This window comes from Leptopilina heterotoma, unplaced genomic scaffold (genome assembly GCF_015476425.1).
Source record: "Leptopilina heterotoma isolate Lh14 unplaced genomic scaffold, ASM1547642v1 Lhet_275, whole genome shotgun sequence".
Classification (NCBI taxonomy): domain Eukaryota; kingdom Metazoa; phylum Arthropoda; class Insecta; order Hymenoptera; family Figitidae; genus Leptopilina; species Leptopilina heterotoma.
In genome coordinates, this window is record NW_025110983.1 from 1,653,192 (window position 1) to 1,784,252 (window position 131,061).

The 131,061-nt window shown below is 23.8% G+C and overlaps 3 protein-coding genes across 10 annotated transcripts; 2 read left to right on the forward strand and 1 right to left on the reverse strand.

The window, feature by feature from the left end:
• Positions 1-1,580: 1,580 nt before the first annotated feature.
• Positions 1,581-76,346, forward strand: LOC122503962 (QRFP-like peptide receptor). Of its 7 annotated transcripts, none has more exons than XM_043614755.1 (13): positions 1,588-1,637; positions 10,324-10,389; positions 10,499-10,865; positions 17,719-17,849; positions 46,330-46,451; positions 58,449-58,572; positions 65,882-66,087; positions 71,398-71,524; positions 71,634-71,794; positions 73,186-73,347; positions 74,548-74,607; positions 74,741-74,799; positions 75,978-76,346. In XM_043614755.1, the coding sequence occupies exons 3-11, from the start codon at positions 10,739-10,741 to the stop codon at positions 74,576-74,578; spliced, it is 1,191 nt and encodes a 396-aa protein (XP_043470690.1). In that variant the 5' UTR covers positions 1,588-1,637; positions 10,324-10,389; positions 10,499-10,738; the 3' UTR covers positions 74,579-74,607; positions 74,741-74,799; positions 75,978-76,346. The 7 variants fall into 7 exon arrangements, with proteins under 7 accessions (XP_043470688.1, XP_043470692.1, XP_043470694.1 ...); XM_043614760.1 differs by lacking the exon at positions 10,324-10,389 and adding an exon at positions 5,288-5,290 and having other exon boundaries at positions 1,595-1,637; positions 10,557-10,865; XM_043614753.1 differs by having other exon boundaries at positions 1,581-1,637; positions 10,324-10,865.
• A 14,047-nt stretch (positions 76,347-90,393) lies between these two features.
• LOC122503925 lies at positions 90,394-93,590 on the forward strand. The gene is made up of 6 exons (XM_043614697.1): positions 90,394-90,590; positions 91,544-91,749; positions 91,968-92,109; positions 92,416-92,498; positions 92,930-93,077; positions 93,320-93,590. Exons 1-6 carry the CDS (start codon positions 90,394-90,396, stop codon positions 93,588-93,590), a joined length of 1,047 nt encoding a protein of 348 aa, XP_043470632.1.
• A 32,196-nt stretch (positions 93,591-125,786) lies between these two features.
• Positions 125,787-130,959, reverse strand: LOC122503991. Of its 2 annotated transcripts, none has more exons than XM_043614813.1 (3): positions 130,806-130,959; positions 126,348-126,716; positions 125,787-126,183 (listed from the first exon to the last, which is right to left on the reverse strand). In XM_043614813.1, exons 1-3 carry the CDS (start codon positions 130,887-130,889, stop codon positions 125,953-125,955), a joined length of 684 nt encoding a protein of 227 aa, XP_043470748.1. In that variant the 5' UTR covers positions 130,890-130,959; the 3' UTR covers positions 125,787-125,952. The 2 variants fall into 2 exon arrangements, with proteins under 2 accessions (XP_043470748.1, XP_043470747.1); XM_043614812.1 differs by having other exon boundaries at positions 125,787-126,223.
• Positions 130,960-131,061: the final 102 nt, after the last annotated feature.

Sequence of the window (131,061 nt, forward strand, 5' to 3'; positions counted from 1 at the left end):
AAATTAATTAATTAATTATATATATATATATATAATACAAAAATTAAAATAATATTATTCTTTTATTTATAATAGGCATTGAAGCAGAACGGAGGCGAAACATATATAAATTCATTACTATTTAGTTGAAAAGCAATAGCATTAATGAAATCAATATACAATATACTCTATATAATGTATAATACAGTGTATGAGAAAAAAAAATATTCAACCTCCGAACGAAAATTTTCTATTCATTTTTGTGTCGGTTAATTGATAAATAGCGCGCACGAGTTCTTGACAAATAGTGACCTTTTTTTAAAGAACCGCAATATCTCAATGTAATTAACGTTTACAAAGTTATTCTTTTGTAAAAAAGAAAAGACAAAAGAAAAATTTAATTTCTGCATAATTGGCATATTTAATATAAACACTATTTTTTTATTCTTTCTTCTATTCTTCTTGATTGCTAAAATTGCAATGGAAATGTAAATTTGAAAAAATATTTCTTTTCTGTTATTTTTTAAAATAAATTAATTATTAATTACATATTAATTATTTTTGAGTGAATATTTGTTAATTTTTATAATAACGGAAAATAAACTTAAAAACAGCGTTAGTAATATGGACGGAAAGAGACAAAAACAAAAACAAAAACAAAAACAAAAACAAAAACAAAAACAAAAACAAAAACAAAAACAAAAGGATTATTAAAACGCTAAGAAAAAAACCAACAAACAGGAACATAAATACAAAAACATTAACATAAACAAAAAAATAAACAAGACTAACAAAAACATAAACAAAAATAGAAACTAACCCAGTAGCTGAAACATAAACAAAAACATAAACAAGAACAAAAACAGAAATGAAAACAAAAATAGAAACAAAAACATAAACAAAAACATAAACAAAAACATAAACAAAAACATAAACAAAAACATAAACAAAAACGTAAAGAAGAACAAAAACAGAAATGGAAATAAAAATAGAAATGAAAACAAAAATTGAAACAAAAACGAAAACAAACAAAAACACAGACAAAAACATGAACAAAACCAGAAACAAAACTAGAAACATAACCAGAAACAGACACAAAAACATAAACAAGAACAAAAACAGAAATGGAAGCAAAAATAGAAACAAAAACATAAACAAGAACAAAAACAGAAATGAAAACAAAAATAGAAACAAAACCAGTAACAAGAAGATAATAAAGAGCAATAAAAAAATAAAAACAAACAACGAAAAAAATAATTGTAAGGAAAGAAAAAAAAATATCTAAAACATAAAAAAGCAAGAATTAAAAACATGAAAAATCATTTTAACCATAGTAATAATAGAACGTTATCTTTTGAATAGTAATAGTAATAATTTTTAAAAAATGGTCAATACCTTACGGTTAAATAATTAAAATTGTCCTGAAACGAGAATATAATAGACAAAAAAAAAAGAATCTGAGAAAAAAACTAAAAATTCCACATGGGAAAATCGTTTTTCTTCACTCGATTATAGCTTCGGGAATTTTCGTCGCAACTTCGGTTTCGCGTCACTTGGCGGGTTCTTCTTCAATCTTGCGGCGCGTTTTAGTTCAGTTTATACTCGGAACCTCTCGCATGTCGTATTCCCGGAATCGGCTTGTTTCAATAATCCCAAAAGTAATTCTTTTTCCTCTCGAAAAATTCGGAATTCTTACATATTTCATAAAAAAACAATTCTATTAACTACATTTTGTTAATTAAAAAATTTTAAAAATATTATTTCATTAAAAAAAATTTTTTTTAATTTAGAAATTAAAAAATTGTGAAAATAAAACAATTTTTTCTTTCTAAAAAAAAATAATTTTTTTAAATTAATCATTTACAAATGTTTATAAAATTAAATGAAAAATATTATAAATGTTCATTGGAAAAATTTTTAAATTTTTTTTGTAAAAAAACTCAAAATACAAAACAAACCAAAAAAAACAAAAAATTTTTTTTTTAATTAAAACTATTTATTTATTTTTTTTTTGTAAAAGAGAAAAAAGATGTGAAAATTAATAAAATTAAGTGAAAATAATAATAATGATAGTAAATATTAAATGAATAATAATAAACTATAAATGAATAAAAGTATTTCTGGATTTTTATTTTTAAAACTTATAAAAATTTTTAACTATTAACTTTTTTTTTAAATAAAATGAAATTTTTGAAAATTTTATAAGTAAACAATTTGTTTTTTTTGTTTTCTTTAGAAACAAAAACTTTTTTTTGTTCAATTGAAACAAAAATTATTTTAATTTTTATGTTTAGGGAAACAAAATAATTTTTTTCAAATATAAAATTTAAGACATTTTCAAATTAAAAAAAAAGATTTTATTTTAAACTTTTAAAAATTAAAAACTTAATTTAAAGTTAGAAAAATTCTATAAGTAAAAAATTTCTTCTAGTTTAAATTAAAAACTTTTTTCAAAAAATAAGAGTTAATAATTGAAAAATAAATTTTCTTTCCAAATTATTTTAATTGTGCTCGTGAGTGATAAAAAAATAATGATAATTAGATAATAAAAAATTCAAGAGAAAATTCTCCTTTTTCTCTCTCTCTCTTACCCTCTGAATGTGAAATAATTAAAAATACAAATGTGTGCAAAAAAAAAAAAAAAAAAATTGAGAGTGGAGAGAGGGTGAAATTTTCGATTCTGTGTCAACTTTAGCCAATATATAACTATATATATATATATATATATATATATATATATATATATGCAATAAGAGAAACTACACTGACATGAACTGAATCAAAAACTTTATCAAACTCTTTGGGAAAATTCACGTCGTATTCTACCTGGAAAATCGCTTTTCTCCAAAGAGAGGTGTTTATTCAATTGTTCTTTTTCTTTCTTTTAACTTTCTTCATGCGGGACAATGATTTTTTTTGTGCTTTTTTGAAAAAATTTCAATTCGTAATCGAAAACTTTTTTTTTATTTTACTTAAAGAGAAAAAAAGTAATTTTTTTTTTCTTATAAAAAGGGAGATTTATTTTTTTCTAAAAAAAGTAGATTTATTTTTGATAAAAAGAAGTGATTTCTATGCAAAAAATAAAAATAAACTTTAAGATAAAAAATTAAAAAAATTTTTTTTTTAATTTGCTAATATTTGTTTTAATTTTTATTTCTTTCAATTTTACAAATTAGAACTAAAAATTTCTATTTATCTTAGAACAAAAATCAATTTAAAGACAGTGAAAAATTGATAGTGTCAAAAAAAATTGATGGACGATAGAAAAAATTGAAAAAATAAAATAATATAGAAATTGAGTGAAAAAACAACAGCAAAAATAATAGAAAAAACTATATATAGTAACAAGAAACAATAACAGAAGTAAGTAATAAAATAATAATAAAATAACAATTGAAAATAAGAAAAAAAAATAAAATTACAAGAAAAACAATAGCAAATTGTCAACAAAAAAGCAATAACAAAATTACAACAAAACCAATAACAAAATTATAATAAAAATTATAACAAAATTACAACAAAAACAATAACAAAATTATTATAAAAATGATAACAAAATTACAAGAAAATCAGTAACAAAATTGCAATAAAAACAATAACAAAATTGTAATAAAAATGATAAAAAAATTACAAGAAAAATAAACACATAAAATAGTTAAACAAAAATAAAAATAACAAAAAAGACGAAACAATAGTAAACATATAACAAAAACAATAGCAAAAACTGTAACAAAATATAAAAAAATAATCGTTAAAAAAACAATAACAAAATTACAAGAAAAGAAAACAAAAAATAGCAAAACAATAATAACAATAACAAAAAAGACAAAACATTTTCAAAAATGTAACAAAAGTAATTACAAAAAAATACAACAAAAAGAAAACAAAAATGACGATCATAAAAAATAACAAGGCAACAATGAGAATAAAGACAAAATACAACAAAAACTAACAAAATATAAAAATTAATCGTGAAAAATAACAAAATAATAACAAAAACAAAATTACAACAATAAAAATTTTTTTTAAATTATGGCAAATAACAAGAAAGGTAATAATAAAAAATAGCAAAATAACAACAACAAAAGAAACTAAACAATGTCAAACATATAGCAATAGAAATAACAAAAAAGAAAATAACAAGACAAGGAAAAATAACTAAACAAAGACATTAATAAAATAGACAACGAAAATAAAAAGAAATAGAATGAAAACAGTATTTATCAAAACACACAAGAAAAATAAAAAACAAAAAAAGAGAATAAAATATAATTAATAACAACATTTTTTACAAAGCAAAAAACAATTGCAAAACGAAAAAAATAAATTGAAAAAAAAATCCGTGACTATTAATAGATAAAAACATAATTATAAAATTATTAATATAAAATAGCAAAAACAAAAATTATTTTAATTGGAAAATTTTGCAAATTATTTATATTATATTTTTCCAATTATAAAATTAAATAAAAACTTTATTTGTTTACTTAAAAAAAAATTTCAAAGTGTTTTAAAATAATATTTATAGTAAAACTAGATTTAAAAAACAAGAAAATTAATAAACATTGAGGAAAAAAAATATCGAAAATTTGATATCCCTTTAATATGAAAGAAGCGCGCAAGGATTTGATTAAATCTGAGCTAGGTAATTTGGTTTCTGTATTTCATCGAATTAACTTCAATAGAATAAACGCCCAGTGAATTACTTCCGCTAATAACGTTTATTTCTCTTTTGCAAAGTACGAATGTCTGTTCATCATTTTTTTTCCTTCAACTTTCGAACTTTTTCCGCTTAGTTTAACTTCACCCTCCGTCTTATCTTAAGTATTATTCCATGCCACGCATGAATTTTTCAAGTCACATACATATGTGTGTGTCAAAGTAAATATACACATAAACTTCTATACATAAACATAGATAAATATTTTATTAATATACAATATAATATACCAAATAATATAAAATAGAATATATCAAATAATATGCTAAACAATATACAATATAATATACCATATAATATAAAATAGAATGTATCAAATAATATGCCAAATAATATACAATATAATATACAAAATAATATGCAAATTAATATACCCTATAATACAGAATTAAATGTAATGTCCAGTGTTCAAAATAAGAGACCATTTAATATACACTATAATATACAGAATAATATACAGTATAATATACAGTATAATATACAGCATAATATACAGCATAATATACAGTATAATATACAAAATAATATACTCTTTAATATAGAATTAAAAATTCTGTATAGTGTACGATATAATAGACCATTTAACAGAAAGTATAATATACAATATAATATGCAACATAATATGCAATTTAATATATCCTATAATGTAGAATTAAATGTACTGTATAGTATACGATATAATAGACCTTTTAATATAAAACAACTAAATATACGGTATAATATACTAAATAATATACCATACAATGTAATATACAATATAATATACACTACACTTTAATATATTTAATTTAATATACATATACAATTAAATATGCAGTATAATATACCACATAATATGCAATCAAATATTCAGTGTACTATACCATCTAATATATTTTAAAATATATTATACCTAATAATATAAATTGTAATTGATATGTAATTTAATATAGAATATAGTATATTATACACTTTAATATGTAGTATAAAATATATTATACACTTTAATATGCAGTACAAAATATATTATACACTTAATTATGCAGTACAAAATATATTATACACTTTAATATGCAGTATAAAATATATTATACGATTTAATAGGCAATATAGTATATCCCATGATATAAAAAAAAATATACAGTATAATATACAATAAAATATACAATCTACTACATAAAACATATTGTACTGAAAAATATACATTATAATATACAATGTAGCATTATGTAAACTTTAATATACAGTTTAGTATAAAATGCAGTCCACCATACACTTTAATCTACGGTATAATATATAATAAAATATGCAATCTACCTCTTAATATAAAGGAAAATATTCATTATAGTATATCGCAAAATTAATAAACAGTATTATTTATCATGTAATTAACCTTTTAATGTTCTAATTATAATAATACATCACATAATATTCAAGAAAATATGCAGTATAATATACCATATAGTATGATATACACTTTAAACTATAGTATAATATATTATAGAATATTACACTTACTTTTCAGTTTATAACATAGTATTTATATTATAATAAATTATGATATATTATAAAATATATTATACCAAATAATATACTGTATATTAAATTGTATAATATTTAATATTTATACTGTATATTTTTTTTTGAATCGTACTGGGTATAATTTTTATGGTATAATTTTTAATATACAAATTGTATATTAATTTGTATAATGTACTGCATATTTTCTTGAATATTATAAGCAATGTTCTATTATATATTTATCTCAGTTAGAAACTAAAAATTAAGTGGTATATTATACTGTATATTAAAGTGTACCGTATATTACATTGGATGCTATATAAACTGCTATAAATACTGTATAAAATTAATTAAATTTTGTATGCAGCAAATATGCAATACCAGTATTACAATTTAATATACATTTTTATAAGGTTTAATATACATTTATATTAATTGTAATAAAAATTATATTAAATTTAATGCAGTGTTTATAATATACAACAAAATATACATGGGAATGAGAAGTAAAATATACTGGACAGTGTATCACACGCTTTAATATACAAATAATGTACCATAGATTTTAATATACAAAGAATATACTGTAGATTTAAATATACAATATAATATATAGTGGACTTAAGTATAATATACCATATACTTTAATATACAGTATGTTATTGTATAATTTATATACTTTTTACTTTAATACACAGTATAATATACCGAATACAGTATAATATACAGTATATACCGAATATACAGTATAATGTACAATTGTACAGTATAATATGCTGTATAATACACAGTATAATATACCGTATATTATAGCATACAGTACATCATTCTGTATAATATACAGTATAATGTACAATTGTACATTATAATATGCTGTATAATGCAAAGTATAATATACGGTATATTATACTGTATATTGTATACAGTATATTGTTCTGTATAATATACAGTATAATATGCTGTATAATGCACAGTATAATATACGGTATATTATACTGTATATTGTATACAGTATATTGTTCTGTATAATATACAGTATAATATGCTGTATAATGCACAGTATAATATACGGTATATTATACTGTATATTATACAGAACAATATACTGTATGCTATAATATACATATGCTGTATAATACACAGTATACTGTGTATTATACAGCATATTATACTGTACAATTGTACATTATACTGTATATTATACAATATATTATACAGAACAATATACTGTATACTATAATATACGGTATATTATACTCTGTATTATACACCATATTAGGTATAATATATTGTATATTAATTTGTATATTATACTGCATATTTTTTAAAAATATTACATGGCACATTATATTGCATATTTTTCTGTGTCATAAACTGCTAATTAAGTGGTATATTATATTGTACATAAATAATATACTGTACAAAAAAATATACAATATAAAATACCATGTAATATTTAAGAAAATATGCAGTATGATATGTACAAATTAATATACAATATATTATACCTAATAATATGCAAGAAAATATACAGTATAATATATTATATAATATACAATGTAATATAAAAAATGCAGTATAATACACCGTACGATAAAAAATATAATTTACAACTCAATATAAGATAAAATATCCAATATAATATACAACATGAGAGAAAATATTAAATTTATTCGGAATTTTTTTTTTATTACGCTTTGTATAATATTTTAATAAATATGGTAAAATATACAAGAAAACTTAAATGAAATCCAGTGGCAATGTAAAATTAAAAAAAAAATAAAAATTTTTTATTCATCGCCACTTACCTCTATTTTCACTGTGCATTAGAAGACATAACATGGCAAACAAAAATTTCAAGATAGCACACGGCCAATTGGCATTCAGCCTATTCTAAAATCCGGAAATGTACAAAGTTCAGCTTAAAAAAAATGAACGAAAAGAAAAATTTTAATTCGACAATAGTCGATAATACTTAAAAATAGAAATCGTGTTTATAAATATATTGGAGATAGGTTTGCTGTTCTACGTGATGATACATTAATGTGAATAGAAATTTTTCTTTCTGTTGTATTTACATTTTGAAAAAGAAGAAAAAAAACAAATTCTCAGTATTTGAATTTTTTTTTTTTTTTTTTGATAAAACGCTTTTGTTTTAAAAATAAAATTTCGACATTAATTTTTTGTTCTTTTTTTCATTAATTAATTTTCGTGAATATATCAAACAGAATTTTGATAAATCATTATAAATAAATAAATAAATAAAGTGAAAAAGTAATAAATAATAAAATAATAAATAAATAAACAAAATAATGAAAAAAAATAATTTAACTAATAAACGAATATATAAATAGAAACGAATAAATAAACGAAAATAAATAAATAAATAAACAGTAATAAGTAAAAAGAAATAAATAAATAAAATAAATTAATTAAAAAAAATTTTTTTTAAATTTTTTTGTATTAAAAAATACAAAAATATTTTAAGAAATTGATAATTATTCCTTTTATTTGCAACAATTTGTCGAGTAAGTAAAAATAAAAGTTTTCTATATTGTAAACTTGAAAAATTTTCTAGAGATACTTCTTTTTTTTCTTTTTCTCTTTTTGTTTTAATCTCATTTAATTTTACTTTCTACTTCATTCTGCGTGTTTCTGTCCATTACTGTGGATTTAATAAAAATTTTCATTTTCCCTCAAAGACATTTATGTGTTAGCTAGATGAAAATAATTAAGTAAGCGAATATTATTATTTTCTGTTATAATTATAATAATAAAAATAACAAAATTTAATAATAAATAAATAATAATTATTAAAAACCTAAAATAAAAAAATAAAATAAAAATATAATTAAGTTCTTTTTTAACTTTCATTATTATTATTATTATTATTATTACTATTATTATTATTATTATTATTATTATTATTATTATTATTAATATTATTATTCCTTTATTTATTACTTCCTCATAGAGGAAGTATTTTTTATTATTATACTTTTTATTATTATTAAATTTACTTTTTACAAGTTTATAAAAATTAAATAGTCCAAATGAATTAAGCAATAAATTACAGTTTATAAGACTAGCCTCGCGGTTAAAAACATCGTTTTTTTCTATTAAAAAAAATCTGGGGTTCGAGCCCCGGTAACGAAATTTAAAAAAAAAAATTTCTTCGCGCTCGTTTTTTTAAATATATTTTATTTTTTAATAATAAGAAATCTTTTTGTAAAGTTTTTATTACAAAAATATTAAATATGATTAAATTTTATAAAAGTTTAGAAAAAAAGTAAAAAAAAAATTATGTTGACTTGAAAAACTTTCCGTCTCTTTTCCCTTTTCTTTGTGAACAATATTTAATAAAAATAAAAGAAGTCAAAGCGAACACAAGGCAAATATTAATTTAGTTTTTCTCCGTTTGTATAAATTTGTCAGCTTTATGCAAATTATTATTTTTCCATAAAACGAAACTCCGTTTCAGCTTTTAGCTAAGTTTCGACAAAAAAAAAAATAGAAAAAGAAAAAAGACGAGAGAAAGAGAGAAAAATATGTGTGCACTTTGTTACCAAAGCTAACTTAAATGTTTAATATCTTTTAATATTTTTTTTTTACTTTTTACGTTTTTTTACTATTCTCTTAATTACATTGTTTTTATTATTAATTATTTCTATTTTTTGCTATTATAATTTTTAATATCATTATTCAATAATACTATTATTTTATAATAAATAAATAATTATAATTAGTATTTTTACCATTAAATATTTTTTTTATAAATTAAGAAGTAAAAAATAAAGAATAAATATTAAGAAAAAATTGTAAATAGTCAAAAGTCTAGATTTGGTAATAATAAAAGACGATTGAATAATCATGCGATATTCTAAGTGAAGCGAAGCTCCCAATTTCCGTCCCCTCTCGCAAAAGTTTTCCTCAATTCAAGTGATGAAAACTTGGCGAAGAAATCTAATTAATCCCCAGGGGGCAGAGAGAGAAAGAGAGAGAGAGAGAGAAAGAGAGAGGAAGAGAGATAGGAAAAAATAGTGTGTGTGAGAGAGAAAGATATTGCATTATTCACATCAATTCAAGTGGTTGAAAATTTACTCAATTTAGAATTTTTATTACAGACAAAATGTGATGAGAAAGATTTTTCATTCATAGAAAGAAGAAGAAGAAGAAGAAGGAGAAGAAAAGTAGGAAAATCTTTCTAATTCACGTGAATGGATTATTTCAATTTTATACATACAATCATTATTTTCCCCTCTTTTTCATCCCCCCCCTCTCTCTCTCTCTCTATCCCAGTTGAGAAATTTTCCCTCAATACAAAATAAAGTGTAAGTAAAAGTAAATTATCCTGAAGAAAAAAAAATGACACTATACACTGAAGTTGAGATGAGAGACGCTATTCGATTTATTATCGTTTGCTGTGAAGACAACGAGCCAATAAGTGAAAGAATGGAGCAGTGGATAGGGAATTAAAAAAAAACAACGAACGGAAATTTTTTTTTTAAATAATAAAGAGGAGTGGAAAGTGAAATAAAAATGGAGTTTTATAATTTTTCAAATGACTCAATGCCACCTGATGATGACGCCGATTCAGGAATTCCATGGGCTGAATATGGACCAGTTTTATTCATCTATTCACTTACGTTTATGCTGGGATTTATTGGTGAGTGATTTTCTTGCTTATTGTATTTTTTGTTAATTTATTAACTATTTGTATTCCTTTTTGAATTTTATTCCGAACATCTATTTTATTTCCTCTTCGAAACACTCTCTCGCTCTTCTTCCCTTTTTAATTTTTCCTTACCCTTTCCATTCTTCTTTACCCCCTCCATTTCCTTTTCATTTCTACCCATATTGTTTTACTCTTCCCTCTCCTTATTCACTTTTGCAAAATTTTTCCTTAATCCTTCCATTCTTTACCCCCTTTATTCCCTTTTTATTTCTTCCCCTATTGTTATACTTTTCCCTCTTCTTATTCTCTTTTTCAAAATGTTAATTTACTGGTTGTCTTTATTGGCCTTAATTCCCTTCCTTCCGTTATGCTTTTAACACCCCCCCTTCTTTTTCCTATTATCCCTCTCCCCACTTATCTTCTACTTCCTCTATTAACCTTACGGATACCCTTTCCTTCCTCCCTTACCCATTTCTTAACTTTTTTCTTTTAACTCCATATCCAATCCTTCTCCTTCATCCTTTCCTCCGTTTCTTTCTCTTCCCTCTTCTTATTTTCTTTTCCAAAATATTCTTAATATTTTAATATTTAATATTCAAAATATTCCTTCCGTTACGATTTTCTTAACACTCCTCTTCTTCTTTCCGTTATCCCCTCTTCCCACTCATCTTCTTTTTTCCATTAATAAATGGTAAATAGAGAAAGTAGAAGAGGAATTATCTCCTCTCCCCACTCCTCTTCTACTTTCTCTCTATTTACCCCCATGTTCCCTCCCTCCCTTCCTTTTTTCATATACTCTTCTTCTATTTCCTTTTCTTTATTGACCTTCATTTCGAACCTCCTTTTCATTTCCATTTCTAAATACTCCCTTCCCACTTTTTCCTTGTTCCTTTATACTTACCCCTACCTTTCTCGTTTTCCCTCTCGTTACCTTTTTAATTTCTACCTCCATTGTCTTTTTTCAATTAAACCATCCTATTCACTCTCTTCCTCTCCATTACTGACCTTTCGGATAATCCTTTTCTTCCTCCTCTACCCACTTCTTCCTTTTCTTTCCTTATGTATATAATCCTTTCCTTTATCCCTTCCCCTATTGTCCTACTCATTCCTCTCCTTAATCTCTTTTCCAAAATCTTCTTTTACTTCTTGTCCCTTATTCCCTTAAAGTACTCTCCCTTCCGTTACGCTTTTCTTAACAAACCAGTTTTTTTATATTATCCCCTCTTCCCACTCGTCTTCTACTTTCTCTGACCTCCATGTTTCCTCCTTCCCTTCCTTTTTCCACATACTCTTTTTCTATTTCCTTTCCTTTATTAACCTTCATTTCGAACCTTCTATCTATTTCCATTTCTAAACACTCCCTTCCCCATTTTTCTTTGTTCCTTTTCACTTTACCCCTACCTTCTTCCTTTGCCCTCTACCTTTTTTAATTTCTACCTCCATTGTCTCCATTACTGACCTTTCGGATAATCCTCTTCTTCCTCCTTTACCCACTTCTTCCCTTATCTCCATATCTAATCCTCTTCCAATATCTCCTCCCCATTGTCCTATTCTTCCTTCTCCTTATTCTCCTAAAATCTTCTTTTACTTCTTGTCCCTTATTCCCTTAAAGTACTCTCCCTTCCGTTACGCTTTTCTTAACAAACCAGTTTTTTATATTATCCCCTCTTCCCACTCGTCTTCTACTTTCTCTGACCTCCATGTTTCCTCCTTCCCTTCCTTTTTCCACATACTCTTTTTCTATTTCCTTTCCTTTATTAACCTTCATTTCGAACCTCGTATCTATTTCCATTTCTAAACACTCCCTTCCCCATTTTTCTTTGTTCCTTTTCACTTTACCCCTACCTTCCTCCTTTGCCCTCTCGTTACCTTTTATAATTTCTACCTCCATTGTCTCCATTACTGACCTTTCGGATAATCCTCTTCTTCCTCCTTTACCCACTTTTTCCCTTATCTCCATATCTAATCCTCTTCCTTTATCTCCTCCCCATTGTCCTATTCTTCCTTCTTCTTATTCTCCTAAAATCTTCTTTTACTTCTTGTCCCTTATTGCTGCAAGTACCCTCCCTTCCATTACGCTTTTCTTAACAAACCAGTTTTTTTTATATTATCCCCTCTTCCCACTCGTCTTCTACTTTCTCTGACCTCCATGTTTCCTCCTTCCCTTCCTTTTTCCACATACTCTTTTTCTATTTCCTTTTCTTTATTAACCTTCATTTCGAACCTCGTATCTATTTCCATTTCTAAACACTCCCTTCCCCATTTTACTTTGTTCCTTTTCACTTTACCCCTACCTTCCTCCTTTGCCCTCTCGTTACCTTTTTCAATTTCTACCTTCTTTGTCTATTTTTCAGTATCCCATCCTATTCACTCTCTTCCTCTCTTTTACTGACCTCTTGGATACCCTTTTCTTCCTCCTTAACCCATTCCGTACCCTCCTTTCTTTTACTTCTTACTACTCTTTATTACTCCTTATACTCCTTATTTTATACCATATTGTTGGTACAAAAATTGTTTACTAGTCCCAAACTATTGCTAGAACAATTCCAATTAATATCTGAGTCATCAAAATTAATTTAATTCAAAATTCATAAAAAGTAACCAGAGCCGATAATCAGCAGAAGATGAAACATTATTTTTTACTGACCTTTATCTTCGGTTTACTAACAATTGTGTAACGAAGTGTTTCGTTACTTACTCGGCCTAATTTGCAATGTGTAGAAAAAGTATTTTCAGAGTTTAGAGAATCGTTTGTTTGTCTCTTTTTTATTAGAGGTATGTCTCGTTTGTTGTCAAGTCTCTTGTATATTTCTTTCGTATCAGCGTTTGAGGAGCTGTGGTTTTCGTGAAATCAGAATTTAAATGATTTTGCGCATGATTAATTGTCAGCGTACGTCACATGGTCAGCGACCCTTTCCAGGTTTCTTTCAGGTGCCGTTCCGTGGGGATAAGAAGAAGGGTTCTTCCGAAAATTGCGAAGTTTTCCGAGAAGTCGTGACGCGGTTTTTGACGAGTGTCAGAATCGAGAGATAGTTTGAGATTATGATTAATTAATTTTGTAGTTTTGTTAATTTCGAGTTTTGAGTTTTATTAATAAATAGTTATTGTTTGTTAATTATGTGTTTTAATGTGTTTTGCGTTCATTGTGGATCGAAGGAGAGTGCCAGAGAATAGAGAATATTGGTAAAGTCTCAACGGTCGTGTTTGAAAGGTTCGTTTCGTTGTTCGTTGTTCAGTTGACAGTTGCATCACGTCATCGTCTTGGAAGAATTCCCCGATGAGATTTTGTGTTTTGAGAAAGCAGTGTTTGCGAGTAGCAGAGTGTTTCTTGGACGGGATTCGATGCAAATGTTTCGGGTTGAATATTTAAATATATTAATTCGATTCATCAGTTAATCTCTACGTCACAATTGTTAGTACCAAATTTGTTTACTGGTCCCAAACTATAGTTAGAACAATTGCTATTAATATCTGGGTCATCAAAATTAATTTAATTCACAATTAATAAAAAGTAACTACAGCCGATAAATAATCAGCAAAAGATGAAAAAAATTATTTGACTGAACTTTATCTTCTGTTTACTAAAAGTCGTTAATACCAAAATTGTTTACTGGTTCCAAATTATTGCTAGAACAATTCCAATTAATATCTGAGTCATCAAAATTAATTTAATTTACAATTCATAAAAAGTAACCACAGCCGATAAATAATCAGCAAAAGATGAAAAAAATTATTTGACTGAACTTTATCTTCTGTTTACTAAAAGTCGTTAATACCAAAATTGTTTACTGGTCCCAAGCTATTGCTAGAACAATTCGAATTAATATCTGGGTCATCAAACATAATTTAAGGCAATAGTTGCTTTAGAAGCCGAAAAAATAGTGTTTTTTCAGAAATATTTTTGAAAGGAAAGGAAATGATTGCGGTAAACGGTGCCAGCAAAACTTTTTCATTGTTGACCGATGATAATATTGAGAAGCTGCATGGTAGAAAGCACAGCTGAATAGCCCTGCTCGTTGAAAACGTCTGCAGCCATATTTGCTGCTATAACCAGAATTTACGTTTGTCGGATTTAGGCGCCACACAATCGAATTGAACGCTTCGTTCGAATTTTGAGTGTGTTTACACCTGCTCGAAGCTCGGCCACTAAAACTGCTCTAGCTTCTAAAATATGTTGAATTGGCCTCTGAAATTTTGAAGACATATTCTTGTATAGTTTTGGAATAGATTTAAGACAGAACCAAAAAATTGATTTTTTAAGCCTGAAAAGCAGACTACTGCCTTCATTTACAATTCATAAAAAGTAACCATAGCCGATAATCAGCAGAAGATAAAGAAATTTTTTTTATGCGAATTTCATCTTCAATTTACTAACAATTCTTGGTACAAAAATTGTTTACTGGTCTCAAACTATTGCTAGAACAATTGCAATTAATATCTGGGTCATCAAAATTAATTTAATTCAGAATTCATAAAAAGTAACCACAGCTGATAATCATCAGAAGATGGAAAATTATTTTTTGAGCGAACCATGAAGCGTCACATTTGTAGAATTCATTTTCTTCTTGCTGTTTGGTTGTCCTTTAGTGAAAAGCCCCGCCACCAAGACAAGGTCTATCGAACATATCCATGATGTATTATGATGTTTAATCGATTTTCAAAAATTCAATGAATTCACTTAAAGCTTGTTACTCGTGGTTTATTGAGCTTCGCAGATTACAAATATGATTTGTAAAAATTGTTAATCTTTAGAGCCCAGTTATTGAGATTTCCATCTTGATTGCAAAGGGGTTAAGCAAATATAGAGGAAGTGGAGTGGAGCTAATTTTACATACAGAATGGGGGAATGGGCCTATTCAAAGTGAATACGGGAATAGTGCAAGTGGAGTAGAAATAAGAAAAAAGATAAGAGTTTTAAATTACCGCAATAATTTATAAAACAAAACTAAAATGAGAATTTAAAAAAAGTTCGCAATTAAGAAATGAAAGGGGAAAAAAATTCCTTCTCTATTCTCCGGTGTCGGAAATATCCCCTTTTCACAAGTAATATTACTGAGAGGAAAAATGAAACTGTAAAATTAAAAATTTCACATTATTTCATTAATTGTAAATTGTTGTCAAATTAAACTTCGATTAGGCAGTGAAATTTCATTTTTTATAATTAAGAAGAAATTTTTGCGGATCTTTCCCATCCTTTTCCCTCACCTCCACTTCTCTCTATCTACATTCTCCCTCCCTCTCCTCACTCTCCATCACGAAATGCCATCATCCTCGTCGTCGACGAGCCGTTTAAACCATTTCGAGTGTATATACGTATACAAACGAAAATCGATAAATGCTATTTATGCTATAGAGAATAATACATATGCAACTGAACCAGAGAATTTAGGAGCATTCTTGCATTGTATCAATAAATTCATTAAGGGGGATGGGAATCGACGAGTACGGGATAGAGAGAGAGGACAGAGATTAAATGTTGTTTTACTTGGAAAAAGGAAATATTGCACGAACCAATTGAAATTTGTTTTTTATTTTTCGAATTTGAATACAACAAGTAATTAAATTTTGTTTCTGTATACTGAATTAAATTTGTCACCCAAAAAAAAAAATCATTTCGATTCTATTTGATTTAAATTTTCGCTCTGAAATTGAAAATTCTTTCGCTTCTAAAGAATTTAGATTTGATTATAGGATAAAAAATAATTTACTTATAAATCTTGTTTTGAAAATTAATTTGTTTTGATGTAAATGAAATTTTATTCATTTAAATTATTTTATTTCGAGGAAAAAAATAATTTTACCTAATAAAAATTTATAATATAAATTAAAAAAATGATTTTTTTTTCTTTTGGGAAGAAGGGGAATTAAATTAAAAAAATTATTTTCCACTAACTTAAAAAAAGTTTTTTCAAAAGTTAACATCAAACAATATGTATTTTTTCATTAATCCACTTGATCAATTAAATAAATAAATAAATATTGCAAACAAAGTATTATTAAATGTCAATATTATAAATAAAAGAAAATAAAAAAAAAATAAAATTTGTCGCCGTCCCCTTATTTTCAACATTTTTTTATTGGTTCGCCCCATATTGGAAACTTTGGACGTTAGCCAGAATATTAATGATATCTCCCGCGCTCTCACTATATAACGGAAGGAATTAAACAAATATATCAGATAAATGCAGTCGCTTTAACGAGTTGTTTTCCCAACAAATATGTGTTTTAGTTTTGTTCAAATATTTGACTCTTTATTTTCAAAACATGCTGGCGAATTTTTTTTTATCTATACTGTCAATTTTATTTGACTCATTATTATTTCTGTTAATATTTTTATTGACACTTTTTATTAATACTTTTACTATTATAATTATTATTACTATGACAATAATTAATAATCATAATTATTATTATCAAAATTATTATTATCATAATATAATTTTTATGATAATATAATTATTTTTATTATATAATTATTATACTCAAAGAAAAATCTTTGCTCTATAATACTTCATTGTAATTGAATAATTTTTTTTAATTTTTTCTTGTAGTTGAATATAATAATTATCTTTTAAACAATTTTTTGTTATCAATAATTATTATGAAACATTTTCGTATGGATAAAAAATCTTAATAAAAATTTCTACCACCAGTAGAATTTTTTTTTTTTTTCTTATATATAAATACTAAGGAATATAATTTTTTAAATGAAGAAAACAATAAAACAACGTTGTTTCTCGCATTGAAGAGAAAATAAAACAAAAATTGTAGGAAAATAAAAAAAAATGTTTTTTAAATTTTTTTGTTTAACAAAAATTTATTTTGTTTGTATTTTGTTTTACAGGAAATGTCGTCATTATTGCGTCAACTCTTTGCCCAAGACTGCGACCATTACCAGCAACACCCACTAATGTCTTTCTTGGTGGTCTCGCCACAGCCGATCTTTTACTCATCATCTTTTGCATTCCAGTCAAGGTATTATTTTTTTTCTCTACTTCTTTTTTTTGCGAACACGCCACTAATTACCTTCAATATTATTAACTACACAACTAATCACTTAAAGTACTTATAAATCATTTTCTATTTTAAATTGACAATTATTCTTTTTCTATCAACTATAAATGTCGAAAAAAATAATTGTAAAACAATAAAAAAATGTTGAAGAAGAGAAAAATTTATTAAATTAAAAATCGATGTAGCAATTTTTATAAAAAATCGATTTTTAAAATCGACCACTATCAAAATAACGACCTGCAATTTTGAATTTTAAAAAAACTGACATCGGATTTGTAATCAGCGACCCCAAAAACCCCCAAGTAACAAGTTTCAAGTGAATCCGATCAATATTTGGAAATTGTCCGCCATATTGGATCGGCCATTTTGAATTTTGAAAAACTGATTTCAGATTCGTAATTCAATATTTAATAAATATTAATTATAATGAAATATGATAAAATATATTTATAAATTAATATTTATTTAATATATTAATAAAATATAACATTACCTTAATAATAAAATAAAAAAAAATTATTTTTTATCGTAACAAAATTGTTTTATGAAATTTATTATTTAATTATTTGACAGTTTAAGCTTACATAACCTGTTATAATCTACGCTAAAATATTTAATATACATTATATTAAAATACAATAATATAATAAAATATAAAAAATTAATTCCTATTGTTGTAAAATTGTTTTATAAAATTGAGAAAAGAAGACAAAAATTGCACTATTCAAAAAAAAGTCGGGCGTTAAAGGATAAAATCAATATGTGGATATAATTATTTTTGTTTTGTTTCGATTCAATTTAAATTACAATAATAATAATTATTAACTGAAATTGAAATGGGAAATACTGAAATTTATATTCAACGAAATAATTACCCAGTAATAATGTAAGTTAATTTAAACAGGGAATATTGTAAATTAGATTTGAGATGTTTGCCGTGGAAAAATAAACAGAAGTGTTCTCAGTTAAATTGAATAACTTGGAGTATATGTATATAGTGAGAAACATTGTCAATATACTCGATGTTTTTTTTTATTTCCATCAATGAGATCTGTTCAATTATTATTAGCATTTATTTTCACTGTAATATATTATGTTAATATTATTTTAGAAAATTTGAATTTTTAATACATAATAAACAATATATTGGTGACGTTTTTGTTTGCCTCGTAAACTTAAAAACTGCCATGAATTCTAATATAAAACCTTCAAATTTTTCTATTTCTGACAATGATTTCTTTTCAAATAACTTAATTTTTGAATGAACTACCATCAAATTATTATCTAGAAATTATTTAATAATTAATTTTACTTAAATATTTCAAAATTAATTGAATTTTAAAAGAGTTGCGTTTACAATTTTTATAAATATTTATTTAAATTTATTAAAAATTATAAATAATTCTATTTAATGATTAATTTTACTTAAATATTTTAAAATTAATTGAATTTTAAAAGAGTTGCGTTTACAATTTTTATAAATAGATCAACTTCAAAAGATTTTAATTTGAAATTTTATAAAATTTATAATTATTTATAATAATAAAATTTATAAAATTTCAATTTTGAATGAATTTCATTAGAAAAAAGAACTTAGATTTTTGAAATATTTTAATAATTCAAATTCTTCTTAAATTAGTTAATTTAAGTTAATAAACTATAAACAATTAATTGTTATCGTTATAAAATTATGTTTTATAAAATTTACTATTTAATTATTTGACAGTTTGAGCTTACATAACCTGTATAATGTACGCTACAATATTTAATATATATTATATTAATGTACAATAATATAAAAATATAATAAAATATAAAAAATTAGTTGTTATTGTTGTGAAATTTTTTAAAGAAATTTATTATTCAATTTTTTGACAGTTTGAGCTTAAATAACCTGTTATAATCTATGCTACAACATTTAATATATATTATATTAAAAAATAATAATATAAAAATATAATAAAATATAAAAAATTAATTGTTATAGTTATAGAATTGTTTTATGAAATTTATAACAATTTGAGCTTAAATAACCTGTCATTATCTATGCTACAATATTTAATATATATATTATATTAAAATATTTCAATAATATAAAAAAAATATACAAAATTAATTGTCATTGTTGTAAAAGTGTTTTATAAAACGCATTATTTTTTTTCTTTGACAGTTTGAGCTTAAATAACTTGTTATAATTTATGCTACAATATTTTTATATATTTTATAATAAAAATATAATAATAATAATATAATAAAAAATTAGTTTTTATCATTAAAAAATTATGTTGCATGAAATTTACTATTTATTTGACAATTTCAGTTTAGGAATTTTTTTAAACGTTATAATCTTCAAATACATGTAAAATATTATTTTCTTGGAAGGCGGGATAAAAAATAAATCTCGATTACAAAATTAAAAAAAATAACGTACAAGTAAGTATATACTTTATGTAAATTAGAAGTTTTAGTTTCTCGTTTTACACGCGAGGTCTATCTTGTGAAGTAAATTTTGCGCCTCGACATCAATCCATTTTCCACTTCATGTCCGTCAATCTGGCTTTAAAGGGCGCGTTTACTAGGAATTGCATTGTTCATTAAACCTCCTATCAAGTGACAAGTAATAATCACAAGTCACGGATAAAATTAAAATGAAAATGAAAAAATTTTATTTCTTCTTTTTTCTCTATTTATAATTTCTCTCTGTCTCTCCTATTTTTTTGTAAGGGAAACTTTAAATTACATTTTTATTTTCTTTCATTTTTCAAAGTACCCCAACTGCTCATTTTTTTGTTTCATTTACTATTTTCAATACCCATATAATTATTTGTGCATTATTAAGAAATTTATCATTCATTAAATTCATGTCTCGTTAATCGATATAATGGTTATTCATTTGACCTAATTCTTGAATTTTTCATCGGTAATTTATAGGAATTGGGAGAAGAAAATTAATTTGTCATTTTTATTATAGAAAGCAATTTTATTTTGTTAAATGTTAAGAATATGAATTAATTTTTGTTATAAAATTTGTATGCGAAATTATGTTAATAATAGAATGTAACAATAAATAATGATCTTGTAATTTTTATCTATTATTTTATCATTATTATTATTTTGAATAATAAAAAATTTGTTAAAATATAATTACAATGAAGATTTGTCAAAAAAAAAAAAAATGTTTACTTTACAACTAAGAAAATAAATAAAAAAACAAAGACATTTGAATTTATCACATATTTTTCTAGTGATTTATGTATCTCTAAATAATTGGACGCTTATTACTTTTAAATGAAAAAACAAATCTTTATTGATAGTAAATTGTCACTCTTGAAAGTCAGAAATTCATTCAAATTGAAATAATGTTCAATTATTGTTTTGATCTTTTATGAATGACGTGACATAGTGTAAAAGCGAGAGAGAGAGAATATTCTCTATTTGATATTTGATATCTTGTATTTTGATACAGAATACCACGTATTCAATTTCAGTTACTTTAATATTTTTTCTTTTTATTTTATTTCCCATCAATTCTTTTTTTTTCGTTATTTTTTCCAACGACTGACAACGATATTTGTACCGACATTCGAATGACGTTTGAAAAAAGGAATTAAAAAAAGGGCAAACAATTTCTTCTTCTTTTTTCATCACAGTGTTATTTGATAAAGTTTACTTTTTATCTCCAATTTTTTATTGGATTGAAATTGAGTTATTAAAAAAAAGTCTCTACTTTAACAAATATTGTTTTCCGGTATTTTCTGTTTTTTTCCGTTCTGTCTCTAAAACAATGTATCCGTTTAAAAATTTTGTTTTGGAAAAAATTTTTTCATTTTAAAACAATAACAAGAGAAAATTATTGTGTTTACAATATTATTTTCTACATTTATTTTCAGATAATATTGAAGAATGTATTTAGTTTTTTTATTTTTCCCAAAGACAATGAAGAGAAATTTTTTTTTTAATTAAAGTATATAATAAGAAATAATTAAATAATAAATGAAAATTATAGAAATAAAAAAAAAAATAAATAAAAGTATATAAATTTAAATAATAAATATTATAAAATGAAGAATATAGTAAAAAGATTAAAAATATATTCGAAAATAAATAAAATACAAGAAAGTAAAAATTTTTTTTTAAATCAGAAACTAAAAAATTAATATGTGGAACAAATCTGTGTAGTGGTGGAAAAAAGAGGAAAAAACTTTTTTTTTCTTATCCTTTGAAAAAGTGTATCATGCTACAATTAAAGGGGGAGATTTTATTATTCTCCTCTGGGGTACGCTTTTCTTACCCTCTAAAGCAAGTCATCGTATGAAGAAAAAAAAAGTTCTCTATTCATTCATTGGAAGTCTTAAGTTTTTCTTTTAAAAGTCTTCTTTTTCTTTGCGTCAAGAATTAAAGAGAGACAGAAAGAGAGAGGCAGACGTAATCACAAGTAGGGTGCGAAAACTTTTTTGATATAATAATTTTTCCTCAGCCATTATGAAACTAAAATTTATTTCCTCAAAAAGAAAATATACTAAATTATAAAAGTACAATTCGAATTTTTTTCTTCATATTTATAATTTTATTTTTCAAACATTTTTATTTGTATATTTCATTAATTTTTTAAATTTATTATTTAGTCCTACTTATTACTTTATTTTTATTTTATAATTTATTATTTTATTTATTTTTATTATTATTTATTTGATGGAAAATTTAATTGATTTTAATTTATTAATCAATCGTTATTTGACAGTTCGAGTTTAAGTAACCGATATCTATATTTTATTATTATAATATTAAAAATAATTTTTATTATAAAATTATATTTAATGAAATTTATTATTGAATTATTTGACAGTTTGAGCTTAAATAACCTGTTATAATCTATGAAAAAGTATTTAATATATATTTTAATAAAACACAGTATTATAATAATAACATACAAAACAAATTTTTATTGTTAAAAATTCCTTTATAAAATTAATTATTAAATTTTTTGACAGTTTGAGCTTAAATAACCTGTTTTAATCTATGCTACAATATTTAATTTATATTACATTAAAATATAATAATATAAAAATATAAAAAATTAGTTGTTATTGTTGTAAAATTTTTTTTATTAAATTTATTATTAAATTTTTTGACAGTTTGAGCTTAAATAACCTGTTATAATCTACGCTACAATATTTAATATATATTATATTAAAGAACAATAATATAAAAATATAATAAAATATAAAAAATTAGTTGTTATTGTTGTAAAATTGTTTTATAAAAATTATTATTTAATTCTTTGACAGTTTGATCTTAAATAACTCGTTTTAATAAAATTATATTGTAAAATATACTTTTTGTAAAATTTTTAAAGTACACGACAAATTCTAGATAATATTCATTTTATTACTACTAATTGTAATATTTAATTTATTCGTTTGAACAATTTAATTCACAAGCTGAGATTATGTAACCCACTATTCACACTTTGATTTTGAAGTTCAACAGTAGTTTCACTTACAAGAATCAATTTTCAATTAGCTAGAGAGTGAGAGAGGGTGGGGGCTTGATTTGAATTTCGTTTACTCACCATCAATATGTCGATGCTGGTAAAATCGTTCTAACCTCAGATCTGCAACAAACAAAAAAAACTGTCATTTTATTTATTTAAAAAAGTAACTTAAATTATTTAATAATTAAATTAATTAAATTAAAAAATAATAATTTTTGATATCAAAGATTTCTCAATTTTCGAATTTGTATAATTTATTTAGGAGTGAAGTGAAAAAAGAAAAGAGGCGTATGCGAAATGAGTGGGGAAAAAAGAGGGCGGAGTCTAAAAAGTGGTGGGGAGTTCCAAGTGTCCGCATTGGTCGGAAACGAAGGGAGGGTGGAGTCTAACAAGTAGTGGGGGAGGCCCGAGAGTCCGTATTGGTCCAAATCGAAAAATGGGAGGAGTCTGACAAGTAGCAAGGAGTCCCAAGCGTTGATGTTATTTGGAAACAAAAACTGGGCGGAGTCTGTGAAGTGATCACTTCCCAGACTCCGCCCAGTTATAATTACCGTAATACAGTTTTAAATACAAACGTTTGGGGATTCGACCACTTTCTTGAGTGCCTTATGTAATAGTCTGCATTGATCGTAAACGAAAAAGTGGGCGGAGCCTAGAAAGTCTTAAGCATTGGGGCGTGGCCAAGAATTTTTAAAACACATGGTAAAGAAGGCGGAGTTTGTCGCGATTTTTTGTTTGTCGAATTGAAAAGTGGGAGCATCGGGGCGTCGCCAAAAGAAAACAAGGCCCCTAAAAAGAAAGGAGACTTAGGGAAAAGAAGGGAATTACACTAATCTCCACTTGTCCGATGCAAAAAGGGGCGGAGCGAAGGAAGCGGAAGGCGTCGCCAGAAGAATAGAAGACGCCCAACGAAGTAGGCGGGGCGTCTCGCTTTTTTCTATCTGCCGAATCGAAAAAATGCGAAAAGTCAACAAATATAAAGGGGCGTGGTGAAGACTATACAAGGCCCCGGATAGAAGTCGGACTCCAAAAAAATAGGGAGGGGATCATGACAAGTTCCTTCCGGCGAATTGAAACAAGGGCGGAGCGAAGGAAAAGGGCGGGGCATCGACAGGAATATTAAAGAGGGAGGGGTCAAGGAATCGACGGGGCGTGGCTAAAAGTATGTAAGGCCCCAAAATGAAGGCGGAGTCAAAGAAAAGGTGGGGAGCTTGTCAAGTTCCTCCTTGCGGATTGAAACAAGGGCGGGGCATCGACAGGAATATTAAAGAGGGAGGGGCAATGAATCAACGGGGCGTGGCTAAGAGTACGTAAGACCCAAAAAATGAAGGCGGAGTCCAAGAAAAGTTGGAGCCTAATGGAAAAGAGGGCGGAGCCAACAAAAAAAGGCGGGAAAAACCGCCTATTTTCCAAAATTATATTCTGCCACCATTTTTTAATTACCAAAACATTATCCCATCTCTCAACCCTAAAATTCAACTCAAACTTTACACATTCATTATTATCCACCTATTTTCACTTAATTTGAAAATTCTACGTCATGTTAGTACTTAAACGATGCTCCCGCTGCCTTCAACAAAATGAATGTCGCCAGTTCAAGTGTGTATGCGTGACATTTATCCAAAGCGGGAACGAACGACGTTAGAGGGTTTTCATATGTTGAAAATTCTGTTAAAATATTGACGCTATTCTCAAGGATTCATGCGTGTTTATATGTATGTACGTCCCTAAGAGTGTGTACGTATAATATTCCACCTTGGGAATGTGAGCGGGATGTGAATTTTAGTTTTAATTACTTGTGTTTGAAATTATCGTCGCCATTCAATTTCAAACTAACATTTAATCGATTAAATCAATAATTTATATTGACAAAAATAACTGGAGTATTATAATTACCACATGTGTATTTATAAATAAACATGGAATTTAGTTTTAGGGGAAATAACCAATAACCCTCTCTCTCTCTCATTGTTTCCTTCATATCTAACTCTATCCTTATTACTAGAGGAGAGGCGAAAATTATATAAGTGATTTTCCATGTTTTTGGAAAATGTTGTTGAATAAAGTTTTCAATTGACGGGGCGCTTTGAAAACTTTGTTTTGAATGGAAGAGGAATTTAAGTTAAAATTGCAAAATGACAAAAGAATTGGGGAGAGGGAACTGAAACTTGATTTACGAACAGTTTGCAAACAATGATTTTTGACCTAATTTACAACACTTGTTTTTAAATTAATTTAACTCTCGTACTTTTTTTCTATTCATGGATATGAAATCAATTATTAATTTTCAATCTCGTGTTTTAACAGTTGAAAAATAATTATTTCTTTGTCGACAAATAATTCACGAACTATTTTTGTAAATGAATGGGGGGAAAAAATTATCGTACGTTTGCAAATATTCCGAAGAAAAATTGTTTTTTATTGAAACTCTTTCATTAAACAGTTCACGTTCAAAATTGTTTTTTTTTGTTTTGAAGAAAAGAAGAAATTAATGGAGATTTAATGAAAGTACCCATTTTTTGTCAGTCTTGGAAATTATTTTTCCTCTTTTGTTTTGTAAGCGACCAAATTGCTGCTCTTGAAGTTTCCTTTCAAAAACTTACAACATCCAATATATCTTGGATTTAAAAAGTTTTGACAAATTTGCAATCTTTTTTCTTTTTAAAAAAAAAAGTCCATAAATTTTTTTCTTTACTTTTTTTCGACAGGAATAATTTAATAAATTTCTACTTGAGGCAATATTTTGATTGTTTTTATTTTGATACAATTAAACATTTTTGGGGGTTCTAAATTTTTATTGAACAAAAACATTTAAGGGAATGATAAATAAATTTATATAAAAAAGATGCACCTCAATTAAAACTAGTAAAAATTGCAAAAAATGAAAATATACAGAATTCTAATTTCCCATCTCTTCAAAAATTAACTCACCTGCTAAATTTTCTCAAAATACAAAATTTCTCAGCTTTCTTTCACATTAAATTTCTCAATACCACGAGAATTATTTCATCATCAAGCTCGTTAGTGAAATTTTCTTTTTTAAATTCATTCATTTTTCATTTCTACTTCAACCCCATTCTTTTAATAACTTTTTTTTCTCTATTGCATAATTATTATGAAATTACTTCCAGCTTTGCAATCAAAGCCAACATTTGTTTGTTTTGACCTCACCTTTTTTTCAACTTTAGAAGGTTTTTTTTTAATTTTTATTTTCCTTCTTTTTTTTATCAAGTCAAGTTAAGGGAAATAGAAGTTGTAGACATTAAAAATTCAGACTGGAAGACTGCCAGAGTTTTCTTTCTCTGCAAATACATTTACTTTGTGGTTTAGTGAATGGATTAGTTGGATTTTATTTTAAGCCACATTATCAAGTCGTGGATTTAAAATAAACACAATGTGTGTTGCATGTGATCAAAAACGATTTTCCGCTGGGTATTATTTTTCAATTTCTTTGGATAATATTTATTTTTTAACAGATACTAAAAAAGAGGTGGATAAGAAAAATATTTTAATCCACTGCATAAGATGCGGTATTTATTTCTTTTTTTCGGTTCAAAATAATATTCTGTTTATTTAATTTTTTTCCACTCCGGATTTTATCTCTCTTTCTCTCTCGTTTCACTATGTGGTTAGTGAAATTAATCACGTTTTGTTAATCAAGAACTGCGATATAGAGAAAAGCTCGTTGACAAACTTGTATTATAAAGCGAAAGTTGAGCGACTGCAATTTGTTTAATTTCGCGGTACACAGTTTTTGAATTATATTATACACACAAATCTTTATCTCCTCTTTCTCATTTGCTGTTATCTCAATTTATTTCTGACTTTTCCTATAGAGAAAGAGAAATTTTTTTTTCTTTTTCAAGTTTTCTTACAAGAAACTCAACGTTTTTGAACAAACTTAATAAATTATTTTTAAGTATAATTAGTCGGTGGAGGGATTCTTGGTTTAAAACGAGATCCGGTTTTTTGTCTTGTTTTTTTTTTTTTGAGAAAACAGTTTCGCTTGAACTTTTGTTTTCACTTCTATTTATCCGCTTGTTTCAAGTCGTCGCCATTCTCTCGTGCTTCCGTCAGGGCATTAGTATAATGCACGCAGTGCACGTCGGCTACAGTTTGAAATGCCTGGCGTCGACCTGAAACAGAAACTATTCGTAACTGGGCGGATGCATGTTCCCTTCTAGTAAACAATCGCCGTGAATTATTACACATCGCGTCGACCCCCACATTGTTTACTCATTCAGAAACTTCTATACACAATACCCGTGAAATAGATTTGAAAAAAAAATTTTTTTACGATAAAGTTATGATGTTATGTTATTTTTGTCAAAAAAAGTTTATTTGAGGTTGTTTATTTTTTTAATTTTGATTCATAAATAGAAGCTCGATGCTTTTCCACGATTTTTAAGCCCTTGCAGAATGTTCTACGACGAGGGGGAAGGGGGATAAGGGGCATTCAATTCTGATTGGCGGAGGCTGAGGGGTAGGGATGCGAAGGTAGTATAAAAGAAGACGCCGAGTCCCGGGAGCGTCAGTCTCACTCGAGGCGCGCTAGGGCACAGTGGCATTTTTTTACAGTTCAAAATTGTCTAGAGCCTACAAATTTTATCCGATTTTGATGTTCCTGCTCTTAAATTAAACAGGAAGAAATTCCTAACACATCCCTCTAAGTCGATTCTTAAATATTTAATTATTTATAATTTTCTTGTCACTCAAAGTTAACAAGTTATAATATTTTTCGAAAAAAACTTGTTTTTTTCTTTTCCATTGCAGATGATCGAAATCAATTCAAAGTAGTCTAGTATGACCACCAAACTTTAACTAATTGATTATATTTCGAGTATTATTAAAAACTACATTATTTATAATAATAATCAACCAAAATATAATATTTACAAATGAAATTATAGTTTTCATTTATCCAAACAAAATCTATTTACACGTTCGTAAACAAACATTTCGGGGAATTCAGTTTCCCGTCTGTGTGAGAAAGTGAGAGAGAGATCAAAGGAAAGTGTCCCTTTAATAAACTTTGATGTCTCAAGTAATTACACATTTTAAGGGTTCACCCATTTTAGACGTCATAGTCGCAAGTTGAAAATCTCTTGCACAAAGTGCAAATCTCTTTGCAAATATCTCTAAAATGAACTTGGAGACTGAGTAGGGCAGGAGTATTCAACACACGGTCGATTCATAATATTACTTCCCTCGTATACATCACTTGGAAAGTTTATTCTGTTTAATCAACGACTTTACCCTTTTCTATTCAATCTCCTCGCGATTGAAATAAATCGCTTTCGACTTTTGCAAAAAATGTATGCAACGAAAAATGTTTGTAATCTCTTCACTAATTTTTTTTCCCTCTCATTATACCGAGAAGGTTACTTTCAACTACAAAAAGGTATTATTTTTGTCGATCGGGGTTTTTTAAGGAATGAAGGGAAAAATTATTTCAATTGACGGGAGAATTTTTTGCCGCACTTTTTCATAAAGTATTTTTATACGCGTATGACAACTTTTATGAACGCAAAAGATTTATTAACAAGTATTTTCTTTTTCGGATTTATTTTTTTTTGTGTAAATCAATTATTATTATTGAGAATTAAAAAAATATTTAAACATAAAAAATTATTTATGATCAGTAGAAGAAAACAAAATTGAGAATTCAAAAAATATTTAAAAACAAAATAGTACATTTCGTAACAAGTGTGAACTGATGGCGTTTTTGAAACGAGCGCAATGTTTTTGAAACGAGTTGTAGGTAAGGCGCCGAGCCGGAAACGAGTTTCAAAAACTTGCGCGAGATTCAAAAAGCAGTTCACGCAAGTTACGAACGATACTTTTTATAATAAAGTCATAAAAAAAGGCGTTAAAAACGAGACACCCAGATTTGTCAAAAAACTAGTTTACCGATATACATTCAAACGTACAAAAACGTTTTGTCGCGCGGGGGGGTTCGGGGGTCTCCCCCCGACGGGGTCCAGGGACGGAGCCCCGGCCAAGGGGTTCGAGGGGCGGAGCCCCCCGACTGCAAAAAAAACCGACTCAAAAGATTAATTTTCATTGACAATTTAAAGGTAAACAATTTATTTCAGTATTAATGTTGAAAAACCTTTGGTGTGGCCTACAAGGAGAAGGGTACTTCGGGGGGCGAAGCCCCCCGTTCTCAAATAACCATCTCCAAATCATAGGCTCCAAATATTAATTATTCTGACAGTTGATAAAAAAAAGTGAGGTTATGTTGAGGAAATGTTTTGACAATGATAGCGAAATTATAGAGATTTTTAGATTTCTAGCGAATCTTAGGTTGGTAGTGCTGTCCATAACTATTGCTATATATATATCTACGCCTGCGCAAATGTTTTTTTTTATTCTTCGTTAGATAGACTTTGGTCAATGTTTTTTTTTGTAGTTTCAAAGTAAAATCCTAAGCAAAAAAAAATAATTCTATCCATACGCTTTTCGCAATTGTAACAAATTGAAGCAACAAGTTTCTTTTGAAAATCTTTGGACGCGTTCCAAATTGTATTGTAAACGCTTTTGTTTTTTTAACCAGCAACAAGTAGCAAGCAATGAAAAGTCAAACTTTACCTCCCGACTTCTTTTTTCTGCTCTTTTCCACGATTTTTAAATTTCAATTTTTTTCCCTTTCGTAAATCTCTCTAGATTTTTAAGGATCGTTTTCGCCTTTTTTTGTCATATTGAAATCGGAAAAACAAGAGGTGCAAAAAGGATCAAATCCGACAGTGTTAAGAAAAGAAAGAACCTGCCCTTTGTTAGATTGAGTTTTTTTTCTGCACATTTGGAAAATTGTACAACGTGGTAGGAATTGAGCAAATCGGATTTTTCATCGCGTCCTCATCATGCTTTCCGTTCACGTTTTCGTAAACGATAATCGAAGGAATTGGAAAACCTTTTTAAGAATAGATCCCAAAACGGTGAATGGGGTTTCATTTCGAGGTCTCATCATAATCATCATCGAAAAATAAAGATTGCCTTTTTTCCTCTTCTAATCACAAATTTAATTTATTAACTTTAAAAAAAAAGAAAATCTATACAATTATTTCTTTTTACATCAATTCACCAAAAAGAGTGAATAAAGAGTGTAAAAATTTTACTCTTCTAATTGAATCGATCGAAAAGCAACTCACGACCAAAGTGGAATATAATCCCCTTTGGAATAATTTAACCCTCTTTGCCTACAACAAGCGTCGGGGGATTTGTACAAAAAGCCAAATCTGTCAATTGGGATAGGAATCGATTGTCCCAGAAGGTCACTTTTTTATTTCCCTTCTCCCCACCCCTTGAGTCTTTAAGAAAAGGAAAGTTTCCTCTTTGGAAAAATCAGAAAAAATTTCCCAAAGGACGAAGAAGTAATTATCAATTTTTTTTATTGTGTGAAACCTTTTTTTAAGGCGGAAATATTTTTTTCTATCCAATGTAGCGTGAATTTTTAAAAATAATTGAATTTTGAAATTAATTTTTTTTAAAAAGTTTAATTATATTTTTTTAATATTATTTTAAGTTTTTATTTTCTAATATTTATTTAATTGAAGAATTTACGAATAATTAAAATTTCGTAAAATTGAATATTGTAGACAAATGGATTTGAAAACTGTCAAAGAACTTTTTCAAAAATTATCAAAAATAATCGATTTAAAGAAGAATTTTAGTTAAAAACTCTTGTAAATAATAATTGAATTGTTAATGATTCTATGCAAAAAATATTGTTCTGCACAAAACATTTTTTTTTCAAAGTGAAAAAAGAATTTCTTTAAATTGGAAATTTTATGGGCTACTTTTCACATGATGAAATATGTGATCGATGCCATGTTGTTGGGTTTCACGCAGACCATTAATTGTACGAGTTAATATCACAAACCAGACATCCATTAGATGTCAAAATCGACAAAAAAAATTTTTTTTTTGAAGGATTGTATTTTATATACGTGTATATATATAGAATACAATTTTCCCGATCAGGGCATTTCGGGTTTATTACCCACAATCTCTAGTGACATATTCCACGAGTGATTTTAGATGGAAAGTAATTTTTTAAATTTATCACTTAACGTGACATTTTACTCTTTTTTTTCAATTTAGAAAAAAATGTTCTCTCTCTATATATCGATATTGATGGAAAATGTTGTAGACATTCGATAGTTACCGATGCTTCAACTGAGTGGAAAAGCACGTATCCTATTTTTTAAAATTAAATTAAATTTTTTTTAAACAAAAATAGAATTTCTTTTTTCCTCTTTAAATGTCGATTAATTAGTTTCATTACGAGTCCATGCGGAATATTTTTTTTATTAAATGTCATAATAAACTCTCGGTCAATAATTGTTTCAGTAAAATCGCGCCGATTATATTTGCGTCTAATCATATTAACAAAATTGTTTATAAGTATTAAGTCGAAATTTAGATAATTTTTTTCAAAATTAATTAATTACAGTTCTAATGACTCGAGCACCTCATCTATAAACCATAGAACCTCGGTAATCTATCACTCAATAAACGTAAAAATAGTCTATTATGGTTAGGTTTCATATTCATTTGCACAAAGTGACAATTTTATTTTTGCTTCTTAAGTTTATAAATGTTTATTTTTCCCTTTTTTATTACGGTAAAAACCCACGTCAAAAATTTGTCAAATTCAAAAGATGTTAAATTACAGATCAATTAAAATTTGTATTTATTTTCTTAAGTGGGATTCCGAAAATATAATTAATAGAGTATATTAATTAAGTTGCTTAGTCGGTGCCTCAAACAAGAATGAGCAGCAGCGCCTAGTGCGCCGCTTTATATTCCCTCTGTCTCCCCCCACCACTCTCTTACCGGACTTCCAGGAAATCAACCGAACTTCCACGATTCGCTCCCGCCAGCAATGGTGGGGGATGGAGTATAAAATCAACAATCCCATCGCAGAGCACATTAAAGTGAATCATATCTCTCAACATCTGCTACACATATTTTTTAATCTCGCAATTTTTTTTACATTCAATTCTTTTTTTTACAATCACCTCGTAATATTTTATTCACTTGCTTCTAAAATTGGCCAATAAAGTAACATTTTTCTTTTTTATCACACTGAAGCTTTATTGCAAAATAAAATAAATTTTTTAATAGAAAAAGAGAGAGAGAGAGAGAATGTTTCGCTTATTTTGTCGCCAACACGGTTATTTTGTTGGATAATAAAATTCTTCTGTGAGACATCGTGAATTGTAAAGGCACACGCGGCGCCTTTATGTGAATTATACGAGGACAAACGGCTCATTATGATCGTTGTTCACTCATGGGAATTTAACTTGCTCTCTCTCAAAATATCCTTATTGCATTAGATCACTAAAAAAGGGGTGGTGGTAGTAGTAGACATTGAAAAATAGTTCCACGCTTTCTCTTTCAAGTACTTTTTATCGAATTTACACTCATCTCACTGCTCTATTTTATTCTCTGTTGTTATTTATATATCAGAATGGATGCTTTGGAATTTTTTTTGAAAAATTGTTTTGCCAATACTAGGGGGGGGATAACTTTATTTCCTTCTGGCGTTTGTTTTTGATCGGGTGAGCGTGAAAATTTTTTTTTTCCTTTTTTAGCCGGACGGAAATGAATTCCGGTGGAGAATTTTTTTTTAAAAGCGTATATCTTTTTAAGATTGATTTCTTTTTAGGGGTTGGACGTCGTTTTTTGTTATCGCTTTCTAGCAACAAAAAAAAAAGGAGGAGTTGGAAAATCCTCGCGCCTTCGAGGTCCCTTATATATTTTACCTCGCGATTGAGTCTTATCTGAATCTCTCGTGTCCTGTCAGTCCTTCGTGTCGTCTAAAAGACAATTTACCAATGTCACGGAAAATCTCGACTTTTTAAACGATGACATTTTATCTTATCTTTTCGGTTTAAAATTTTTTCGCCACGAGTCAACGACTGTGAATAATTTTTTTTTTAAATACTTTTAAATTCTTAAAGTCGTTGTTCTTTTTTAATTTTAATTACTTTCAATGTTAATTTTAACTTTCTTTTAAATACATTAAAATTAAATATGCAATAATTAGGAAAATATTTTTAAAATAAAGTGATCAGTAAAAAAAATTGTAAATTACAACAGAACAGATTTAAAAAAAATATCTTCGCTAATTGTATTGAGTGTTATTTTGTAAACAAAAATTTGCAATAATCCACTTCTTATGAAGAGGATCAGAAATACTTAGTTAAACCTGAAAGTCATTATAATTATTTCTCCCTTCTGGTTTAGTGTATCAAGTCAGAGCACGTCAGCATCGGAAATTGTAACCCCTCTTTTATAAACGAGCGACACTAACTCACCCTCAGTCTTGCCGCCAACCCTCACGTAACTACTCTTTTAGAGCCAGGAAAAAGAAGACTTGGAATTGTTTGCTGAAAATGCACCCTCCTGACCCCCTCTTCTTTCAGAAATTGGACAGATATTTATGGTAACCCGTACATTCTTATTTATATTTGATTTCTTTTTTGACAATTTTTTTTTCTAAAAATATAAAACATTACTATATTTCTAATGTACTTCAATTATTCAAGTCAACATATCATAAGACGGATTATATTTTCCCTTTCCGCATTTCTATTTCTTTTTGTGCAAATCAATTATGTACTTCAAATTTTTATGTCACAAACAAACATTTTTTTCTTTTCAAGAAAAGCAAAATATTTCAAAATAAAAAATAAACTTTATAATTAGTAAAAAAAACAGAAAATTCGGAATTAAAATAATATTTAAACATAAAAATTTATTTATGATCAGTAGAAGAAACAAAAAACTGAGAATAAGAACAATATTTAAACATAAAAATTTGTTTATGACCAGTAGAAGAAACAAACATAATATTTTATAATTAAAAAAATATTTCAACAAAAATTTATTTCTGATCAGTAGAAGAAACGAAAAATTAATAATTAAAAAAGTATTTAAACATAAAACTTTATTTATGATCAGTAGAAGAAACAAAAAATTTGGAATAAGAAAAGTATTTAAACATAAAAATTTAATTATGATCAGTAGAAGAAACAAACATAATTGAGAATTAAAACTATATTTAAACATAAAAATTTATTTATGATCAGTAGAAGAAACAAGAAAAATTGAGAATAAGAAATATATTTCAACAAAAATTTATTTATAATCAGTAGAAGAAACAAATAATTGAAACTAGAAAATATTTAAAAACAAAAAATAAATTTCAAGATCATTAGAAGCAACAAAGAATTGAGAATTAAAATTATATTTAAACTTAAAAATTTATTTATGATCAGTAGAAGAAACGAAAAATTGGATTTAAAATAATATTTAAACAAAAATTTATTTATAATCAGTAGAAGAAACAAATAATTGAGAATAAAAAAATATTTGAAAACAAGAAAATAATTTTAAAATCAGTAGAAAGCAACAAAGAATTGAGAATTAAAATTATATTTAAACTTAAAAATTTATTTATGATCAGTAGATGAAACGAAAAATTGGAATTAAAATAACATTTAAACGAAAATTTATTTATAATCAGTAGTAGAAACAAATAAATATATTCTGCATCAAAAATTAATTTTAATTTGCTTTTTTTAAATTTTAATAAAGTAAAATAGAAAAAAAATAAAATAAAAAAATAAAAAAAAGGAAAAATAAAGGAAACAATGAATGTACATGTTATTTTATATATTAAAATTTATTATTCTAATATCAATTTATTTAGTTTTTAAATTAAAAAATTTCTTATTATCATTACCGTGTTATAATTAAATTTGTTTGATTTTATTTTACTTGTAAGTTATGTTAACATGAGAGTTAAATGAGAAATTTTCATACTACTATTTCAGAGGTAATTAATTTTACGATGAAACGTATAATATATTACCAGATTATAATTACATTATAATTATTATCAGATAAAAATAATTGTAATTAAATTATAATTATTATCAGATAATTAATAATTGTAATTAAATTATAATTATAATATTGTTCTAATAAAATGAGAATTCCGCACCAAGGGAAAACGCTTTTTGCCACATACATTGTCTCTTTTTTTCTCTACTGAAATATTTAATTTTTTTTTACTTCTTATTAAGCAATTAGATAAATTTATTTTTTAAACGTTTTTCAAAAAAAATATTTCTCTTTTTAAATATTTTAAAAAATATATCTCTTTAGGTTCCTTTTTTAAAAAGTAAACCATTTTGAATTTTAAAAATAAATATTCTTGTTTTTATACAATTAAAACTAATTTTATAAAAAAAATATATAATAATAAATTAAATAATAATTTAAAAATAATTTGCGACATTTATTATATGATGTTTGTACCATTGCCTTACAATACTTTACGTTTATATAAAAGATTTAAAATGTACTACAAAGGGCACCTAGTTCGTTTGTATTTCTAATAAATAAATTTTCTGTTCAGCAGAAGAAAGAAAAAATTGAGAATAAGAAAAATATTTGAAAATAAGAAATAATATACATATTCTTTCCCAGATATTTTTCAAAAAAAAATTTCATGTTTTTTATTATTTTTCTATTTTATTTCGTTGAAGTTTAGAAAAAACAAATTAAAATTAATTTTTAATACAAACAATTTATTTTAAACGAGTAGCAAACTTAAAATGTTAATAATATATATTTAATAATTGAACTATATTAGATAGTTATTTTTTGTTTTAAATACTTTTCTTAATCTCAATTTTTCTTATTTCTTCTACTGATCATAAATAAATTTTTTATGTTTAAATATATTTTTCATTCTGAATTCTTTGTTGCTTCTACTGATCATAAAATATATGTTTTGTTTTTAAATATTTATTTACCTTGAATTTTTTGTTTCTTCTACTGATCATAAATAAATTTTTATGATAAAATATTTTTCTTATTCTTAATTTTTTTGTTTCTTCTACTGATTATAAATAAATTTTTGTTTAAATATTCTTTTAATTCTCAATTTTTGTTTCATCTATTCATCATAAAAAAATTTTTATGCGTAAATATATTTTTAATTCTCAATTCTTTGTTGCTTCTTTGTTCTTAATTTCTTTGTTTCTTCTACTGATCATAAATAAATTTTTGTTTAAAAATTTTATTAATTCTTAATTTTTTGTATCTTTTACTGATCATAAATAAATTATTTTTGAATATTTTTTTTATTTCTTCATATTTTGTTTCTTCTACTGGTTATAAATAATTTTTTTGCCTCTTCTACTGATTATAAATAAATTTTGTAGGTTGAAAAATTTTTTTAATTCTCAATTCTTTGTTTCTTCTACTGATCATAAAAAAATTTTTATGTGTAAATATATTTTTAATTCTTTGTTGCTTTTTTGTTCTTAATTTTTTTGTTTCTTCTACTGATCATAAATAAATTGTTGTTTAAAAATTTTTTTTAATTCTTAATTTTTTTTGTTTCTACTGATGATAAATAAATTTTTATGTTTAAATATTTTTTTAATTCTCAATTTTTTGTTTCTTCTACTGATCATAAATAATACTTTAATTTTTCCTTTGGTGCTCTATTCAATTTTTGCTTTTCACATTGCTTGGGAAAAAGTTGCCTCTTTTTCCTCACAAGTGGTAACGCAAATTGAAACCACCTCTTCCCTCACAACTCTTTACTTCTGGTCAATTTCCTCAATATTCAATAGTTTTTCTATCGTGAAAGAAAGAGGGACACTATTGATATTAAAAGTAGCTCGTTAGTACCCGCGTCTCTGTTACTGACTCAATTAAGTGGGTTTTGCGTAACAGGATGCCCCATTGGGCTAGACCGTCAGGCAATAATTATTATTAATTGAAGGAAATGGTTCAGGAATCGGAAACTGTTTCAACCTACGTCGTGAATTTCTCTTATTATATATATATTTGTTATTATTGATTTCAATAGTAAATAATACCACGAGAAACATCGAAAATTTTCTCTCTTTATTAAAATTTCATTATTTTACAATTCCCATGAGCCAAAATAATTATTTTTCACTATTGAATATTTATTTATTATTTAATTTTATATCGCATATTAAATATTTTTCTTATTTATATACATAAGTATATCAAAAAAAGTTAATGTGGGAAAAAAATATGAGAAACAATATAAATTTTTTTATTCATTTAAATTGAAATGGAAAATAATAACGTGGAATAAAAAAAAATTATTTATAAATTATTAATATGCTTTGCGTATATTTCTCTGTCGGGCTATCGATTACATTCTCGTACATTTTGTTTTATTAATCTGTAATTTAAATTGTTTTTTGCTTTGTTATTTTATCCCCCACACAATTCTTCTCGATGTTCAACATTTTTTAATTTGTAGAATATCCGATAAAAGTTTAATTACAATCTGTAAATAGAATCTAGGAAGTAATCACAGTATTTATTTTCCTTTTTTAATTTTTATTTAATTTTAATTGTAATTGGTTTTAATTTGATTTTAATTTGAAAAAAATATTTGAATTGGAGGAAATATTTCGATTTAATCGCAGCTGTGAATTTATAATTAGAATTTCATCATTTCCAGAATTTCATTTTCATAATTACATTTACCAACAATTTATTTATTTTGAAATTTAATATTTGATTTTGAAAAAACTTTTTAATTATAATAAAATATTTCTTTGCTACAATAGAAATTTTTTTAATTCCTGTTTTAAATTTTGTACATATATATTTTTTTAATATTGTTCAAAAGTGTATTTTAGTTTTCACTTTTAATAAATAAATTTAAAAACTATTTTTTTTTTAAATTTTACATTAAAAACTTTTGTGTATTTGATAATTTTTTTTTTGACATGAATATAAAAAGAACTGATTTACAGAAGAAAACCCACAAATGGAAAATGAAAACATATCCTCAATTTGATGTTGACTTGAGTAATTGAAAATTTGATGAATCGCTTCTCATATTAAACAAGGGATACAAATTATTCTTTCACGGAGTAGGTATAGTAGAGAGTATCATGAAACGATTTGAAAATTAGTCACGTAATATCTCGTGACAATGGCAAATCAGGTAACGCTCATAAAATTTACCATTTTAATCATGTTTAAAAAAAATAATTTTTTTTAATGCGTTTTCTTAATTTTTACATTTCTTTTCGTTAATTTTCTCCATATAGTTATTATTATCAAAAATATTTTCAAACAAAAAATAAATTTTTGAAATAGCACAATTTTTATGTAGGTTTTGATTGACATTTTTTTCATTTTCTTCTGCTCAGTAGAAGAAAAATAAAAAATAATGTCAAATTAGAGAAATTATTTTGACATTAGAAACAAGAAACCAAAAAAGAATCTCCATTACACATATCGTATTCGTATTGATAAAATTTATACAATCACCTACAGTAACATTCTGGAAATTACATATCTACATCGTATTTTATGCGAAACACGTTTAACTAACTAATTACTTCTCGATTGTTTCACGAATCATCGATAAATTCACATGTAACCGTCACTATAGTTTTGGATTATCATTTTCCGTATGTATCAAAATTTACACTGCAATAAATTATTACATGTTCATTTTCAATTTCTCCTTGTAATAATTTCTCAGAGCAATTTAATTTCACCCTTAATGATAAATTTAGACAAATTGAAACAAATTTTATAAAACAAATTTTTTAAAGAACAATTCTTTTTGGAAAACAATTTAAGTAGTGAAAAATATTTATTATCAAACTGATAAAGACAAAAAAAAGTGCTGAAGAAGTGATAAAGTAAAAAAAAATCTCACAAACGTCCTTTCAATGAAGGTAAAAGACATTACAGTTTGTTTACTACCCACTAGAAGAAAAAAATAAACACGGCTATAAAAATGTACGAAACTTTCTTATCTTGAAGAAACAACTTTTTTTTACGGCGTCGATATTCATTTTTAGAATTTTTCTCCTCTTGTCACACTATTGTTGACGATAATTTTTAATATCTCACTTTATTTTTAGTGCTTTTTGACAATAACATATTTTGAGAGCGCAAAAAAGACGTATGAATATAGAAATATCTGTTTTTTTTTATTTTCATGTGACAATATTTTATGAATGAAATATAAGAATGAATAGATAGAAAATTTTTCCAATTTATAATTAAAGAAAGAAATGGAGATTTAAAATTAGTTGTTTTTACTCATTTTATTTATTTTGTTAATTTTTGTGGAAATAGTTCGCAAAACGTTTTGTTTCAATTACATTGTGTAAATTTTAATTTACTTTTAGATAATTGAAGTTTACAGAGAATAATTGGGAATGAAGTAATTCTTTCCGAAACAGCAAACTAAAGGGACAATTCATAGAAATTGGATTTTTAGAAAAGAAAATTAAAAATAGTAATCGATAAATTAAATATTAATAATATTATTAATAAATATTTATTATTATATTAATAATATTATTAATAAATATTTATTATTATATTAATAATATTATTAATAAATATTTATTATTATATTAATAATATTATTAATAAATATTTATTATTATATTAATAATATTATTAATAAATATTTATTATTATATTAATAATATTATTAATTAATATTTATTATTACATTAATAATAATATTAAATAATATTTATTGTGAATTTTATTATTAGTTTCCAGAGTTGTATATAATTTTATAAATATAATATACTTTAACAGTTAGAGAGCATAATAATTACGTAAATGATAAAGGAATTAACCGAATAATGAGACAAATTTACTTCTGTAGATTGTAAACTACAAATCAAATTTACATACAATTACCGACACAATTTCGACTTTGGTGATAAACAAGAATTTAAACTTTTATTGATTCCAAAGAATTAAATAAAAAAAGTTAAATTAAAGAATTTGAAATAAAAATTATATTCAAAAATATTTAAATATAAATTTGTCATTAAAAATTAAAAAAATAGATTTTTATATTTTATAATTTACAGTACTCCTTATCTTAAAGGAATATAAGTAACAAAATTAATTAATTAATTAGATTTAATTAAAACTATAAATAATGATTTTATCACTCGGTCGTCAGAATATTAAAAATAAATTTATATACTTTTACTCACGAAAGAACTCTGCAATGTTTGCTGGCACATTAGAGAGAAGAGCCTTTATTGATTAGGATCATTAATTAAGAGAAAGTTAACATCCAATCTAGATGTGTTCTCGAGTGCGTCAGCGAGGAGACTGTCGAGTGGACAAGAGAGCCTTGGGTTATATACGCGGGGCCTGTGAGGAGTGGGGACGCTAGGAGGCTCCGGCCGGCCAATAGACTGCAGCGTCCCTCTCCACTACCCCCACTTCTCTGCCGCCTGGTATATAAACCAGTGCCCGCTACCTCGCGCTCTCAGTCTGACTGTTGCAGTCCCCACGACTGCTATTCTCACAGTTATTTCAATCTATTGAAACTTTAATATTTTAATACAATAATATAATAAAATGAAAACATTTTCACAAGCTGGTGTTTAATAAGTAATATATTATTTTTCTTTTTCGTACACTTAAATATTTTTAAATATAATTTTGTATAATTGTGTTAAAAGTATAAAAATATTGTATTCAAATATAAAAAGTATTATTTCATGATCAGTAGAAGAAAAAAGATGGTGTAAAATCGGATTTATAATTTAATAAATGTAAATATTTATCGAAACAAAAATAATAAAATATTATTCACCCTAGAGTGTATTATTAAATTTTCTTATTATTTATATTCGTGATAATAATACTCCCTATGTGGTAAATCAAATTTTTTTTTCTTCCCAATCGTTTGTAATTAATATGTACTCTAACCGCTTTCTCTTAATTTCGTCGTAGGGCCGAACTTGAATCTCTTAAAATTGTCACCTATCCTGCACGGCCGTTGGCGCAGTCATGTTTGCAAGCTTCGTCCCTCATTAATATTCAACTTGCTTTGGAAAGTTGTCTGCCAAATCGAAAGGATTTGCATGTCACATGAATTATGGTCAGGAGGACTCATTAATGATTCCCTTGAATATGGAGTGGTTTAAAAAAAGTGTCTTCTGTCATTTACACACTTGTATTTTATTTCCTTTTTTATTTTTTTTTATCACCCCTTTTCAAATTTACATTCTAAATTCTATTATTTCTATTAAATAATCCCTCGTTCTCTCCAGGAAAATAGCGAACAGACATAAAATTTCAGCAAATATTTATATATTACGAATAATGAGAAAAGTTTCATGTCCCTGTTGTATAGTTAAGAAAGAGTTTTCATCGAGTTTGAAAAAAGTTTTTAAGGAGAGCTTGGAAAAAGGTAGAGATTAAAAAAAAAACTTTTCCCCAAATCATGGGTGACGAAAAATAATGTTATGGCAATTATCTGAAAATTGGCATCATTTTATTTGATAAATCTTTTGAATTGAAACTTGTTTTCTAGAAAATAAAATTAAATTCTTGAGGGTAAGAAAAAAGTTTTTAAATGTATTTTTAATCATAAGTTTTTAGTTAAGTAAATTTTTTTTATAAAGAAAAATTAATTTTAATTATGATGCGTGGTTTTGGGATTTAAGTTATTCAACCGACCTCAAAAGGCAGTTTCCAATAAATGACTTTATATTTTCTCTTTAAGCGTATATTCGTGCTTATGCATATGCAAAATTTACATCATTTACTACTTACACTCAATATTCTTGGCAAACTTCTCCATTGATACTAAAAGATATAATAATTTCTATATAATTTACTATGTTAAACTGAAGTAAATACATTTATATAAAATTACAAAATCGTCCAAACAAAAATTTTATAAATGGCCCATTAATTTTTCTAATTAAAAAGATAAAACTAAATAAAATGTACATATAAATATACAAAGTATTTTTTATAATCAGTAGAGGAAAATAATATAAATAAATATTAATAAAAAATAAATAAAAAATAGTTAATAAAACTTTTAAAAATTAAATTTTTTTTTGTCAAATTAAAAAGAATTATGCATTAATTTCACGAAAAAAAATTTTCTAATGACATTTTATTTTCTAAAGAAATAAAAATAAATTTCAGGTTTACGCTGTTTGATCCCTCTAATGAAAAGATAATTTGAAGAAAATGCAGCAAACAAGTGGAATAAATTTTCTATGAATTTCTTCGTTGAATAAATGACAAACTCAAAGAAGTTCCTTCGCAAAAAGGATTTACATCAAAAAAGACTTGAGAATTTAAGATATAATATATGTATATATATATATGAGTTTATAAATTCAAATTTTCGATATTTCATAAAAGATGAAAATATATATTCTTCACAAAAGAGACATTTATCACTGGCTAATAAATTTTATAGACTTTCGTTATTATTTAAATATCTGAAAAATAGGAGATTTTATTGTCGTAATATTTTTATGATCTAGAAGAGAAAAAATATTTTTAGTTTTTGACTATTTTATTTCAGTTTTAATTTTTTTTAAATTTTCCTTTAATTTATTTATTATTAGCAGAAGAAATAAAAAATTGAAAATTAAAAAAATATTTAAACATAAAAATTTATTTATAATCAGTAGAAGAATAAAAAAATTGAGAATTAGAAAAATATTTGAAAACAAGAAAATAATATTAAAATCAGTAGAAGCAACAAAAAATTAAGAATTAGAAAAATATTTAAACATGAAAATTTATTTATAATCAGTAGAAGAAACAAAAAATTAAGAATTAAAAAAATATTTTAACATAAAAATTTATTTATCATCAGTAGAAGAAACAAAAAATTGAGAATTAAAAAAAAATTATTATTATTATTATTTTAATATTGTTATTATTTAATTTGTCTTTTCAGTTTTATTTTTTGTTTTTTTTACTATTTTCTATTTTTATTTTTTTTTATTATTTCTATTTTATTTTATGCTTCTTTTATGTTAGTTTCTATTTAATTTTTTATTTTGACATTTAGAAAGAAATTTTTGTTGGAAATAAAGTGTTTTAAAAATTATTATTACAGAAAGATTATTCAAAAATTCATTTTCTGTGGGTTATTTAAGAAACGTCGTGAAATGGAATACTTTAGTGGGATATATATTAAGTTTTTATTTTTATTTCTTTTCCTTGAGAGGCGAAAAAATACACTTGAAACTGAAAAGTAATGACAGTAAAAGCTGAAAAAGGACAATTTCGTATTTTATAGTATCAATGAGAGTCTCGTAAAAAAGGGCAGAAGATATTTTAGACAAATTTTCTTATTATTTCTTAGTAATAAAAGTGAAAAGAAATTCTTAATTAATAAAAATAAAAAAAATTAAAAGCAAAAAGTAATAAAAAAATAATAAAAAATAAAATCAAAAAATGGTAATAATAAAATAATAAGAAAAAATAATAATAAAAATTATTATAGTAAAATTTGTTAATAAGTAAAATAAAAAGTTAAAAAAAAAAAAAAAAAAACTTATTAAAAAGTATATTATTATATTATATTATAATATTATTATTATTATTATTATTTATATTATTATATTATTCTTATTAAAAAGTTAATAAGAAAACTGAAAAATTTTTAAAAATACAATAGTATAATATAATTATTAATAATAAAACATATAATTATTTTCAATAAAAATTAAAAAGATTAATTATTATAATAATAGAAAGTATAATTATCACTGTAAATAGTTGTGAGTAATTTAATATTCGAAATTTTATTTTTAAAAAATAATTCTGCAAATAATAAAATATATATGAAAAAAATTATTATGAAATACTGCATAATTATGTATATTTGGTGTGGGGATGAGAAGCTTCCTAAACATTGTTCATTATTGTTCTCTCTCTCCTTCTCCCCATCCTCATCACTCCTGCCTATGTCGGTCAGTGATGCACTACATATTAATTTTTTTTATTTTTGTTTTTCAAGAAAAAAAATACAAAATTAATAGAAAATAACTTAAACGACTGCATTTAACTATTTTAATAATAAAACAGACAAAAGAAAACAGTTTTTTTTATCTAACTATAAAGTTTAGATTTATAATCAGTAGAAGAAAATAATTTTTTTTAAACAATAGACAAAAATATTTTGAAAAACAAAAAAAAAATAAACTAAAAGAAACAATTAATAAAAAGTTAATAAATCAATTTCATTCATAAAAATGAAAAAATGGAAAAGTTAACAAATTTTTAATCAAACAGTAAAAGGAAAGATTTTTTAATCTGAAGAAGGAAATAAATTAATAAATTACATTTTCGTTCTTAATAAAGTAGAAAATGAAATTTCATACCTACATACAATTATTTTTCAATTAAAAAGTAAAAACCAATTTTGTGATAAATGAAATTAAATCAACAACTTTTGTTAAAAACAATAAAAAAAGAAAAGAATTAAAATTTGTATTACCAATTATACAGTGAAAAACAGTTTTTAATCAGTAGAAAAAAATAGAAATAAAAAAGAATAATAAAATCGAATAAAATGATAAAAAATAATAAAAAGTAAAAATAAACAAACAATAACAAATAAATCAAAATAAAGTAATTGAAAAATTTAAATAAATTGTAAATTTGTTTTCAACCAATAAGAACAATTGTTTCCAATTTTTAATTAATTCAGTTTATTCTTAATTTTTAAATTAAAAAAATTGTATTATTGAAATTTGATAAATTAAAATAATTGTGTTATCAAAATTTTAAAATTAAAAATAATTTTTGTTTTTTAAATTGCTAACTTCTTTTATAAATATAATTGTAATATTAAAATTTTTTAACTAAAAATATTGTTTTTTTAAAATGAAGATTGCTAACTTCTTTTACCTATAATAAAAATAATTCTAGTATTAAAATTTTAAAATTAAGAATAAAACAATTGTATTATAAATTTCAAAAAAAAAAAAATTTTATATTAATTTCAAACATCCGTATTATTAGTTTAATTAAAAATAATTGTCTTTTGAAAGGAAAAATAAATGTCAATTATTTTATTGATCAGTGTAAATGTTGATAATTAAACAGTACAATATCGTTAACACATTTTGAGAACAATTGAATTTTAATATTAAAAGCAAAATTTAATTTGAAATAAATCTGTTTACGTAAAATTAAACAAAAAACTACCCAGGTAATTAATAAATAAATTAATTAATAAAAGAAATGAATAAATAAAAATTTATAAATAAATAAATAAATAAAAATTAATAAATAAATTAATAAAAATTAATAAAAAAATAAATAAAAATTAATAAAAAAATTAGTAAAAATTAATAAAAAATACGTTCTTTTATCAGTAGAAGAAAATTTACTCAAACTTGTCTAAAATTTTAATTTAAACAAAAAATAAATTTTATTATCAATAGAAAAAAATTTAATTTAAACGAAAAATTAGTTTTATTATCAGTATTTATACATAGAAGAAAAATTAACAGAAACATGAATGAAAATTTTAATTTAAAATATTAATCAATTTACACAAGAAAAAGAAAGGCTACAGAAAAAATACTGAAAGGAGGTTACAAAAAAAAATTGTATCTTCTAAAAGCGAGGACAAATTTCTTTTTTTACAAAAAACTTTTTTTCACATCTTTTCAAAGAAATTGGAGAAAAAAATTTTTCTCTGCTAGCTTTTCACAGAGCTTTCATGCCATAGATTATATATAATATAAGAAAATGCCAACAGCTAACTTTAAATTAACTATAATAAAAAATCAGTTTTCCCTTTGAGACGTTAGGGGAAAATTTTTCTTTACAAAATTAATTTTTTCTTAAATTAAAAATTTCTGTATAGACAAAATTTTTTTAAATTTTTTTTCTTAAATAATAAATAATAAATAATAAATAATAAATAATAAATAATAAATAATAAATAATAAATAATAAATAATAAATAATAATAAATCTATTTATTTTACTGTCTAAAATAATACTATTTTATTATCTAAATAATATTGTTTTATTATCTAAATAATTTTATTTCATTCTCTAAATAATATTATATTCTTTTTCTTGTTTCAGATAGCAAAATTGTTCTCCTTTACTTGGGAAATGGGTCTTTTCTTATGCAAAGCAGTGCACTACATGCAAAGTGTTTCTGCAATATGCTCAGTATTGACCCTCACAGCAATGTCCGTTGAAAGGTAATTTCTTTTTATGTATTAAATCAAAAACGCGATAGCAAGTTCCCATAAATCTTCTATTTTTAGTACTTTCTTTTTTATTTTCTAACTTATCTCCTTTTTCTTCCCTTCATTTTTTGAATTTTTATTACTTTTCCATTTTCATATTTAATTTATTGCTTTATTCACAATTTAGTCGATTTTAATATTTATTTAATTTTCCCTATAAACTAGTTTTAAAATTTTTAATATTTTTTAAAATTATTTTTTTTTTCAATTTTAATATTTATTTAATTTTCCCTATAAACTAGTTTTAAAATTTTTAATATTTTTCAAAATTATTTTTTTCAATTTTAATATTTATTTAATTCTCCCCATAAACTATTATTTTTTAATTTGTAATATTTTTTAAAATTATTTCTTCAATTTTAGTAATTATTTTTCTAATTTATAAATTACTTTTTATTTCGTAATATTTTTTGTCCTAAAGCAAAAGGGAATTATTTTCTCATAAACCAAGAGGATTCAAGAACTAAAAAAAATTATTGTTTAAACTAAACGCAAAAATTTTCCTTAATGTTCTTAATTCTTTAATTTCTTCATGTTTATAATAATTAATAATTATTATTGAGTGATAAAATCATTATTTTATATTTCATAAGAATATTGATACTGTAACTTCTAGAAAATTATTTTTATTTTTTCAATTCAATTATTATTTTCTAGAATTCTTAACTGAAATCTATATTAATTTTTTTCTAAATAAATTATTTTTTAATAATTTTTGAAAAAGTTTTTTGAGAATTTTCAAATTCATTTAAATGTAATTCAATTTTACTTGAAATTTTTTGATTATTCGGAAACTCTTCAATTAAATTTATATTAGAAAATAAAAACTTCAAATAATTTCAAAAAAAAAATTTAAATAAACTTTTCGAAAAAAAAAACATTAATTCTACAGAATTGTCAGTTAAAGGTATGAAGAATTCAAATTTCCAAAGATTTTAATTTGAAACCTTTTTAAAATTCAAATATTTTTAAAAATTAACATCACGACCAAATTCAATAAAAATTTTTAAGAATAATTACATTTTTTGAGGAATTTGATTTAAATTGTATTAAAAATATTAAAAATTCTGCAATGAGTTTTATTATGAAAATAATTGAATTATTGCAAAGAAATTTATGAAAAAATTTATTAATTGAATTCATGTGAAATTTTTTTTTTAATAATTAAATGTTTGCCTAGAATTTTATATCAAAATTTTTTTTAAATAATTGCCTTTTTTGGAAAACTTTATTAAAATAGTAAATATTAAAAATCATAGAATTTAGAAAATTATTAGAAAATAATTGAAATTTGGACAAGAATTTAATTAAAATTTTTTAAAATAATTGAATTTCTGCGACAAATTTTGTTATTAATGAAAATAATTGAATTTTTGTGTTGAATTTTATTGAAATTTTTAAAAATAATTGAATTTCTGTGAAAAATTTTGTTATTTATGAAAATAATTGAATTTCTGCGACAAAATTTGTTATTAATGAAAATAATTGAATTTTTTTTCTTAATTTTATTACAATTTTTGATAATAATTGAATTACATTTATTTAAATAATTGAATTTCTGTAAAAATTTTGTTATTAATGAAAATAATTGAATTCTTGTGTTTAATTTTATTGAAAAATTTAATTAAAATTCTAAAAAAAAAATTTAATTCTTAAAAAAATTATTATGAATTTGGAAAATAATTGAAATATTGTTGAGAATTTTGTTAAATTTTCGAAAATAATTGAATTTCTTCATGGAATTTAATTAAAATTAAATTGAAAATATTTCTATTCGCATAAATAATTTAATAACTAAATTTTTTAAAATAATTTAATTTTTTTTTTTTTGAGAAATTTAATTGAAATAATTGTATTGAAAATAATTGAATTTCAGTGAAGAATATTGTTATTTATGAAAATAATTGAATTTTAATTCAAATTGTATTAAAATTTTTTAAAAATAATTGAATTTCTGCAACAAATTTTGTTATTAATGAAAATAATTGAATTGCTGTGAAGTATATTGTTATTAATAAAAATAATTGAATTTTCCATTTAAATTGAATTAAAATTTTTGAAAATAATTGAATTCCTAAAAAAAATGTTTATTATTTATGAAAATAATTGAATTTCAGAGAAGAATTTTATTACTAATGAAAATAATTAAATTATTGACAAAAAATTTATTTAAAAAATTGTAAATAATTGAATTCCTATGAAATTTACATGTTTGCGTAGGAATTTTCTTGAAATTTTTATTAAATAATTAAATTATTTTATTTATAATTTTTGAATTTATTAAATTTGTTAATTTAATTTTAATTTAAAATATTTTATTTATTTTCTTCTAAAATTGTTAATAGTCCGATTTATATCTCTCTTTAAAAAGAAATTTTTTTTTAAATTTTTCTTTTAAAAAAAAATTGCTATCATTTCTGTGATAATATTTTTTTCTTTTCATTTTTTGTTAAAATTTATTTTAAATGAACATGATACGAAAGAAGTTAGTTTCTTTTTTTTTCTTTATTTGTTGCACGATTTTTCCATGAGGGAGAGAGATTATTTGATATTGCGTTAAATGAGAATTTGCTTTGCCTTGAAACAAGATGCTTGCATATATAAAAGCTTTAAAATCAGAGTCAGTCGGGTATCTACGTAAATATAAGTCATGAGTTTACTTCTAGATCGCGATTAAGGTATACACTTCGCCATTCTTTATGTCACGCAGGAAAACTTGAGAATTACGGAGAAAACTCTCTTTCTCTCTCTCAAAAAAAAAAAAATTGACTTTTCAGTTACTTTACTTCACTTACACATGTGTAATTACTTTGAAAAATTAATTTACAAGAAAACATTTTTTTTTATAAATTTTTCTGTCACGAAATGAACAGAATAAATATTAAGAATAATATTTAAAGTGAAAGTAAGATTTATGATTAATAGAAGAAAATGTAAAATTATGAATATGAACAAAAATAAAATATATATTTTTTTGATCCTCTTCGGTTTTTTTTTTTTTTTTTTTTTTTTTTTGAAGAAAATTTTAAATAATTTTAAATATAATGTTTAGAGTAAAAGTATGTTTTATAAGTATAAGAAAATGTAAAATTATTAATAAATATGAACAAAAATAAAAAAATATATTTTTTACCCGCCTTGGTTTTTTTTTTTTTTTTTTTTTTTTTTTTGAAGAAAATTTTATTTGCTTTGAAATATTTGCTGAATAAATCATAAGTTATTGAGAAGAGTAAAAAAGAATGCGAAGAATAAAAGTCTTTGAAAGAAGGTTTTGAAAAGAAAAACTGATTTAAAAGTTTCATTCATCGATCAAACTTTTTTCCATTGATTTTCAATTAATCTTTTTCCATTATATTTATTGGCTAATTATTTTCCGCTTTTAAAAATGATAACGTCTTTATATGATTTTATATTTTTAATACTCATTTCAATTTTATTACATTTACTTATTTAATTATTATTTTTATCTTTATTATTTTTTCTCTTTTACTTATTATTTATTTCCTTTATTATTTGTATTTTTAAAAGTTTGCATTTTTAAATCTTTCATAAATTTCTCTTTTATTATTTTTTAATATATTTCTCTTTCTCTTTGTGCTATTTTATTTTTTTTATTATTTTTTTTATTATTATTACTACATTTTTGTATTTAAAAAATTTTTTTTTCTACTTTAGTATTTCACATTTTAAACTTTATATCGTACATCATTTTTTATTTAATTTTTTTTTTACATTTATTATTTGTGTTTATTAAAAATCATTGAATTTCGTTTTTATAATTTTAATATTTGTGTATTTATTCATATTTTATTTTATTTTTGTTATTTTTTACATTTATTGTTTTTTAAATTGTTTTTTATTTATTTTTTATTATTATTATTATTACAAGTGTAAATAAAAATGTTTTTCCTACTTTTATTTAAAATTTTTTTTTTTTTATTCGTTTATATATTTTTTTTACATTTTTATTTTTAATTTCCTTTCTTTTGTACATTATTGAGAGTGGAAAAAAAATTTCACTTTACTTAAGTTAAAACTTTTTGCAATTTATTTTCTTTTTCTCAAAAATGAACAACTAATTTTCCCAATTAGTTCAAATTTTCTTGATCTGTTTATTAAAAAAAACATTAGATTTTTCTCCTCTCAAAGGAAGAAAAACAAATCGATTTTCACAGATTCATGCAAGCAAAGGTATCGTATTAAAAATCAAATTTCTTTACATTCTCTATATCAGAACATCTCTTTGATAAATTCTTATGAATTCTTGTTCGTCTTTAGAGAAAAACAATTTTTTCTCTTTCATTTTTTATTCAAACATATAAAAAAAATATTCTGGTAATAAATTAATTCAATAAGAAAATATAAAATAGAACATAAAATTGTAAAAAAATATAAGCTGCAAAAAATAATATTTTTATTTAAATAAATTATAAATTTATTATTAAATATACACAATAAAATTACACAAGCTACGCCCCTGTCTATGCATTTATACCGCGCATGATCGAGAGCTACGCTCTACCACTCTTGCTCAGTACAATCTTGTTATCCAACTCGTTCACATCGATCTCCAATAAATTGTCTAATTCTCAATCCCGTAGTATTTCAATATCGACCTTAACCTCTGAATCCAACAGGTTATGGGCCCAGAATAACGCGTACTATTAACATAATCGAAAGTAAAATAATTCGCGGAAAATACGGTAGTTTTTCGTTCGAGGGGAAGCGTGACTCTGTGTGAAATTCGGAATCATGAGCTCCACGCACTCGGTACGTATCGAAGCGCTAGGGAAGGACAATTTCGATACATGGAAACTCCAAGTACGAGCACTGCTCGTGAAAAACGACACTTGGGAGTACGTAAATGGAACAAAAAAGAAACCGGAAATCGTAGAAGGAAACGAAGCGTCGGCGGTGGCCGCACGTGCTTGGGACGCTGCGGACATGAAAGCACACTCGGATTTAATTCTAGCTATCAGCCCATCCGAGCTGAAGCAAATTAAAGTGTGTGACACCGCAAACGATGTATGGGAAAAACTGCACAGCATATACCAAAGCAAAGGACCCGCTCGAAAAGCCACATTGCTTAAACAGTTGATGCTTCACAAAATGGCCGAAAAGGAATGCGTGCGCGAGCACATTCGAAATTTCTTTGACGCCGTTGACAAACTTCAGGAGATGGAGGTAGAAATTAACGAGGACTTGTTAACCATCATGCTGTTATATAGCCTTCCTCCTAGCTACGAGAACTTTCGTTGCGCTATTGAAACGCGCGACGATCTACCCAAGCCGGAATCTCTGAAAATAAAAATTATTGAAGAGAGTGACGCCAGAAAATCTTCGCATCGTGAACGAGAGAATTCAGCGGAAGCCATGTTGGCGAGCAGCGCCAACCGCGGTCACTTTAAAAAGCAAGGATGGAAAGGAAAGAAACCGAATGTCGATAAAGAAGATCCCAAACCTTTTCCATACAAGTGTCACAAATGTAGGAAACCGGGTCACAAGGCGATCGACTGTCACTCAAAAGTAAACAAGAAAACCGAGAACGCGAGCAAAGCAGAAGAGATGGGATTTCTGATAACGTCGAACTCAGAATCCGCATTGAAAACAGAAGGAATCAGATCCGGAACAAAGTGGTGTCTTGACAGCGGATGCACTTCTCACATGTGTTATGAGGAAGAGAAATTCATCAACAGTGAAAAGTGCATAACCGACAAACTGAATTTGGCCAATAGTGCAACAACAACAGTAGAGGCCAAAGGTACAGTGAAGATATCAGTGAACGATAACAACAAAAGGAAAACTCTTAACTTGGACAATACCCTCCTAGTTCCCGATCTAAGAACCAACCTGATATCCGTGGGAAAAATTACGGACAATGGTTACGAAGTGACTTTTAGAAGAAATTCAGCTGTGATTAGTGACAAAAATGGTTCGGAAAAATTGTTTGCCCAACGAATCGACGGACTATATTACCTGAACGAACCTTCGGAACTCGCGAGTGTTGTTTTACCCGAAAGTGACAGTGATCAGAAATTAAAATTGTGGCATCACAGATTAGGCCATCTTAACGAAAGAGACGTGAAAAGTGTGATGAAAAATCAAGGCATCAAAATCAGTGATAGTGAGAAACTCGGTTTTTGTGAAACATGTGCCCTAGGAAAACTCACACAGAAACCCTTTCCGAAAAGTTCATCACGTGAAACAAACCTACTCGAATTAATGCATACGGATTTATGCGGGCCTATGCGTACGGAATCCATAGGCAAGGCCAAGTATTTTGTGACTTTTATCGAGGATTCCACTCGAATTTGTGATGTGAAGTTTCTAAAAAGAAAAAGTGATCTTCTAGAAGCATTCAAAAGTTATAAGTCCATGATCGAGAATAAAACCGGGAAGAAAATAAAATGTCTACAATCGGACAATGGCAGGGAATATCGAAACGCGGAAATGGATCATTACCTGGACGAATGCGGAATTTCGAGAAGATATACAGTGCCTCATACTCCACAACAAAACGGGGTAGCTGAACGACGAAATCGAACCCTTATCGAAATGGCGAGATGCTTCCTAATCGACTCGAATTTGCCACCAGCATTCTGGGCGGAAGCTGTATCCACAGCTAATCATATAAGAAACAGATGTCCCTCCAGAAGCCTGAATGGAAAAATCCCCCTGGAATTGTTGACAGGAACGCGCCTCGATTTATCTCACTTGAAAACCTTCGGGTGCAAAGGATATGCACTGGACAAATCACCTGGGAAAGGAAAACTGCAACCTCGAGCTCGTAAATGCATTTTTCTTGGCTACTCGACTGAAACGAAGGGATACAGAGTTTGGCTAAGCGAAGAAAAGAAAATCGAAATTTCAAGGGACATTAAGTTAATGAATGAATTTCTTCCAAAACAAAAGTTCGACGATTTCATCTCGATAAAATCTCTGGAAACAAAAGAAGATGAAGATCCCATCAAAGCAAAGAACTGGGTAGAGATTGAATATTCAGCAACAAAGTCGAGAGCAGACGACATCGTGAACCCTCGTGATATTGATAATTCCGACGACGACGACGACGAGTATTTTCTTGGATTCGAATTTCCACAAGAGGAACACATCGAGGAATACGTACCAATCGAAGGAGAGAGACGATTACCTGGAAGACCACGCCTTGTCAGAACTGGACTTCGAGGTCGACCGAGAAAAGTACACAGAACTTTCCATATCGAGGGATCATCGGAAAATTATCCTGAATTTGTAAATATAGCCGAGGAAATTTCAATGAAGGATGCCTTAAGTGGTAGTGACGCTGACGACTGGAATTGTGCTATTCAAGAAGAGTTCGAATCTTTGATCAAGAATCGCACCTGGGATCTAGTGAATCGTCCTGACAACTGCTCCACCGTCGGCAACAGACTCGTGCTTAGAAACAAATTTAACGCTGAAGGTAATCTGGAAAAACGTAAAGCTCGCCTTGTAGCTCAAGGTTACTCCCAACGTCCCGGAATCGATTTCAATGAAACGTTTGCCCCAGTGGTCAGACTTGGATCAGTGAGAATATTGATGGCTCTTGCTGTTGAACATGACCTAGTCATACATCAATTGGACGTTACCACAGCGTTTCTGAATGGTCACCTGGAGGAGAACGTCTACATGGAAGTGCCAAGACTGCTGGAAGAGATGCTACCCGTGATCATCAGAAAGGAAAAATTGCGATCAAGTCGAGAAGATGCTGCAGGAACAGCCCGAATAATGTTGGAGAAAATACACAAAGGTAATCAAGTTTGTTTATTAAGAAAATCCATCTACGGTCTGAAGCAGGCTGGACGACAGTGGTACAGAAGACTCGACGCTGAACTACGAATCCTAGGATTGACACCATTGGATGCTGACGTTTGTGTTTACATCAAGAAAATTAATCAGAACATTTTAATTGTAGCAATTTACGTGGATGACTTTTTTATAATGTCAAACGATCTCACCTGCATATCGGAATTCAAGGAATCTTTTGGACAAAAATTCGAAACCAAGGACCTGGGGAAAATTAAAAATTGTTTAGGAATGGAATTCCACCAAGGTGATGGATTTTTGGAAATGTCCCAATCAGGATATATCGAAACCGTGCTGAAGAGATTCGGAATGGAGAATTCAAGGCCAGTATCCACTCCACTAGATCCAGGATTGAAGCTGAGGAAAATCGACGAATCTGAAACCGAAGGAACCGAAATCTTCCCCTTCAGAGAGCTCATAGGGTGCCTGATGTACCTCGCCATCGGAACGAGACCAGACATAGCCTACGCGGTGAATCACCTGAGTCAATTTAACAACTCCAATGGCAAGGATCACTGGATGGCTGCCAAGCGGATTTTGAGATACCTGAGGGGTTCGACGAAACTTGGATTAAGGTATGAAAAGAGTACTAAATTAATCGAAGGCTTTGTAGATTCAGATTGGGCAGGGTGTCCTGTCGACCGAAGATCCTACACCGGATTCGTCTTCATAATGGCAAAAGGTGCCGTGACCTGGGAAGCCAGGAAACAGCGTACGGTGGCACAGTCGAGCACAGAAGCCGAATACATGGGGCTGACGGAAGCTGCGAAGGAAGCTGCCTCTCTCTTAAGATTTCTAGTCGAAATTGGAATGGGAAATCAAAACACCATCCCGATATACAACGACAACCAAGGAGCACAAAAATTGGCCATGAACCCGATATTTCATTCGAGAAGCAAACACATCGAGATTCGCCATCACTATGTGAGACAAGCTTTGAAGGAAGGCAAAATATCCGTGAGTTACGTTCCGACGAATGACATGATGGCAGACGTTTTTACGAAAGGACTTTCTGCCCCGAAACATCAAAAGTGTTTGTCTAAGTTTGGAATGAGTTCTTTATAAAAGGGCAATAAGTGTTTAAATTCAACGCAAATAAAAAACCTAAAGTAAATAGTTATAAAAAAAAAGAAAACTATATACGTGAACAAAAAAATATATGTCAATATAAAATTTGAATAAATAAAATAAAGTGTGATGTGAAGTGAAAAACAAAATAGAACAAACTTTAAATAATGACTTTAAGACATGATCTTGCTTGAGGGGAAGTATTAAATATACACAATAAAATTACACAAGCTACGCCCCTGTCTATGCATTTATACCGCGCATGATCGAGAGCTACGCTCTACCACTCTTGCTCAGTACAATCTTGTTATCCAACTCGTTCACATCGATCTCCAATAAATTGTCTAATTCTCAATCCCGTAGTATTTCAATATCGACCTTAACCTCTGAATCCAACATTTATAAATTTATTTTAATATATTTATTAAAATACCTAAATAAATATTATTTTGTATTTTATATTTTTTACAAAAGTATTTTTTTATTTTATATTTTTTAAATTATTTTTTTTTATAAATTTATTAATTTATTATAATTTATTTCTTTAAATAAATAAATATTATTTTGTATTTTATATTTTTTTACAAAAGTATTTTTCTTACTTTATGTATTTTAAATTATTTTTTTATTTTAATACATTTTTTTTCTTCTCTCTATATATTACAATTTTTTTTATGAAAAAATGATCGTTTGAAGTATTTATGAATATTTTGACAGAAATTCTTTTTCTCCCATTTTGTTTTTATCCGATAAGCTGTCATCATTTTACAAACGTAGAGTGAGAGACAGAGAATTAGCAAAAGAGCAAAAAGAAAAAAAATTGCTAACCTTAAAAATCTCATTTCAAACTTTTCTAGAAAACTTTTCAAATATTTTTCACTTGTCAGAATAATTTTACTTTCATAAAACTTTTTCTTCTTTGCAAAAAAAAAAAATTATTTTATTTTTTCAGCAAATATTTCAACAGCACAGAAATATACTATTTTTATTATTATTATTAATATTAAAATTAACAATAATTAAAATTAATTAAAAATTAAATTAAAAAAAATAAATAAAAAATAAAACTTTGTTAAAAAAAGTAAAATTAAATTCAACAAAAATAAAAATTATAAACAATTAAAATTAATAAAAAATTGAATTAAAATTTTCCTAAAATTAAAATTAAATTGAAAAAGAAAAAAATTAAAATAAATAATAAAAAGTTGTTGCAAGAAGGAACAAGAAAAATTAATCAAAGAGAGTAAGGTCTTTGAAAGAGAGAAAAAATAATCTTATTCTCGATTCATAAAATTTTATTTAAATTAAATCTGATATAAAATTTCAAATTAAAATACTTATTTCGCCAAATGAATCGTAAAAAAGGAAACGTTTTGTAATAAAAAGAATTTCGACCTTTCTACAGGGTTTTTACTTGATAGGCGATAATTTCATCATTTTCTCCCTCATTAACTTTCAATCATAATATTTTCCCTCTTCATCCAAACAATTAATTCCTAATTGACTCACTTTTTTCCACCAAAAAAACAAACAAACAAATTAGATTATACAATTTTCCAGAGAATTTTTTTATTTTAAAAATGAAAAATAATAACAATAATATTGTAGGAATAAAATATTTTTTATTAAAAATTTATAAAAAATTTATTTATTTATTTTATTTATAAAAAATTTATTAATTTATTTTATTTATAACAATTTAATAAAATTTATTAAAATTTAATATAATAAATAAAAATTTAATATAATAAATAAAAATTTAATATAATAAAAAAAACTAAAATTATTTGATAATAAATAAATATAAAATTTCTATCAATACGAAAACAAAATATTTTTTATCAAAAAATCCAAATATTTTTTAATAAAAGAAAATATTTTTAAATAAAAAATGGAAAATATTTTTTACTTAGAAGCAGGGAATTTTTTTTTTACTAAAAAATAATAGAAAATGTTTTTCAATAAAAAACAGAAAATATTTTTTTCTATGAAGATGAAAATTCTTTTTTAAATAAAAAATGAAAAAAATAATTTTCAATAAAAAAGTAGAAAGTATTTCTTTTCACTAAGTAGTTGAGAATTTTTTTTTGATAACAAATAGAAAATATTTTTGATTGAAAAATATTTTTAAAAAGAAAATGTGTTTGATTAAAAAATATTTTTAATAGAAAATATTTTTGATTAAAACATATTTTTAAATAGAAAATATTTTTTAATTGGAAAAAAACAAAAAAGAATTGAAGAAATTTTTTTTGTTTTGTATCCTAAGCAAACATTTTTTTTGAGGAATTTTTAATTTAAATTTCACTGTTATCCACAAAAAAAGATAATAAAAATAAAAGTTAGATGTTAACACGAGAATACATTGCTCTGATATTTTATTATATTCCCTACGCTTCCGAGTTTAATTTTCTCGCGAGAAGATGGAAAATCTTTTTCCACAATAATGTAAGTACGAAATACTTGAACGGAAATGATTTTGCACTGTAAAAATGTAATATGAATTCAATCGCAATTGGATTTTCAATTTATTTTCGTAAAAGTGAGAGTATACTTTTGTTGAATTTTTATTTATTTATATATTTAGAATGTAAATGAAATTAGAAAATTTTAAAGTTTCTTCTACTTTTGAATATTTTTTAATAAAAAAAAATTTTTTTTAACCATATTTTCAATTAAAAAATATTTTTTCAGTAAATAAATTTTTCATTTAAATATTGTTCTGTAATTATTTTATGATTCACTGTCATTTTTATTCAATAAATAAAAAATATTATTTATATTATTATATTATTATTATTAATATTAATATTAATTTTATTATTATTATTATTAATATTATTATTATTTTTTTAATTATTTACAATAATATTATTATCTACTTAATAATTTTTTTAAATTTATTTACCGGAATTTTCTAAACTATTATGTAATAATTCTTCTGTAATTATTTATTAAAAAATATTTTTTGTAATTAAAAAAAAAAAATATAATTCAAAAAATGGATAAAAAATGTTAATTCTTGTTTTTCAAAAGAAATTTTTTTTTCTATTTCAGATATTACGCCATAGTTCATCCAATGAGGGCGCAGTACATTTGCACTATAAGTCAAGCGAGGAAAATTGTCATTTTTGTCTGGTGCAGCTCATTCATTTTGGCAATACCAATGATTTTTATTCAGGTAATGAGAATGTTTTGATCCCAATTTTTTCCTTTGTTTTATATATACAGAGTGAGAGTATTTATTTGCAATGACACCTTTAAATAAGTCTTATATTAACTTTATTGTAGAAAAACCCTAAGAATAATTATGCTTCTACAATGAAAGAATATGAATCCAATTGTCGTGGTACCATTACAGTAATGGTACTTCTACAAGGGAATAATATTAATCCAGTTGTGGATACACCCTTATAGTAGTGGTACTTCTACAAGGAAGGAATACTAATTCAATTGTGGAGATACCCTTATAGTGATGGTACTTCTACCAAAGAACAATATTAATCCAATTGTGGATGCACCTTTATAGTAATTGTACTTCTATACTGAAAGAATATTAATCCAAATGTGGAGGTACCATTACAGTAATGGTACTTCTACAAAGGAATAATATTAATCCAGTTGTGGATGTACCCTTATAGTAGTGATACTTCTATTAATTCAATTGTGGAGATACCCCTATAGTGATGGTACATCTACAAGAGAACAATATTAATCCAATTGTGGATGTACCTTTATAACAATCATACTTCTACAATGAAAGAATATTAATCCAATTGTGGAGGTACCATTAGAGTATTGGTACTTTTTTTTTTTTTTTTTTATAATACAGTTGTGGATGCACCCGTATAATAGTGGTTAATAAAAAGATATTAATCCAATTGTGGAGGGACCATTAGAGTAATGGGGCTTCTACAAGGTAATAATATTAATTCAGTTGTGGATGCACCCTTATAGTCGCGGTACTTCTAAAAAGAAGGTATACTTATTCAATTGTGAAGATACCCTTATACTGATTGTACTTCTACAAGAGAACAATATTAATCCAATTGTGAAGGCACTCATAAGAGTGCCTTCACAATTGGATTAATAGCAATACTACTTCTACAGAAAAGGAATAGTATTCCAATTGTGGAGGTTCTATTATAGTAATAGTACTTCTACAATGGAATAATATTAATCCAGTTGTTGGTGCACCCTTATGGTAATGGTAATTCTACAAATAAAAACTCATATACCGTAACAGTATCATAACAGTAATGATACTTCTACAAGGGAATAATATTAATCCAGTTGTAAGTGCACCTTTATGGTAGTGGTACTTCTACAAAGAAAAACTTATGGTAGATCTACAATACTACAATATTAATTTCAGTTGAGAAATAACTTAAAAGTAATTTCTTTTAAATGTGTTTTCACTAATTACGACAATTACAAGCATAATAACTATTACACTTACAACACAATAATAGTGTTTCTACAATGCTTTTAGTGTTGTATCTTAAAATTAGTATTGTACTAAAACCCTAAAAGTAAGGGTGCTTCTACAATGAATTACTATTTTTTTTCAAATTTAAATTAGTGTTGTGTCCTTGTAAAATTACTGTTTAAAAAGAATCCTAAAAGCAGTGGTGTAATTACAATACTGCAACTTAAATTTCAGTCTAAAAACATTCAGAAGTTAATGGTTCTTCCACAACGGTACAATATTAACCTATTTGAAAAATTAGATTTTAATGACATGTATTTATTTACAATTTAATTACATTTTTAATTCCAGCATAGGATGATCCTTAAAAATAATGGTACTTCAACAATAGAATTAGTATTATATCCCTTGTAAATGATTGTTGTTTTAAAAACATAAAAGTAATAGTGCCTCAACAATAGTACAATATTAATTCCAGTGTAAAAGTACCCTAAAATAATGGTACTTCTACAATGGAATTATTGTCATACCGCTATATATTAATTAGTATTGTACCAAAACTCTTAAAGTAAAGGTGCTTCTACAATGGAATTGGTGTTTTATCATTTTTAAATTAATGTTTAATCCTTGTGAAATTAGTGTTACACTAAAAGCCAAAAATCAATGGTGTATCTAAAATAGTACATGTTTAATTCCAGTGAAGGAATATCCTTAAAGTAATGGCACTTCTACAATAGAATTAGTGTTATATCGTTTTTAAAAATTATTGTTGTATCGAAACTCAACAAAAAACAACAGCATTAGTAAAATATTAATTCCAGTGTCGAAGTACAAAGAAATTAATGGTAATTTTACAATGGAATAATTAGTGTCCTATCGTTGTAAAATTAGTTCTGTACCAAAACAATTATGATTCCTCAACAATGATATAATATTAATTCCAATGTTGAATAAAAAAAATTAAAAAATAAAAAACCATCAAAGTAATGGTGTGTTTACAATAGCACCATAATAATTCCGTTCCAAAAAAATGATAATGGTGCGTGCACATTGGTAAAACACTAATTTTACTTCTTTTACTGCAAAAAAAAAAACGTTAAAATAATGGTGCTTCCACAAGAGTTTAAGTTGAATTCATCTGTTAATTCAACAATTGTAATATTTTATATAATATTTTATATTATTATATTATATAATTAAATTTTAAATTATTAAATTTTAAATTATTAAATTTTAAATTATTAAATTTTAAATTATTAAATTTTAAATTATTAAATTTTAAATTATTATATTATAAGTATTCTAATATTATTACAGTATTTAATATTTCATATTAACATAATTTACATCAACTGCTTTTCCTTAAAATTATCTAATTTGCATTAACTATTTAATGTTTATAGAAAAGATGATTAGCTTATAGAATTTGCAATTGAGCGTGGAATTTAAAGCTCTCAATATTATTCACTCGGGCTAAAAGTTAGTTTCTTGGCAGTGAAAGATTATCCAACGTTCAAGCAGATCAAGTTTAGTTTTCCACTTAACCTAATTTCCTTTTAACATAAAGGGTGCTAAATAAAATGAGCGGTGATGGGCCGCCTTTGAAGGTTTGAAAGGAGAAGGTGTGGCAAAATAGTTGAAAAAAGAAAGAGAAAAACCAAAAACAAAAAAAAGTTGATGAATATAAACGCAATCAACACCTACAATATTACAAAACTTTGTCATTTTGTCTCGTGCAATCTCTCGACTATAATAATAACTTTTTAAAGTCAAAACTTTTATAAAATTAAAGTTGTCGAATGTAAAACCTTAAAAAAGTTAAAAAAATAAAAAAATAAATTAACAAAATAAAAGAAGTTGTCAAATGTAAAACCTTAAAAAAGTTTTTAAAAAAATAAAAAATAAATTAAAAAAAATAAAAGAAAATAAATAAAAAAATTAGGTAAACATTAATAAAAAATTAGGTAAAAATTAATAAAATAAATAAATAATTGACAAAATAAATAAAAAAAAACTAATAATTAAATAAGTGAAGAAATAAATAGATAATTAATTAATGAACAGTTATTATTATTTTTATTAGTTTTATTATTATTATTTTTTATTATTATTAATTATTTATTAATATTAATATTATTAATATTATTTTTCTTTCTTAATTTTATATTTTAATTATTATCTTTACCGAGCTCATTTTGTAATTATTATTTATTATATATTTATAAATAAAAAAACTTTTAAAAAACAATTAAGAAACAACTGATAAATAAATAAGTGAATAAATAAACAAAAAAAAGAATCAGTATAATATTTCAATAAGAATATGAAACGTATTAAAAAGAAAAAAAGGATAATAAACAAAGGAAGTGAAGAATAATTAATTTCCGGGCTTTGTGAATACAACTGTGAGGAGCTTCGCGATACTTTAATAACGGGTTTATAATTTTTTTCTATTCGTTTACTTTTGAATTTATTCTTATTTTTTTAATCCATAATATATAATTATTAACGGTTCAGAAAATTTTCTAATTTAAAAATATTGAATAATTATTGTTTAATAATTAATTGTGTCGTTTTTGCTATTTGTTAGTATTTTTAATTTTGTTAATTTTTTGTTGTTATTTTTGTACTATTTTCTACACTATTTCTATGGTTATTTTTGTTATTTTATTGATATTTCTGACATTGTTATTTTTCATTTATTTATAATTTTTTTTATTTAATATTTTAATTATTATTTTTACATAATTTATTTTTTTTAATTTGATTATTATTTTAAAAATAAATAAAAAATTATTGTTTTCTATGTTATTTTTGTTGTTGCCTTAGTTATTTTCATTGTTACTTTAAAAACAATCATATTTGCCTTTTTCTTGTTATTTTTAGAATCTTCTAATTATTTTTTTGTTGTTGATATTTTATGTGCATATTTCATTTATTAATTGTTAATTTTATCATTAATGCTGTTATTTTTGTTGCTCTTTTTTTTATTCTTTTTTCCTTGTTCACTGTAATTATTTTCTGTTTTTGTTATTGTTGTTTTGACACATTTTAATGGTTAATTATTAATTAATAATTTATTTATTATTTTGTTATTTTAGTATTATGTTATTTTATTATTTTCTTATTTTGTAATTTTTTATTTTGAAATTTTGTAATTTTACTATTTTCTTCTTTCGTTATTTTATTACATTGAAATATAACAAAATAGTAAATTAACATAATAACAAAATACAAAATAGCAAAATAACAAAATAACAAAATAACAAAATAACAAAATAATAAAATAATAAAATAATAAAATAATGAAACAACAATACGGCAAAATGGAAAAATAGCAAAATAGTAAAATATCAATGTAGTAAAATTGTCATTTTATTATTTTGTTTTTTTCATATTTTGTTACTTTGTAATTTTGTTAATTTGCTGTTTTCTTTTTTTGTTATTTTCATATTTTGTTATTTTATAATTTTGTTAATTTACGGTTTTCTTATTATTATATTATTTTCTTACTTTGCTACTTTGCTACTCTGTTTCTTTGTTATTTTGATATTTTGCTATTTTAATAATTTGAAATTAGGTTATTTTACTATTTTCTTAATAAAATTTTGTCATTTTATTACTTTGCTATTTTATTATATTGTCTTTTTGCCATTTTGCTATTTTCTGTTTTTGCCATTTTCTTATTTTCCAATTTTCTTATTTTCCCATTTCCTTATTTTAATATTTTTCTATAATTTTTTTTTCTAATATAACCCAAAAATAAAATTCCTTATTTAAAAAATAAAGGCAAAAAAAAAGAAAAACTTTCGAATATATTTTTTTTTTTTTGCTTTTTATTTTAATTTTGATTACTTTCTAAAAGAAAATGTTAAACATGAAAGATATATTTTCATTTTCTGAAGAAAACGAATAAGAAATATTTTCTCTTTTTTTAAATATATATATATAGAAGATTGCAACGAAAATCCCAAGTGTAACATTTCTGAAAATTTTATAGACTTCACTAGGAAAAGTCGTCTGTTGAATTTTCAATTTCTTTCTGAGAGAACATTTTAGTTATTAAATAATTTATACTTATAACATTGTTCTTAAACAATGTCTAAAATATCTCCTATGTAACTTCCTTTGCTCATACACCTCAGGAATGTTTTCACAAGCTTTAAAATCTTTAAAAAGTATAAGAATAGGGGAAAAAATCTTTTCTCTCTTTTTCAATTTAATTAACAAACTTTTTTTATTCATAAAATAAAATAAATATAATTCTTTTTAGTAAAATAAAATTTCGTTGACACTGCAAAAATAGAAAGCAAAAGAAAAAACTAAAATAAAATTTCTTTCCAATGTAATTTAAATTCGTTACAAGTTTTTTTTTATTTTAGAGGAAATTTCAATTTGGTCACTTGTTTTTATCTTTTTTTTGTGGTATCTATACATTTTTGACCATTTCTGCAAAGCAGCCAAACGATATTATCGTTCAATTTCCCTAGCGTGGAATTTCGATTGAGCAATTTTTACTCAAAGTTTCTCCCTCTCTCTCTTTCTCACTCTGTCTGTGGCTAACAGTTTCATTATATAGTTGCATCCAATGTAGTTCAAACAACTTTGAAAACTCATTTATCTGCTCTCAATATTTACATCTAATTTACTAATTTTCTCTGAATTTTTTTCTTTAAATAAAAAAAGGAAATTTCAAAAAACAAATTTTTAATTAATTTATTTATTTATCTTGAAAATTTAAATATTTATTGACCAAAAAAAATTCACTTGTAAAAAAAATTTGCAAAGAATTTTCTTTCACTAATGATTCACAAGTTACGAACGAAAAAAAATCCTTTTTATCTTCAATAACAAAAAATTTACAAGAAAATTAAAAAATAATAAACAAAAAAAATTTTTCGATGACGATAATTTCTAAGGAAAACTATAGAAACTGAAAAAAATAATAATATTTAAAAGAAAATAATTTATTTATAATATTGATAATAATTTATTTTTCGAAATAAAGAAATAAAAGTAAATCGTGGCTGCGTGGTAACTCACATGCGTTGTGTCACCAAAGGTCTGGGGTTCGATTCCATATGTCTTACGAATTTATCATTTTTTCTTTTAGTTACAAAAATAAAAAATATCTATTAATATTTTTGTTATATTTAATTTATTACTAATTAATTATACAGATTTATAATATTATTATTTATTTATTTAGATAAATAAATTATCATTTTTTTATTATTTACTATTTTTTCATTACTTTCATTATTTATTAACATTATTATTGTTAATTATTATTTATTTCTATTTTTTTTATAACTAAAAGAAGAAATGAAAAATCCGCACCTTATATGGAATCGAACCCTAGACCTTCGGTGTCACAACGCATGTAAGTTACCACGCAGCCACATTGACTCAATTTTTTTATTTTACTTTTACTTATTTATTTCGAAAAATAAATTATTATTATCAATATTACAAATAAATTCTTATTTTAAATATTAAGTAAATAATAATTAAAAAAATAATGAAAATAATAATAAAAATAATAATGAATACTGAAAGCAATAGAGAAATAATAAATAATAAATAAAATAATAATTTACTCTTGTTAATATTTAAAAAAAATAATAGGAGTAAATAATAATAATAATAATAATAATAATCTAAATTAATAATAACAATAAAAAAAATAATAAAAAATACTCGAGGAAATAGAAAATAGTAAATAATAATAAATAATAATAAAAAAAAAAAATTTGATAAACGTTGTTAATTAAAATTCGTCTTCAAATGTATACAAAAATATTTTTAAAAAAAATTCTATTGAAAACAAATTTATTTTATGAGATACATTCAAATAGAAATGTTTTCTTCTTATTCTTCTATTTTTTCTAGGAAATAAAAAGAAGAAAAATTTGTCAAAAGAAGATAATAAATAACCAACAATATTATGTCTAATGTATAAAAAAGTGTATTTTATCCTCATGCAGACATTGAAAAATTTTTCATTTCTTTCATATGTGTATACACATTTTTTTCACCCTTCATTCCTTTTTGCTTGCAGATCCATAAAGAAGTGGGTATATATGTAAAAGCATATCACTGTAAAAGGGACTTCAATTCCGTTACTTTATGGCGAACTCATGAACTTTACATGCTTTTACTGGTATTAGTGATACCTCTTATAATAATGGCATTTTGCTACACTGCAATTTGTTGGGAAATATGGCGTGTAATGAAAAAACGATATCACATGACATCCAGACACGCGTAAGTTATCATAAATTAATTTACAAAAAAAAAAATGAAAAAGAAGTAGACAAATTAAATTATAATTAAAAATTAAAAAAAGTTTTGAAAAAAAAATATTTTTTTTTTACTTTCAATATATAATTGAATATGAAAATATTTTATATATAAGAAAAGAATTTAATTTTTCTTCGATTTTGTGTATTATTTACTACATAATTTACCGACAGTTGGTAATGTAGATTTCTGTGATATTTTTGGTAGCATGAGTCGATAACGAAGGCACGAGAGAAAAGACATTTTTAAAAAGTAAATAAAAGAAATCTTATTGCTTTCCTGTGAAAATTTAAAGTATATTGTACCATCAGTTGATAATACAGATTCCTGTCACGTTTTCCAACCATCAGTCGATAATATAGACTATTAACATACAATTAAAGACAAAGGCGAAAAGTTTTATATAAACAATTCTCGTTCTCTCTGAAAAGTGGTAACTAATAGTGTACCATCAGTCGATAATACAGATTTCTACACTTTTATTTTACCACAAGATGGTTTCAAGTAATTTGTACTAATGTAGATTGTATAATGTAGATTCCTAACAAGCTTATTCTATCATCAGCTAAAAATGGAGATTTCTGTTAAGTTTATTGTATCATTAATCGGTAATGAAGATTCCTAATATATTATTGATGTTAGTATTATCGAGTCAGGAACCTGTATGGCAATAGGTAGGAAGTATGTATTAAAACTACCAGTCAATAAATAAGAGATCTACATTACCAACTGATGGTAAGTAGCCAGGTAAATGAAAAATCTACATTGTCAATTCTGGACATTATTTTATATTAACTTACATTTTATATCTGTTTTATCCTAATAGACAGAAAGGGCAGACTTTAAATATATGTTGATAATAAAGAGATCTACATTACCGACCGTCGATAAATATAAATATTATAACTATATGTCATTGTTTTTTTTTTAATAATTGTTTGATTATCTGGTTTTTGAACGCTAGTCGGTACTAGAGAAATCCACTTTATCGACTGCCGATAAATCGAGATATTTTAACTATTCGTCGTTGCTTTTTTCAAATACATATTTAAATATTTAAATATTTTCGACTGCTGATAAATTAAGATATTTTAATTGTTTTTGTTGATGATTTTTGAATAATTATTTGAATATTTGAACTTTGTACATTAGTGGACAATAAAGAAATCTATATTACCGACTGCTGATAAATCAAGATTTTTAAAATCTATTTTTGTTGATTTTTGAATAAGTAATTGTTTGTATTTCTGATTTTTGAACAACAGTCGGCACTAAAGATATCCACATTACCGACTGCAGATAAATCAAAACATTTCAACTTTTATTGTTTCAGTTTTTAAAGAAATAAATAAAATAAATGCCACATAACTTTTTTAATTAAATAGAAACAAAATAGATATAGAAATAAAGAATAGAAATAAAAAATCAATTATTATTAAAATTAGAATATTAATTAATATAAAATTAAGCAAAATGTAAGAAAATATCCCAAATATAATAAAAGTATTTTTTTTGAAAATTTGTTTAATAAATTGGAGAAGAGGGTTAAAATTTAAGAAGTATATTCGTATATCTTCAAGTACTGCTCGATAGTGTACCAATAAATTCTATTTTAAGTAACGTCTTGTTTGAAAGTCTTAATTGAAAGATATAATTTAAACACAGATTTATATACACACACTGATAAACATGCAGCTTTTTCAAAGTCTTTTTTTGTTTTTGAAAAGGGTACATCCCAAAAATTAATGCCTACTTATAAATCTAGTCTAGATATGTTGATACAATTTTTGTTTGGATTCACCAATGAAATATTTATAACATTAAAATTAACTTGCGGTCCTATTTTGTGTGTTATACTTTCTATTTTTGTATATTATTTGTTTACAGCAGTTGAAAAAGTTTGATAATAAATCAATATGCATTTTAAGACAAGAGGCGTTTCATGATTTATTTTTCACATTTTTCTTTATTCAAAGCATTGGATATTTAAAAACAGGGGAAAAAGAAGAAAAAAAAAATGTTCAACGTGTGTGATGAAAAATTTTTTTTTCCAAAAATAAAACTATATACGTAAAAAGAAGAAGAAGAAAAATTACAACACACTGTTTTGTATATACGATCGATTAATTTTATAACTGTCAACGAGGTAAAAGAAAATTTTGTTTGCCTTCGATTCTTAAAAAAAAATTAATTTTCACAATATTTTGTTTTTTATTTTTGTTAACAATGGTTTAAAATTATTTTTAAAAGTTTGTTCTATAAATTTGTTAGTTTTTATACAAGTGAACTAAAATAATATAAGTTTATAATTAAGGTTAAAATTATAATCATAATAAACATAGCAATAACAATAGTGACAATATTAACAAAAGAAAAAAAATAACAAAATTAAAAATATTAATAACAAAAACAAAAATAACAATAACACAAAAAATAAAAATTGCGAAACAAATAATAACATTAACAACAAAACACAAATAACAACAGTGCTATCAGAATAATGTTTCAAATAAACAATATTAACAACAATGATAAATTTAATAAACTTTTCTACCACTCTATACAACAATAACCAAAATGATAAATTTTGATATTTTTCTTTTTTTCAAAAATCCATCAATTATAATAAATGTCAAAAATTTTCAGAGCCGGAAAAACTGAGACGTCATGTAATATTTTCCAAAATGTCTCTTTTAAAGTTAATTAAGATAATCATTATAATTTAATTCCCAAGATTGAAACTAGTGATTGGAAGAAAGTTAAAGCGAAAGGACAGTAACCGTGCCGTGAAAATTTAGATCACTGTCGCAAGTCGGAAATAATGTTTCCAAGAGAATTTAAATATAGAAATGAGTGTTTGTAATCGCCCAGAAAGACACACTCTAAACTGGCAAAAGATGTGTCTAGTTTAAATAACAACTATCATTTATATTTTTATTAATTGACGAAACACAAAATAATTTATCACAAAAACACTTCAATTGTCGCCAACAAAAATAAAAGAGAATTTTTTTTCAATTTCACTTCTTTTTCCTTTAAATATCGAATTTTTTTTGCACAAAAAGCAAAAAATTATTAAAAATAGAATTAAATTCACAAATATGAATTTTATTCGAAAATTAGGAGAAATAAAACTTATCGATTGTAGGTAAGGTAGAAAACTTCATTATTCGCAGTCGGTAATGAAGAAAATGACTAACAATGTCGTTTTTAAAAGAAACTTAAATCGACATTTAAATTAAATTCAATACAAAATTTGAACTTAAAAATATATTTATAATTATCGATTGTAAGTAAAGTAGAAAATTTATATTTTGCTGTCGGTAATACAGAAAAGGATTATCAATTTCGAACTTTAGAGAAACTAAGATCTATGGAATAAAACATACAAGTATGAATTTTATCGAAAAAGTAATTAAGTTTATCGATTGTAGGTAAAGTAGAAAACTTGATTATTCGCCGTCGGTAATGAAGAAAATTACTAACAATGTCTATACTTGCAGTCGGCAATGAATGAAATGACAACGATAATTATAAATTATGTAGAATTGTCCGTTTCATTTCTATAATTACCATTATCATTCTCTTCTATACCGACTGTGAAAGAACAAATTTTCATATTTATCGACAATCGATAAATTCAATTACAACTTCTTTGGGACCATTCAAGTATTACGTAAGCATATTTTTCAGGTTTTTAGCCCCCCCACCCTCTCCCCATGTAAGTTTTTTTATATGCATTAGCGCCATTTTTTCTAATGGAAATAAGCAATAGCTAGACCCCCCCTCCCCCTTAAATGCTTACGTAATACTTGAATGGTCCCTATTTTAAGATCTCATTTAATTATTTTCTTTTCCAAAACTCACAATTTTTAACTTTCTGCATCAAAAAACAAAAAGCCTTTAATAAACTAACAAAAAAGATTGACGACAAATAAAAAAAATTATTTTTACACGATAAAATAAATACACTTCATAGAATACTATGAAAGAGAGAAAAATTCATTTTCATCACGTTATTCATTGAGTGAAAATAAAACTTTGAAATTTTATTTTTATATTTTATTAAAATATACAATTTTTTTTTATTTTTGAAAACATACGACTGTCCATCAATTTTACTGAGGCGTGTGCTTTATTTAAATATTTAGATAGTCACGTGTAGAAACCCCGGACACATAAAATAGAGCTTGGACTTCCGTCTGAATATCGATAATCCACTTTGACCACATTCAAAAAGTTTCAATGTAATTTATATTCGTGTAAAATAGGATCTCCGATACTATTTCCTATCGGCTAGCTCACGAGTATAATTCAGAGAAAATAAAAAAAATTTTCTCTAAATATCAATTTGAATGCAAGAAAAAAATAAAAGAAAAGGTTTTTTATTTCATTATCGACGGTTGATAATTAGAATTTCTAAAGTACCGACATTAAAAAGTAAATTATGTACTTAGAAAATAAATTAAAGGTGTATTTAACTGGTAAATTCTAGTATTTACTGATTATAATTATCTGTATTACCGACAGTCGATAAAAACAATGTTTGCTTTATTGACAGTAGGTATATGCTACGCTATCGATAATCTTTAAACTTAAGGTTAAATTGATCGGTAAAATGTAACATCGCCATTGTCAACTCTCGATTAATTATAAATTCTTCACTGTCAATTCAGGTCAATAATGATAATTTCTATATTATCGACAGTCAGTAAAGAAAAAAAACTACATTGTCAAATATCGGTACATTCTAACTCTTTTATTGTTAATTATCACTATTCTTACTATCAGTTGACAAATATAATTCCTACCTTGCCAACAGTCGATTATACAAGTTCTGTATTACCAACAATCGACAAACAAAAACTCTACATTATCAAATGAAATTTTATAAAGCGGTATTATATTTCTTGTCCTTGTCGATAAATGTAGATTTTATACTTTACCCACAGTCAATAAGTTTGATTTTCTGTTTTACCAACAGTCGATAAATATAAAATCTACATTTCCAACTTGTTTTAATAGATATTAAAACAAATTATGTTAGACTTATATGATTATAGTCGATAAATGTAGTTTTCTACTTTACCCACAGTCAATATGTTTGATTTTCTGTTTTACCAACAGTCGATAAATATAAAATCTACATTTTCAACTTGTTTTTTAATAGATTACAATACAAATTATGTTTGATTTATTTATTTTTATATTTAATAAATTTGATAAATATTTAATTCTAAAATTAAAAACAGAATTTTTTTCATGTTTTCCCAGATTAAGTCCAAATAATATAGGGACTGAGTGCATTCCAATGACAAACAGACAAAGTACAATTCGCAATGGACGCCGTACTCGTCGGGAGAATGGACAAACTCAAGAAGAATCGCGTACCATGAAACAGGTTTGAAGCATTTTTTTAAATAGAAACATTTACCATGTGTCGATAAAGTAGAAATTAAACTCAACCAACGGTCGATAAAGTAGAAAATCATTAAAATTGTTTTTTCTAGGTAGTAAAAATGCTTGTTGCTGTTGTGGTGTTATTCGCTATTTGTTGGAGTCCAATGCTCATTGACAATGTTCTCACTGCTTATGGAATTTTTCCAAAGCAAAAACATAGTCACTTTAAACATATGAATACTGCCTTTCAATTAATGGCGTATTTAAACAGGTGAGTTGGTATTTTTACTCATAAATTTTTTTCTATATTGAAAAAATATAAATAAATACTGTAAAAAAAATTTTTTTTTGTTATAACATTTTTTATTATTTTCCTAATAAAATGGCCTATTTACACCATTTTATTAAAAAAAAATTGTATTATAAAAAATAATAATTAATATTTCAATTTCAATAGAAAAAATAAAAATAATAAAAATGATAATAAAAATAATAATAAAATTAATAATAAAATTATGTAATTCCTAAAGAAAATATAAAAAATATTCTCAATTTCAAATGCAAAAAAAAATGCAATAAAGAGAGAATTCTCAATTACTTTTATCTGATATCTTACTTCGCTGGTGGCACTGATTGACATTTAAATTGTTGCAAGCATAATTGAAAAAATGTCAATTCCTCAAGAGTTAATGATGTGAAAAAAAGAGAATCACTTTTAATCTCTTTCTCTTTCACACTTCATTTTATATTACACTCCAAAGCTGAGTGACAACAATGTCAGAATAACAAAAAGGAATAAAAAAATAACTCAAGAAGCTGAAGCGATTTTTTCTAGTAAACATAAAAAAAATTATAACAACAATTTCCGTGAACTTATTACCGACTGTCAATAAATTAGATATTTAATTTATTGGCAGTCGGTAATAATATTTTATTGATTATAGAGAGAAAATTGAGGAAAAAAGTATATATTTAACTGTCGATAATTCAATTTTTGATAAATGTCGATTAATAAACTTTAAAACTGGATAATAAACACATAAGATAAATGTCGATAAAGAAATTATCTGACACTGTCGGTAAAGAAATTTTCTCGAATATCGACAAACAAAAATACTAAAACTATTGATAAAGATTCCTAATATAACTGTCGGTAATGAAATCTTTTTCATAGCTACCGACAAGGCAACTGTAAATCTATCGATAAAGAAGCTTAATAAAACTGTCGATAAAGAAACTTTTTATAAATACGGATAAAAAAACCTTTTTGAAACTATTTTTATATAAACATTTAGTTTTGTTTTTACAGTCTAATGACTAATTTAATGAAATATATTTGTATAAAATAGAAAAACGGATAAGTAAATTTTCTCTATTATCGACAGCCAATAAAATAGATACCTAATTTACTGGCAGTCGATAAGAACATTTCCTGCTTTCTAACAGTTTAACGAGTAATTTAATAAAAAGAGGTTGTTTTAAATTAGAAAACGGATAAGTAAATTTTCTCTATTACCGACAGCCAATAAAATAGTTCCCTACTTTACTGGCAGTCGGTAATAAAATTTCCTGCTTTGTCGATAATTTATTACTAAATACTATTGTCACGTGACTTCTTACCAATTATTTCGACCTTTCTGGCCACCCTTTTTTCTGTTTCAGCTGTATAAATCCAATAATCTATGGCTTCATGTCCAAACACTTTAGGGAGAGTTTTTTATCGGCAGCACGTGGTGGATTATGGCGTATTTGTTCAAGAAGAGGATACCCGAACGCCGTTAAAAGACATGCCAGTCTTAGCCAAACAAGAACAACCAGCGTTCGGTAAGAGTTTAGTTAAAAAAATTATTTTCTTCTTTTATTCGTCACTGCGCATGCGTCCAACTAAACGTGAAAATTGCGCGGCTTTATTTGAATATTATTTTTTGAATATAAAACTTTTTTTTCATTTTTCTACAAAAAAAAAATTAATTTCAATTGCAATTTAAATATTAAATGTTGGTAAAAATATAAAAACAAATATTTTAAAAAACTTTTTTTTTGGAAAAAAAATAATTTTTTTACTGTCATTAAAAAATAATTAATTTCTCTACTTGTAAAAATATTTTTAATATTCAATAGTTTTTAATATTAAAATATTTTAATTGAAAATTAAAATTATAAAAAAATATTATTTTCTATTTTGTTAAAAATACAATAATAATTTTCTTAATCTTTGTTTAGATAAAAAAAACATTTAATTTTTTTAATTTTTGTTTTTGTTAAAAATACAATAATTCATTTTTTAATTTTTCGTTTCATTAAAAATACAATAATTTAGTTTTCAATTTGTTTTGCTAAAAATACAATTATAAAGTATTTTATTTATTTTTTCTTTCCGTTAATAATTTAGACAATTTTTTTATGAAATTTCATTTTAATGAAAATAAAAAAAAAAAATTTAATTATTTCAATCAGAAAATTTGTGTATAAATTATTTTTAAAAAACAATTTTTTGCTCTGCTATGAAATTAAAAAGAAAAAAAAATTTAACTCTACATTTTTTTGAAATTATTTTTAATTAAAAAAAATTTCTTTTCACTTTCCCTTTAAATGAAGGTAATTTTTCTTCTTTATAAAAAAGAAATCTTATTTCTTGCGTGGTTTAATGTGCAACCGTGAAAATATCAACTTTAATTAACTTCTCGCAATTAAAGTTTTGTTGGACACTTAAAATTACTTCATCTTCAAAAAGTCGAGTTTCATTTTCGTTTTTTCTTTTTAATTTCTTTTTTTTCGAAAAGTTAAACATTATTTTCAAAATGTAAAAAAAAAAATTTTTATAGTTTTAGAACATTTTATTGATGTAATTAACGATATTATTTAATTAAAAGGTAATTAAATTAATTTTTTCGTTTTACTTTTATTTTCAATTTCATATCAATTTTTATTTTATTATTAAAAAATTCATTTTTATTAAGTTTTCTTTTCTTTTTGTTCTTTTGGTGTAATTAAAAATTTTTATTTCTCTTGCATTTTTTACAGTGTTCCTTCGACGACGATTATTAGTACTTAATTATGATAATAGTTAAAAAAAATGGAAGTGTAAGTAATTTTTCTTTATTATCATTTTTTTCAAATTTTGAAAATATTAATTTTTTTAGAATAGAATCTTTTGTGTTATTTAATTATTAATTACATTTTTAATTATTAATTTTGTTTTTAATTATAATTTTAGATGGACCTGAACTATTGGTTCGTCATTCCGAGTTCATTATGGGAAAATATGCAGAAGAGGTAATAATAAAAGTAATTAATTAAAAATATTCAAAAAGTAATTACTTTCGTTATGTGAAAAAAAATCTAATCAAATTTTAATTTCTCATTATTAATTTTGAAAGAAAGAGTATTAAAATTAAATTAAATTAAATTAAATTAAATTAAATTAAATTAAATTTAATTTAATTTAATTTAATTCAATTTAATTAAAATTTAAAAATAATTTAGGATTTTCTATGAATTAACTTTTGATTTTATTTCTAATTAGTCAATTAATGATTAACTAATTAATTTATGTTGAATACTCTTCAATTTAATCCGTTAATTAATGAATTATTTCATTTAATTAATTAGTTTATTATTATTATGGTTATTAATTGTTAAATAGTTTATTAGTTAATTAGTTTATTATTATTATTATTATGGTTCTTAATTGTTAATTAGTTAATTATTATTATGGTTATTAATTAGTTAATTAATTAGGTTCCTAATTAATTTATTGGTTAATTAAGTGGATAATATTAATTGTTAATTACTTAATTCATTAATTAATTGTTTAGTTAATTAGTTAATTTGATACTGAATTTGTTAATTAGTTAATTATTTAATAAATTACGTTACTAACTAATTTATTGACTAATTAGTTAAAGAATTAGTAAATTGAATAATTAAACATATATTTAATTAGATAATTAACTAATTAATTATTTAGTTAATAAAGTGAAGTAGTTAATTAATTATTTAGATATTTAGTTAATAAGTTAATTAATTAATTAATTAATTAATTAATTAATTAATTAATTAATTTGGTTACTAAAAAAATTTATTTGTTAATTAACTAAATAATTTATTTTTTAAAATTTAGTTAATGAAAAATTCTTTAAATATTTATTTAAAGAATAATTCTTTAAATAATTTGTTAATGAATTAGTGAATTAACTAATTAATAAAATATTTAATTAGTTAATTAACGAATTAAATATCTAATTAAAGTAATTAATTAGTTTACTAATTACTTAATTTTATTAGACAATTAATTAGCTAAAAATGAATTAAATACATAATTATTTGTTTACACAGTAAACAATATATGTTTTTCATTAAGCAGAATTTGTTAGTTAATTTATTTTTGCAATTTAAAAAATATATAAAAAAAATTATTAGAAATTTATTTTTTCAATTATTTTTTTTTCCAGAGAGGAAGAATAACTCGAAGCTCTCCTTCATTTAACAATAATTCTCGATTTTTTCCTATACGTATATTCACAAAAAAAAGTCAAAGGATAAACCCAGAGAAAGATACGGAAAAATTTTTTTTTTGTACAAATAAAAACTCGTATATATTAATAAAAAGAAATCGAAATTCTATATAAATATATATCTAGATGTAATTTCCCATCTCTGAAATCAAATATACAAAGAGGACATTTTTCAATGAAACGTCATAGTACTTTGATTTCGAGCAAAAAAAAAATAAATAAATGGGAAATATTATATAAAAATTAAGGAAAAATAAAAAAAAAAGGGGGAAACTTGATCGCTGTATTAAAATAATAAAAAATTTTAAAAAATCTTTTTAGGAAAAATTAAAATATTAAAAAATTAATAAGCAATTAAATGGCTCTATAAATGAGAAGAAAATTATATTTCTGCCTTTAATCGCTTAGTAAATAAAAATAATAAATTTCTCGCCATACTGAGAGAGTATACACGTAAAAAGAAGAAAGAAAAATCTCGGAGAGCATATTTTTTTCTCAGAATTTTATTCCTTCGTTCATTTTTAACAAAAGTAATTTCCAAATTCCAAAAATCGTAAGTGGGACAAAATGTCAACTTGCTGATTAAAAAGGAAAAACAGCAAACAAAAACCTAGAATTTTGGGACAGCATTTTATGATGTCCGAAGATTGGACAACATTTTTTCTTAACATTGCTCTCTCAAAAAACATGCAAAAAAAAAAGAAACGACCCACAACTTTTAAGACTATTTTTATTTTCGAAAATATTTTATTAGGGAACAAAATTTTCTCATCAATATGCTCTCCCAGAGAACAAAGTAAAATAACTGTTCTAGAATTTGACTTTTTAATTGTTGTTTTTAATAATTCGCTAAAAATTACAAGTGGGACAAAATTTCGTCTCTCCCAAATAAAAGAGTAAAAGGAATTGTCACAGAATTTTTGGGACAGCATTTTTAATTGCTAGAAATTGAACAAGGAACAAATTTTTCTTTTAATAGTGCTCTACTAATGAACTCAACAAGAAATAAACATTTTCACATTTTCTCAGATCACTATTATAATAACTTCAAAAATAAATTGCATTGGGGGACAAATTTTCGACATCAATGTTCTCACCCAGAGAACCGAGCAAAAGAACTGTCCCAGAATCTTTAACCTTGCACTTTTGTAACAATAGTACTTTTGTAATACGACGGAAAAATTTCGTTTCAAAGTTGCTCTCCCAGAGAAACGAAGAAAAAGAACTGTCCCAGAAATTTTGTAACAAAAATCACTAAATGAAAAATATTCTTTTTCATCTTTTGTATAACTAAAAAAGTTTTTAATCGAAAAATGCAACATACAAGAAAGTTACTCTCCCAGAAAAATGGAGAAAAAGAACTGTCCCAGAATATTTGGGACAAGCATCATTAAAAGAAAAATATTCTTTTTCATCTTTTGTATAACTAAAAAAAATTTAAATCGAAAAATCCAACATACAAGCAAGTTGCTCTCCCAAAAAAACGGAGAAAAAGAACTGTCCCAGAATTTTTGGGAGAGCAGCACTAAAATAAAAATATTCTTTTTCATCTTTTGTATAACTAAAAAAAATTTTTAATCGAAAAATGCAACATACAAGCAAGTTGCTCGCCCAAAAACGGAGAGAAAGAACTGTCCCAGAAATTTTGTAACAAAAATCACTAAATGAAAAATATTCTTTTTCATCTTTTGTATAACTAAAAAAAATTTTTAATCGAAAAATGCAACATACAAGCAAGTTGCTCGCCCAAAAACGGAGAGAAAGAACTGTCCCAGAAATTTTGTAACAAAAATCACTAAATGAAAAATATTCTTTTTCATCTTTTGTATAACTAAAAAAAATTTAAATCGAAAAATCCAACATACAAGCAAGTTGCTCTCCCAAAAAAACGGAGAAAAAGAACTGTCCCAGAATTTTTGGGAGAGCAGCACTAAAATAAAAATATTCTTTTTCATCTTTTGTATAACTAAAAAAAATTTTTAATCGAAAAATGCAACATACAAGCAAGTTGCTCGCCCAAAAACGGAGAGAAAGAACTGTCCCAGAAATTTTGTAACAAAAATCACTAAATGAAAAATATTCTTTTTCATCTTTTGTATAACTAAAAAAGTTTTTAATCGAAAAATGCAACATACAAGAAAGTTACTCTCCTAGAAAAATGGAGAAAAAGAACTGTCCCAGAATATTTGGGACAAGCATCATTAAAAGAAAAATATTCTTTTTCATCTTTTGTATAACTAAAAAAAATTTAAATCGAAAAATCCAACATACAAGCAAGTTGCTCTCCCAAAAAAACGGAGAAAAAGAACTGTCCCAGAATTTTTGGGAGAGCAGCACTAAAATAAAAATATTCTTTTTCATCTTTTGTATAACTAAAAAAAATTTAAATCGAAAAATCCAACATACAAGCAAGTTGCTCTCCCAAAAAAACGGAGAAAAAGAACTGTCCCAGAATTTTTGGAAGAGCAGCACTAAAATAAAAATATTCTTTTTCATCTTTTGTATAACTAAAAAAAATTTTTAATCGAAAAATGCAACATACAAGCAAGTTGCTCGCCCAAAAACGGAGAGAAAGAACTGTCCCAGAATTTTGGGAGAGCATAACTAAAATAAAAATATTCTTTTTTTTATCTTTTTTGTATGATTAAAAAATTTTAATCGGAAAGTGCAACATAGCAACTGCTCTCCCAGACTGGGACAACTAATTTCAAACCTCAAGGATGAAAAATACCAAATTTTTACGCGTGTGCTCTCTCAATTTTTACAGTTACTATTAAATAGTTATAAAATTTAAATTTTAAGCTCTATCAAATGTTTGATGTTGAAATTGTTTATTAATATTTAAGTAAAAAAAAAAACTTATAATAATTGCGAAAAATAAGAATGAATGTTGTAAAATAAATAATCACAATAAGTTTTTCTCTCCTACTTAAAAAAAAAGAACTTTATATAAATTTTGTAAAAATTAATTACTACGACTTTTCGTTGAAATTTATCAAAATTATTAATATTAGTTAGTGAATAAATAATGTTTTCTTATGGAAAATACGAAAAAAAAATTAGTTTTAATATTTAGGTACAAAATAAAAGTATATATATATATATATATAATTGTTAAAAAAAAAGATTTTGCATTTTGTAATTTTTATTATAGACTATTAATTATTACAGGATATTTAAAATATTTATTTATTTATTTATTATTAATTATTAATATTACAAAATGTAAAATCATTTTTTTTTCATAAGCGAATGAATTTTAATTCTTCCGTTCATTTTGTTTTTCGATAAAAATACAGAATGGCCGTGTGTAAAAAAATAAATCTCTCTCGAGCCTGCCAAAAAAAAAAATTGTACACGGAATGTGTGTTTGTGTGCGAGAGTGTGAAGCGGGTAATTTATTCAAAACCAACTGAACCAAAAATGTGAAAATTTATAGAGATAAAGAGCGTGACATTTTTTTTATTTATGATTTTTATTTTAATACATATTGTTTCTCTTATCGTTAGTATTAATTTCACAATTATTAATTAATTCAACATTGTTTTAAAGAAAATAACATTATTTAAAAAAGAAAATATTTTCTCGCTTTTAAAAAGAAACCAAAAAAAAAAAAAAAAATATCCTAGTAATAATATTGTGAAATTTGGTGTTTATAAATGTTAACTTAAAATACAGGGACATCGAAATAAATAAATTTTTATTGCAAAGTTGAGATTTTTTACTGTGTTTTCCCCTACCTTCTTGAGTGCTCTCCCAAAAATTTTCAGCATTCGTTGAGATTTTATTTTTCCCTCTTTTACAATTCTTATAAATGTAGAAAAAAAATTTTCAGTGAAAATTCTTAAATACTGTCTGGGACAGCACTTAACTTTAGCAGCGCTTCTTGTTTTTTCACTATTTAGAATTTTCGTTCTGTTAAAAAAAGAGATCAAGTTTTCAACAAATATCTTACTTCCTGCTGTCCCAGAATTTTGCAAAAAAAATCCTTTTATATCTGGGACAGCACTTAAAAATTGTAGGAATGAACTTTGCGTTTTGTTTTTCACTATTTAGAAATCTCGTTATTCTAGAAAAGAGAAAATTTTTCGATAAATTCCTTGAAACTCTCCTGTCCCAGAACTTTGCAACAATTTTTTTATATCTGGGACAGCACTTAAATACTTTGTGTAGCGCTTCTTGTTCTTATTTTTCACTATTTAGAATGTTCTTCATTAAAAAAAAGAAAACAAATAAATGCATTTGTTAAATTTATGCTGTCCCAGAATTTTGCAAAAAGTCGTTTTATATCTGGGACAGCACTTAAAACTGTTAGTAGCACTCATTATTTTTATTTTTTACTATTTAGAATTCTCTTTATTATAGAAAAGAGAAAACAAAAGTTTCAATAAATTATTTAAATCTTTTCTGTCCCAGAAATTTTCAAAAAGGTTTTTTATATCTGGGACAGTACTTAAAAACTTTATTAACGCTCCTAATGTTTGTATTCTCTTCTATTTAGAATTCTCATTATTATAGAAAAGAGAGAACAAATTTTAAATTTGTAATTAAAGTAAATTCTTTAAATCTCTGTTGTCCCAGAATTTTGCAGAAAGTTATTTTATATCTGGGACAACACTAAAAAACTTTTTCACCGCTTCTTATGTTTTTCTATTCCACTATTTCAAATGCAACAAATTTTAAATTTGTAATTAAAGTAAATTCTTTAAATCTCTGTTGTCCCAGAATTTTGCAGAAAGTTATTTTGTATTTTGTACAGCACTTAAAACTGTTAGTAGCACTCATTATTTTTATTTTTTACTATTTAGAATTCTCTTTATTATAGAAAAGAGAAAACAAAAGTTTCAATAAATTATTTAAATCTTTTCTGTCCCAGAAATTTTCAAAAAGGTTTTTTATATCTGGGACAGTACTTAAAAACTTTATTAACGCTCCTAATGTTTGTATTCTCTTCTATTTAGAATTCTCATTATTATAGAAAAGAGAGAACAAATTTTAAATTTGTAATTAAAGTAAATTCTTTAAATCTCTGTTGTCCCAGAATTTTGCAGAAAGTTATTTTATATCTGGGACAACACTAAAAAACTTTTTCACCGCTTCTTATGTTTTTCTATTCCACTATTTCAAATGCAACAAATTTTAAATTTGTAATTAAAGTAAATTCTTTAAATCTCTGTTGTCCCAGAATTTTGCAGAAAGTTATTTTATATCTGGGACAACACTAAAAAACTTTTTCACCGCTTCTTATGTTTTTCTATTCCACTATTTCAAATGCAACAAATTTTAAATTTGTAATTAAAGTAAATTCTTTAAATCTCTGTTGTCCCAGAATTTTGCAGAAAGTTATTTTATATCTGGGACAACACTAAAAAACTTTTTCACCGCTTCTTATGTTTTTCTATTCCACTATTTCAAATGCTCGTTACTGTAAAAAAAGAGAAACCAAATTTTTAAAATAAATTTGTTAAATTTCTTCTGTCCCAGACTTTTTAAAAATGTCCTTTTTTATCGAGACAACAGTTAAAAAGTTTGGAGCACTCTCTGTTTTTATTTTTCAATATTTGGAATTTTCGTCCTTATAAAAAAAGAAACCAAATTTTCAATTAATTTCTTAAATCCTTCTTGTCCCAGATTTTTGCAGAAAGTATTTTCATATTTGAGACAACACTTAAAAAATTTAGCAGCGCTTTTGGGTATCCGCGCTTTTTATTTTTATTTCTAACTATTTAGAATTCTTGTTATTATAGAAAAGAGGAAACAAGATTTTCAATAAATTATTTAAATCCTTCCTGTCCCAGAAACTTAAAGAAAGGTTTTTTTTATATCTGGGACAGTACTTAAAAACTTTATCAACGCTCCTAATGTTTGTATTTTCTTCTACTTAGAATTCTGGTTATTATAGAAAAAAGAAAACTCAATGAATTCCTTAAATCTCTGTTGTCCCAAAAAGTTTTTTTATATATGGGACAATACTATAAAACTTTTTCACCGCTCTTTATGTTTTTCTTCTCCACTATTTCGAATGTTCGTTACTGTAAACAAGGAGAAATCAATTTTTAAAATAAATTTGTAAAATTACTGCTGTCCCAGAATTTTGAAAAAAGTCCTTTTGTATCTAGGACATCGTTTTAAAAAATTGAGAGCGCTCCTTAAAGCTATTAATCTTTCTTTTATAATGTTAGTTACTGTAAAGAAAATAATGCAATATTAATTAAAATTGCTTCATGACTCTCCTCAAAAAATTTCTTGGAACTACTTTCTATATCTGAGATAACGGTTAAAAAAATTGAATGCTCTCCTTGAGTTTATATTTTCACTATTTAGAATTCTCGTTACTATAAAAAAAAATATAAAAAAATCATAAAAATTGTCCCAAAATGTCTCGGATCGTCTTTTTATAACTGGGACAACGCTTTATAACTCTAGGAGTGCTTCTTGACTTTTTGTTTCCCACTGCATTTAAAATTCTCCTTATTTTAAAACAAAAAAATTCGTTAATTTCCTTAAAAGCTGTCTCAGAATTTCGCCGAGCGTCTTTTTATAATCTGGGACAGCATTTGAAAAATGAGAGTTCCTTACATTTTAATTTTCCCTTCTTTTAGTATTTTTGTTACTGTAGACAAAAAAATTAAGTTTTACAAAAATTCCTTCAATACTGTTTCCTAAAATATCTCGGAGCCTCTTTTTATAGGGACAGTGCTTCAAAACTTTGGAAGTGCTTCTTGTACTTTTATTTTCTATTATTTAGGTTTCGCGTTACTGTAAAAAAATTGTTAAAAGTTTTCAGTAAACATCTTAAATACTGTCCCGAATTTCCTAAGAGCGTTTAACTATTGTCCTATTGTTTGAACTATTATCCCAGATATAAATAGGTATTTCTGGGACAACAGTTAAATAAATTGAAAAAAACTTCGTTCATTTTTCTCGATAGACATATATTTTCAAAGCTCTTTCCAATTACTTTCACAGAATTCTCTAGTTTTTATTCCTGGGACAGCATTGCTATCCTAGAGTAGTGCTTTTCACTTCTTTTCATTTATTTTTGTTTCTTTTTGCTTTTTTTTTGAGAAAAACTAATAAAAAGAACTTAAAAAAGAGGAAATTTCTTTTATTACTCTCTTTTCACTCTCTGGAAAAACTGGGATAGCACTTGAAAATCTTTTTTTAAAAGAAAAAAATTGCCACTAAAGGAGGTTTTATGGTATTTTTTTTTGTTTTCGTCGCCTGACTTCATAAAACTTTTTCAACGGGGATTAGTTTCGTGAAACAATGAAACACATTTTCTCATCTAAAACGTTAACGGCAAGAAATATATTTTGATTCTGAAGTGGAGAAAGGTTTCCATAAATTGTCGCAACGTCTTTTGCCATGTTACAAGTAGAAGATATAGATATACACGTGTATATAGAATGGCGACCGAAAGAATTACAATCGATGTGACCAGCTATTCACACTGTTTTCTTTTTTTTTTTTATCGTTTCGTTTTCTTTACTTTTAGAGAGGCTTAAAGTGAGAAAAAGATGGAGGGAAAATTGTACCTTTTTAAAAAAAAGGTCGAGAATTTTCAGTATTCGAAAGAAAAAAGAAAGAATTTTATTTTTTTGTGTTTAAAATTAAATATTATTTATCAGATTTCAGCTGCTGTCCCAGAAAGCTAGAAAACTGCGCTCCGAAAATAAAAACTAGAACGAGTTTAGTAAGAAATTATTTTGCTCTTTAGTGCTTAAAAATAAAAAAGATTTTTCTGCTATCCCAGGTGTGCGAAAATTGAGTGCTCCCAGAGTTATTATCCTGGGAGCACTAAGTTTTAATTCGAGCTTCTTCTAATTAATTTTATTTTCAACGAACAAAGAAATGACTTTTCGTTCTCTTTGCTATTTGATAATGAAAATTAAACCCTTATTTTTGTACTGTCCCAAGAAAATACTTGAGTGCGCTCCGAGAAATGAAACAAAAGATTTGAAATATTTATGAAATACTTTTCTTTCGTGTTTTTGTGATAATAAAAACTTAGCAGAGAAAAATTTTTCTTTCATTTTTAGGAGAAAAAAAATTTCTTATATGCTATCCGACAAAAAAATTCGCTTGACAGCGCTCCTAGAAAATAATTTCCTTTTTTCTTTTTGTCCTTAAAAAATCCCCTTTCTTATTTTTTCCAAACCTTTCAAAAAAGGAAATTATCACACTGCTTGGCAATTTTTACCAAAGTGTTGTCCCAGCTCTCCCAGAACAATTTTTTCATTTCTTTTTCAAAATAATTCGTTTTTTCAAAATTTTTTTTTTGTGAAAGTTTTGAGAGAAAAGTAAAAAGAGTAGAAAAAAATTCTAGTAACTAAAAAACAATCAATAAAAAAAAATAATTTAACCTTGTTTTTTTTATTAAAATAAAATTATTACATTTTTGCAAATAATAATAAATAAATAAATAATAAATAAATAATAAATAACTTCACTTTGATTTTATTTTTCGATTTAATTTTTAACTTCTCCTCAATATAATATATAGATAGAAAAAAAGTACTATCTCAGACCAGAAACTGTAAAAAGTTCATTCATATTTTATGCTCTTTCAACTTTTACCTTTGATTTGCCGAATATCGAAAACTTTCCTCTCAATTGATATATATCCCTGAGCCGAGGGAATTTTTCAATTATAAATGAAATTTTCTAAAAAGGAAAGAGGATATAAAAAAAAAGTTTTATTTTCAACGATGCATTTTTATGAATAATTAATAAAATAACCAGGAAACATTTTCTTTCTGTTCTTTATTTTCCTCAGACTCTTTTACGTAACAAAAAATTAAAATTTATAAATAAACAAGTCACGAATGAAACATAACTTTGAAGTTTAGGTCAATTAACTCAAACTGTTAGGAGAATAAAATACAAGAATAAAATAATTTTTAAATTTGTAAAGAAAAATTTAACTTTTAATTTAATTTTTGTGTCGAACACAAAAATCCAATTTTTTAGGTCAATAATTAAAGGTCAAGAAACGAAAAGGTTATAAAAAATTAAGGTCAACAAACTAAACCATTTAAGGAATTGAAATAAACTTCAATTTAGGTCAAAAATTTAAGGGTGAAAAAAAATACAAAAATAAATTGAGGATTAAAGAAGAAATAAAATTGACCAAAATTAGGTAAAAATAAAGTGACAAATTGAAAAAGAAACGAAATTTAGGTCATATTGCTCAAATTTTAAAGGAAACTGAAATAACCTACAATTTAGATCAGAATTTAGGAGGTAAAAAAGAAAACAAAAAATTCCAAAAATAAAAATTACCAAAATAGGGTCAAAATAAAGAGACAGTGTAAAAGAAACGATGAATTCAGGTCAAATTTTTGAACCGATAAAGATACTAAAATAAAGTCCAATTTAGGTAAAAACTTTCGGGGTAAAAATGAAAAAAATACTTTTAGAGTCAAAAAATGAAATAAAAATTGACCAAAACTATGTAAAAATAAAAAAATAGAGTGCAAAAGAAACGATAAATTTAGGTCAAATTATTGAACCGTTAAAGGAACTGAAACAACGCTTATTTTAAGTCACAACATTTGTGGTAAAAAATAAAAAAAATACTTCAAGGTTCAAAAAGAAATTAAAAATGACCAAAAATAGGTCAAAATAAAGAAACAGTGCAAAAGAAACTATAAATTTAGGTCAAAATATTGTACCTAAAAAGATACTGAAATAACGTTCAATTTAGGTCAAAACTTTCGGGGTAAAAATGAAAAAATGCTTTTACGGTAAAAAATGAAATAAAAATTGACCAAAATTAGGTCAAAATAAAGAAAAATAGTGCAAGAGAAACGATAAATTTAGGTCAAATTTTTGAACCAATAAAGATACTTAAATAAAGTCTAATTTTAGAATTAAAAATGAGCAAAATTAGGTCAAAATTAAGAAAAAGAGTGCAAAATAAAAGATGAATTTAGGTCAAATTATTGAACCGTTAAAGGAACTAAAATAATGTTTAATTTAGGCCAAGACTTACGGTGTAAAAATGATAAATATACTTTTAAGGTCAAAAAAGAATTAAACATGACTAAAAATAGGTAATAATAAAGAAACAGAGCGCAAAAGAAACTATAAATTCAGGTCAAAATATTGAACCGAAAAAGATACTGAAATAACGTTCAATTTAGGTCAAAACTTTCGGGGTAAAAATTAAAAAATACTTTTACGGTCACAAAGGAATTAAAAATTACCAAAATTAGGTCAAAATAAAGAGAAAGAGTGCAAAAGAAACGATAAATTTAGGTCAAATTATTAAATCATTAAAAAAATTGAAATAACGTTTAGTTTAGGTCAAAACTTTCGGGGTAAAAATGAAAATAAATACTTTTAGGGTGATACAAGAATTAAAAATGACCAAAAATAGGTCAAAATAATGAAACAAAGTGCTAAAGAAACTATAAATTTAGGTCAATACTTTTAGGGTAAAAAATAAAAAAAATACTTTAAGAGTCAAAAAGAAAACAAAAATGACCAAAATTAGGTGAAGGTGTACAGACTGCGAAATAAATGATAAAATTAGGTCAAATTACTCAACCGTTTGAGAAACAGAAATAACCTTTAATTTAGGTCAAAAAATTAGGTCCAAAGAAAGGTTCAAGAAGCGAAAGAAATGAGGGGTCAATTAATAATAATTGTTTAGTGTTTAATTAAATTAATTAACCCCAAGTTTTAAATTTATAGTTTTGGTCAAAAAATACAGGTCAAAATGAGAGAAACCATAAAAATTTAGGTCAAAATATGTGAAAAAAAATTTAGTTAATAATAAGTGGTAAAAAAATTCCTCTCTCTCTCTCGCTATATAATTAATTAGTTACCTACTGCTTTTGTTTACATAATGTAATTATATATGGGAATGTAAACAATAATAATATAAATCGAACCCTCTTGCAATTTGGGGGACACAAGGCAGTGACTAAATATTTAGAAACAAAACTTTCATAAAGTTTCCTTACCCCCCCCCCCCCTTATGCCCCCTATATACAACCGCATACACCTTAATATATACATATATGGAGGGAGAGGCTCTTGAATCTTCAACGTTTATCACACTATCCCCAGGCTATTTGTATTTGAACCCCTTAAGCAAGTCCTCCAGTTATATTATACATTACACAAAATTTACATTTCTCTTCTTCAAATCGAGAGATGAAAATGATAGTGGAGAAAAAAATATTTTTCATTTCCGATTATTGAGGAAGATAATTTTTTTATTTTATTTCTGGTAATTTTTCATCGATTCTTTTTTTTTCTTAATTTCGATTTTATTCTGTTTTTGGTTTTTTTTTAAATTCATTTCTCGCGTAATTCTCTTTTTTACTTTTACTTTACTTTAATTTTAATTAATTTAATTACTTTTTAATTAATTTTTTGTAAAATTTTTTCGATATTATTCAATATTTAATGATTAATAATGAAAAAATAATTATTTATTAATAAATAATTAATTAATAATTAATTATTTAATTAATTAATTAGTTAATTAATTAATTATTAATTAATAATGATTTTATCAACATTATTCAATATTCAATGATTAATAATGAAAAAATAATTATTTATTAATAAATAATTCAATTTTGTTCACCGACTGTTGGTAATACAGGTATTCTACATACCGACTCGACTGTCTGTAATTAAATAGCTTGGTTAATAATTGCCATATTTTTAAAACAATTTTGACTACTATTATTATTTATTTATTTAGTATTTATTTTTTTGCCGACTGTTAATAAACAAGACGTGTTATGTTTACCGACTGTTGGTATAGTAGACATTGTAGAAGTGCCTTTTCAATAATTAATAATACGTTTTTCTTCTTCTTTCCTATATATTTTATTTTAATATATTATTTCTCTATACGAATTTTGACAATTTTCTTTTTTAACTAATTTCGTAATATTTTATTAATATTAACAATAATTAACAACAATATTATAATTATTATTATTTATTAATAAATCATTAAATATTGCTAACCGATTGCTTATAAAGTAAGCACAAAATATACCGACTGTCAGTGAATTAATAAATAATTTATTTTTAGTAACCGACTGCTGATTAAGAAGACCTTATATTTACCGACTGTTGGTAATGTAGGCATTTCACAAATCCGCTGTCTAAATTATAATTATTTTTAATTATAATTATTTAATTATTTTTGTAAATATATTATAAGTATTATTAATTAATTAGGTACAATATATTATTAATAATTATTCATAAATATTATTTTTAATAATTATTATTGACATTAATAATAATAATAATATATTAAAAGCCAGCACTGAATATTAAATTTTTTCTGTACATATTATTAAATGCAAATACTATTATTGTGAATATTATTAAAAGTAAATGTTAATAAATATAAATATTATTAAATGTAAATGTTATGAAATGTAAATATTATTAAATATAAATATTATTAAATATAATAATAATAAATAATATTAAGTAAATAAATATTTTTAGCTATAAATATTATTTATTACAAATATTACTGACTAATCTAAACAATTATTATTAATATTGTTAATAATTATTTAATTATTACTAATATTATTTATAATTTTTTTTTATTTTGCAAAATATTTCTTAATATCAATTACTGATAATATTAAAAAAGAATAAAATTACTCCAATTTCAATATTATTTACTTTTTACTTTTTGTCAAACTTCTCATTCGAGAAATTTTTCTTATTCCATTTTTGTGCCATTTTCTATAAAAGATAAAAAAAATAATTGAAAGTCAAAAAAAAGAATGTGAATAAAAATAATATTTTTTTAAATTCTCGAAGCAAGTTAATTTTTCTTAGGACATTTTTGTGCCATTTTCTATAATAGATAAAAAGCATTGAAAGTCAAAAAAAAAGAATGTGAATAAAAATAATAATTTTTTAAATTCTCGAAGCTAGTGAATTTGTTTTTATGCCATTGTTGTGCCATTTTCTTTAATAGATAAAAAAATTTAATGATGAAAAAAAATGTGTGAAAAAAAATATTTTTTTTAAATTCTCGAAGCAGGTGAATTTTTCATGTGCCATTTTTGTGCCATTTTCTATAATAGATCAAAAAAAATAATTGAAAGACGAAAAATATAATGTGAATAAAAATAATTTTTTTTAAATTCTCGAAGCAAGTTAATTTTTCTTATTGCCATTTTTGTGCCATTTTCTATAATTGATAAAAAAAAAATTGAAAGACGAAAAAAAAGTGTGAATAAAAATAATTTTTTTTTAAATTCTCGACGCAAGTGAATTATTCTATTTTTATCGACACAAGCCACGCCTCATCATTGTCGTACTGTCTTCCTGAAAAGGGAAACGGAAACCGGAAGTCAATCGACAGGCAGTGTCTAAGGTAGGGTTTCATAGTAGTAAATATCAACCCCGATTATTATCTTATATCTCACGAAACTTACCTACGTGCTTCTGCCCTCAGCAAATTGCAAAAAAAAAAAATAAATAAATACAGAAAATTAACGATATTTTTTTTTCTCCCACTTAGATAAAAAAATATTATTACCACTTTATTAGGAAAAAATAGAAAATTACTTTTTAGTTTGACATGACAATTTTCGTTTAAAAAAATTTTTTTTATTTTATTTTTTTTTTTTTATTGTTTTTGTCGAAATTGACAAATTTTTCGAATGAAAAAAGAACTTTTGGTTTTTCAGATCGAAAAATAGTTTTTGAAAGAACTTTTTCAGATTTAAATTGAGTCAATTTACAGATAAAATAAATTTTTGTTGATAATTCTTTATCTCATGATGGTAAATCAGTGAAAAATATTTAATTATCCTACGATGGTAAGGAAGAAAATTTGCAGGGAAATACCCTCTGATGGTAATAATCGAATTTTCAGTTCAATTATTACCATCAAATAGTAACAATTACTTTTTTTTTACTATTTATTTCTTTTTCTTTTCTTTTTTTTCTTTTATTTCTTATTTCTTATTCATTGTCTATCTTTTATTTTTATTTATTGTTTAACAATTTTATTAAATAATGTTTTAAATTATATATATTTTCCCACTTCGTAACAATTATCATCAAAGGATAAATAATTTATTACTACGTTAATTACCATCGAAGGGTAAAACAGTTTATTTTCTTCTTGTCGGTGATTACCATCAAGAGGTAAGTATTTTACTTTTTCTGCTTACCATCAAAAGGTAAATAATTTAATTTTTGTTTATAGAAAAACAAAATAGAAATTTATCGCAATTCAATTGTTTTTAACCAAGAGAAGAATTATTTTTTTATTATCATTGACAAAAAAGTTTTTTTTTTTGCATAAAAATTATTGTAAGTAAAAAATTTACAGTGAAATATGGTGTTTATAGTTGAACCAAATGACCACAGATGGCGTTATAGAAAAAATTCACGAAAATCGAAAAAATCCCTGCAAACCTCTAATATTGGTGTAAAATTGAGTTCACAATTTGCCGTACAATCAGCGTGCGAAACAATTACAATTGGTTCACACGATTATGAAGCTATTCCCGTTTTTAAACAAAAAGCCAGCGGGTAATAATTAATTAAATATTTTTCGTATTAAATTCCAAAACAATTCTAAAATTCTTATTTTTTTCTTTTTAATAATAATAATTATTAATTATAAAATAAATAATGATAATAATTATTATAACTGTTATTTAATTAATTATCATTATTAATAATAATTATTTACATATTTTAATAACAATAATTAAAAATAGAGAATAATAATAAAACTAAATACTAATTAAATAATTAAATTAAAAATAAAATAATTAAATATAAAAATAGTTTATAAAATTTTAAAATTCATAAATAATAAAATTGTAATGATACAAAGATAATAATAATAATTTTAATAATCTTTTTATTTAATATTTTTTTATATATATTATTTTTCTTACAATATAATTTAATTTTTTTTTTTTTTAAATTTTTTTTTAATTAATTATTAATAATTGATTATTTCTATTTACTACTATTTATTAATACGTTTAATTAATATATTAATATAATCAAAATAGTAAATATTTTTATTTTATTTTCATTATTTACAATTATTAATAAATTAATGAAATTAATAACAAATATCATTTATTTTTAATTAAATAAAACAATTTTTTGTTACGTAGTATATGAACAGAAGCGAAAGAAAAATTTAAATAATAATTATTACGTCGTAGCTAAAGGCGTTAATGCATTACAATTCCTCTGTGTGTTTCAAGGGTTCGATCCCCGTCGCAGTAAATTTTTGCAAAATTAAATTAAAAATTTTTTTTCATATCAATTAATTCCTCTATAGTAATAAAGTAAAAAAAACAAATAAAAATAACAAAAATATTAAGTAATAATTAATTTTTAACAACAAATTTAATAATTAATGTTAATAAAAAAAAAATTGTAGATTTTTTTAAAAAATATTGAAAAGAAAAAAATGTTATATATTAAAATTGAATGAAATTATTTTCACCATATTATATCAGGAGAAGAAACATAGAAGAAGATTTGAGACTTTTTGAAAAATTTGCCAAAAATTCAAAAACAAAAACTATTGGTCCTGGTTCCTATGAAATTAGTCAATGGCCGGAAATTATTATAAATAAAACTGGAACGAGTGTGAAAAAAAATTTTGGTTTTGGAACAACGTCTCGATTTTTGAGGACTACTAAATTTTCCACACCTGGTCCTGGTGAATAATTTAGAAATTATTAATTAATTTTATTTTAAAAAAAAAATTTCTAGAAAATAAAAAAATTCATAATTTTAAAATTAAATATAAAATAAATAAAAATAAATATAAATGAATGAAATAAATATTTTTGATTGAAATAAAGTGAAAATAGTAGAAAAGAATTAACTTAAATTGTTTCCAACTTTATTTGCTATTTGAATGTCATTAATTTTTAGGTTATGTTGGTATAAATCACAATCCTTATTATTTAATCGAAAATAAAAAAAGACAGGGACTTTCTACTCGACCAACTTTTGAATTTGATGGATTGGCCCCTAGAATTCCAAAAATAAAATCCGTTTCCTTGGCGCCTAATAGGTAAATTTATTTTGCTTATTAAACAAAAAAATTATCAAATCTTTACAATTTTTTTTTTTTGTTTGTCAACAATTAAAATTTATATTTAAATTCTGCTTTTGTAATTAAAAAAAAAGTTGCCGAAAAACGCCAAAAATTGTTAATGTTGCAAAAAAGTAACAATTCTTTTAAACCTGATTCGTGGCTGATGGCGTTTGTGCACATTATAATTTACGTGCCCGCATTCCTTGGGTTCGATCCCAGTTATGGTAAAATTTTTTTTTTTCATTTCTTTCTTCAGTGAAAAAATTATCTTATTATTTTCAGATATAAAATTAACTATCCGGATTCTTTGGATAATTTTATAAGGAAACAAACTGGAAAACGAGGACCCTACGATTTATTTACAGGTTTAAGAAAATTGTCTCTGTTTTTTAAAATTTTTTGTTTATTTTGTATTAAAAAAAAATAAGTTCTGTATAAGAAAAATATGTTCAAAATATAAAGAAAACTTATATTTTAAAAATAATTTTAGTTTTACAATATTTTTAATAATATTCATAATTATTTTGACTACAAATTAAATAAATAAATTAAAATTATATTAAAAAAATAAATTGATTGAAATTATATTAAATATATAAACTAATAAATATTATTTTAAATAAATAAGTAATTAATATATTAAATAAATAAATAATTATTATGTTAAATAAATAAATAATTATTATATTAAAATAATAAATAATTATAATATTAAATTAATTAATTAATTAATTAATTAATTAATATTATATTAAATAAGTTAACAAGTAAATTAAAAAAAAAAATTTTTAATCAGGACCTAGGGATTATTCATCAGTGAAGGGATATTTCACAGCGCCAGAAATTTTCCAAAATTCCACTTGGCCTAAAAAATTGCCCGGCGAAATTGAAAAATTATTACACAAGTCAAATAACTTTAAAGGAATTTTCGGAAAATCTTCACGGTACTTTTTTTTCTTCTTCAATACTTATTCAAAACTGACTATTTTTTTGAAAAAATAATTTTTAATTTTTCAAAAAAGTATTTTTTAATTTTGAAAAAAGTATTTTTTATTTTTTTCAAAAAAATATTTTCTAATTTACCAAAACGAAATTTTACATTCAATTTTTTTAAATAAATAAGTTTATAATTAAATACACTGTTTTTACACTATTTTTTAAAATTTTGTTAATTAATTTTGTCCAGTTTTCCAAAATTAGAAACAATTGCTCCAGGACCGGGACACTATAATTTGGAAAAATCGAGAAAAATAAGAATATTAAAAAATAATAATTGTCCTTTCGGAAAATCATTGGAGAGAGAAAAAACATTGGGTTTTAGGGAAATTCGTCCTTTCCCGGGACAATATGATCCAAAAATGGAAAAAATAATTCAAGGCGCAGGATGGAGTTGGATATTTAAGAGTAAACTTCCAAGGATTAAAAGTCTCGTTAAAGAGTCTTACAACAGTTTTTGATAAGGGGAAAAAAAACCGAAGAAGGAATTAAAAATAAAAATCATGACAAAAATAAAAAAAATTGTATAATAAACAAAAATAATAATAAAAAAATAATAAAAATGCTAATAAAAAAAATAATAATTATCATAACCAAAAATAACAACAAAACATAATAATAAACAAAAATAACAATAAAAAATAATAAATAAATTTTAATAAAAAAAATAAAATAATAATAAAGAAATAATAAAATCGATACTACAAAATAATAATAATCATAACCAAAAATAACAACAAAAAGTAATAATAAACAAAAATAACAATAAAAAATAATTATAGACAAAAATAACAATAAAAAATAATAAATAAACACTAATAAAAAATAAAATAATTATAAAAACATTAATAATAATTACAAAAATTTTTTATTATTATTATTAGTTTTATTAATTTACAATATTAATTAAAATGAATTAATAAATTGATAATAATTATTAATTAAATTATTTATTTGAATAAATAAATAAATGAATAAATAATATTATTAATTAAAAAAAGTAATTATTTAACGATATAATTATTATTTTAATTAATAAATGTGACCCGTTTTAAAAAAAGTAACAAAAAGAAGCAAATTATTTCTAGGTTATGTGTATATTACTTTTTTGCTAATTAAAAATTTCTTTTTAATTGTATAATATTGAAAACAGTTTCTATTAATTATTTTAGATATAATAAACACTTAAACATTATTAGTTTATATTAAAACTTAATTCCTTTTGTCCATTTTCATTCTAAAAATTACTAACATAACCTTAAATTTTTTTTCATTTTAAGAAGCGCGTCATAAATAAATAAATTAATTTGCATTATTAATTTATTACAATAAATAGAATAAAGAAAAATTTTAAATAAATTAAATAAAAAATACAATAAAAAAATTGAATAAAGTATTTTAATTTAATAAATAAATAAAACTATTTTGTTTATTAATAAATAAGAAATTTTTTTTTAAAAAAACTCAAAATTCTTCGTTTTCTTTTTAAAGAAAAATTTTGAATTTCTTTTGGCATTTCGAGAATGTAATGAATGTTTGCAATTCAAAAAGTGTGGGGCAAAATTCTCAGGATTTTTTCAAGGATTCAAGGTCAAAATTGAAATTAGGTCAGTAGCCATGACGTCCTTATTGGAACGTGTATTCTCTTCTAAGAAGAAAATTGTTACAATGAACCCCATTGCGCTTTAGAATTTTCTCCCGTTCCATTAAATTTCATTTTCTCTCTCTCTCTCTCTCTCTCTCTCTCTCTCTCTCTCTCTCTCTCTCTCTCTCTCTCTCTCTCTCTCTCTCTCTCTCTCTCTCTCTCTCTCTCTCTCTCTCTCTCTCTCTCTCTCTCTCTTCCTCTATTTTTCAAAATGAGAAGGAAAAATAAATTTGTTTGAAAATTTGAATTTTTCGACTTTGACTTAGACTTTAATTTTGACTCCGATTTTGACTCTGACTTTGACTCCAGCTTCGACTTTGAGTTTAACTTAGACTCCAATTTTGACTCTGACTTTGACTTAGACTTCAATTTTGACTCTGAATTCGACTTTAACTCCTACTTGACTTTGAATATTCTAATTTTGACTTTGACTCTGGCTTTGACTCAAACTTCGACTTTGACTCTGATTTTTTACTTAGAGTCTAATTTTGACTCTGACTTTGAGTATGACTTCGACTGTAATTTTGACTTTGACTTTGACTTTGACTTTGACTTTGACTTTGACTTTGACTTTGACTTTGACTCTGATCTTGATTCCAAGTTTTCGTCTTTGACTCTGACTTTAACCTTGATTTTGACTCAGACTCTAATTTTGACTTTGACTACGATTTTGACTTTCCCTATGACTTTGACTTTGACAAAGCTATTACTTTGCTTAATTTTGACTTGGACTAAAATTTGACTCTCAGTCAAATTTTTGTCCAAGTCAAATTTATTATTATTATTAATTTAACAAATAATGAAAAATTTTTCAAAAATCTCTAAAATAAAAATAGTAAAAAAAACTTTATTTTTCTATTTAATTTTATGCTGACAGTGGTGGCAGATAGAAATTTTTTGTGAAATTCCTGTCATAATTCAAAAATTTGCACAGAAAATCAAGTGAACAATGAAGAGAGAGCCCTTCTTATATGGGTATAGAAAATTACTGGGTCACCAGGGCCAAGAATATATTCCTATGGACTTTCAACTCCCGCAAAACGAAAGTGAAAACCCGCAGGTCTCGTAAATTTTATTGGGAAAGTTATAAAATTTGGTTTTACAAGAAAAAAAAAAAAAAAAAAAAAAAAAAAAAAAAGACGTCCTTCACCATAAAAACGGTAGTCAATATATTACACAAAATAATATATCGACTGGTTTTTGAAAAATTTTCGTCACAAGATTTTTTCCCCTTTTTTATTATTGTACTTTAGCCATATTTCAAAAAAAAAAAAAGAATTCTTAAAGTTAATTTAAAATAATAAAAAAATAATAATGAAAAATAAAAAAATAAAATTATAATGAAAAATAAAAAAAATAAAATAATAAAAAGAAATAATAATGAAAAATAAAAAAGATAAAATAATAAGAAAATAATAATGAAAAATGAAAATAATAAAAACTAATAATGAAAAATAGAAAAAAAATAAAATAATAAATAATAACAATAATGGTAACTGACAAATTAAATTGTTCCTTTAAATATAATTTCAATTTTTTCTCATAAACATAATTTTTTTTTTCATTTCTTTTTTAAGGGTATTGCTAGTAAAAAGGCAAAAGACGAGAGCATAAATATAATTTATTATACAATTGTTGATTTTATGATAATCATGAAAAACAATTGGAAAAATTATTAATTAGAAAAATTTTGAAATTTTGAAATAAAATTTTTTACCCAATTAGTAAATGATTTTTGGAAATTCATTAAGAGGCCTCAATAAAATTCATTTCCTTTAAATTTGAGAATATTTTTTTTCACTGACAGGAAGTCTTGAAATTAACTTTGTGTTTCTTTTCTTTTTTTGTTAAAGCGATATATAGACTTTTCATTCTCGTCTGAGAATGAGATTTTCTCAGGACGTAATTTTTTTTTTTTTTTTTTCTTTAAAAAGATACATGTAGACATGATTTGAGAGATTCTGCAAAGTCATTTTTCGTCGATCGAAAAGTTAAGTTCAAAAGATATTAGCCGCAAACACCGGTAGCATTCAAACACAGTTCATTATTTACAGACGTCATCACTTTTGCAAAATTATTTTGTTTTTATTTTTCATTACTTTTATTGTAATAATATTATAATTAATATTTTTACTACGTTATTTAATTATTATAATTCTTTTATGACTTAAAAATTTTTTATTTATTTATTTATTATTTTATTATAATTAGCAATTTTTAAAATTAGTATTTAATTTAATTAGCTATTATTATTATGAAATTATTATTAATATTATGAAACTACATATTAGAAAAAATTCAAAATTTTTTTTTACAAAATTTTTTTGAAACTCATTTTTTATGCAAATTTTTTGAAAGAAAACAATTATTTAAGATATTTTATTAAAATTCTTTAAAAGGAATTAATTATATTTAAAAGAAATTATAAAATTCTTGGGAGAAATTCAATTATTTTTAAACCAATTTTATTTTCTTCACAAAAAAAAATCAAATTAGTTTCAAAAATTTCAATAAAATTCTTGATAAGAATTCAATTATTTTTATTAATAATAAAATTAAATTCTTTGCGGAAAAATCCAATTATTTTTTATTCAATTTCAATAAAATTTCCTGAAAAATATTTTCAAAGATTTTAATAAAAATCTTTAGAAGAATTCAATTATTTTCAATACATTTTTAATTAATATCTTAAAATAATTAAAATTTTTGAAAATAATTGAATTTTTCAATTATTAAATTTTAATTTAATTTTTTTATTTTCAAAAATTTTGAAAGTAATTGAAAAAATCAATTATTTTTAAAAATTTTAATAAAAACCTTCCTTATATTATTAGAATTCAATTATTTTCAATACATTTTTAATTAATATCTTAAAATAATAAAATTCAATTATTTTCAAAAATTTTAATAAAATCCTTTGCAAGAATTCAATATTATTTTTATAAATTATAACATTTTTCATAGAAATTCAATTATTTGAAAAAATTCAATGAAATTCGTTGCAAGAATTTAATTATTTATAAATAATAAAAGTTTTCACAGGATTTCAATTATTTTTAATACAATTTTAACTAAATTTCTTAAAAGAAATGTAATTATTTTCAAAAGTTTTTAAAAAATTTCTTCGAAGCAATTCAATTCTGTTCAAAAATATTGTTAAATTTTTTTGCAGGAATTCAATTATTTTTGTAAATAAATTTTTTTACATGAATTCAATGACTTAAAAAATTTTATAAAATTCTTTGCAAAAAATTATTATTCAATTATTTTCATAAATAATAAAATTTTTCAAAGATTTCAATTATTGTTAATGCAATTTTAAATTAATTTCTCGATAAATATGTAATTATTTTCAAAAGTTTTATTAAAATTCGTCGAAAGAAATCAATTATTTTAAGAAATTTTGATAAAATTCTTTATAAATAGTATTAAATTGTAAGAAATAATCGCAATTATTCTTTGAAACAATTCAAAATTTCAAACATTTTTTCGTAAATTTTTTGCAAGAATGCAATTATTTTTAAAACTAATAAAATTTTTCACAGAAATTCAATTATATGAAAAAAATTTAATAAAATTCGTTGCAAAAATTCAATTATTTTCATAAATAATAAATTTCTTCTCAGGAATTCAATTATTTTCAATATAATTTTAATAACTTTAATAACGTTCTCGAAAAAAAATAAATTTTTAAAATTTTTTAATAAAATTCTTTAAAAGAATTTAATTATTTTCAAAAAAAATTTTATAAAATTGAATAATAAAATTATTAATTATACAATAATTAACAAACACTATTATTTTAAGAAATTCAGACAAATTCTTCGTGAATAATACGTTTAAAATTTTTATTTAAAATTATTAGAAGAAACTAAATTATTTTGAAAAGATTTAAAGAAATTTGTGTCAAACAAAAATTTAATTATTTTCAAAAATTTTAATAAAATTTTTCCCAAGAATTTTATTATTTTTATTAATAAAAAAATTCTTATCCGGAATTTAATTATTTCTTAAAAATTTTAATATAATTTTTTATTTACAATTTTTAACAAAAACGATTATTTAAAAAAAAATTTCAAAGTAATTCTTCAAAAAAATTCAAATATTTTCAAAAGTTTTAAGAAAATGTTTGGGAATTTAATTATTTTTATAAATATAAAAAATATTCAATTTTAAGAAATAATCAATTGTTCTATTAATTATTTATTTTTGTATTTAAAGAAGTGAGTTCTTGTGGAACTTTTTAATAAAAAATTAATTTGAAAATGAATTTCAGTTACAATTTTAGATTAAAATTTAGAAAATTTAGAAATTATAAGGAAATTATTAAATCTTTTGAAAAGTTTTAATTAAATTTTTTCAAATACAGGGAAATTCTCTTAAAAATTAAAAATTATTTAAATTTCGTTTCAATTGGAAATTAAGTACCTAAAATTTAATTGAAATAAATTTTGGATTTAAAAAAAAATTATTTTTTTTTTTTGTAATTTTTCCGAATCGACTAAAACGAGCGTATTTTAGTCGTCAAAATTTATTTTTTTCTCAGCTACATTTTTTAAAATTTAAAACTACTGTTTTGTTACATTTTAAAAATTAATTATTGACTTACTCGGCTTCTGTATTACTTAGGTCATAATACTTCTACAAATAAAAAAGAGTTGGTAGGGGGTAAAAATTTTTTTTCTCTCTCCTGTCGTGTGCAAAATGTCAAAGGCACACTTTTCCTGTCAAGCCCAAGCAGACGAAAAAAAAAAATTGAGACATTTTCAAAACATTTTGGAAAACATCTCAATTTAACATTGTCGCAACAGGATATTGACAGAAGGGACACACACCTACTGACAGATAGACATATATATGTATATAATACAGTAGAAAAATCTGTTTTCGTCAAAACTTTTATTTTTCAAAACTTACCGGGGTGTCTTTTTTTTCTCTCTCTTTCTCTCTCTTTCTCTCACATATACATTCATTTTCTTGAAAAATCGGAAAATTAAGGTCGAGGCCCCCCTCTTAGGTTTAGTAGGCCACTGGGCCTTCTCACGTCAATGGGGTGTGTAAAAGAAGGGGAAGAATGCACATTATATGTGCCAAAGAGTCGCGTGGCCGCACAGTAGTGGTCTCGAGGAAAAATTTTCACCACCTCTCGTGTTTCGCATTCAATAAAAATGGGCAGTAAATCTGGGCCTCTAAACAAGTGAGAAGTGAGAGAGAGAGAGAAAAAAAAGGAAATTGCTCCTGCTGCTGCTTCTTCATTACAACGGTAGCATATTTCAGGAATCTCACGAGACCTATCTTCTCCCCTCTTGAAAAATTTACAAGAGTCGAGAAAAAGGTAAATTGTCTTCCTGTCATTTTTGACTTTCTTGTAGGGTTACAACACCCCCCCCCTCTCTCTCTCTCTCTCTTTCCCTCACCACCACCCATTTTTTTCCACCCACTGATTCTTTACCATTTACAAACATATTAATCCTATTGTAGAAGTACCATAAAAATTGACAATTTTGTAGGTTATTTTGATTTTTTGTTACCCTACTATGAAATATAAACCTATTTTCCCGCATATATTCTCCTTTTGGTCTCTTTTATAAAATTTTTATCAGCGGCACTTAATATTAATAATTCCATTGTAGAATCACCATAAATATTCACAATTTTTAGGTTACTTTGATAATTTACCCTTCTATTAAATTCAGGGTTGCCACGCTCTTCCTCATTTCAAATTCCCTGACTTTTCCACGTTTTCCAGGTTAAAAAACGTAATTTTTCCAGGTTTTTAAAACTACATTTATATTTTACAAAAATTTTTTTTTTAATTTAAATTTAATTTTTAATTTTATTTTTAATTTTACCAAACTCCCTGATTTCAAGACAAAACGACTTTTTCCTGTTCAATTACATTTATGCACGAATTTCTTTAATTGTAAAATTACTCAAAAACATCAATAACTTCGTTTTTAAATGAATATTTAATCATTATTTTTTTTTACAGAAATTTGAATAAAATTCTTCGAAATAATTCAATTATTTTTTAAATTGATAAAATTCTCCGCAAGAATTCAATTATTTTCAAAATTGGTAAAATTCTCAGCAAGAATTCAATATTATTTTCGAAAAATGATAAAATTCCTCGTAAACATATATTCAATTATTTTCAATATTAATTTTTACGTAATTTTGATTATTCTGACATTCTTTAATTAAATATATATTAGAAAATAAAAACTTCAAGAATTAAAGAAAAATTCAATTAAACTTCTTTAAAAAATAAATTCTACAGAATTGTTAATTAAAAGTAGGAAAAGTTCAAATTTCTAAAAGATTTTAATTTGAAACATTTTCAAAATTCAATTATTTCTAAAAATTTACGCTATATTGCCTTCAATATTCAATAATAATCTGAAATTTTAACTGAAATTCATTTTTAAATCAATATTTACTAGAAAAATCCACAAGAATTCAATTATTTAAATGCAAATAAAATACAAATAAATATTTTATTAAATACTTGAATGTTTCTTAAAATTGAATTTTTATAAAGACTTTTATCAACAAATTTTTAAATAATTGAATTCTCTTGACAAATTTTAATAAAATTTTTAAGAATAAGTTTATTTTTCGTAAATTTGATTCAAATTTTATTAAAAATAATTGAAATTCTCCAAAGAGAAAAGAGTTTTTGAAACTTTTTTTTTTATAAGAGTTTTTGAAAATAATTGAAATTTTGCCAAGAATTTAAATAAAATGTTTGAAAATAATTGAAAATTTAGAAAGAATTTTATTAAAATATTTTAAAATAATTGAATTGTGAAGAAGTTTATAACTTTAATAGGTTATTGAAATTTTGACAAGAATTTTATTTTAATTTTTAAAAATAATTGAAATTGTACTAAGAATTTTATTGAAATTTTTGAAAAATGAAATTTTGACATGAATTTTATTAAAATTTTTTGAAAATAATTAAAATTTTGCCAAGAATTTTATTAAAACTTTTAAAAATAATTGAATTTCAAAGATTTTGATTATTTATATAAAAATAATTGGAATTTTGAAGAGAATTTTTAAAAATTTGTGAACATAATTGAATTTTTGCGAAGAAATATATTTCGAAAATAATTCAAATTCTACCATGAATTTTATTAAAGTATATATATAATATTTAAAAATATTTGAATTTCGAAGAAGAATTCTATTATTTATAAAAATAATTGAAATTTTGAGAATTTTATTAAAATTTTTTAAAATAACTGAAATTTGACAAGATTTTAAATAACATTTTTGCAAATAATCATGAAATGAATTTTATTATTTATGAAAATAATTGAATGTTTCTTAAAATTGAATTTTTATAAAGAATTTTATCAACAAATTTTTAAATAATTGAAATCTCTTTACAAATTTGATTAAAATTTTTAAGAATAAGTTTATTTTTCCGAAATTTGATTAAAATTTTATTAAAAATAATTAAATTCCAATCGAGAAAATTAAAAAATTGAAAATGATTGAAATCTGACAAAAAATTTTAAAAAATTCATTTTAAATAATTGAATTCCTATGAGAATGTTTATTTTTGAAAAGAATTGAATTATTCTTGGAAAGAATTTTTTTTAAATTTCTTAAATATATTGAATTGCTTTAAAGAATTTTTTTTACTGAAATAATTGAATTTTTTCGGTGAATTTAAAAAAAAAATTCAAAAATAAAATGGAATTTTCTATTATATTTAAAATTGTATTAAAAATAATTGAAATTCTGCGATAACTTTTGTTATTTATGAAAATAATTGAATTCTTGCAACGAATTTTATTAAAATATTTTTTAAAGAATCGAATTCCTGTAAAGAATTTTATTAGTAAAAATAATTGAATTCAGGAGAAAAATATTATTATTCATGAAAATAATTAAATTTCATTGAGAAATGTCATTAAAAAAAATTGAAAATAATTGAAATCTTAAGAAGAATTTTGTTAAAATTTGAATTGTATTGAAAATATTTGAATTGTATAGGAAAATTTTATTAAAATTGCAATTTTATTAACTAAATCTTGTAAAGAATTTTGTCAAATTTTTTTTAAATAATAGAATTTTTAAAAAAATTTTATTTAAATTTTTCGAAATAATTGAATTTCTCAGAACTAATTTTTTCAATTATCAGAATATATATATTTGAATTCTTTTAAAAAACTTCATTACAAAATTTAAAATAATTGAATTAGCGTGAAGAAATTTATAAAAAAAATTGGTAATTGAATTCTTTTGGAAAATTTTATTATAATTGATATTAAAAATATCGTGAAATGAGGAGAATTTTTGAAAATAATTGAAATTTTGACGAAAATTTTTGTAAATTGTTGAAAACAATTAAATTTCTGCGAAGAATTATATTACTTTTGAAAATAATTGAATTCTTATTGAGACGAATTTTATTAAAATTTCTCTTTAAATAATTGAATTTCTTTGATGAATTTTAATAAAAATTTTTAAGAATAATTTCATTTTTCGGGGAATTTCATTAAAATTGTATTAAAAATAATTGAAATTCTGAGATGAGTTTTATTATTTATGAAAATAATGAAATGTTTGCGTAGAATTAAAAATTTTTTTTTAAATAATTGAATTCTTTTGAAAAATTTTATTAAAGTAGTAGATTTATTAAAAATCATTGAATTTAGAAAAGTTTTTGAAAATAATTGGAATTTTGCCATGAATTTTATTAAAATTGTTATTGAAAATAATTGAATTTCTAAGAAGAATTTTACTAATTTGGAAAATAATTGAATTTCTGCAATCATTTGTAATTGCTTCAAAATTCAATTTCTTTAAGTGTTTTTATTAAAATTCTTATTCTATAAATCCATTATTTTTAATAATCAATTAAAAATATATATTAAAAAATTTAACTAATTTCAGAAGAATTTGAATAATTAAAATTTCTCAAAAATTTACGTTCTTTAAGACGATTTCTAGTTAAATTCATTTAAAATTAAAATTTTACAAAATTTCGAACTAAAATCTTTTGAAATTCATCTGTACTTATGAAAATTGTAAACGCAACTTTTTTAAAATTTAATTAATTTTGAAATATTTATGTAAAATTAGATTTCAAGAATAAACTTTAGAAAATAACAATTTTCCAGGATTTCGATCAAAATTCCCCGACTTTTCCAGGTTTTTTCAAGGTTTATAAAATTTCCTGATATTTCCAGGTTTCCAGGTTGCGTGGCAACCCTGATTAAATTTAACATTATTTTTCCATATTCTCTCCTTTTGACCTCTTTTTTAAAACTTATTTTAGTCACACTTCATATTAATTCCATTGTAGAATCAGCATTAATGACCATAAAATTATTATGTTGGGAAATTTGAATTAAATTTCATTCTCTTTGCTTAATACATGAATCAGAACATAGGTAAATCCCCTTTTTTCTTTTCTTTTTTTTTTTGACAAAAAATAAAATCTTCCCAAAGAATGTGAAAATTGACCATTATTTGTGTGTCGTTAAGAAGGGCGTAAGTGGGGCTAAAAATGTCCATCAAGCATATATATACGTTAAAGATTTCAGTAGCCCCTTAAAAGACAGACAGACAGACAGACGAGACGACGAACGACCCAGTGGCACTAAAATTTAAAGAAGGAAAAAGTGTGTCACTAGGACCACTGAAAAACAGGGAGCCTTTCTATTGTTATAATTTAAAGAGGAAGAAAAGGAGGGTGGGGGGGGGTGACTGCTTTTCAAAGATTTTCCACAATAGAAAAGGTAACATATATAGTTGTGAGTCACTAAAATTTTGTGAACCTGTGAAACATAATAAAGATGAATGGAAATTTTTCATCTTTGGCACGCACGGGTTATAAAGGCATAAAATTGGGACGACTGACCCATTTTACAATCAAGTTAGAAGAATGAGCGTGGAGGGGGAAATGAAAAAATAGCCCCCCCATAGTGTGAGTGCCAAAAATGTCAATTATTTAAATTCAACCATTCTTTTTGTATTTATTTTTATAGACATTTTTTTCTGTAACTTCTCATTTATCTTTCAAAGTTTTCTTGGAAAAAAAAATTATTATTTGGGTCAATTTAGGTCTAAATTTAGGTCAACTTAACATAATATCAAAATTTAGGTCAATAATGGTGATTCTACAATGGAATGAATATTCTCAACTGGCCTTAAAACCAAAAACTTTATATTTGCGATATAAGGAGAGTAGAAAGAAATATATAAATTATGTTTAAATAATAATATAATTATATATTTGAGATGGGGTGTTGAAAAGTTGATGGAAATTGAAAATCGAAGAGAGTGATAAATTAAAAAGTTATTAATTCTAATTGGGCCTCGATTAATTTACCCTCGTAACTAATTTCGCTAACACCCGAGACGACAACAATGGACCAAAATACACCACGCTGTCCAATATTATATCTATAATTATGTTCTAATATATATATATATATATGTATACACATACCTCTCTTGAGAATAAACATGCGGGCAGTGGTGTCAGTTGCAGCGTGAAATTCATCTATCGATCTAAACAGAAAAAAAATTAAGGAAATTATTAAAACATATGGTTGACGTTATGGAATTCGAATTTTTTTTCGTCTATTTCCTTTAAAAAAAAAAAAATATACAATAGTGTCTTATTATCAAAGCATTCATTATTTATATTATTTATTAAATGTCAATAAACTATTCGTCAAATTTTTGTTTTTGTTTTTTTTTATAAAGAAAAATGTTTCAAAAAAAAAGCAAAAAGAAAAAAAATAGAAAAAATAACAAATAAATAATAAAAATCTATCAATAATAATAAATAAATTGAAAAAATTAAAAATATTCAAAAAAGGGAAAAATAACAATTTGAAGAAATTAAAACGAATTTAAACGAATTCAAACATAACATGTAAAAAATAGAAAATAACTGGAAAATAACAAAGAAAAAACTAAATCACAAAGTGAAACTGAAAATAACAACAATAAAAAATAACACAAAAACTACAGAAATAAAATTTTTTTTTTTAAATAATAAAAAAAAAAAGATAAAGAGTAATAACTTATGAAAATTGAAAAGTAACAACAATAATAGTAATAATAATAATAATAATAATAATAATAATAATAATAATAATAATAATAATAATAATAATAATAATAATAATAAAAACTAACAGATAAAAAAAGAAATAAAAATTTTTCAAAAATAACATAAAAAACAAATTAACAATAAAAAATAATAAATTCACAACCAAAAATTACCATGTTAACAAATTTAAAATAGAACTTAATAAAAAAAAACAAAGCAATAATGGAAAAAATGGTTAATTCATTAAAAAAGAATTACAAATGAAGCATAAAAAATTAACAAATTAACAACCAAAAATTAAATAATTAACAAAACGAAAATTTAACAGTAAACAACTAACAGATTAACGATAAATATATTATTAAATTAATAAATTACCAATAAAAATGCCTATTAAACTAATAAATTAACAATGAAAAAAATAAATTAACAAATTGATAATAAAAAAATAAAAGATTTAACAAAATAAAAATTTAACAATAAAATACTTACAAATTGAAAAAAATAAACTAAAAAATGAATGATAATTTAAATGAATAAATTACCAATAACAATATTAAACTAATAAATTAACAATTAATAACAAATTAACAATGAAAAATTTACAAATTAACAACAAAATATAACAATTTATCAATAAAAAATTAAATTTTAACAAAAAAGCAAATCAACAATGAAAAAATGTGAATTAACAAAAAAAGCCACAAATTTCATAATAAAAAATTAACAACTAAGAATTAAGCAATTAACAAAATAAAAATTTGACAGTAAAAAACTAAAAAATTAAAAATAACAAACTAAGAAATAAACGATAAATATATTATTAAATTAATAAGTTACCAATAAATATATTAAACTAATAAATTAACAATAAAAAATAACAAATTGAGAAATTTATAATAAAAGATAAAAGTATTAACTAACTAAAAAATTAACGATAAATTAAATTAATAAATTAACAATAAAAATGTTAAACTAATAAATTAACAATTATTAACAAATTGACAATGAAAAATTTACAAATTAACAATAAAAAATTAAGAAGTTATCAATGAAAAATATTAATAAATTAACAATAAAAAATTTACAAATTAACTACCAAAAATTGAACAATTAACAAAACAAAAATTTAACATTAAAAAACTAACAAATTAAAAATAACAAACTAAAAAATTAACGATAAATTGAATAAATAAATTATATAATAAAAGTATTAAACTAATAAATAACAAATAATAAATTATATAATAAAAGTATTAAACTAATAAATAACAAATAATAAATTAATAGATTTAAAATTTTAAAAGTAACAAATTACTAGTAAACTTTAACAAAATAACAAAAAAATGTTAACAAATTAAACTTTAACGAATTAAAAAATAACAAATAAACAATAAACTTCAACGAAATAACAAATTACCAATAAACTTTAACGAAATAACAAAAAATAACAAATTACCAGTAAACTTTATATCAAAATAACAAAAAATAACAAATAAACAATAAACTTTAACGAAATAACAAAAATAACAGGTGAAACAAAGTAAGTTAATAATAAAAAAAAATGTTATGAAAATAAAAAAAAATGTTATGAAAATAAAAAAAAAGTTAAAAAAAAATACTCTTCCCTTTAAAAGATTGTAAAAATAAATTTACAAGCATTAAAAGAAAGGAAAGAAGGGAAATATTATATAATAACTATAAAAATAAATTTCTCAAAAGATTGACAGTTTAAAAATGACAGAGAGTTGGTCAAAAAGGGGTTGAAAAATGTCCTTGACTCGGTATATGAAGTAGAAGAAGATGAACAAGAAGAAGAAGAAGGAGAAGAAGAGAGAGAAAAAAAGAGAGTAAAAAAAAAGTCTTTTCATCAACACGGACGTTCCCCGTGTACACGGACCTCGAAAAATCGAACAAAAGTCTTGAAAATTCCGTGACGCACAATAGACAATATTCGTTTTCACGGGACTTAGCAATAAAATTGCTTTTGCAAGTATATATATATATAGGTACACAAAACACAACAAAATCATAAAATCTTTGCCCTTCGAAAATTTTCCCCCCAAAAAAAAAAAAAAAAAAACTACTCGCACATTTTCCAGGGACTTGAAAAAAAATAAAATGACCTTTTAAAAATTTCCGCACAAATACACATCCAAATACTAGACACATGAAGATTTAATTTTAATTTCGCTAAAAAAAAATAATTTTCTTTTCATTCATTTTCCGATATTCTTTCATTTCGTTTTTATTTTTTTTTACTAATTTTTTGCTCTTATTATCATTTTCTATTCAATAGACAATAAATGAAAATAGTTATAATAATTGTTATAATAATAGTAAAAATAACAATAACAATAACAAAAAACAACAATAATAACAATAACAATAACAAGAATAACAAGAATAACAATAACAATAACAATAACAATAACAATAACAATAACAAAAAACAACAATAATAACAATAACAATAACAAAAAACAACAATAATAACAATAACAATAACAATAATAACAATAACAACAATAACAATGACAATAATGAAAAATAGTAAACTATTGTTTATAATATAATAATCTCATATAATATAAAGCTTTTTATTTTAGGTCCAATTTCGTAGGTCAATGACAAAATCTAAAAATTTTTGTGTCAACTTTACTCGTATGTCATTTAATAAATATTATTTTCAATTTTAGATGAAATGCAATAAATCCAGGAAAGATTATAATGCTAGTTTTTTATGTAAAGTTTCGTCGGTCAGTAAGAAAATTAAACCTATAATTTTAAATTTTAGGTAAAACTCGTAGGGTATTATGTTACCATTATTTTAATTTTTAGGTCAATAAGAAAAATAAAATAATTTTTGGCCAAGTTTCATTTTTTAGGTCGAAAATAATATATAAACTTAAATTTACCTAAAACATAAAATAATAATAAAATAATGACCAACATATGAAGTGTTTCAATTTTAGATAAAATTAATTGTAGGTCATTCTACAATTATTATTTAAAATTTTAGGTTAATTAGAAAAAAAATTCTTTATTTTAGGTAAAGTTTCTTTTTAAAGGTCCAAAGTAATATATAAACTTAAATTTTAGGTCAAATCTCATAGGTCATTGAGAATATATTACTGTAAATTTTAGGTCAAATTCACCAAGCCTTCGAAAAAATATTATCTTATTTTTATCTGTAAAAGTTTTGTAGGTAAAGAAGAAAAATAAAAAAATTAATTTTAGGTCAAATTTTGTACTACAGGTCAAATTTCGTTTTGCAATTCTAGAAAAAAATATAATAACATAAATTTTAGATAAATTTTCCCGTAGATCATTATGAAATAATCACTTTAAATTTTAAGTCACTAAAAAAAGTATAATAAATAATTTTAGGTCAATTTTTTTTGTAGTTTCGCTATGAAATTCCATAAAAAGAATAAAACAGTTTAAGTTTTAGATAAAATTTCTCGTTGGGTCATTATGTAACCATTATTTTAAATTTTAGGCCAAATAGAAAAATAAAATAATTAATATGTTTCGTTTTGCTGGTCAAAATAATATATAATCTTAAATTTTAGGTCAAATTTTGTTTTGCAATTTCCGAAAAGAATGTAAACTTTAATTTTACGTCAAATCTCATAGGTCATTAAATTTTAGATCAATTAGAAAAAAAATTAACTTCAGGTCAATTATAAAAATAATATACTTAAATTTAGGTCAATCTTGACATTCAATTAAAGGTTGTCCATTTCTTTGGCCCTGCAAATCGAAACTCGACCTAAAATTCATTTTTTATTTATAAATAAAAATAAAATAATTAAATTTAGGGCAAACCTGACCTTCAATTAAAAGTTATTTATTACTTTGTAGCTTCAAAAGGAAATTTGACCTAAAATTTTCTTTTTTTAAAAAATAAAATCTAAATTTTAGGTCAACTTTCGTTTTCCATTCAGGAAAAAAATGTGTTTAATTTTAGGTCAATATCTGGAAAATAAAATAATTTTAGGTCAAGTTAAATTCCCTTATTTCAGAGGATATAACCTTAAATTTTAGGTATATTTTCTCGTAGGTCATTATACAATCATTACATTAAATTTTAGGTCAATAGAAAAATAAAATAATTTTATTTCAAATTCTGTTTGGAAAGTCCGAAGTAATATAAAACCTTAAATTTCAGGTCAAATTTCGTTTTGCAATTTCCGAAAAGAATATAAACCTTAATTTTACGTCAAATCTCATAGGTCATTAATTTTAGATTAATTAGAAAAAAAGTAATTACCATTAGGTCAATCATAAAAATAACATACTTAAATTTAGGTCAATCTTGACTTTCAATTTAAGGTTATACATTTCTTTGGACCTGCAAAATGAAACTTGAGCTAAAAATCCTTTTTTTATTTTTTAATAAAATCTAGAGTTTAGATGATTTTTTGTCGTATAGGTCATTATGCAACAGTTATTTGATTTTACGTCAATAACAAAAATAAAATAATTAAATTTAGGTCAAACTTGACCTTAAATTGAAGGTTATTCATTACACTTTGGAGCTTCAAAAGGAAATTTGACATAAAATTTTCTTTTTTAAAAAAATAAAATCTAAATTTTAGGTCAACTTTCGTTTTTAAGTCAGGAAAGAATTTTAATAGCTTAAATTTTAGGTCAATATATGGAGAATAAAAAATAAAAATAAAATAAAAAAAAATTAAATAATTTTAGGTCAAGATAAATTTTCTAATTCGAGAGGCTATAACCTTACATTTTTGGTATATTTTCTCGTAGGTCATTATGCAGTCATTACATTAAATTTTAGGTCAATAGAAAAAGTAAAATATAATTAATTTTAGGTCAAATTTCGTTCAGCAAATTTTCAATTTTTTTTTCTTTCATTTTCTCTCATTATTAAAAAAAAATTTTCAAAATCAAGAAAATTTAATTTTTCTCCCTCCTTTTTTGTTTTTTTTTTGGAGAAAAAAAAATTTTTTCCCCTCAATATACACAATATCTGGCCTCAAGATGTTCGTCCGTGAAATAATAATAATAAGCGAATAGTAAAACCATTTTCCACGTTTCAAGCGAGAGACTTGAACGCAATTTTTGGCCAAATATATAAGAAGAAGTCTTTCTCTCTTCCTCCTTTTTTTTCCCCCGTCTCTTTCTGTTTCGGTGTCGTAAATCAAAAAATCAAGGATACATTTTGGAAAATTAGAGAAGCGCGAGGCCCTCTCGAGCCCTTTTTGGCGCAAATTTTAGAAAATTGTCCATTTAATATATATATATATAGTATATTTTCTCACCGATCCCGGGGTCCCATTTTTCGACTTTGAACCATTTCTTATGGTCGAACGACGGCCACACGCCAGCCACCATAAACCCCCATAAAGTCATCAACTCGTAAAATTTTCACTTCTCCCTCAACTGTGTAGTGCGTGCTCCCGTAAATCATACATTTTCCTTTCGACAAATTATTTGTCGAGTAAAAGTAGAAGAAAAATCCAAAAGGACGAACTTTACGCACACTCCTCTCAAAAATATATTCTCAAGTGACCCTGACTTCTCACATAGGCGCGAGTTCATTTTACTGCATGTGGAAAAAAAAAATTTTTTTTTTCCTTTTTACTTTGTTCTCTTTCTTTCGTTTTTCCTTTTTTTTTTTTTTAACAATAATTCTCATATTTTTCAAAATCACCCCCTTGGCCTCAACCGTTATTAAAAAGGGGGGAGGGGAGGGGGTTACTTTTAAAAAATATAATTTAAAAAATTTTTTTCTCTCTACAAGTAAATTCAAATAAAATTAGTAATTTAAAAAAAAAACGGAAAAATTTTTAATTCAAATTTTTTTTCATAAAAATAAAATAATGAATTGAAATATAAAGTTTTAATAATTTAAAATAATAAAGTTTAATAAAGTTTAATAAAGTTTTAATAATTGTAATAATGATATATTCTGATATCGAGAATTCAGGGAAAAGTCAGGAATTTTTATTAAAAGTAAGAAAAAAATTTGATTTTAAAAATTCATAAATAAATGCGAACTTCAAACGATTTAAATTTGAAATTTTCAAAAATTTCAATCTTGAATGAATTTAATTAGAAATTTTAATAAACGTAAATTTTTGAAAAATTCTAATAATTCAAAATCTTCTAAAATTAATTAAATTTTATCAATATTATATATATTTAATTAATTAATTATTAAAAATAATGGATTTATAAAAGAATTTTAGTTAAAAACACGAAAAAAAATTGAATTTCGAAAAAGTTAGAAATGATTGCAGAAATTCAATTATTTTCAAAAGTAATAAAATTCTTCTTAGAAATTCAATTATTTCCAACAATTTTTAAAAATCCTTTTTGAAAATTTTAATTATCTTTATAAAATTCAATTAATTTCAAAAATTTTAATTAAATTCTTGGGAAAATTTTAATTATTTTCAAAAATTTTAATAAAATTCTTTCCAAAATTTCAATTATTGTCAAAAATTTTCCAAAAGATTTCAATTATTTAAAAAAATTTTTTGATAAAATTCAATTATTTTCATAAATAATAAAAATTCCAGAGAAATTCCAATTATTGTTGTTTTTGAAGATTTCTTAGCAAAAATTCAATTATTTTTATAAATAATAAAATTATTTGTATAATAATTCAATTATTTTTTTTTTATAAAACACAGGATTATACTGAATTATTAATGATTTATTTTTTTAATAGATAATAATAAAAAATAATTCAATTATTTTCATAAATAATAAAATTATTTGTAATAATTTAATTATTTTCATAAATAATAAAACTCATTTCAGAATTTCAATTATTTTTAATATAATTTTAATCGAATTTCTCGAAAAATTTAATTATTCTTAAAAAATTTTATAAAAATTACTAAAAAGAATTTAATTACAGAATAAAAATTTCATTAAAATTCTACGCAAACATAAATATTTCATAGGAATTCAATTATTTACATTTTTTTAAATAAATTTTTTGTGAATAATTTAATTAATTTCATAAATAATAAAATTCTTCTCTGAAATTTAATTATTTTCATAAATAACAAAATTCTTCGTCCGAATTTAATTATTTTTATAAATAACAAAATTCTTCGCCAGAATTCAATTATTTTCATAAATTTTTTCAAGTTTTCAATTATTTTCATAAATAACAAAATTCTTCACAGAAATTCAATTATTTTCACAAGAATTTCAATAAAATTTTTCAAAAAAAATTTAATTATTAAAAAAAAATTTATTTATTAAATTATTTATGCGAATTGAAATATTTTTAATTCAATTTTAATTAAATTACACGAAAAAATGCAATTATTTTCGAAAATTTTAATAAAATTCATGGCGCAAAATTTCAATTATTTTCAAAAAATTTCCTCATTTCAATGATTTTCAATATCTATTATTTTAATAAAATTACCCAAAAGAATTCAATTATTTAAAATCAATTTTAATAAAATTTTACGCAAACATTTAATTATTGTCATAAATAATAAAAATTTCATTCGAATTTATATATTTACAAATTTTTTATAAGTTTTTTCTTAGTAATTCAATTATTTTCAGAAATAATAAAACTCATCGCAGAATTTCAATTATTTTCAATACAAATAATTAATAATAATAATTGTTAATAAAAATAATTTTTAATTATTTAAAAAATTTTTTAATTTAATATTTAATCAAATTCCTCGAAAATTGTATAATTATTATTAAAAATTTTACTAAAGTTCGTTGAAATAATTCAATTATGTAAAAATTTGTTAATAAAATTCTTTATAAGAATTAAATTTTAAGAAACATTTAATTATTCAATAAATAATTTACTTTTGTATTTAAATAATTGAATTCTCGCGCACGAATTTTATTAAATTTAAAAATTTTATTTTTTAAATTTTTGAAAAATTAAATTGTTTTAAAGAATTTTGTTAAAAACTTTTAAAAATAATTAAATTCCTTCTAGAAATTCGTCAGTTTATAAAAATTGAATTCTGACGAAGGATTTTATTAAAATATTTTTAAAAAATAGAATTTTTTCAAAGAATAATTTAATAAAACTTTTGAAAATAATATAATTACATTTTTCCGCAGTTATTAATTTTAAATTCTATTAAAAATAATTGAACTGCTGTGAAGAATTTTATATTATTTGTGGAAATAATTGAATTCTTGCAACAAATTTAATTGAATTTTAAAAAATAATTGAATTACTGTACAAAAATTTAATTATATCTATAAAAAAGAATTGAATTCTTGTGAATTATTATTATAAAAAATTTTTTGGAAATAATTGAATTTTTTGTGAATCATATTATTTTTATGAGAATTTAAGAGAATAATGCAATTAGTTCGAATAATTGAATTAAAATTGTATTAAAAATAATTCAATTAATGCAATGAATATTATTATTTATAAAAATAATTTAATGCCTATATAAATAATTGTTATCAAAAGTTTAGAAAATAAAAATTTCTTTCAAAGACTTTTCTGAAAATATTTGCAAAAGAAGCAAAAGAAGAAAACGCACAAATGAAGCAGAAACGATTATTTAAAATCAATTAAAAAATAACCCTAAATACTTAAAAAATTTTTTTTTCAAAATAGAAAAAAATTTATAAATTGCAATTTTGTCTATTGACCATAAAAATTAGTGACTTGTTTTTAAAAACAGTTGAGCGTCGCTAAGCGAAAGTTGAACCGCCACCGCGAAATGATAAAAGGAAGAGAGGAGAGAAAAAAGAAAAGAGAGAGAAAGAGTGAGAAAATGTGGTGTTGAGGGGGAGGGAGAGACGAAAGGGGAGTGGGATTGTAACCTCCCACAATGTAGTGGGGATTAAAGACCAGCCTTTCGACCCGCCTTCCACCTACATATCTATAGACACTACCAGACACTACTTCCTTACCAACTAAAGAAGGGGGTAATGTGGAGAAAAAAATGCATCCTCTCAAAATTATAAATGTCAATTAAGCCAAAAAAAATTATATTTCATTCATTCATTAATTAGTAAAAAATTATTAGTGGAAAATAAGTATTTATTTGTAAAAAATAATTATTAGTAAAAAATGACTAATTATTAATAGAAAATAACTAATAATAAATAAATAACTAATTATAAGTAGATAAACAACTATGAAAGCAGTCAAATTTCACTAATTTAGTTACAAGCAAATTTCAGTCATTTTAAAAAAAACCAAAAAGTGAATTTATTTTCTAATTAATTATTGTTAGTAAACAATAACTAATCATAAGTAAATAATTAACTGCGAAAGTTGTAAATTTCAAAAATGAAAATTATCAATTGAGTTAATTACCAAAAAATTTAGTTATTCCCTTACTTGCATTTTTAGACCCATTTGCGCAAGACCAAAAAAATGAAAAATTTTAAGAAAAGTATGGGTAGAGATAAAAAAAAATTTGTTTTCTTTCTATTTTCGATATTGGAAAGGTTTTCAATATATTTTTGTCCTTTGAACACAATGCCGAATCCAAAAATTGCTTATCTCGTCAGTCTTTTGAAAAAAGTGGGGGTAACGACCCATTTTTTGGGCTTACCCCCACTTTTCTCAAAATCATGCCATGCTAGGAAATTTTAAGACCCGGAATCGTGTTCAGAGAACTAAAATACATTGAAAACCATTACCATATCAAAAATAAAACAAACATTTTTTTTTGAGTATATTTTCCCCCACTTTTTTTCAAAATTCTTCATTTTTTTAGTTTTAGACACAAATGTCGTAAAATTTCGTTTCAAGTTTTTATTTAGGACTTCATAATGTAAGTATCTATTAGGTGAAATTAAACGAAAAAAAAAGTATTTTGAAAAACAGAAATAATATTTTTTTTGGTTCCTACTCCCACTATTTTCAAATTTTCAAATTTTTTTGGACTAGCACACTGAGGTTTTAAAATTTACGATTCCTGATTATTAATTTTATCTCCATGGAAGTCTCTATTAGCGCAAAAATTAAACGAAAAAAAGTCATTTGGAAAATCCCAAAAATTCGTTTTTTGGTCTTTACCCCACTTTTTTTAAAAATTACTATTTTTTGGTATTACGCATAAAGGTCCTCAAATATACGTTTCGAATAATAATTTAATAACTCATGAAAGTCTCTATCAGGTTAAATTAAACGAAAAAAAAACTATTTTGAAAAATCCCAAAAATACGTTTTTTAGTCTCTACTCCAATTTTTTTTTAAATTTTCTACTTTTTTGTCCTTACGCATAGAGGTCTTAAAGTCTACGTTTCAAAAGTTTTAATTTAATACCTCATAAAAATCTTTATCAGGCAAAATTAAACGAAAAAATGTATTTTGAAAATTCCCAAAAATACATTCTTTGGTCTTTACCCCCACTTTTTTCTAAAATTGATATTTTTTGGCCTTACGCCTACAGGACTTAAAGTTTGCGTTTCGAGTTTTAATTTAACACCTCATGGAAGTCAGCTAGATCATGTCAAATTAAACGCAAAAAAAGTATTTTGAAAATTCCCAAAAATACATTTTTTGGTCTTTACCCCACTTTTTTCAAAAATTTCTATTTTTTTGTTTTACGCATAAAGATCTTTAAGTTTACATTTCGAGTTTTATAATATAATTTCTGATGGAAGTCTCTATCAGGTCAAATTAAATGAAAGAAAGTATTTTGAAAATTCCCAAAAATACGTTTTTTGGTCTCTACCCCCACTTTTTTCAAAAATTTCTATTTTTTTGGTCTTACTGATAGAGGTCCTAATGTTTACGTTTCTAGTTTTAATTTAATACCTCATGGAAGGCTCTATCAGTGAAATTAGGCGAACAAAAAAATTTTGAAAAACACCAAAATACTTTTTTTTGGTTTCTTTCCCCACTTTTCTCAAAATTTTTCATTTTTTTGGATTAACACAAAGGGGTTTCAAAATTTACGATTCGATATTTAATTTAATACCTCATGGAAGTCTCTATCAGGTAAAATTATACGAAAAAAATTATTTCGAAAATTCCCAAAAATACGTTTTTTGGTCTCTACCCCCACTTTTTTTCAAAAATTTCAATTTTTTTGGTCTTACGTACAGCAGGGTCTTAAAGTTTACGTTTCGAATTTTTATTTCTTTCGAAAGTCGCTCTATATCAGTGAAATTAAGCGAACAAAAATATTTCGAAAAACACCAAAAATCCTTTTTTTTTTGGGGGGGGGGCATTTTTAAAAACCTAAAGCCGTCTTTCAAATTTTACAAAAAAAAAAAAAGAAAAACATTTAATTTTAACACTCGTGCGCCAAAATAAGAAGGTCGCACAGAAACAAAATAAAAAAAATATATTTCGAAAATAACAAAAAAAAAATTCTCAAAATATAAATTTTTCATTATTGTTTCCATTGTTCATTGAATATTGAAAATTTTCTTCGCAATAACGCAACACAAAATAGAAGTCATTTCTCGGACATATTACTTTTGCGACCTGCGTTCGTTTAGGAGCCATTAACGAATAAATGATTTTACAATCTCGGGTCAACTCTTGGAGCTGTTTATTACTTACGTCCAAAAGTCACCTCGAAAAAGGAAAACGTCAGTCCTTGGGCGTCAAAAATAATTTGCCACGAAAAATGACAAGAGAGCGGGCGGGCGACGGACGAGTTCCTCGTAATTATATACAATATTATTTACAACCTCAAGGCATATTCTAAAGAATAGATTTTACACAGTTTATTCAAAAAATATTTTCTTTAAATTGTTCACCTTTTTCCTATTATAATGATTATTATTGTTACTTTTACAATTTTTTTTTATTTTCAATAAATTTATGATTATTTTTGAGATTTGTATTTTGAGGAGGAAAAAAAATTTACGAGCGCGCACTTACGATATGAAGCACGCGAATCCTGTCAGTTTAAGAGAGAAATTTATTGTTTTATTATAATTTACGAGATTTTTATTTTTTTAAAAGGGGTGAAATTGGCACATGTGTCGTTTTTACCCCAGGGACGTACTTTTATTTTTCGTATTATACAATTCTGTTGTTAGGAATATTCGTTTTGAGGGCGAAACATAAATTCTTTTGTTATAAAAATAATTAAAATTACTTTGGGGTAAAAGAGACAATTGACAAATATAATTTTATAAAAATTAATAATAAACGAGGGGTAAATCTTACAATATTTTCAGTCCAACCTAATTTTTATTATTAAGTAACCAGCTTTTTTAGCTTATTTCAATTTTAAAAAAAGTTTGGGGTAAAAGTGACAACCATAAATATTAGTTATTTTCAATAATAAACAAAATGTCGTTTTTACCCCAGCGACGTACGTTTACATTTCTTATTACAATTCTCTAATAAATATTCCTTTTAAGGGCGAAACGAATTCTTTAGTTATAAAAATAATTAAAATTAATCTGGGGTAAAAGATACAATTGACAAATATAATTTTATATTAATTAAGAATAATAATAAACGAGGGGTAAAGCTTCCATTATTTTCAATCTAACCTAATTTTTATTAAGTAACCCCAGCTCTTTCTAAATATTTCAATTTAAAAAATAAAGTTTGGGGTAAAAGTGACAACCGTAAATATTAGTTATTTTCAATATTATAACCAAAATTAACTTTGTACAAAATTTACTCTACTTTCAGTAAAGAGGTTTAATAAAATATACTTATATTAATAAGGAGAGTGTGTGCCTGGGGTAATAGTGTCAATTGCCAATAAATTATCTTTTTAAATGAAACGGAGGGGAGGGGGCAAAACAAACCATGCTATCATCGAAAAATAGTAGAATAAAATGTAATTACATAATAAAAAGAGTTAATGGTGTAAAATGACATCATAAGTATGGGGTAAGTATGACACTACTAATTTTTTCCAAACTATTGAATATATTAAAAACTAATTACTAAAAAAAAAAATAAAATAAAAGTAAAAACAAATTTTTACGACACTTGAGTCACAAAACGGAAAAAGACAAATTTTTTTATGATAGAATTGAAGTGGGGTAAGTACAACATTATCCTTTCTTTTTAAACTAACAAATTTAATATAAATAATATTAATGAAAATAAACGGGGAAAACCCATTTTATACTTATTATAACCGCAGTTTTTTTTCTCCATATTTAAATTTATCTAAAAAAAAGGAGTTTGGGGTAAAAGTGTCAAGCGTCAATTTTCAGTTATTTTCAATAATAATAATAATTTTTCACATAAAAAAAGAAACATAAAAATCTCTCTATTTTCAGTTAAAGCGAATAAAATATACATAAATTAATTAGGAGAGTATGCCTGGGGTAATAGTGACAATTGCCAATTTTAATTATCTTTATAAATAAATCGTAGGGAGAGGGGGTAAAACAGACCTTATTATCATCGCTAAAAAGTGAAATAAATTATCAGTACAAAACAAAAAAAGTTAATGGGGTAAACTTACACTTATCTGGGGTAAGTATGACACTACTAATTTTTTCGAAACTATTGAATATAATAATAACTAATTACTAAAGAAAAATAATTAACAAAAAAATATAAAATTTTTTGGCATTTGAGACACAAAATGGAAAAAAGACCAATTTTTTTTTTACACAAAATTGAAGTAAATACAAAAATTATCCTCTTTCCAAACTAACAAATTTAATATAAATAATAATAAAGTGAAAATAGAAAAAGGGATAAAGCCAATTTTTACATAGTCACCAGTTTTTTTTCTTCATATTTAATTTTATTTATGAAAAAGAATTTGGGGTAAAAGTGTCAACCGTAATTTCTCAATTATTTTCAATAATTATTAATAAAAGGAACATAAAAATCTGTTTATTTTCAGTTAAAGCAGATAAAATAGACTCATAATTTAATTTTTAGAGTACGCCTGGGGTAATAGTGACAATTATTTTTTCGTGACAAATTCTGGGAAAATTCAAAAATATTTTTTTTTAAATATTTATTACTTTAATAATTTATTTAAAAAAGGAGTTTGGGGCAAAAGTGACAAAATCTCTTTTCGCAATAAACAGAAAGAAAAAAAAACGAACGTGCGGTATAAAATGCACTTATTTTTAGTTAAGATGACTTTGGGGTAAAAGTGACAATTTTAAAAATCTTTCTTTTCTCAATAAACAAAAAGAAAAAAACGAACGTGGTATAAAATGCACTTAATTTTTAGTTAAGACAAATAAAATATATTTTTATCTAGAATTAAAATAGTAAACTTGGGGTAAAAGTGACAATTCCAAATTAAACAATTTAATATAAATTAATATTAATAAGAATCAACCAGAGAGGTAAAACTTACAGTATTTTCCATCAATTTTTATTTAATAAACTAACTTCTTTTCTAGTTTCCCTCCATATTTCAATTTATAAAAAAGAGAGTTTGGGGTAAAAGTGACAAGCGTAAATTTTTAGTTATTTTCAATAATTAATAACGAACGTGGTATAAAAAAAATCTCTATTTTCAGTTAAGGAGAATGAAATAAATACTTTAATTAATTAGGAGAGTACACCTGGGGTAATAGTGACAATTAAATACCTTTTAAATATTTATTATTTTTTATTTATTAATTATCTTCTAGATATTTAGAGAAAGAGGGTAAAATTTTTTACTTTCTTCGACATATTTTGCCCATAGTTTAAAAATAGAAAAAACTGGAAGGTTTTTGTGTATATATTTCACTTTGATTTAATGAAAAATTAATTTTTTTCCTAAAAGAAAAAAGAATTTCCAAATCGTACGAATTTTGACATTTCCCAGCATCCGAAAATGATAAAGTGCGAGATGACTTTTTGAAAATATTTCTCAAGTCCTCGTTCTCTTATTTGCCTTAACGTTTTGCATAGAATTTTGTTGAGAGTCTTTCTCTCTCTCTCTCTCTCTCTCTCTCTCTTTTTTTTCTATAAATATACATGAAAATAAAGGGTTAAAAGAGTGAGAAAGAGAGAGAGAGAGAGAGTGGGTATTTAGCGGCATTATCCGTCATCGTGCTGTTGTAAATTTGTCAAAAATTTTTGTATTCGCGCGCCCACCACGCCCAGATCGACACCCTAATCCCCATTGTTTGGTTGTTTTGTGTGGTGAACCGCCCAATTTTCGATTGAAAAACTCTCGAGTTATGTGTGGTCTGCCACAAGTTTACGACCTTTAAACGAAAAACCCAGCAAGATGCTTTTTCACAAAAATTTTATACAACACAGGGAAACAAATTTGTCTCTCGGATAATTTGTCACTCTCATGTTTCTTTAATGTCTACACTACGCTCGTCCCTTTTTCACTTCTTCTTCCTCTTCTTTTTCTTCTTCATTATTGTGAATGAATTTTTATGAATACATGTATATATATATATGTATACATTCGACAATATAATGACCGTAAATAGAAAAATAACCAAACGCCCCAATGTTACTAATTTGTCTTAATCCCTTTCAGTATTCGAATGTATCACAAAAAAATTGCTTTTTTCAGTCTCAATTGTCAGGAAATGTTTTTTTTTTGTTCTCATTACAATTTTTTTTAAATTAGTTATTAGATAGAATAGAAAAAAAATTGTTAGTGTTATACTTACCCCAGGTATGGTGTCAGTTTACCCCATACTTAAGAGGTAATTTTACCCCATTAACTCATTATCCTGCTAATAAATTGAATTCCTACAACGAATTTTATTATTCATGAAAGAATTTCAATATTTTATAAAAATAATTTCATTCTTGCGAAGAATTTTGTTTAAATAATTGAATTCTATTGCGAAATTTTTAAAGAAAAGAAAATTATAATAATATTCGTCAAAAATCATATCTTTCGGGGTAAAAATGAAAAAAGAGTTGTTTGAAAAATGTAAAATATAAATTTTTGAGTGACGTGCGAGTTCCCTGTCTGTGACTTATGGTCAAAACTTGCAAGAATAAGAGGATGTGGAGGGAGAGGAAGAAAAAGAGAGAAAAAAAAGGTTAGAGATTTAAAATATATTGTGCGCGACGCTGGTGCGCAATCAAAGTTGCTTCTGGGGACTCATAACAAGGGGATTATGAGGGATTAACTACGGTTAGGTGGACCTCACAGTGTTGTATTTAACGTCGGATTAGGCGGAATGTTGGTACTCCGTCGCCTTCAGAATATTGGCAAAACTTGACTGTTAATCTGGTTAAAACTCCCCTCAAAATACTTTTGACTTTTTGACATTTCAACGGATTTCACAGACAAAATATTTTGAAACTTTCGATTTCTTTATTTTTTTCTTCTCTCCCCCTTTTTATTTCCCGAAAAAATTCAAATTCCCTGACTTTTCCAGGTTTTCCAAGTTAAAAAATTTAAATAAAATTCTTCGAAATAATTCAATTATTTTTAAAATTGACAAAATTCTTCTCAAGAATTCAATTATTTTCAAAATTGGTAAAATTCTCCGCAAGAATTCAATTATTTTCGAAAAATGATAAAATTCCTCGTAAATATATTCAATTATTTTCAATATTAATTTTTACGTAATTTTAATTATTCTGACATTCATCAATTAAATATATATTAGAAAATAAAATCTTCGAAAGAATTAAAGAAAAATTGAATTAAACTTTTTGAAAAAATAAATTCTACAGAATTGTTAATTAAAAGTATGAAAGTTCAAATTTTCTAAAAGATTTTAATTTGAAACACTTTCAAAATTCAATTATTTCTAAAAATTTACGCTCTAATGCTTTTAAAATTCAATTATAATCTAAAATTTTAACTGAAATTCATTTTTAAATCAATATTTACTAGAAAAATCCACGAGAATTCAATTATTTAAATGCAAAAATAAATATTTTATTAAATAATTGAATTTTTCTTGAAATTGAATTTTTATAAAGACTTTTATCAAAAATTTTTAAATAATTGAATTCTCTTGACAAATTTTAATAAAATTTTTAAGAATAAGTTTATTTTTCGGGATTAAAATTTTATTAAAAATAATTGAATTTCTCGAAAGAGAAAAGAGTTTTTGAAACTTTTTTTTTCATAAAAGTTTTTGAAAATAATTGTAATTTTGCCAAGAATTTTATTAAAGTTGTTAAAATTATTATAATTTTTAAAAATAATTTAAATTTTGCCAAGAATTTAAATAAAATTTGTGAAAATAATTGAAAATTTAGAAAGAATTTTATTAAAATATTTATAAGTAATTGAATTATGAAAAAGTTTATAACTTTAACAGGTAATTGAAATTTTGACAAGAATTTTATTATAATTTTTAAAAATAACTGAAATTGTACTAAGAATTTTATTGAAATTTTTGAGAAATGAAATTTTGACATGAATTTTATTAAAATTTTTTGAAAATAATTGAAATTTTGCCAAGAATTTTATTAAAACTTTTAAAAATAATTGAATTTCAAAGATTTTGATTATTTATATAAAGATAATTGAAATTTTGATGAGAGTTTTTAAAAATTTTTGAACATAATTGAATTTTTGCGAAGAAATATATATTTCGAAAATAATTAAAATTCTACCAAGAATTTTATTAAAGTATTTAAAAATATTTAAAATTCAAAAAAGAATTCTATTATTTATTTAAAGATAATTGAAATTTTGAGGATTTTATTAAAATTTTTTAAAATAACTGAAATTTGCCAAGATTTTAAATAAAATTTTTGCAAATAATCCTGAGATGAATTTTATTATTTATGAAAATAATTGAATGTTTCTTAAAATTGAATTTTTATAAAGACTTTTATCAACAAATTTTTAAATAATTGAATTCTCTTGACAAATTTTATTAAAATTTTTAAGAATAAGTTTATTTTTCGAAAATTTGATTAAAATTTTATTAAAAATAATTGAATTTCTCCAAAGAGAAAAGAGTTTTTGAAACTTTCTTTTTTATAAGAGTTTTTGAAAATAATTGAAATTTTGCCAAGAATTTTATTAAAGTTTTTGAAAATATTTGAATTTCGGAGAAAAATTTATAAAGATTATTGTGATTTTGACGAGAATTTTTGTAAATTGTTCAACACAATTAAATTTCTACGAAGAATTATATTACTTTTGAAAATAATTGAATTCTTGAGACGAATTTTATTAAAATTTCTTTTTAACTAATTGAATTTCTTTGATGAATTTTAATAAAATTTTTTAAGAATAATTTCATTTTTCGAGGAATTTCATTAAAATTGTATTAAAAATAATTGAAATTCTGCGATGAGTTTTTATTATTTATGAAAATAATGAAATGTTTGCGTAGAATTTAAAAACTTTTTTTAAATAATTGAATTCTTTTGAAAAATTTTATTAAAGTAGTAGATTTATTAAAAATCATTGAATTGAGGAAAGTTTTTGAAAATAATTGGAACTTCGCCATGAATTTTATTAAAATTTTTGAAAATAATTGAATTTCTAAGAAGAATTTTACTAATTTGAAAAATAATTGAATTTCTGCAATCATTTGTAATTGCTTCAAAATTCAATTTCTTTTAGTGTTTTTAATGAAAATTCTTCTATAAATCCATTATTTTTAATAATCACTTAAAAATATATATTAAAAAATTTAACTAATTTCAGAAGAATGGGAATAATTAAAATTTCTCAAAAATTTACGTTCTTCAAGACGATTTCTAGTTAAATTCATTGAAAATTAAAATTTTACAAAATGTAAAATTAAAATCTTTTGAAATTCATATGTACTTATGAAAATTGTAAACGCAACTTTTTTAAAATTTAATTAATTTTGAAATATTTATGTAAAATTAGATTTGAAGAATAAACTTTAGAAAATAACAATTTTCCAGGATTTCGATCAAAATTCCCTGACTTTTCCAGGTTTTTTCAAGGTTTATAAAATTCCCTGACATTTCCAGGTTTTTCAAGTTTCCAGGTTGCATGGCCACCCTGTATTTGTATAAATATTGTTTTCATAACTTTTCAAAATTATTTCGAATATTTTTTTGAATTTATTTAAATTATTTTGAATTTTTGGAAATTGTAACAAATTTTGGAAAATTATTTCTAACTTTTTAAAATTAATTCATATTTTTTAAAATTCTTACAAATTTTTGAAAATGGTTTTAAATTCGAAGTTTTGAAATTTATTTCGATTTTTAAAATATAGTTTTTCTTTAAATATAATAATAAAAAATATATATCTGCAAAGAGTAAAGTAAGAAGCATTAATAATGTTGAAAGTTTCTTTTTTTTTGATAGCTTTCTGTTATACCACTCGCTGAGTTTAACACACAATTTAAAAAAAAAGAAAATAACCAGAATTTACTCCGCTACCGAAGGTGGTCCTCAAGATCAAAAAATTATTAAAGTAATTCAACAAAATTTTCTGCGTTCCAGGATCTCTCTCAGATCTATTTCTCATCTCCTTTCTCTCAAACATAACATATAAAAATGATAATAAATAAAATAAAAAAAAAGAAAGAAAGAAAGAAACCATTGTCGGATCTGCACACAACAAAAGAGAGGTAAGGAATTAGTTCACTGCTTATACTTTATTCGGCATCGCTAATGGCGTCATTTCCCTGTCAAGCATTTCCGGCGCAAATTAATTTATCAAGACCGCACACTTCTTAAGGGCCTCATTTCTCAGCGGGACTTAAAAATTACTCAACTTTCTCTCTCTCTCTCTCTCTCTCTCCCTCTCTCCTGTTTCTTTTTCATTTTTTTTCCTGCTATGAGTACCAAAATCATATTAAAAGATGCGCCCCATGATTGAAATTTTAAGGTACAAACTAAAAAAATTTTTAAATTCTTTCCTTTTTTTAATTTTGACAATAAAATCATTTTTTAGTTTTTGAAAAAAAAATTGTAGGGTAGAGGACCCCAAGGTGGCCACCCTATATAGGAACTAACATTAGACATCGTTAAATTTCGGTAAAAAAAAATTTTGAAAACATTGTTTTTAAAGTAGTCCTGTGATTACAGTGTTAATAGTTTAAAAGTTCTAAACTTTGTGGTAATTTTGTTTACATTTACAATAATATTATAAATAACCATCTTGTTTTACAAAATTACTCGTGTTTATTTAATAAAATTAATTAAACACTATGAAAACTCTACTTTACTATACATAGTTATTGCCCTCGATTAAAAAAACTGCTTGCTCTCTTTTTTAATCCTCCAATTATTGTAGATAGCATTTTGATTATTTGTAGCATTTTTTTTTAAATTAGTACACTCATCAATGTATTTAGAATAGTTTTTAAAAGATAAGTATTCTTTTTGAATTTCCTGATAGTAATAAATGTTTGTTCCCTTGTCATTAGTTGCATGGTTGGCAAGTAATTGCTTGATGTTTTTAACCAATAAATTGAATTTAGTGATTTTGGTCGTTGAACAATGAGAAAGGATTTCGATATTTTTATCCAAGTAATCCAAAATAGTGTTGTAGAATTCTAAAAGATGAAAATTTTTAGGGTTCAATAAGGTTATATTCTGCAAAAATATAAAAAAAATTAGTTACTTTTTTAAATTATTTGTAAAAATGATAATATTTGATTTAATAATAGACTAATTATAGTTAATAATGTTGATAATTTGTTTGAATTTCGTTACATACTTTGTCATGCATTTTTAATAAAAATTCTTTCGACATATTCATTCTTTTGTAATCATCTTCTTGAAATGTTTTGTTTTTATTTCTACATGAATTCATATTATACAGATCTGCTTTTAAATATATTAAATAATTATCTATTCTTTCTTCACACATTAATAATTTATTATTATTATTTGCTGTAATAGTTTTATTACAATATGATTCAATTGATTCGATTTGTGTATTATACAAATCTTCACCATGCAAGTCTTCATCTTCATAAGAGCAATTGCCAATTAAATATCTGTTGCTATATAATTCGTTAAAAAATTCATAGTAGCGAGAATTTATTCTCTCTTTTATAGTGTTTAGATCATTCTTTTTGTTTACCTGCAATTAACATTTTAGGAGTGTAATAGATATTTTTAAGATAATTTTTTATTTATTTAGATTGTATTAGCAGGATTGACAAAAAAATTTAATTTACTTTTTTCCTGACACTCTAAAGAATATTTTGATTTACTCTAAAAATGATTATCTATAGATATATATCACAAGAAAATCTTCTATTACATTTATTTACGAGTTTTTTTAATTGTCAAATTATTCCAAAACATCAGTAACTTCTTTTCTTTTTAATAAACATTCAAAAATTTTCCTCAATTCAATGATTTTCAATATCTATATACTATTTTCATAAAATTTACCAAAAGAATTCAATTATATATTTAAAAAAAAATTTAATAAAATTCTACCCAAACTTTTAATTATTTACAAAAAATAATAAAAATTTCACAGGAATTTCATTATTTACAAATTTTTTTTATATATTTCTTTGCAATCATTCAATTATTTTCATAAATAATTAAATTTTTACTGGAATTCAATTATTTTCGTAAATAATCAAATTCTTTTTAGGAATTCAATTATTTTCATAAATAATAAAACTCATTGCAGAATTTCAATTATTTTTAATACAATTTTAATCGAATTCCTCGAAAAAATTATTAAAAATTTTATTAAAATTTGTCAAAACAATTCAGTTATTTAAAAATTTGTATAGATAAAATTCTTTATGAGAATTCAATTTTAAGAAACATGCAATTATTCAATAAACTTATTTTTGTATTTAAATAATTGAATTCTAGAAGAATTTTCTCATAAACAAATATTGATTTAAAAATGAATTTCAGTTAAAATTTTAGGTTAGAATTGAATTTTAAAAGCATTGGAGCGAAAAGTTTTTAGAAATAATTGAATTTTAAAAAGATTTCAGATTAAAATCTAAGAAAATTTGAATTTGTCATATTTTTAACTAACCATTATGTGAAATTAATTTTTTTTTGAGAAACTTTAACTGTTGATTTTTTTTGAAATTATTTAAAGTTTATATTTTCTTATATATATATATATATATATATATATATATATATATATATATATATATATATATATATATATATATATATTTAGTTGAAAAATTTACGAATAATTGAAATTTTGTAAAATTGAATTGTAAACAAATGAATTTGAAAATTCTTAAAGATTTTTTTCAAAAATTAATAAGTAATTGAAATAATAATTTCAATTATTCATAAATTCTTCAATTAAATAAATATTAGAAAATAAAAACTTAAAATAATATTTAAAAAATTCAATTAAACTTTTCCAAAAAAATTAATTTCAAAATTCAATCTTCAATTAAATAAATATTAGAAAATATAAACTTTAAATAATTTCAAAAAAATCTGCAATTAAACTTTTTCAAAAAAATTAATTTCAAAATTCAATTATTTTTAAAAATTCACACTATATTGCTTTTAATATTCAATTATTATCTAAATTTTTAACTGAAATTAATTTTTAAATCAATTTTTATTGGAAAATTCTACGAGAATTCAATTATTTAAATACAAATAAAATGCAAATAAATAATTTGTTCAATAATTTCTTTAAAGGAATTTAATTAAAATTTTACTGAAATTTATTATATTAAAAAATTTTATAACAAATTTTGAAAATAATTGAAAACTGTTTGAAGAATTTTATTAAAAATTTTAAAAATGCTTGAATTCCTGAGAAGAATTTAAATAATAATTTATGAGAATAATTGAATTCATACGAAGAATTTTATTAAATTTTGTTTAAATAATTTCAAATTTTGACAAGAAGTTTATTACCATTTTTGACAATAATTAAATTCTTGAGAAGAATTTCGCTGTCTATTTATAAAGATAATTTAATTCTTGACGAGAATTTTAAAAAAATTTTGAAAATTTTCTGATGAATTTTAATATACTTATGAAAATAATTGAATTTTGAAAAAGAATTTTATTAAAATTCCTTGAAATAATTGATTTTATTGCACTGAAAAAAATTCGGTCGAAATCTTTAACTACTATTACCTAGTTGAGTTGAAAGTTGTCAAATTAATTACTTTTTTAGTTTTACTAACAATTTTTGTGTAGTTGATTTTACTACTTTGAATATAGTTGAAGAATAATAGTTTATATAACTAAAAAAAGTAGTTAAATTGCAAAAACAACTACAAAATCTAATTACATCAACTAAATTCTTAGTTCTTTTTACTACTTTCGGTAGTAAATATAAATTTTTAAATTCAGTTGAGGACCTATTGAATCACTCAGGGTAGTTAAAAAGTAGTCAAATCTACTAGTTTTTTTTTTGAGTGTGGGAAGAACTATGTTGTTTATCAAGATAATTGAATTCATTTGCAGAAATTCTTAAAAATTTTTGAAAATAATTGATTTCCCTGCGACGAATTAAAAGTTATTTATATGAAAATAATTGAATCATTGCAACGAATTATATTATTTATTGAATAATTGAATCTTTCTTTTAAATTTAAATTCTTTCGTCAAGTTTTAATAAAATTTTTAAGAATAATTGCATTTTTATGAAAATAATTTAATGTTTTCGTAGAATTGTATTAAATTTTTTTCAATAATTAAATTTTTTGATAAATTTTATGAAAATAGTAAATATTCAAAATCATTGAATTACGGAAAACTTTTGAAAATAATTGAAATTTTGCAAAGAATTTTATTTAAATTTTTGAAAATAATTGAATTTTTGGCGAAAAATTTTGCTATTTATAAAAATAATTGAATTCCTGATGAGATAGTCAACGACTTTTAATAAAATTTTTAAAAATAATTACTTTTTTCGAGAAATTCGATTAAAATTTATTGTATTAAAAATAATTGAAATTCTGCGATGAGTTTAATTATTTTTAAAAATTATTGAATAAAAATTATTTATGAAAATAATTAAATTTATTTTAAATAATTGAATTCTTTTAGAAAATTTTATGAAAATAGTATAGATATTGAAAATCATCGAATTGTAGAACATTTTTTAAAATAGTTAAAATTTTGCCAATTTTTAAAATTAAACCTTTTCTAAATTCAATTATTTCTAAAAATTTATCCTAAAATGCTGATAATATTCAAGTATTATTGATTTATTTATTTATTAAGTAAAAAAATTATTAGTAGTAAGAAAAGTTTTAAAATTTTGTAACAAAAACAATTTTCTCTTTGCAAACTTATAATAGTTTTAAAAGATAAAAATATTTTATGGTTGCTCACGAAGTCCGATAACAAAATTTTTTGCGCATTCAGTAAATTTAAGTTGCGATGCCATTATGTAACATTTTTACTAAAATTCATTTTGAAAGCAATTTTTATTCGAAAATTCTAATAGAATTCAATTATTTAAATACAAAAATAAATAATTTATTAATTGAATGTTTCTTAAAATTGAATGCTCGTAAAGAATTTTATAAACAAATTTTTAAATAATTGAATTTTTTCGACGATTTTTAATAAAATTTTCAAAAATAATTATTACATTTTTCGAGAAATTCAATTGAAATTTTATTAAAAATAATTGAAATTCAATGAGTTTTATTATTGATGAAAATAATTGAAATATTGCAAAGAAATTTTTGCCAAGAATATTATTAAAATTTTTGAAAATAATTGAATTTCAGAGAAAAATTTTATTATTTCTAAAAATAATTGAAATTTTGATAAGAATTTTTTTTAAATTTTCGAACATAAGTTGCCGTCCATAAACTACGTCACGCCTTAGAGGGGGGGTGGAATTCATTTTTTGTGACGTTCTGTAGAAAAAAAGGCGCTAAAGCATGTAAAATTTGTGACGTGGGTAGAGGGGGGGGGGTGGAAGTATTATGCAAAATAGTGTGACATAGTTTATGAACGGCCCCTAATTGAATTTCTCCGAAGAATTTTATTACTTTTGAAAATAATTGAATTTCTCCAATCATTTGTAATTTCTCTAAAATTCTCCTTTTCTCTCAATCAAATTAAGAACTTTACGAACCTTTTTTTTTAAAAAAAAACGTACTTTTATGGACTTGAAGCAAATTTACGGATCTTTACGGGATTTATGAACCTGGTTCGAGTCTTGTAAAAATGAATAAAAAATACTTACACTTTCATCAGTAGCACTTGCAGCTAATAGAAACACTAAATTCAAGTGGAAAATAATTTTGCCCCAAGAATTACTCATTTTCATTTCTTTTTAAACTTTTTCTCAAGAAATTTTCACAACTTTTTTCTCTAAATATTTATTTCTTTCTGACGTCTTTTCAGCAGAACTATATAAAAAAAGAATTATTTACAACACGAAGTCTAATCGTGCGGTAATAAAAAATCGCGTGATGTATACATATATTCTATTATCTGAA

Coding starts and splice junctions, on each gene's coding strand:
- LOC122503962 (XM_043614753.1), top strand. CDS start 10,739: ATGGAGTTTTATAATTTTTCAAATGACTCAATGCCACCTGATGATGAC. Junction 46,452..58,448: donor ACAGCAATGTCCGTTGAAAG/GTAATTTCTTTT, acceptor TTTCTATTTCAG/ATATTACGCCATAGTTCATC. Junction 73,348..74,547: donor ACAAGAACAACCAGCGTTCG/GTAAGAGTTTAG, acceptor CATTTTTTACAG/TGTTCCTTCGACGACGATTA.
- LOC122503925 (XM_043614697.1), top strand. CDS start 90,394: ATGGTGTTTATAGTTGAACCAAATGACCACAGATGGCGTTATAGAAAA. Junction 91,750..91,967: donor ATTTTCCACACCTGGTCCTG/GTGAATAATTTA, acceptor ATTAATTTTTAG/GTTATGTTGGTATAAATCAC. Junction 93,078..93,319: donor ATTTTCGGAAAATCTTCACG/GTACTTTTTTTT, acceptor AATTTTGTCCAG/TTTTCCAAAATTAGAAACAA.
- LOC122503991 (XM_043614812.1), bottom strand. CDS start 130,889: ATGAAAATGAGTAATTCTTGGGGCAAAATTATTTTCCACTTGAATTTA. Junction 126,717..130,805: donor CAAGTGCTACTGATGAAAGT/GTAAGTATTTTT, acceptor TGTTAATTGCAG/GTAAACAAAAAGAATGATCT. Junction 126,224..126,347: donor TATTAAAAATGCATGACAAA/GTATGTAACGAA, acceptor ATATTTTTGCAG/AATATAACCTTATTGAACCC.